Source organism: Ursus arctos, unplaced genomic scaffold (genome assembly GCF_023065955.2).
Source record: "Ursus arctos isolate Adak ecotype North America unplaced genomic scaffold, UrsArc2.0 scaffold_16, whole genome shotgun sequence".
Classification (NCBI taxonomy): Eukaryota; Metazoa; Chordata; class Mammalia; order Carnivora; family Ursidae; genus Ursus; species Ursus arctos.
Window position 1 is genome coordinate 46,471,278 of NW_026622830.1, and position 143,590 is coordinate 46,614,867.

A 143,590-nucleotide genomic window follows, 5' to 3' on the forward strand; every position below is an offset into this window, starting at 1 on the left:
ACATTCACCGACAAGTCCACTCTCCGGCGGCATACCTCGGTAAGCAGTAGCGTGACTTCTGAATGACAAATCGCTGGTCCCCAGGTACACGTAACTCTCGACAGTCAGAAGTGCCAGCCATCATCCCATAAGGTGGTCATAGAAGATAGTGGGTCTTTCCTTTTCAGGTTTTCTCTGCAGGGAGTACATTCAGTGTGAAAAAGAACCGAGGCTCAGGGCTCCAAAGGCACAATCTGTGATAAGCGCTCCTTAACAGTGACAGTGGTGGTAGGTACTTGGCCATTAGTGAAAGGGTATTTTGCTACGGTGGAAACTAAGTTGAAAAGAGACTGTTGCTTTAAAAGATGTACTTGTTCAGAGACACGTTGTGACTTCTGTTTTGTGTTTGATTTGTAGATACATGATAAGAATACTCCATGGAAGTCTTTCCTTGTTATTGTAGATGGCTCACCCAAGAATGATGACGCACACAAGACTGAGCAGCCAGATGAAGAATATACGCCATCCAAACTTTCGGATAAATTGCTGTCTTTTGCAGAAAATGGCCATTTTCACAACCTAGCCACAGTCCAAGGCAGCATACCCACAGTGCACGAGAACAGTTCTGCAGACATGGCCTGCAAGTCGGACGATTGCGTGGTGTCTCAGGACACGCTGCTGGCTACCACCATCAGTGAGCTTAGCGAGCTGACCCCACAGACAGACCCGATGCCCACACAGCTTCACTCGCTGACCAGCATGGAATGAGGGCTTAGTTACCTGCCAAGCAGATCCTACGCTGCGTCTCCGCGTGTGTGATTGTTGTATGCAGGCTACCAATAGTCAGGGGCTAAGACAAAGAACTGTCTGGGGGCAGAGTGGGCAAGAATACCTTCTGCACATTTTCCTGAATCTCTGCTAACTTGCACGTCTTTATCAAAGCATTTTTAGAGCTTCCCCTTAAAAATCCCAGTCTGCATGATCTCAGCTATGCTTGATCGACAAACAAGGCAGTTAACACGACCTCACTGGATCCTGGTGCAGGTTGTATGCATAACGCTTGTCTTGATGTGTAGGAAGTTTGGACAGCCACATAACTGTAGAATACAGAGCCCTGGCCCAGCTCATGAAGTTACTGTTAGTGATCTCCCTGGTCTCTCAGCCTGCCTTACCCTTCTGTGTGGGTTTAGTTCCCTGATCATTTTAAGCTATTTTTTCTACCAACTTGAAATAAAACTGGGACCATGTATTTTCAGCTCTTTCCTTTTGCACTGAAGCAAGTCCAATTCGCTCTGGGGACCCTTGAGTTGGACTGAAGAAATGGATGGTTGCATTCATTCCCCTCCACCTCCTGTCTGTAGGCACTAAAAAAGGAATGACAAATTGAACACTTGAAAATGGCTTCGTATAATCTGTACTTACAGCACATTTGCAGCTAGGAAGTTGGCCATAGAATAACTGCTGAAATGAAGTGTGGCTGTTGGGTTTCATTCCTAAAGTCTTATTAGGTAAAAGCTGTCCTACCAAAGATTCTAGCAGCAAATGGTGTTGTAGTTTTTGCAGAGGTGTGAAAAGTGAAGAGGCTTTAGAACACTTGAAACACTGTCCTTTTATTCACAAGTAGCAATGAGGTGACCTGGCAAATCTTAGAACAGAGTGTTAGTATTTTTGGCTAGGTTTTCCTGATTTACTCTGTGATTTTCAGAAACCCAGAATTTCTCATTTACATATCAAGAGCTTGAAACAGGCAAGTAATTCCCACACGTTTGTTTACTTGGGAACATGTGAGCATATAAGCAGAAAGGACCAAAAGCCTTGGAACTTGTCTTTGATTATGCCTTAAGAGTGGATTGTGAAGAACCAGGAACTTTGTCTTCAGTGCTCCTGTGGCTGGCTCATGCTGGCCTTCTGCTTAAAATGAATTTGCAGTGAAGTTAATTCTGCTGTATTTGCTAAGCCCGATTCCTGGTTCCAGTGGCTTGGGTATGTTGCCGCATGCTAAGTGCTTTGACTCACATGTAACCCTAAACATGATAATTTAAAGAAGAATTCTTTTGTTCACTAGTTGCTCTTTTTCTTACATTTTAATTTATTAAACTTGCTGTGAAAACATGTTCATTTTCTAAGAGAAAGGTACTTTATCCTACGTTCCAGGATGAAGGCACAGCTGCACTATGCCAGAAACTAATGTGGGAAGACTCTCCCTAAATGCTTATTTTGTTCTAACTGGTAACATGTTAATAAAAAGCCACTCTAAGATGTTTTAGGTGCTGATAACATGTTTCACACTTGCTCTTGAAGATGGCAGAACTGAATTTTCAATGACGACAGCATATCCTGGTTGTATTTACAGAACAATAAAACTGTCACACAACCATTTTACTTTTGGTAAGAGAATGAGCCTGCCCAGCTGATGTACTGTTTCATGGAATAAAGTCATCTTAATGAGAAGGAATTTAAATAATAGATTATTTTGTTACCTACTGGAAGAATTTTTGTCTTGAATTTGTTTCTCTAGAAATTCTACAAAAAATCATTTAATGTGTTAATAAATGTTTGCTTTCTAAAAAGTTTTGCAAGCCTAGAGTTTATTTCCACTGTTAGAATCTAGGCTCTGTAGGGGCACCTGGGTGGCACAGTCGTTAAGCGTCTGCCTTCGGCTCAGGGTGTGATCCCAGTGTTCTGGGATTGAGCCCCACATCAGGCTCCTCTGCTGGGAGCCTGCTTCTTCCTCTCCCACTCCCCCTGCTTGTGTTCCCTCTCTCGCTGGCTGTCTGTCAAATAAATAAAATCTTAAAAAAAAAAAAAAATCTAGGCTCTGTAGAAAGAAGATTCTTAATTGGAACAAGTATAATTCTCTTCCATTTCATGGGTGATGAAATGCAAATCAGGGTCTGTAGTCTTAGGAATGTCTACATAACTGTCTGGCGTGCATATTGATTAGACGTGAAAGCCTGGTGGTGAGGGAAGCTGGCCTCTGTCTGCAGGGGTGGCCTCCGAGAGGCCTCTTCAGTGTGATGTGTCAGTCTCTGTCACGAATGTGTCTCCAACTAGACCCATGTCTGTCCTTCCCAGGAGGGTAAGGTTACGCCCGAGGGCAGAGAAAAGCAAAAACACTGCAGAAGACCCAGCACAGAGGGATTTGTGGGGTGTCGTGATTCCTCTTAACCCAAGTAGTCTTGCTGAGAGAAAGCAAGGCTGCCTTATATATCGGTCCTGAAAGTGTGATCAGAAAGTGCCCAGGGTGCTGGTGCCGCTCCTCCCAGAGCATCATGAAAGGCAATGGAGGGAATGATTTAGTGCCTTCCAAACACTTCGTGGGAAATGCTCTCAGCAGAGTCTAAAGCACTCCGCCACTTTTGATTTTACCAAAATTTATACAGAATTTGAAGAAGAAAGCCATGTGGTGGTGGTGGTGGTGGTGGGGAAACCTATACTAATTGACTTTAATAGAAATGTGGTTTTGCTATAGGTGATAATCCAAACCAACAATTTGAGCGTAAGTTTTAATTCTAACCTGTTCAGTTTTATCTTGCCACACCAGGGACATTTTTTGAGACCAAATGAGTGCTTGTCTCTTTAACTAAACTTGATGGTGTTCATGTTCCTTGAAATAATATTATTTCAGTGGGGAGTATGGGGCCTGGGGAACTCATGCGAAGGGTCATTTGTTCACTTGTACCAAGGTGGCCAAAAATAACCAAGCAGGATACAAACAAACATGGCTCAGAGGGTTATCTGGCATATCATTCTAGTTGAGCCCCAGAAACCACCCACTTACCTCTGCCAGTCTGTACAGGGGCCCTTACCACTGCTGGCAAAACCAGGTTTTTAACCCACCATGGTGGCTTCTATTAGGAAAGGATTCTGAGAAGAGACATCTGAATGAGCTAAACTAGAATGATCAACTTCTCAGAATACTTAGCCTGGAACAGCCTGTTCTACCATTCATTTTTTAAAATTTGCTTTGAATTATCTTTAAGTTGTTGTGAATATACTTATGGACCTGACCACTGTTCTCTGAGGGAAGGAACCGGCCGGTACTAGCCCCTGCCCCCAACCGTATCCTCCTCCTCCCCAGAACTTGAGGCCCAAGTGGCCCGCGGCTAGACCTGCCCCAGGAGCACATGTCGCCCTGTATGGACCTCTGCAGAGTGACACGAACACCCACACTGTGAACAGACTTGAGGGTCTTCAGGGTTCCTCACCCACTCCCACCTAACAGTCTTCTAGAAACCCGCCCTCCCTGCAACTGGCAGGTGACTGTGGCCTGAGGGATGCCACCAAGAGTCCTTTTCAGGGATGGCCAGAAAGGAGGACACTGTGCGAACCCAGGGACTGCACCTACAGGCTGGAACCAGGGCTTCCTCATAAACCCTCTGCTGGCAAATCCACCACAGTGCCCTGCATTTCCAAGTGATGGAGGTTCTGAGGTAGCCAAACTCATTTTGGATGGATATTCAAAGAGCCTGGTGAATATTAATGTCCACTGCCTTAAACCTTAATGGGAACAACTTCGAGGAAAGGAAGCTACTCTTGATTTGTGTAAATTTACATAGGAAAGACCCATCAAAATATTATTCATAATCTCCACTTTATTTTCTGTACAGGGTGACATAAAACATACATACTCTTTCTGCTAAGGTAGAGTGATCGTCACATGGTTAGTTTTCATAACATAGTTCCCCACCCAAGAACATGAGGGAGGAGACCCCGCAGTGCCCGACATATCACTTTGCAGGCAGGAGCCTGCTCCAGGCCACAGCTCACACTGCAGGCAGGTGGGTCGCAGGCGGCATGCTGCGCTGCCGGGTCCCCTGAAGGAAGCCACAGATGTTTGCATTTGGACATTTTAAATGCACGGTATCGGAGAAAACAATAAATACACACGCTTTGGTTACAGGGATGTCATCACACACAGTCACAACTGTGCAAAAATACTGTTTTTGAATCATTAAATAAAAAAGGAACTCACACAAGCTATAAAAATGTTGCCACAAAAAGCAAAGCTTTCCTGTAAGAAATTTTAACTGCCTTGACTATGAACTAACCCCAGATTTGCTAAAATACAAGAACCAGAACATAAATAGTCATTATATTTTATTCATAAAGAACATTCTGTAACTCCTGAAAACCTAACTCGGGCCTCTGAGTCATGTTACTACCCTATGTTAATGGGACATTTCAAAAGAAGGAAGTTTGGATAATGTTAATGGGACTTTTTCTTCTCATTTTCCTTTTATCTTCTGGCAGTTCTGTTCTAGCCATTACAATTACTTTTATTTTTTTCATGTGAAATATTAAAAACAAAAAATTCTTAACCCAGCCATTGATCCCAGTGTTTATTTCAAGACAAACAAGCAACTCTCCAACTGACATAACAAAATGGTACCAGTACTGTTTTTACAAACCACACCTCTTTCTCAGACAGGGGTCTGACAGGGACCATGATGAAAGCTAAAGGAATCCTCTTAAGAGAAATCATTCGGTTTTTACTTTAAGTGGTCAGACCAGAAGGTCCTTTTAGCAAGTGAAAACAAACCTTGCACACTAGTGATGAAACAAGCACGCTGGCAGGTTAGGATTTAAATGCTCTCCAGATGGGACAGACTTACAGCCCCATGCCTCACTTTCACAAAAGTGCATTTGGCTGGTTGTGGAACACATGAGGCATAGAAACCCACTCTCTGCTCTAATCATTTCTTCATAAGAGATTCTGACAGGAAGTGAAGAAGCACCAAATGCACTGCATTCCAAATTGTACCATAAGCGACAGCCAGCTTTCTTTTAAGAATCCCAGACCTTTGAAGGAAGGAACGTTCATCAGATCCCAGGGTGCAAGGTCAGAGTGTCCATGTCTTCTGGCCCATTCGGCCCGCACAGTGACATCGCTGACCTTCCTCTCCACCAGGCTATGTTGGTACAGGTGACCCCACAACTGCAGCCAGGAAATCCACAGCCACCTGAGGGACAGTCTCCACTACCAGGCCTCAGCTGGCCCTTTCCAGCTACTTTCGTGCTACTTTCTCCTTCATCTCAACCCAACCCGCTCACCATCCCCTTGCCTTCCTCCACGCTCAGCCCTTTTCATGGCCACACTCTACTTCTGCCCAAAAAAAGCCTAACCAAACCCAGTGGAGGGACATTCAAAAAGGAAAACACCCTTCAAATGCCAGTTTCCATCTGACATAACATGGGAAATTTCATGATCTGTCTTTAATGATAGCAGCATAATTTACAAAGATCCACAAGCTAGGACTAGCAAAAAAAAAAAAAATGCATGTCAAACTTAAGTTTAAGCATAAAAATACACACAGAGAAGATTCAGAAAACAAGACCATGTCTAAAGCACAGTGTCAGCATGTAAGTTCATAAATCAGTAGAGCACATATTATGTAAACCAAAACGACACAACTAAATTCAAACATACAAGCCAAACAATTCCCTTTAGCCGAGAGGAAAATCAATTCTCCTCAGAAGCTGGCTGCCCTTCTTCCCCAAATGGACACATGGTAAACCTCTGTACTGTACTTAACCCCACCTAACCCATCACGTTCAATAAAAAGGTAAAATTAATGACCTGCTCTCTCCGCAGCCTTGATGAGAATTCACATTGTGGTGACACACCAGGCACCATCTCAATGTGGGCAAGTGTATGAATGTGAAAGTAAACAAAAGGGACATGCCGGTCAAATCACTTCTATGTGAATATAAAGGGTTCCACCCCAACTAAAAGTGGAAACCATCTCCAGGAAAAGGAAAAACTCTGTTTTGTATAATCTCTCGTGTGTGAAGGAGTACAAATCCATTAGACTCACCCTGACATTCTCCCACACACATCAACAAGCCCTGCCAGGAAGCTTCCTTTTCTCACAACGTTAAGTAAGTGATGCTGGCAGACCCCGGCTGTTCTGAATTTTTGCATGCATGTTAGCAAACACAACAATATAAAAAGCAAACAAACGGATCACTAGCACCATCGAAAGAATCACAACAACAACAACAACCATTTCTAGCAAGTGGAAGTCATAAAGCTCATTCCTAACAACCATCCTGAACTAAACATGTACACTTAGAGAATATGTCCAGGTGCGAATTTACAGAAAATGTGCAAAGCATCTATTACAATGATTAGGTTGGGTACTCCAGTCCAAGAAAAAGACATAAAAATACATGACAAAGTTACACACGGGCTATGCAAATGTCAAAATAACAGGAATAGGATTCTGAAGTAGTTCTCAGAAAACTCTGGGGGCTCTGACAAGCATGAAATAGCCCATCACACCCACAATAAGCACAGGAGCTTCCCAGCTGTCCGCTTCACGAAGACACAAACACAGGGAGCTTAAACACACAGATGGTTTGGCTCATGTGCAACAGAATTAAGCCATTAAATGGGCATCCCAAAAAGATCATGTGGCCCTAACATGAAACTAAGGAGGAGTCAGCTGCATGCCACAAAGACATAAATGTTCACTTTAGGTCCCCATCTCCTTCTCCATCCCCTTGGATGGACTTTTTGATACGAAGCAACATGGTCGTGAGCCACTGATCCAAACGAGATATTGAGTCAAATTCCTTCACCTAGTTTAAAAAAAAGAGGAACAGTGTATGGAAATACAACCAAATCGCAAAAACACAACACCCCAAGTTGTTTAAACATTTCTAGTGATAATCCTCCAACTTGCTTCACTTAAATCATTCATTCTAGTTTATAACTTTCTTCATGAAAAATGGTTTGTTTAAATCATTCATTCCAGTTTACAACTCTCTTCATGAAAAATGGTTTATTTGTCCTGTGACTATTTTGATGCAGCTAGTGACAAGTTCCTGTGCTTTTTAAACTGCTCTGTGCTAACATGTTGAGCTCCTAACCCCCTTTGTACCTGGAAGAGCATACTTAATGTGACAAAGGAAACGAGACCCTGTATAAGAAGGGAATATGGAAAATTCATGGTCTTCCAATATTCACTGAATGTGAATCAACGTACTTGCAGAGACATGACGTGTGAAAGTGCAATCCCTTTAACTCATTTCCATGAATTACCAGAGAGTGATACTTCAATAGGATGCAAAGAGTTTGGTAGCCAAAGTAAAACGGGAAAACATTCCTTTCCACTACTGCTTCAAAGCCAAGAGTAAATTAATGGAGGATACTGAGAAATCTGCTTGATTCTAAACATAAGATGGCAAATATGGGAAAACAGAAAACTAATGAGTATAAAAAAAAAAAAGTCTTCCATTTCTTTTACGCCAAGAATATAGCAAACTCTAGTGAGAGTTTTTATAGAGTTTTTATATTTTAAGCTGTATTTAAGTGATTTTACTTTATACTTATTTATGGATCAGATTATTTCCAAAGGAAAACATTAAAACAGCAAATTTTAACAGTATGTGATAGTCTCTTAAATTTGCCTCCCAGATAAATTCAGCATGGTTAATGGAATTAAGCAGTTGTAAAGGTTTGTGGGATACATAAAACATGGCCTTGGGGAAATACATCTTAGGTATATTGGAAAAATGTTCAAATAAACGTTCAGCACTCATACAATGAAAAGATGTTTCTGTAGTTTAAACTTCCAAGAATGTACTGTATCCTGAAGACGTAACTTACTGCTTCAGTGTAAGCTTCACTGTTCTGTTCTTCATGAGCTTCTAGAAGTTTCTGGTAGCATAAATATGGAAAAATTAGTTTGGTAAACTAAAAACTTCCATCTATGAATAGATACTTTAAATACAGAAACAGCCTTAGTATCACATTAACTGACATTGCCAAACACCTTACAGAATAGAGGAAATACTCAAATAGAAGCCACGAGTTACCCCAAGTCAGGGACCTAGTTTTTGTGCTAACATTTCTAGGTTGCTTGCTTTAGAACACAACGTATATGTCCTTGACTCTGCTGGCATCTGAGAACTATTCTACAAAAGCCAAAAGCAGGAGAGTGCCAGTGCTCCTCAGAGAATTAGAGTTTCACTTTAGACCCAATCCCACCTGACAAAGGCCTTTTTTCTTCTTCAAAGTTGTGATGTTACTTACTTTCAATAACTTACATTCCCTTGAATCAGTAAATGCTGGAAACATTTCCTCATATTTCTCAAGAGCAAGCTGAAAGAGAAAAGCCACGCATTAATGTCCCCCTCACTGAATCAGGAAATAAAGCCTTTCTATCTGAACATGTTATTACTTCAGTGAGATTTATCTGCAGCCTATTTAAATGTTTAAGAAGTATGCTGTTAAACTCAACATCAAAATCAACACAGGTAACCCTGTTCAATTTGAATTACCAACTTCAGTTAAGAATAAATTTCTAAACCAGTTTTTCTGAATTAGGTTGCTGTAGAGAAGACAACGTGGACCAAATCTACTTTGAAAAAACTCAGAAACCAGGTGTCTGTTTCCATCTACTACATAAAGAAGCTCTTCCTTAACACTGTCCAGATTCCACATAAATCCCAGTCAGACCTCTGCTTGAGGCTGGAAGGACGCCTTTCCTCTCAGCAGCTTTACCTCTGCTCTCCCAGACGCAAACATGCGAGGCTGCCCGTCTCTGCCTCCTGTCTCCCCAGTCCACATTCCAATGTGATTTTGGCGTTTGAAACAAAGGATGCTATTCTACTTTTATTGTCTCTCCCCTTTGCCCCCTAATTCCTTTCTTTCTTTTTTTTTTTTAATTTAAGATTTATTTATTTATTTGAGAGACAGACAGAGCATGAGCAGGAGGGGCAGAGAATCTCCAGCAGATCCCCCGCTGAGCAGGGAGCCTGAAAGAGGGCTGGATCCCAGGACCCTGAGATCACGACCTGAGCTGAAACCGAGAGTCTGATGCTTAACCAACTGTGCAACCCAGGTACCCCAGCCGCCTAATTTCTTTAAAGCAAAACTACTGAAGGGAACGCAGCTACCACTTTGGCAGCGGTTTCAAGATTACAGCTGGGATGCCCAGCGTAGTATTACTGTTATTATTATTAATGCACTCAGTTTGATCTTGCCATGACCGATATCACCCAAAGAAGCACATCATGAATAACAGAGGGACTGAGGCCTGTTCTCATGGGTAAAGTGCAGCAGAAACTGTGCGGGACTCCTTACCTTGGCATTCAGCTCATCTACTATGAAGTGACAGAGGGCAGCTTTAAAGAAGTAGTCCTTTGCACTGTACTTCAACAAAGGATTATCCATGGTGTTTGCCCCAACCTAGGCACAGAAGCAGAATTAGATTTCAAAGGTTTGCCTTCTTATAGTAGGCAACCTGATCCTCATCTGCCCTTTAGAAAATACTTGTGTATCTTACATCAGTTTAGCTATGAATATATCCTTTTAACCCAGTATCACACACTAGAAAATTTTACTAGATAAGAAACAGTATTTAATACATACAGTGCTAACCTGTTAAAAATGACCCAGAAGACTTCTATTTCCAGGAAGATGGAATAGACATTATTTTTCTCTATCCCTTCTGCTAAAAGCAACTGAAAGCCCCAGTCATTTTATAAAACCAACACAAGGAGACTGAAAAATGGAGACAAGACAGCAGACCAGCTAGGGACCTTGAGACACACAGAAAATAAAGCAGGAAGGTCTCTGGGTTTTCTTTTTCTTTCACATATCCCTGACTTGGAAAAGAAAAAGCCAGCAACCCATAAATGCCACGCTAGATGCAGCAGAGAAAAAAAGAAAGAAAGAAAAAAAAAAAAAAAAAGAATACATAGAAGTTTGTTTTCTCTAGCTGAAGGACCGAGAAAAGGGCAGCCTAGCAAGACAAAAAATTTTAGGTAATTACTGCTCTACTCCAGCCAAACACCACAGAACACTATGGCCCCATCCCTATTAACTTCAGTAAAGACCCTAGATGGAGCTGAGATGTCAATGCTTTTGAGACCGCGATTGTGGAGGAACCCCAAACCCCTGCCCAGGTGGCTTCACAAAGGCCCAGAAGGGGGTCCATGCCTTCATGCCTGCCAGCTTGTAATGGCCCACCCTCCTCCACCCCTGCTGCAAGGCAATGGAGCCAGTGTGGGAAGCCTGGGCCTTGCTTCCACCCAGGAGGAATGAGGTATCATCCTTCATCTCCCAGCAGTTATGGTCTCAGAAGAGGCCTAGTGGAGGCTTAAGACTTCTATCACCACCCAGCAGTAATGAGAACAATCCCAATGTGGTGTTGGTAGAGAGCAAGCAAGGGCGGGAATGGCCACCTCCGCCCAGCAGTGAAGGAACAGGCTCCTTCTGCTGCTAGAGCAGGGTCACAGAAAACCAGCGGAAAGAGAAGGTTTATTTATTTATTTTAAGGAGAGAGAAAGAGAGCATGAGCAGGAGGGGCAGGAGGAGAGGGAGAGAGAATCTCAAGTAGACTCTGGGCTGAGTGCAGAGCCTGACACAAGATTTGAAATCATGATCATAAGATCATGACCTGAGCCAAAACCAAGAGTTGGACCCTTAACTGACTGAGCCACCTAGGCACCCCTGAGAGAAGGTTTAAGTATGATCCAGTCCAGTTGTCACAGTAACTCACAACACTAGGAAAGGAAATCTTAAAGTGAATGAAAAACAACAACAAACAGATGACAGCTCTGAGGTGACAGAAATGTTAAGATTACACAACAAATATTTTAAAGGACCTCAAAAAAATGCTTCAACAGGCAATTTACAAAAATGTTTAAAACTAAAGAAAAAACAGAAAGCATCAACAAAGAAAAATTTCCAGCAAAAAAACCCCCATAAGATCTAAAGAAGAAACAAATGGAAATTTCAGAACTGAAAAGCAAAATAACTACATAAAAAGTGGATGGGCTCAACAGCAGAACAGACAGGAGAGGAAACAATCAGTGAATTGATGACAGATTTCAGGAACTATTCAGTCAGAATAAAAGAGAGCAGATGACAGACTGAAAAAAACAAATGAACAGAGCATCTGGGATCTGTATAAAATAAGGCCTAACACTCAGGTTGTCTAAGTCCTGGTAGGGGAGGATAGCGAGAAGGGCTGAAAAAGTACTTGAAGAAATAATGGCTGAAAACTTCCTAAATTTGGCAAGAAACATAAACCTACAGAGTATTCAAGAAATTTAGTGAAAAGCAAACAGGATGAAAACAAAGACACCCAAGCCAAGCAGCATAAACTTCCGAAAAAATGAAGCTAAGGAAAAAACTTTAAATGTGGCCAGAAAAAAACAATACCTTACCTACAGGAGAAAAGTAACTTGAATGAAAGCAGATTTCTCATCAGAAACCACGGAGGCCCTATGTGGCACATTTTTCTTTAAGAAAAGAATTATCAACCCAGAACTATATACCCTGGGAAGACATGCTTCAGGAATGAAGGGGAAATCATAACATTCCCAGAAGAAGGAACACAGAGAATCTGTTACCAGTAAAACCTGCCCTAAAAGCATGGCAAAGGGATGTTCTCTAAATGCAAAGCAAACAATGAAAGATGTAATCTTGGAACATCAGATGAAAAAAAGAACACAATAAGCAAAATATGTGTAAATACAATAGACTTTTCTTCTCCTCTTGAGTTTTCTAAATTATGTTGGAAGATTGAAATTAAAATTATATAATTGACTGAGGTGGCTCTCAAAATACAAAGAGAAAACAATTTATACTGAATGGGTAGGACAAAGGGACAGAAAATAAGAACTCTATATTTCACTGGAAATGGTAACACCATCAGCTTGTGATAAATCAGGTACCTGTTACACCTAGAGCAACTACTAAAAACGGCTAGTCAAAGACATTTACTCAAAAATACTACAGATAATCAAGCAACCCACTATAAGGTAGGAAAAAGAAAACAGAAAAACAAAACAAAAAAAAACCCAGAGCATAAACAGAAAACAATAAATAAAATGGCAGACTTAAGCCCTAATATATCAATAATTACATTAAATGTGAACGCTCTAAATACACCAATTAAAAGACAGAGTTTGGGAGAATAGATTAAAAAGCATGACACAACTATATGCTGTCCATAAGAAACTCACTTCTATTACAGTAATAAAGGCAGGTTCAAAGAAAAAGAATGGGAAAAGATATATCATATAAATATTAATCAAAAGGAAGCAGAAGAGGCTATATTAATGTCAGGTAAAGTAGACTTCAGAACCAGGGACAGAGGGGGACATTACATAATGATAAAAGTGTCAACTCACCAAAAAGACATCGTAATCCTAAACATGTATGCAGCAAACAACAGAGCTGCAAAATATGTGAAGCAAAGACTGATAGTCATGAAAGAAGAGAGACAAATCCACAATCACGGTCAGAGACTACAACACTCCACCCTCAACAATGGATAGAGATAGAAAGTCATCAAGTATACAGAACTCAACAATGCCATAAACCAAGAAGATCTAATCAACACTACAGAACATGTTACCAAGCAACAGCAGACCCACAGAACAAATGTAAAGTCAGACCATATTCTGGGCCATAAAACTTTAACAAATTTATAGGAATTGAAATCACAGAATGTATTCTCCAGCCACAATGGAATCAAACCAGAAATCAACAACAGAAAGATAAAGAGGAAAATCTCCAAACACTTGGTAATTAAGCAAAACACATCTAAATAATCCACAGATATCAATACATACAACAAAATAAACAAAACAATGTAACAGAATTGTGAGACATAGTGAAAGCAGTGTTTAAAAGGGAACTTATAGCACTAAATATGCATACGCAACAAAGAGGAAAATCAATAAGCTCAGTCCTATCTCAACTCCCTAAAAAGAGAAGGGTAAAATAAATCTAAAGAAAGTAGAAGAATGAAATAATAACATTAGAAATCAATGAAACTGAAAACAGAAATACAGAGAAATCATTGAATTCTACCAATTGTTTAAGTAATTGTAAACCCTATCAAATTCCAGCTGGGGACAAACTGATCCTAAAATTCATGTGGAGATGACAAGGCCCCAGAATAGCCAAACAATTTTGGGGGGGAAAAAAGATCAAAGTTGGAGAACTAAAAGTTCCTGATTTCAAAACAAAGCTACCTAATCAAAACAATGTAATACTGGCATACAGACAGACATGTAAGACCAATGGGACAGAATAGATGGTCAAACAGAGTATCAGTCAAATAATTTCCAATGAGGGGGCCAAGACCATTTAATGTCAAAGGGACAGTGTGTTCAACAAAAAGTGCTGGGAAAACTGCATATCCACAAGCAAAAGAATGAAGTTGGGTCCTTACCTAACACTATATATAAAAATTAACTCAAGATGAATCAAAGACCTAAACCTAAGAGCTCTAACTATAAAACTCCTAGGATTTCATCAAAGCTAAAAACTACACGTCACAGAAAATCAACAACAGAGCAACGCACAGAATAGGAGAAAATATGTGCAAATCACATATCCAATAAGGGATTAACATCTAAAATATGAATTAAAATATAAATAAAATATGAATATCTAAAATAAGAATTTTCTAAATCCTTAGAAATAAGAATTCCTAAATGCAATACTAAAAACCAAACAACCCACTTCAAAAATGAGCAAAGAAATCGAACCAACATTTTTCCAGTGAAGGTATAAAATGGCTAACAAGCACACAGGGTCTCAACACCACCAACCATGGGGTAATGGAGGTAAAAACACAACGAATCACTTCATACTCATTAGGGTAACTATTACCAAAAAACCGGAAAGTACTGGTAAGGATGTGGAGCAACTGGAATCCTGGCACATCACTGGTGGGAATGTAAAATGGTGCAGGCACTGTGGAAGAGTCTGGCGGTTCCTCAAAAAGTTAAAAACAGACCTGCCACATAAACCAGCAATCCCAATCTTAGGTATATAACCAAGACAATGGCAAGCCTCCCCTCACAAAAACACGAACACAAGTGTTCAGAGCAGCATATTTCATAAGAGTTCAAAAGTGAAGAAAACTCAAATGATAAACATTCACTGATAAACAGGTAAACAAACTGTGGCATATTACTCAGCTATGAAAAGAAAGGAAGTATCATTATATGCTAAAACAAAGGTGAACCTTGAGAAAACTATGCTACGTGAAAGGAGTCAGTCACAAAAGGCCACCTATCCTAGAAGGCCTAGAATAAACAAATCCACTGAGACAGAAACTAGATACTGGTTTCCAGAGACTGGAAGGAAAGAGGTGAAGGGAGAGAAGGAGGAGGAAGGGAGAATGCAGTGTCTCCCCATGGTGAATAATGAAAATGTCTTGGAATTAGGTGCTGGTGATGGTTACACAAGTCTGTGAATATATTAAAACCCACTGACTTGTATTCTTTACCAGGATAAATTATATGATGTGTGAATTATATCTCAATAAAAAGCAAAATTAAATAAAATGTATAATTAAAAAAGAACAAGATACAGTGATTTCTATCTACTGGAAGTTGGTGAGACTGCAGCAGCCTCACCTGCTCGTAGATCTCGATGGCTTTCTGGTACTGCTCCAGCTGGGCGGCATACGCTGCCACTTTCAGCAGACACTTGTTAGCTGAACTGTAATCAAGAACCAGAGCAGAGCGAATAACAATTCAACAGAAAAAATTAAAAGGCATCCCAGTACACCTTCATTTGGTATGCCCGATATGCTCACAGAGTACAGTAAAGGTTTGTCTTTTATTGCACATAACAAAACCCATTTAATTATATTAAGAAAAACAGCACTTGCCTGTTGGATTCTTCCCCTTTGTAATAATCAGCCGATTGTTCATAATGCGCAATAGCCTGAAAAACACACATGTATTTTATTCAAACTACTTCTCTGAAGAGCTACATTTAAGAATTACATTCGCATAGGTATTATTCCTATAGATAAACCTATTTCAACAGCACACCTTTCACAACTTGGCCTCCTTTATTTGGGGAAGACAAGAAAGCATGTACATCCAGAAGCCTGGTGGCAGAATACTCACCATCCATCAAAATCTCTTCTTCCCTTCCCCTGAAGCAAACACCTGGCTACACCATTTCCCCAGCCCTCAGTGCAATTCCAGGCAGCTGTAACCTGCTTTTTCAACAGAATGTAGAGGCATGCTGTAGGCTTCTACCAGGCTTGGCCTGTCCATCTAACTGTGCAACTTTCTCCAGGCCTCTTCCCTTCCCAGGAGCTAGAATGCCAATGACCAAGTCTGGAGTGACAGTGGAAGCCACAAACTGAAGATGGCTGAACTACTGCCTGGTTCCTAAATAACTACAAAGGGCAGAATGTACTTCAACCACCATGTACCCACCGCTGCCAAACCCAGAACAGCTACACTGGATGGTTATTTTAGAGGCATATAAAGCCCTATTGCATTTTAGATCTATTGCTTGCTACAGCAGCACAGACTTTCCTCATCAACACCTAAAGTTCATCTAGAATAAGGGTGTTGTGTTGCCTTCAGTCTAAAATGTGTGGTGCTGAATTAACAGTCAAGTGGAGAGGAGAGGAAACAAGCTGCAGGCTGGAAAGCCAGAAGCCCTTGTCCTGTTGTAGCATATGATTTGGTGAAATCAAGCATACAACAACTCAGAAGACAGAACACATCCCTATTGGAGCCAGAAACTCCAAGGGAAGAAGCTCTATGGAAAGAGACAGACGAAGGTGTATAATGCTGTTTTCAGCAAAGTTTTGTAAGAGAGAAGAACTCTGGAAAGAATTAGCTTGTTTGTAGGTAATTATAAAGGGAATAGACAAAGTCCAGTGACAGGGCCTCGAAACTGGAAAGGCCAATTGCCTCTATATCCCGAACAGCAAACGTAACCCTGAACAACATTTTAAACTAGGGGTCTGACAAACTTTTCTGTAACAGCCCAGATTATAAATATTTAGGCTTTGCGAGCCATATGATCTGCTTCAACAACTTAGTTCTCCTGCAGGGCCACAAAATTGGTGTGTCTATGTTCCAAAAACTTTACTTATAGACAATGAAATGTCAACTTCACATGATTTTTATGTGTCATGAATTGCTTTTTTCCCCAACAGTGATTAAAAACGCAAAACCTTAATTTGTGGGTGTATATAAACAGGTGGTGGATCTATAGACCTCTGCCTTAAATCTCAAGGTTTTCCCAGTAAATCCTAAAGAGGAAGCTAGCATTATGCAAACATAAGACTACAGGTGCTCCCTTCCCACTAAGCCCATAGCTTCAAGGAAGTCCCACCTAATGACTTAAGAGAGAGGCACAAAGACAAAACAACAAACAAAACAGGCTAGGGAACTATGTTAAAGCTTTGGCTATGGTTTCTGAGAGCTGAATGGAAACAGACAGACCTGGCCATAAAGCCTCAGCCCCCACTTTCTGCAGGTACTAGTGCAATGACCAAGACCAATAATGACTTGGTTTACAAAATCTGTTTACCTCTAAGGCTTCAGGCTGAAGGGGCCACAGCCAACATTAGCCAAGTCTAATAGGGACTGCAGAGCACCACTGAGTGTGTGAAAAACTGACATTTCTGCGTCTATTTTATTTTTTAAGATTTTATTTATCTATTCGATAGAGAACACACGTAGGCAGAGCAGCAGACAGAGGGACAGGCAGAGGGAAAGGAGAAGCAGGCTCCCCGCTGAGCAGAGAGCTCGATGTGAGGCTCGATCCCAGCACCCTTGGATCATGACCCAAGCCAAAGGCAGATGCCTAACCAACTGAGCCACCCAGGTGTCCCAACATTTCTGGGTTTAAATAATTATGTTTTGGGTCTTTTTGGTCAGCCTACCCTAACTAATATGCTCCCTAAACAAATTTTCTGAGTATTATTTACAACAGGGGCAAAACTGGAAACAAGGTTAAGGTGCTAAACATAATAGCCTACAGTGCTAAGATTAAGAATAATGACACAGCGACTGGGTGGCTCAGTCGGGTTAAGTGTCCAACTCTTGATATCAGCTCAGGTCTTAATCTCAGGGTTGTGAGTTCAAGCCCTGTGTTGGGCTCCACACTGGGTGTGGAGCCTCCTTAAAAAAAAAAGATACTGAAAGAGATAATCAATATGGAAATTTCTTCATGAAATATTAAATTAACAAATAGCCATGAAAGAACAGATACACTGTGGCCTTCATTTTAGAAACACATAAACACATACAAAAAACATCTCAGATAGATTCCTCTGGAGCATTTGTCAGACTGTCACATACACATACCTGTGGGATGATCTGATCAATGTATGTATTCTCCTACCAAAATGTAAATTCTGTGAGGGCAGGCTTCATGAAAGTTTTGCTCACCATTATGTCGCTGAGCGTAGCATAATGTCTATCATACAGTAGGTGCTCAAAAAATAGATGCTAAGTGAATGAAGGCAAGCTGCATTTCAAATGATGGTCCCCTATTAAACTACTGCCAATATCTTAATCTTGAATGCCCACAAAAGAAAAGTTTTTCAGTGAATTCCTAATAAATCAAAAATAATCTTTTTTGAACACTCCCCAAGCTCTAAAGTATTTGGCACTCTTTTCCATCATAATAAATGGGCTAAAGTATGAGAAACATGACCAAATCACCAGTTAAGAGTATCAGATTACATAACCTCCTGGGGGTAGGGTGGAAAGTGTCACTACTTACCTTGCTAGTTCTCATAACACCAGAACTCAATGGGTAGTGTTGGGTTGAACTGTATGTAACCGCTGTTTTGGGAGTAAAAATAAATGGCCAAATGTGGACAATCTGGTTTGACCTAATAGTTCTTGAATAATGATACTGGTTCATCGAAATGTTATAACTGTAAACTGGCTAGATTTATCATAGTAAAAAAGAAAACTAAAGCTTGGCTTTTAATAATGCTAGTTAAACCAATAATCAAATTTTATGATATTCCCAAGTTTTGACAGAGGCTGCAGTTGAAAGGAAAGCTTATCTAGTGGCTTAATAGAGAAGTTCCAGAGAAAAGAGGCTGTCACAGGTCATCTTTGGATGTTCACACCTGGTTTAGAATTTTAACATGTAGTGAAATTTACCAGGCACAAGTTGACCCTTCCACATTAGAAATCTGCTTGCTGTTTCTTACAATTTCAAAGACCGCGATAAATGTCAAAAGTAGAACATAGCCACCAATAACAACAGCACACATAACAATAAACCAGACAAAAAACCAGCTCGTTATCTTGTTATTTAAGTAGCCCACCATAGGGATTGCAATAATACTTCTTCTTCGGGAATCTGGTAAGTGTCACGATGCTGGAAAATACACGAATCCTGAAATGAGAGACAAGACCCTCTAGGACTGCAGTCCTCATCAGTGTCTCAAAGCAAATGCAATTTCCAAGTCTCAAGAAGAGTCCACTTTGTAGGTGGACTTAGATATTCTTCAGATGGGATCAATTCTTTTAGAACATATACCCCCAGATAGGACCTAATATGAACTTGCCACAGACATACTACACGATATCAAACAGTACTAAATCATGTTCTTGAGGGTCTGAAAGAGAAACGGATCACAGTTCCTCTGGGTCATTTAAAAGCCCATTTAGGGGCACCTGAGTGGCCCAGCTATTTAAGCATCCAGCTTGTGATTTTGGCTCAGGTCATGATCTCATGGGTCATGGGATAGGACTGAGCCCTGAGTCAGGCTCTGTACTCAGTGGGGAGTCTGCTTGAAGATTCTGTCCCTCTCCCTCTGCCCCTCCCCCTGCTCTCTCTTACACACAGGTGCACGTGTGCACGCTCTCTCTTTAAAATAAATAAATCTTAAAAAACAAATAAAAAATAAAAGCCCATTTAAAGAGGACCCACTTATTATTTTGTTTTATTTCATAAAATCAAAGAAATAATGTGAGCCTTTGAAACTTCATACACTTTGTTGTTCACTAGCTAACATTTGTGAATGAATCAGAGAACATATAGCAGCTTGTATTAAAAGGGAAAAAATTCATTTGTAATAGATGAAATGTAAGGTACCTTACATTATAAATATACAACTGATTTTTCAAACTTAATATATATAACTGATAACATAACTGATTTTTTAAACTTAAACTTCAAGTACCACTGACTACAATCTGGTGAATCCCACCAGGGAAGCAAAGGCAATGATGTTTCTAAACACAGGAGCCCTTGGGGCACCTGGGTGGCTCAGTCAGTTAAGCGTCTGCCTTGGATTCAGGTCATGATCCTGGACTCTCTGCTCAGTGGGGAGCCTGCTTCTCCCTCTGCCTCTGCCTGCTGTTTCCCCTGCTTGTGTTTGCTCTCTCTCTCTGTCAAATAAATACATACAATCTTAAAAAAAATAAATAAATAAACACAGGAGCCCAAACATCAGGGAACACCACAAAGTAACCCTGTGTGTGCTGAGTAATACTCTTAAATTGCTTTTAAAAGGGCACATTACATCAGTGAAGGGAGATGCCACCTGCTGGTCAACTAGTAGAATGGCAGGAAAACCATGAGTTTACGAGCTTCAGAAGCTGCCATGACAAAATAACTTTTTTTAAAAGAAGGAAGACAAGAGTATGCTATAGATCATTTTATCCACCCTGAATTTCAGGGAGACCCATGTGTGAAGTAGTTGCCCAAGAACAGACCTGGCAGAGAGGCAGCACAGTGCTGTGGGCTCCTGCCCTCAGAGTGCTTTCCTGACCACGCTGGGCAAGGAGTCAACGACTCAACCTCTGCTAGAAAGACACTTCTGCAAGAATGCTATCCCCCCAAGATGATTCAACATTAATAAAGATAGTATGCCCAAGACACCCTGACCAAATAAATACGCCAGCCACACAAGGCCCATCTCGTTTCTGTTCCATCATCAATTCTGCACCAGGGAGAAAAGAAGGGCTCAGGCCTGGGTCTCCTCATCCTCTCCAGAGTCTACAGATAGCTTCTCCAACGAGAAGGGGCACATGCAATGTACTCAGTGGCCCTGATTTAGTCACAAGCAAAATAGCCTTAGAAAAACATGGCATATTATGACAAAAATGGCCAAATCATGAATTCTATGTAACAAGTCAGTGAATTTTGTGCTGGTGGTGGTCAGCATGAAGTCAGAGGGCAAAGGTTAACAATGCCAATCCAACTTTAGCAGTAGCAGACATCTCCCCAAACCAAGATTCTGTGTGCTTTGGAAAGTATGCTGCTATGGCAGAGATGGGTGCGTCGTTTGCTTATTTATCGGAGCCTAATATGTCCCAGAGTTCTGGGCTCTTGGGATACATCAGCAAACCAGAGGCAAAGCTCTGTGCTGATATGGGCACCCACTCTAGTGTAGGGAAAGATGACAAATAACAGGAATGATGAGCAAGCATTTGTAGCATATGATGTAAGGTGACAAGTGTGCTGCAAAAAAAGAAAAAGCTGAGGTGGGGGAGGCGCCTGGGTATGTATTCGTGACAGGCTGGGGTTCCAATTTTAACTAGGTGGTCATGATAAGTCTCATGGAAAAGGTAACAAACGAGCAAAAATTTGAAGGACAGGGGGAGTAAGCCATGTCGGCATCTGTGGAAAAGCCCCACAGAGGAAACAGCAGTGCAAAGGCCCTGAGACTGGAGCTCATCTGGCATGTGTGAAGATCAGCAAAGAGGTCATGGTGGCCAGAGCATGGTATAGCATGAGGGAGGAGGGTGAAGAAGAGCAAGAGGAGAGTTCAGAGAGGCACAGGAGTGAAGAGGCAGATCAGTGGGGCCTTGGAGGCCATCTGCAAGGCTCTGGCTATTCCTCTGAGTGAAGAGGAGGCAACATCAGGTTGTAAGCAGTAGAGACACAATCTGATCTACTTTTGACAAGGATTGCTTTGGCTGCTCTGTAACACTGGGAAGTGGGTCACTATTATCGACAGTATCAAAAACCAGTGTAACATATATGAAATTATCATTTCATATCAGGAGAAAATTTCTTATGTTGGCAATAGTATCCATCTTGCTAACTTGGCTGACATATTACACCTATCCTCTTGATGGTCCCCCTGGGATTTTGGTCAACATGCTATTTCTCAGTATAAAGCCCCCTTTCCCTAAGAAAATGCACAGAAGCAGAAAAGGAGAGAGTGAATCCAAAAGGAAGGGTGATGAGGACCCTGTGCCCAGGGCTCAGAACTCCAGCAGGAATAGAAGCAGGGAGGCCAATATGGAGGCTCCTTCCAGAGATCCAGGGAAAGCTGACAGCAAGGTAGTAAGAGATGCCCAGACTTGGGAGCATGGAGGACAGCACCACAGAAATTGCCCACTGGCTGGATGTAGAGAAAGAGAGAAGGCAGGGATACCTGTGGTTTGGAGGGGAATATCAGGGCAGGGTATCAGAATTCTGACTCAGACACACTGGGTTGGAGATGATGGTCGGCAGACAGGAGGGTAGAGGAATCTGAGGTGTAGAGAGAGGTGCAGGCTGCAGACAGACTTTTGAGCCACTGGCATAGAGATGATCTGTAAAGCTGTAATGCTAAGTGCAGAGAGAGTACCAAGGGAGCAATGTGAAGCGAGAGAAGACAAGGTGTCAACCCCAGGGTGCCCCACAGTAGAGGGTGGAGAGAAGAGAAGGCACCATTAGGCATCTGTGCCAGAGGAAAAGAGAAGGCATGAGACAAAAGAGAGGAACAGGGACTCCTGTCTGGCTCAGGGAGTGCTCTGACCATTCAGATAGGACACAACTGTACTCCTAAGAGCATGCCTGGTGCTCATCAGCCTGCCAGAAACAACCAATGGCCTCCACTACCATTTCTCCTTCTCACTCACACCTCCTGTCTTCCACGGTAGTCAGGATAGTGTTACACAAACATCTGTCTCCAGAGCTGAGGCAGCCTCTGGAGTCTGACAAATGTCTTCCTCTTGCCAAGGTGTCCTGAGCCCTGCTGGCAATCTCCTGACTCAGAAGACAGTGTAAAACAGGAGGAAGCTCAGTGCTGGGGCCAGCTTTGCTTCAGCTCTGCTGGTTCCAACCCGAGTGGTCCCAGGCAGTACAGTCCTTCTAAGCTCCAACTTCACAGCATGCCAGCAAGAACAGAGCCTGGGAAAGAGTGGTGCTCAGTGAGCATTTTCTCCTGCCTCTTTTCTTTTGCTGCTATACACCACAGCTCAGAAAACCGGACCTGCATGAAACGGGTGTGGCCAAGCTGGCATTCAGCTCCCTTCCCCCTCCAGGTCAGGGTCTGGATATAAAGGTGTGCACGTGCCTACAGTCCTGAAGCTTCCTTCACGGGGCCATAGAGGCCTTGGCGACCAGGAGCAAGACTTCTGCTACCACCACCATCCTGACATGAATCACCCAGAGCAGAGATAACAGGCAGGCCTGGTAAACCTTACCCAGATCTCAGGTGCCAGGTCCTCACCCCAGGAGAGGCCCACCAAGTCCTCAGCCTGTCAGGTCCCCCACTCTCCACGTGAAGCCATCTCAATGGCTCTGCACCACTCAACTCTGCTGGAAGGGGGAGGGCTCCCCAAGTCATGTCATCTACCTGCCTCGTACCCAGCTATGGAGGAACTGTGCCCTGGCTTACCTTCTCGATGTCTACCAGTTCGGTCTCATAGATCTCCGCAATGGTGATGTGGTGCTTGGCTGCGATCGTAAACCTTCCCTGGGGGAAGAAACAAAAAAACAGAGTCACATTCTACTTTTACCTTTTTGAATGCCAATCCCTTTGGGAAGAAAAAAAACAACAACAAAAGTATAACTGTAAGCCATCTCCAGGATTCCACCCCACAGCCGCTCAAGCAAGGCAGTGTCTTACCATGTCTGTGTAAATGTCGATGGCTGCATTTAAGCAGTTGATAGCCTCTGAAGCGAAGGCATTTAAGAAAAACAATGAAAAATCCATTCAGTCAAAGAGGCTTCCCGGGATCCTATCCTCCTGGCTGTTACTAGAATGTTAAAGAGGTTGCATTTGGGGTGGACGGTGGGCAGGTGAGTTAATAAAAAACAAGCAGAAATCACACACAAGGCCGGACCCCTCAGTTTGCTCAGTCCCCAGCAGGGGTAGTGCAATTTAGAGAACTGGAGCTGGCGTAGGACTGGTTCAGCACTCTCAACCTTACAGTGAAGACCCCATCCAGGGCCAAGACTGCATTAAAAAGCAGACAAAACCATGCAGGCTGTCATCGACACTGATCAGCTCTAGCTGCTAAAACATAAATGTAAATGCATTCTTCACTGATATCATGTATATATATGAATTCTGGAAGACGGTCCTTCTTAAGGAAGATCATTTCAATAGACTGGACTCTTCACGTAGCCAAAATCAAAAGCACTCTGAAATACCTGTTCAAACAACTCTTAAGCGAAGTCAGCATTTCATACGATGTTAAAAGATGCTAACTTTTGGTGTACCAATATATGCCAAAAGGAAGAAGAAAAATCTAGTAAGTGATACTGCTAGTAAAGTCTATTAATTTTCTAAACACTGAGCCAACAAATTTCCTGTCACAAAATGGTGGTCTTTATAATGCTGATATATGGGTGACAGCTCCAAATCTATTGCTTTTGCTTTAAAGGAGGTAGCAAAAAGGCTTGACTGAAGAATTAGAAAGGTACACAGATTAACAAAATTAAAAGCAACTTCCTTCCAAGCTATATTAAGAAATGTGGTTTGTTACACCTTTAAAAATACAGAAAAATAAGCACCCACAATGCCACTCAAACGAACTGCTAGTATTTTGATGCACTTCCTTCCAGTGTTTTCTGGATGCATTTCTAGGTACACACATTTCTTTATAAATTTGAGATCTCGATTCTCACATTTTTCTTTGGTTACCATGTGGGCACTGACCAGGTCATTGAAGAAGCTCTGAATCCAGGGGCTTTAATTCTTGCATCATAGTCTAGAATACTCATACATTATAATTCTACCATTCTATCCTTGCTGTTCATTTAGGCCGTGTACAGTTTTTCACATTCAGAAATAGAATGTGATTAATCTTTATACAAAAGCCCTCAAAGCATCTTCATTCTCAATGATATATTCATAATAAAAGTTGGGATTTCTGTGTTAAAATGCACTGATAAAAGAAAAAAATGGGAGACTCCACAGCTACCAGCACATGTGCTACAGGAAGAAGTTAGTACTTTTAATTGCTAAGTGTATACTATCAACTAAAAAAGAAATAATATTTGCAAAATTTTGCCACTTCAAATACCCAAGTTCATTCTTTCTTCAAAACCAGTACTTTGAAAAACACTCTTTAAAAAGTCAGATGAATATTGTGTGAATAAGTTGTTTTTAACTATCAGATATTATAATCTCCCATTAACTTGATCTTAAAATGCACCAGGTATTTAGGAGTGAGGGGCCATTCATTTTCTTTGATGAGTAATAATATATTCATAAAACTGAAAAACAGTGCTGACAACTAAACAGCCAGGAAAAATTTAACATCATTTCTCCTCATAAAAGCTCAAAACGATTATGGAAAAATCCCTGAAGTTACTAAAATGTCCATTATCTCAAAGCACAAAAATTTGTTTTTACCAAGGTCCTTTCCAAGGTCCAGCAGCATACCCTGTGAGAAAGTCCCTGATATCAAGGACATCTAGTTGCGCAGATGCAGGCATGTCTTACCTTGAGGGTCTGCCTTCTTGTAAGCATTGCCAGCATCCACAAAGCTGGTGGCAGAATCATGCTTGCTCTGAAGCTGCATATGGAGCTTGGCTGCCTGACAAAATGCATTTCCTGCAGCTGAAGAAGACAAGTCACTACAATTAATCACAGAGGAGCAGGTGTCCCCAGGGTGGTCCATGCTCTAAGTGCTGGACCTACCCCTAGAAAAGTTCCTTGTCGCTGAAAAGAAGCATTCTAGTCAGAAGCACATGTAAGTGTGGTCAAGTGCACCTCAGGTATGTGTGAAGAAACCAGAACCAAGTTCAATGGTGACAAAAGCTTCTCTCAGCCCCAGGAAACCTCCTAAGTGGCGTCTGGGCAACAGGCCTCCATTTAGTACCAGAGCCAGTCATGTTCAACTCTGTCCCCCAGCATATACTAAACACTGACCGGGGCTTCAGGCCACAAGTGTTTAAAGAAAGGTAGAACACTGAGGTTAAGGATACTTATTTGCTCATCTTTCTATCTCACAGTGTCCACTGGACTTGGCTGTAATTGTTGAGAAAGCGCTAATGGAGGCTTCTTAGACAAAGTAAGTATCACAAAGAGTGAAAATTAGACCCACAATTTCAAAAATTCAAAGTTTCTTAAGTTATAACAAAACCTGACTGAACTTCATATGGGGTTTAACATGTCTTTATCTCCTACTTAGTGTGAAAACTTGCACATTTCTTGTGCGATGACGAATGGTTACAAGGTCCTGTCCAGGTTTCTGCTGGGAAAAGGCATAATGTGAAAGGTTTATGCATGTAATTTTTTCAGAAAAGGTTTTGATCAAGGACTGTAGCTTCCGAAGTAGCAGAAAAGAATGAGGGAAGGAATCCTTAGCACAGGAGTCACACGAACAAGGAACAAATGGCTTGAAGGCAAGGAAAGGCTGGGAACAGAGGCCAGTGACAAGTCCATGCTACCTGCAGGAGGAATGAACAGAGCAGGCAGGGGAGGTGAAGGCTGAGGACGCCATGGCGCCAGTTCTGGAGGCTTTAAACGCCAGCATGAGGAACTTGGACAGGGATGAGCCCCACTGTCATGAAGTTCTTGGCTCAGAGAGAACCACCACAGACTGGGAAGCACGAGGCCTGTGGAGTCACAGCTCAGTAGGTCTGGAGTAGGGAAGTCAGCACTAACAGGAATGGATGGGAAAGAGATCCCTCCATTAGGAAAAACATGATGAAGAATATCATAAGACATTTTGGTACTTAAAGAGTATTTTTAGTCATTTCAAAAACATTCAGAAAAGTACAGAAAATTGTGACAGACACCAAAAAACCCATTGCTGCTATTAAGAAATAAAGCATTCAGGGGCGCCTGGGTGGTGCAGTCATTAAGCGTCTGCCTTCGGCTCAGGGCGTGATTCCAGTGTTATGGGATAGAGCCCCACATCAGGCTCCTCCGCTAGGAGCCTGCTTCTTCCTCTCCCACTCCCCCTGCTTGTGTTCCCTTTCTCACTGGCTGTCTCTGTCAAATAAATAAATAAAATCTTTAAAAAAAAAAAAAAAAGAAAGAAAGAAAGAAAGCATTCAATTCCACAAAGCTTTGGTTATAATCCCTTATTCTGACCCCTCTTCCAGAGGTAAACACACAATTCCTACTCAGGCTTCTGGACTTCCATCTAAGGGAAAAGAAGCAGTACAGGCTCCTGATCCAGCCTGCCCAGGCTCAACTCTTGCTCTATACCAGATAAGAAGAGTGCCCTGGCAGTGCTGAAAATACTCAGCCATCAGTGTGGCACAGGCACTGAGCAATCAGAGAGAAGTGGCCCCCAGTTGGAGCTGGGACTGGAGAACCCCGCCCACCAGGCTTTAACTCTTAAACTGGTGAATCGTGGGGTTGGCGGTCCCAGAGGAGGGGCCAAGGCTGCTGCCAGGGGAGTAGCCAAGCACATGGGTACCTGTGGCAGCAGACACCTGAATTGCAGCTCTGATGGGCTCGGCCTCAGGAGTACAGTAATAGCTTGGAATGCCCAAGTAAAGTGCTTCCAACAGACTGGCTCCTGTTTACATGCATTGGCCAATCTCATTAGTACATGGGAATCTATCCTTAGACCATACCCTTATACCATATAAAAGATACAAATGCTGAGACAATGTTCTTCTCTCCTCTACTGTTTTCAATATGTTATAATTCAAGTGTAAGTACATTTTGAAAACATAACATATCCTTTCAACCTAAAACTAAACCTATAAATGAATTTTAGTCAAAAAGGACCTTTCAGATTCATGTATTTCTACAGCAATTTCTTCACTGGAATGCTTTTAAAGTGTCAGCCTTGACTAATAAAAAATAAATAAATAAATAAAAAATAAAGTGTCAGCCTTAATGGGTAAATCAACACAGTATACACCCTAAGCTTACACAATGCTATAGTCCGTTATATCTCAATAAAGCTGAGGGTAAAAAGCAGATGGGGAAATGATTTGTAGAGGGCAAAGGCCCTACTTTAGATCATGCAGCAGGAAGAAGCCAGGGCTAGAGACCCAGTCCTTGCTCCAGCTGAAGGCAGTCTCCATTTTCACTATAGAAAGACCCTATCACACAGAGACACAACAAGCCCCTTTTTCATGGTAGGGGATGAATTTGTTTCTCAAATCGGTGTTAAAAAGAGTCATCTTTTCTCAGACCAATAAAATAATTCCATTGTTTTGGAATTGGTTTTGTTATGTGTAATTTCACTGGATAGAAAGCATTATGTTAAAAAGTGACAATAAATCTGTTGGGGTTTATAGAAATAACACCCTCACTGTCACATTTCTCAACAGAACCTCAATCAGCTACCACAGAGCTGTTCCCACAGTAAGAAATTCTCAACCAATGTTTAGGTAAAGGAAAAAAGGCGTTGTTCACTTAGAACAAGGTTCTCTTCTCCCAGACCACGGTGGCCACACTGGTTATTCCAGCATGCACACCTGTCTCAGCCAACAGGTAGAAATGTAGTTACTTCTTCCTTCAAGATGATTTTAAAGTTATTTGCCTGAAAAGCAAACAAACAAAAACGTTATACATACCACTCCAATTTTTAGCCATCTTGAACATATTTGCAGCTCTGGTATACATTTCACAAGCCTCTTCTATTTTTGTGTTTCCTCTGAGAAAAATTAAAAAACGAGGTTAAGTTTTACTATAGCAACCATCCACATCTCTAATTCTCCCTCCCTCAAATAATAAGCATTTAATGAGTACTTACTATGTGCCAGACAAGTATAGAATCTCAACAGCTGCTCGCTCAAAGGGTACACTCTTAGTATCCCTGCTTTCCAAATGAGGAAACTGAGGTATACAAAAGTAAAGTAACTAGCCCAAGGTCACACAGCAGGAATGCCACAGAACCAAGACTCAAATACAGATCTGGCTGATCTCAGAGCCACACCCTTAACCAGAGTTCTTTCCATGCATGGAAATTGAAGTTTTAGGTCAATCAGAGAAATAAGAAATACATCATTCAAATGAGATTAAATTTTGAAGGTTATGGACATTTTTAGCCTGTTAATTTTTAAGAGATTAGCACTATGTTTATTCAGACTTTAAAAACAAAAAAACAAAAACAAGAACAAAAACCTGAAGCCAGAGCATAAAAGAAGCGCCATGCTTTTTGACTGCTATATTATCACCTCTGGCAGGAGACAAGCTCTTCTCCAACATGGAATGGGCCTCAGGGTCCAGCCCATCACCCGAAGTGGAAATGCATTTTACACATCCTGAGAGAAAGAAACTCTACTGCTGCTTGAATACATACTGTTCTGAAAAGTTCTCCACTAGACAGCTGATTTCACTGAGGGACAGCTTTAGCTGTCAGGTATTTCTTCTTACACAAACGTAAAAATAATCCTCTGTAAACTTGCACCAGAGTTTTCTAATTTGACCTCATTCTTCCTAAGCTAAACTAAGACCCCTCTATAAATGATGTTTCTCTACCTTGTCTATCTATACTATAAACATAAATAACCAGAGAATGAAGACAAAGAACGATGTGCAGTGCACATGAGGAATTCAGAGTGGTTTAAGGACATAAGGACTAAGAGAAAGGGGAGAGCAAGGCTGACCCTTGGAGAGTGGGCACAATATGAACAAGAGTGAGCACATATGCATATGCCAGAAACTCAAAGAGGCTCCAAGCTCCGGCAGAGGGGCATAGACAGCTCTACAGCTCTGTGTCAATATGCGTCTCAATGAAATACACTGAGGCTCAAGCGTGACTCTTACTACTTAGGCATTAACTACCAACTGTCTCCCCCCAGGCTAGTTCTTTAACTCCTCTGGGCCTCAGTTTTTGCGTGTGTAAACAGGGGATAACGGGATCTATACTTGTGGGTCATTATAAAGATCAAAGGAAATAATCCATATATAGCCACTGCAGGGCTTGACCCAAAGCAGGTACTCAATTTCAGGATGATTATTGTAATTAGATCCGTGTACTAAAGGCATAACAACTTTTGGGCATATTTGTACAAATAAGGGATATGTCTGCTAAGGGACTTATATCTGGAATAGGGAACGAACTCTTACAACTCAACAATAAAATGACTAATAATTAAAAAAAATAGGCACCTCAAAGAAGATACACAAACAGCCAATAAGCACATGAAGAGATATTCAACATCATTAGCCATCAGGGAAATGCAAATCAAAACCACAAATGAGATCCCATTTCACACCCACAAGGATGGCTAGAATCAAAAGACAGATAATAACAAATGTTAGGAAGGATGTATAGAAGCTGGAACCCTCTTATACTGCTGGTACAAATGTAAAATGCTGCAGCCACATTTAGTCTGGCAGTTGCTCAAAAGGTTAAACATAGAGTTACTATATGACCCAGCAACTCCACTCCTTGGTACACACCCCAGAGAAATGAGAAAGACTATGTCCACACAAAAACTTTATACAAATGTTCACCCTAGCATTATCCATAACTGCCAAAAAGTGGGAACAACCTAAATGCCCATCAACTGATGTAAAGATAAAAAAAAAGTGTGGTTTATGCATACAGTGGAATACTGGACAATAAAAAGAAATGAAGTATTGATACATGCTCTAATATGGATAAGCGTTGAAGCCATGAGCATACTGTAAGATTTCACTTCAGAGTAAGCAAATCTATAGAGACAGAAAACAGATTAGTGGTTGCCTAGAGTTTGGGAGAAAAACGGGCAGGGGCAAGGAGAATAGAGTTTCTTTTTGTGGCGATTAGAATGTTCTAAAATTTATTGTTATGATGGATGCACAGCTTTGTGACTATGCTAAAAACTATTGAACTGGATACTTAAAATGGATGAATTATATGGTATGTGAATTATATCTAAAGCCGTACCACTCCCTCCCCCGCCACACACACACAAAGAAAAAATCGTTTGGGGGCTATGTCACACAGTGAATGACAGGATGGTGACAAGCCACACCAAAAATGCAGTGTCAGAATTAGCAAAGCTTTCTTTCAATCATAACTTTATATATTAAAACAACAACAGCAAAACAATTAGCTAATTACCCCAATGGAAAATTCCTAAGTTTTTGATCTTAGCCATAACTCCTTAGAGCTAACAAAGGCTTACCACTTTCATGTCTCATTTTTCTAAAGTGTACCAGGAATCTTGCACTGTAATTATACTTCAATCATTCTTATTAAAGGTTTCCAAATAAAACTAGCTTAATTAAAATGTACTTTACCCTATTATTTTTGGAGACAGATTCAGCTAGGAATAATAGAACGCCTACATTATGCTAGGTTTTATGCTGGATATTTCCACATGTTATGTCATTTTCATATCACAACCACAATGAAAGATGCTAACTCCATTTGACAGAAGAGAAAACTGTATCTGGGGGCACCTGGGTCAGGTCATGATCCGGGGATCTTGGGGTTGAGCCTTGTGTCAGGCTCCCTGCTCAGTGGGGAGCCTGCTTCTTCCTCTCCCTCTGCTTGTGCTCTCCCTAAAATAAATTTCAAAAAAAATCTTAAAAATAAAAAAAAAGATAGAAAGAAAGAAAAGAAAAAAGAAAACTGGATCTGGAGGTCAATGGCTCACCCAAGGTCATCCAGCCACGGTCAGTGGTAGAGCTGACCCTGATGTAAAAGTTCAGTAATCATTATAAAAATAACGAATATACTTTTATAAAGACTTAAGACCCTCACCTCTCCTAAGACAGAATCACGAGAAGTATACTCATTTTAAAAGCACTAGAAAAACTCACTTGTCATAAACACAACATAAGTTTAACAATTCATGAAAAAATGTACTTCTGAAATCATTCCTAATGCTTACTGTGTTCTATTCATGTGAAAGTTAATGTTTCTGAGTTTTAAGGACAAATAATCAGAATTCATGTTCAAATAATTCAAGTGATTGTTACTCAGGGCCCCCATAAGCAAGGTATAAGATCCTTGAAAATAAAAACAAGTTTTTATGAGGGAATCTACATTATAAAGTGATACAATATAAGGACAGGGCACTGAACTGACATTAAGAAAAGCTAAACTGAGCCAAACTTAACTTAAACTTATTTGGGGAGATTATGCTACCATGAACTTGAAGAAAATGCTTTCTGTGCCATGCAAGGAAACAGTGACCAGCCTAAGAATCACCACTGCCACCACCATTACCTCCAGCACCATCACCTAGAGCACCTTCACCTCTACCACCACCACTACCACCCCACCCCTGCAGCCCCAACTCTCAATTCCAGAGGCAAGGCTGACTCCCTTCCCTTCTTGACCATGCTTACTCAGGGGACATTCGCTGAGATCAATAAGTGTCAAAAAACACTAAGAAAAGAATGGTCTTGCCCACGAAGAGATCAGAATACTAAGGACAAAATATGTAACAACTTCAGGGCTTGGAAAACATCTGACTGCCCATCCCACCTCCCATGTTCCACTGAAGAAACATGGTCAGAGCCACAACATGTCTCTCCAGGAGCCAGTGAACCACAGAGATGTGCCTTGAGCCCCGCCTGCAAGTCCCTTGCCTTTCTTCACAATTCCATCCTGTCTGTTCCTATTCAGATGCTGGGGGGCATGGGGAGTAAAACCCATCCTGGGAAACTACAGCCCACTATTTCAAAGAGCTCTGATAACATCTACACACAGATAAGTCATTGATCTTTTAAAAACTAATTAATCCTCAAATAATCTAAAGTCTTGATTTTTCCTCATCCTGAGTAAGAACTATTTTTGGAGCACATTACAAAACACTGGCAACCATAGTACATGCTCTTCTAGGACTGTGGGTGGGAAGAGGGGGACATTAAAGTAGAATCATGGGGACGGATGGCACACACATCATGAGATGTACCCAAAAGAAAAGGAGGCAACTGAGGGAAAAATAAAGTTGCTTCTAAAATCAGAGAGTAGCAGAAAAGAAATATCATAAAAAGTGACACTGACAGTGTTGTGAGAATGTGAAAGCAGAACTAGAGCCAAAATTCAAGTCTATCATCGGAATATCCTGAAGGGATGTCAAACTACGTCAGGGGACTACAAACAGGGATCAGTCTTCCTAGTGCCTGAGACCCATGAAGGAAAACTCCACCAACTAGGACAGCTCCTTACTTTCACTATTTATGAGCAACATTACTTTAGCTCTTAGGCAGACCCTGGGGACAGAGACCAGCACAGGGCCTGGCACACAGGTCTCAATAACAATGCTGACCGTTCAGGGACTGGACGGAAGAAACAACCCACATTACATCTTTTTGGAAGTTTACCCAAATAACATTCAAAACAAAAAGCAAACACAAAAAGTATCCAGAAAAGGAGAGAAAAATTCAAACTCTTGTTTAAAATATCTCCACCATTAACAGAAACACTGTTTCTCTATTCACAACACTTTTGACACCAAATGTGGGTTTTCCACATCAAGCCATTCTCCAGTGCTCTGCAGGCACCAGCTATGTGTCCTACAATTCAATTCAATTGTGACATTACCCACAGGATATGGGTATCAATGCAAACCCCACAGGATAAGGGCCCAGTCCCACAAGACTGCCCCCACATCAGACAACAATCTCAAGTAGCAGGTCCTCAAGGTAATCACATCTCTAACTTTTCTAAAAATCAGGAGTTCCCACAACCCCCTCCTCAAATTTGATTAATTTGCAAGAAGTCACAGAACTTAAGAAAACATTTTACTTATGATCACAAATGATACAACTCAGAAACAGCTAATGGAAGAGATGCACAAGGCAAGGTATACTCGAAGTGCAAGGAGCATCCCCACCGTCTCCAGATACACCACCTCCCAACACCTCCACATGTTCACCTCCCCAGAAGCTCTCTGAACCCATCATTTAGGGTCTGGGAAGATTCTTCACTACACAGGCAAGACTGATTATTTCATGACCACTAGTGATTAACTCAATCACCCAATCCCTCCCCTCTCCAGGGAGGTTTGGGGGTGGGACTGAAAGTTCCAACCCACTCATCACATGGTTGGCTCCTCTGAGGACCAGCCCTCATCTTGAAGCCACCTAGGGACCCAACAGTCACCTCATCAGCATAAATTTTAGTATTGTTGAAAGAGGCTTATTATGATAGAGAAGATGCTTCTCTCACCCTTACCACTGAGGATCCCACAAGCACTTTACAAGTTCTGTGCCAGGAACCAGGGATGAGAAACAAATATATATTTCTTATTACATCGAACATCACAGCCACATAGAACTATTTATTCTGTTTTTTTTCCTCCAAGAGTATTTTTTTTCATCTGTACGTCATTTCTATAATCTCCAGATTCTAAAAACTGCAATTTTCCTAGATAAACACAACCATTTCAAGATTAATTTATTGCTGGGTTTACTATATTTCTAAAGAGTCCAACTTCTTTCATGTGATGCAGAAAGCAGAGGTATCTGCAGCAAGGAGGTAAACAGGCCCCAGAGAGATGCTCTTCATCAAGTTACCTTGAACTCTTATGCCAAATGCCTGTAAAACCACTAGACCAAGGTCCTTAGTTTTTTCAGGAACCAGTAATAGGAGTAGTGGCAAGAACACAGACTTTGGACAAGGTAAGACAACATACAGAGGAATGCTGTCATTTATTAGCTAGGTACTGCCAGCACAGAGCAGGCAGCCCCTCCTGGGTCTCAGAGAAATTCCACCAGAGCCGCCGACAGAAGCTGAGCAGGAGTTACACCTTTACCACCAACGCAGTCTCAGGGCTCTCTGCCTTGGACTCTGGATTCCATTTTCTAAGAACTTATCACTTTATTTCTACTTATTTAAGAAAAACAACAATCCTAGATTCTCAGACACAGGAAACAATCTGAGACATTTAAGGAATGGCTGACAAAAGTATCTGTGTTTAAGCATAATTTCCTGAAATGAAGTTTGTGAGAATATGTACAGCAAAGAAAGCTAGTTGGTCTTTATTTTGGTAATAGTTCCAATGCCTCGACTTGATATGGAAAGTCACCTTTCTTACAGAGGGGAAAATGTATAGCTGGACCTATTAATAAAACAAATCAAGATACTTAAATATACAGGAAAGCTAAGAACAGTAATTATTGGATGAACTCAGAAATGACACATACAACATGACTTGCCACAAGAAGTTTTTCTATTTGATTTCCATCTTTATGAAAATTCAATCTTCGAACTAAATCTCAATCTGTAAGAAATCCTGGTGAGACTTGTGAATCCCACAGGATAATGGTGGCTGCCTAAATACCAACTTGTCCTTATGTCCTCCAAACCCAGACAGATCAACAAGCAGTGGATACAACCACCTGTAATCCATGCCAACAGCAAAACTAGGAGACAGAATTCAACAAGACAACTGGAGAAATAAAACCCCTGAACTAGCAGAGCCACTGACACTGCTGCTGCTGGAAGTCAGGAGGAAATGCATGGACACAAGACGGGGTGCAGCCACAAGAGACTATGGACTCCGGAAAAGAAACTGAGGGTTTGGGGGGGGGTGGGGGAATGGACTAGCCTGGTGAAAGGTATTAAGGAGGGCACGTATTGCATGGAGCACTGGGTGTTACACGCAAACAATTAATCATGGATCACTACATCAAAAACTAATGATGTACTGTATGATGACTAACATAATAATAAAAAAAAAGAAATATTGTTTGTACTATTGAGAAGTAACTTAACTGTTTTGGAAGTCTTTCAATAATTTCTACTGAGATGATATCACTGGAAAATGAGCTACTCCATTTTTTCGTACACTGAAGCTGTTTAAATCTCACTTTCAACCTCTTGCAGGATAGCTCTTTCAGACTACTTCAGAGACCTTATGCTTCCTTTAGGAATTCTACCTAAATACCAGTAAGTTGTTCTTATTTTCCAATTAAATTATTTAGCCAAATTTATTTATGACTATTTCTCTGAGATGGTGGAGTAAAATACTTCAAATATTCTACTTGAGATGTGATCTGTAATGTGTATTCTCATACACTGTTAGCGGAAATATAAATTGACAGTTGCTTAAGGTCAATTTGAAAACAACTACCAAATTTGAAATATGTATAATACGTATTACTCTTATAATTTAAATAATTTTTTAAAGAAGTAGTTTCTTCCCATTCTATCCTTCGAGGTGAACAAGTACAGGGTCCCTAGCTTCAAGGACCTCATACTTGAAGGGTGAAGGAGAAAAGAATGATATCTTGTGCTCTGTACATAGAGCATATTTTTAAATTGTTTTGAGGTGTGTTTTCATATTTTAAATATTAATTATAATCCATAATTATAACCCACACAGAAAGTGTGAGCAGAGTCTAAAAAATTTTGGAATTGCCTTAATTCTACATTTTGATATTGAAGATAATTTTGTATTAAACATAAATAAATCCTCAAACTAAGAATAAATGGGTTGTTACACTATTCACAATAAAAAAAAGGGGGGGGCGCCTGGGTGGCACGGCGGTTAAGCGTCTGCCTTCGGCTCAGGGCGTGATCCCAGCGTTACGGGATCTAGCCCCACATCAGGCTCCTCTGCTATGAGCCTGCTTCTTCCTCTCCCACTCCCTTGCTGTGTTTCCTCTCTCGCTGGCTGTCTCTATCTGTGTTAAATAAATAAATAAAATCTTTAAAAAAAAAAAAAAAAGAGGGGGTGCAGCAGGGTCCCACAACAGCAGTTCACAGACAGCAACACCCTAGCAAGGAAGGGCTGCACAGTGGGGGAACACAGAGACCAGGTGTAAGAACAGAGGGCTGGAACACTGGAACTGGGGAACTGGAAGGGGAACTTGGCTAGAGGTGTGGCCTCTAGAAGATCCACTTCTGGGAGAAGCAGAGGCAGCTTCATGGAAACTCAGTAGTGAAGAGAAAGAAAACCAGTGATAGAAAATAAACTAACAGTCTTCTGAAACAAAGGAGTATCACAGCACTGGGAGTCACACTAAGCCCCTACCCACCCTTCCCTGACACTTTTCATCAAAAAAAGTCCTTAATGGTATCAACAGAAGAGAAGATTTAAACTAAGAAACCTGTGAAAGCACCCAAACCCCTCATCTCACATTACAGAAACACATACTACTATGAGCCCAAGAAACTCCAGGACACTCTAAACAGAAGAAGGCAAGCAGCATCCATACAAAGCTACCATGTAAGAAATAAGAACAAAACCTTTGCAGGTGACAAAAATGTTGCCCCAAACTACCATAAGGCAGAGGAAAACAATTCCATACAACTTAAATAGTATTAAACAAATACTTACACATATGAAACTACATCACAGGTCAGGAATCCAAAACTCAGAATGCAAGAGCATGCAGGGGACCAGAATATGCCACCCCAAAAAACACCACTTCGGCATAAAGATTATTTTGAGCTGGAGGAAAATGAGAATAGGAGATACAGAAAGACACCTTCTCAGAGCTTCCCCTATCTGACTAAATACAGAAACTTCTAAGAAATGAGGACTGCCATAAATCCCCTCTCCTGGGAAAGTTTTACGGCCATGAACCAGATGGAAAGTTCATACAGAGATGGGCCTGCACAAACAAATCTTACTCCTTTGTTTCCCAGTTTGCAGACCTTGGAAGCCTAAAACCTTTCATCCTGACACTTATCTACAAATACACTGCTCTTTGTTAAGAGACTCTAAGCCTAGTTCTAATCACCCCTTTGAGTTACTCACTGCTGACCATGTTCGGTAAACTATTTTTCCTTGTTAGTCTATCTGGAGAACCTAGGAGAGTAGAGAACAAAAAATAAGACCATGAACTCCTATTTCAAATTATAGAAGGAAAGAAAGTAAAAGACCAAGTCATCTCAGAAATGAAAACTTAGCTAGAACATACCTATGGGGAGCACAGATTCTACTGACACTGAGGAGAAAAATGAAAACAGCCAAGAGCATGGAAATGAAATAAGGGAGGGAAAAGAATTCAAGAAAAAGTGATAGGATAACTACAGTCCCTGAAAAGGGGAGTAAAACAAAGCAAAATACTGAAACAATATTTAAAACTACAATTTCAGAAAATTTTATGGAAACAAAAGAGGATGTGAGTCTAAATACTGAAAGAGTCTGCCATGTACTGGGAAAACTGACCCAGTGAAACACATCTAGTAAGAATATTAGATTTTATAAATCAAGAAAATCTCTAGGCTTCCAGGCAAAGTTACTTACAAAATTAAGGTTAGCTTGAATTAGACTTCAACAGCAACATACAAAGCAAGACAACATACAAAGCAAGATGACAAGGGAATAACATTTTTGAAGAAACTCAAGAGAAAAAAGTGTGAGCCAAAGATCACACAGCCAGCCAAGCCAAACAATAAGTACGACCGATCGAAGCATGAACTTAAGGAATACCGCACTGGCTTCCAACTATGGACATGACTAAGGAACATCAGTAAAAAGGCTGGTGGTGGTGGCATTGAATATGTTTTACTACAGATCAAAGAGGGGAAAAAAGTAGAGACAGGGTAGAAAAATAAAATAGAGACATCTGTTCCAACAAAGTACAAATAACTGAACCCTGCCCTCCCACACACATACACTGGTCAGAGAGGAAAATTCAGAACAGGCTCAGGGACTGGCATATAGGTAATGGGTGTTTTCCACATCAAATACTAGATGCTTAGTAGGGCTAAGGGCATTAAAAAAGATTCATAGTATAAAGGTTACCAGTAGAACAAAAATACAAAATTTCCTAAGAAAAAAAAAAGCACAAGAAAGAGTTCACATGAAGAAAGAAAATAAAAACATCATACGTAATGAATATAAAGACATAATATAACAAAGCAGGATGACAGATTTAAAAACCAATCATGTATCAGTCATACAAACAATGTAAATGGACTGAAGATTTTTAGTTTTGCTCACAAAAAACCTAACTGTGTGCTCAATAGGAGACATACAACTAAAATAAAGCTATTCTGAAAGGCTTAAGATTAAAGAGATGGTCAAAAGTATACCACATACATCAACCAACTTTTGTTTGATTTGCTGCAATAACAAATAACCCTCAAATCTCCAAAGGCTTCTTTCTCACTCACTTTACCTGTTACTGCAGGCCATTTGTGCTGGTTCTTTCTCCATGTGTCATCTCTCTATTCTGGAATGTAGCCCTATCAGGAGTATACACTTTTTTTTTTTTTTTCTTTTTTAAACCAGGGCAGAAGCAAGGGATGACCCCTGCAGCTTCTGCTCAGGTAGTGTGTGCATCCCCCTTCCACTCACTCCCCCAGAGTCAGTCACAGGCCAGAACAGACTTAATGGGGATGGCAAATGCACTTTTCCCAGAGCCAGGCAGCACAGGTCACAAGGCAGCAGGCAGAACGTATAATCCTCTTACATAATACAGTCCTCAAGCAGGCAAGCGCAAATAATAAGAAAGCAATAATTGCTACTCCAGTATCAGACAAGGCAGAATTTGGGCTCAAAAATACCGAATGAAAGGAAGAAATTCACTTGTTAATGCTAAGGATACAATTCATGATGAAATTATATTAGTTGTGAACATCTACTTACCAAAACATAGCAGAAACTACAAGAAATGCAAGATAGACAGAAATGCACTTATAAAAGGAAAAATGACTATATCCCTTTTAGTCCAAAGCAAGTCAAATGGACAAAAAATAAACACAGATGTGAAAGGCCTTGACAACGTAATATCTAGATCTCAGGGATCTCTATCAAGGCATACACTCTGATAAGAGAACATCTGCCTTCTTCACAAGTGATCAAAGGCCATTCATAAACATCAATCACATATCAGGTGGCAAAGAAAACCTTGTAAGCTCTCTGATTATAATGAAAGAAAACTAGAAATCAAAGCACCTCTACCTGGAACACAACCCATAAATTCTTGGGTTAAAGGGGAAATGAATTACAATAAAAAACACTATAGGGGCACCCATTAAGCATCTGCCTTAGGCTCAGGGCGTGATCCCAGGGTCCTAAGATCAAGCCCAGCATCAGGCTCCCTCCTCCGCTGGGAGCCTGCTTCTTCATCTCCCACTCCCCCTGCTTGTTGTGTTCCTTCTCTTGCTGGCTGTCTCTCTCTCTGTCAAATAAATAAAATCTTAAAAAAAAAAAAAACTAAAACACTATATATCAAGATTGGGGGGATATAATTTAAAACATTAATATGGTTTTAAAGGAAAATTCATCTACCAATATTTGGATCTATATAAATACAATAATGGAAATACTGAAATAAATATCATCTTCCATTCCCCCAAAAAGCCAGAGGGGGAGGTAAAAGCAGAAAACAGGAAACTAATAAAACCCATGAGTCAAAATATTAGTTGTTTAGATGAAAAGGATCAAAAGAATCAAGAGAGAAGGGTAAATGAAGAAACACAGAAGTGACAGAGGGAAGTAACTACTGAACTAAAGAATGTTCAAGAAAGTCAGTTTGAGGGTTCCACTTAAATCTTCAAAGACCATAGCGTGGGGTAAAAGGAAATCTCTACATTCTTTTTATGAGGCACCTGTAACATCGATACTTCAACCTGATCGGCTATACACAAAAGAACTGTAAAGAAAATAATTCAAAAGAAAATAATTAGAAACAGAATTGAATAGCACATTAAAAAATAATACATTATAATCCAAAGGGGTTATTCAAGGAATGTCAGGACAGTTTAATATGAGGATATCCATTCATTAACATATTAGTAACTAGGAAGAAAAATCATGTTTGTCTTCACAGATCTTAAAGGGGCCTTCAAAATATAACTTGGGGCGTGCGGGTGGCTCAATTAGTTAAGCGTCTGACTTCAGCTCAGATCATGATCTCAGGGTCCTCAGATCAAGCCCCATGTCAGACTCCCTGCTAAACTTCTCCCTCACCCTCTGCCCCTCCCCACTCATGCTCTCTCTCTCCCTGTCTCAAATAAATAAAATCTTTAAAAAAAAATTACTCTTCAATCTCTAACAAAACACTCATTAAAACAGACGTTGACAGATACTTCCTTATCATGAAAAAATACGTATTTTAAGCCAAGAAAGTAATGATCTATTAGTTATTTTGATTTTAATTAATTACCATTACTTATAATAAGTTCTATTTAAATACAGAAATGGTCAGCATTCTGAAATTCTACTTCCAATGTTTCCTTACTGTGAACCCTAAGGGTTAGTCATTGAAAATGCTTTGAAGTTACAGAAGCTTTACTGATCTTACCATCTAATCAAATGAATACAAAGTGAAGTGTAAGAACAGACTGCAAAGTCTTCCAGAACTTGGATGATCCTGTGTCCTGGCTGGATGGACAAACACCCTTGGCTTATACCCATCTTCCTGGCATCTCAAAAATATCTCAATTTGGACAACCTACTCATGGCCACTCTGTAACTCACAGAAATAGAGAACTAATGGAAAAAATTAAAAGCAGAATTACAGTTTAAATATGTTATTCATATATAAAAGTTAATATTTAGAGATTGGAGGTAAGAGAGAAAATCAGGAGGTAAGAGAGAAAATGCAAGGCCATGTAACTATCCATTATTTTTAGCAGAATCATTAGATACTGTCTAAAATTAGGATGTCAGGAAGTAGAAGCATTCCAAAATTATTTAGAATTACAGTGGTAACCATCAGAGGAATTAAACAGGAAGTTAAAAACCATTACTTCTGGGGAGTACAATTTAGGAAAGGGGAGACTCGGGGAATACTTTACTTTTTAACTGGAACTTTTCCATAGTCCTTGCATTTTTCTCACATATGTAGTAGCTACTGTGTTTATAATAAACACATATTTAAGTAAAACATAGAAGAAAGTGACATGAACTCCACTTTGTTGCCTTTGCTCTTGAAAACTAAACAAGAGAAAAGAAAAAAAAATCAACATAGTAGAAGCATTCACACATTCTCTCCACCAATATTCACCAAATGCCTACTGTGTGGCACACACCAAGTGAGGTGTGGGGCAACAGCAATGATATAAGACAGACTCCCTAGGAGCTTACGTTCTGGAGCCGCATACCACCATGGGTCCTCCCTACCTCTTCTAAACAAGTGCACCTCACAGGGCTCACAAGAATGAGAGAATAGATGGTGAACACTGCAAATGCGAACAGAATAAGGCGAATCTAGAAAGATTTCATCATTTGATACACGAACTATAACTTGGCACTAAAACTAGAAAACCAAAAAAAAAAAAAAATTTTAAGGGGGGAGGATTTGGAGAGGGACACTGGGAGAGGGAAAAAGAAAATCTCAAGCAGGTTCCACACTCAGCAAGGAGCCCGACTCAGGGCTCAATCCCACCACCCTGAGATCATGACCTGAGCTGAAACGAAGAGCTGGACTGTTAACCAACTGAGCCACCTAGGCGCCCCTAATGCTTTACAAGTGCTATCATATGTCCTCACCACATTTTGGCAAAACTTAAAAACAACCTTTGTAGAAATAAAGCTGAGTGAAGAATACTAATAATTAATAGCCTACGATATTTAAGAAATATTCCCAATTTTTAAAAATAGTTAAGAAATTATAGACTCATAATTGTGTTAAGATAACCCAATAGGGTCTTTCATTAAATTCGGCACTGCCAAATTCGTGGCTCTTTACAAACTTTATAACTGGGCAACATCCAAAAGCAGAAGACAGCATTAGCCATGCAGAACATCTTCCAACTGTCATTCTTAAGCAGCCATTTTCTTTGATGTGCACTGTGCAGGCTATCTCCCAATCTGGCCTCCTATTAACAAGAAGATAGTAAGAGAGACCTTAGCAATTCAAAACTACTTTACTGTCATGCTCAGGCCACTTTAAGATCTTACTGGTAGTTCATTAAGATGCTACAATCGAATTTGAAATTAATTACAAAATTCCATAGCTCATCCTTGGGAACAAATGAAATGAAAACACTACTCTTTTGGTAGTAGTTTTGCTACACTTTGCTAAGCCCTTCAGAAAGAGTAAATTTTAATTCAATACCACAGCTATAAAAACACACCACTATTTAACTGGCAGTCAAGCAGAAAAGCAGAAGACCCATAATAGGTATTTTGTGATGGCTGCATCCCTCAGTGGCTCACTAACATCTTGCAGACAAGCAAGGGACTTGTGCCGTGTACACAGAATACATGATTGACATTTCCCCAGGAATATACAATGTGTATTTTCATATCATTTTACTGAAAGCAACAAAAAAGAGCAATAGAATAGTGAGAATACAGTATTGCCACAAAACCTGTGTGGGTGGTGGATAAACGGGGTGAAGAAGATAAGCTCCTAATACATTTTAATCTGCAGTTAGGATAATGAGAATTACTCCATGCAAAGTATGCTACAATATGCTCACCACCTTCTAATGGCTGCCACATCCTCGAAACAGCATCACCTGTCCCCCTGTAAAGCACTAACTGGTCAGCTCTTAATACATGGTGCTTGGACAATACTGATGATACTCATGTCAATACGTGTGTTCTGTTAATTCAGGAGTCTGACATGGGGAGATGGACTACACTGTGGTTTCAAGAAAAGATAACAAGTAGATGGGAAAATTTTACATTAAAGGAAGGGTAGCAGGGTGGACTAACATGTGCTCCAGCCTTTCAGAAGGATGAGGTCAGGTACAAACAATGCCAGATATAAAAGAAGATCCTGAACATCTAAAATTGATACAGAATCGGTCTTCCTACTGTAACTGACAGAGACACTAGGCCTGGTTTTTTACTTCAAGTGATTATATACTATTAAAATTCACAGAACCCTGAGTACTCTTCTTCCCTAAGCTTTCCTGGAGCCAACTATCACTGAAAATAACACAGTTCCCCACAGGATAAATAATACTTACATGGTATAAAGCTCTTTCAAATCTTTAATTAAAAGACCAAAGATCTAGTCCTAAAGGTCTTCGGCTCTGAAGTTCTGGCAGAGTCAATCTGTCTGGCTCTCTGCTTCCTTGGTAAATAATGGCTGACAATTTTGATGAATATGCTAATTAATATTTCATAATCACCATCTCCAATGGTTCTAAATGTTTTACAAGCAGAAACTCACTGAACCCTCACTATGAAATATACTATTATTACCCCTTTTTATAGCAGACAAAACTAAGGCACAGAGAGGCTAAGTACCTTGCCCCCCATCCAAAAGCTAAGACAATCAACTGGCCTGCCATATCCAGGCCAGGCCTAGCATACAATGACTTTTGTACAAACTGAGTGTGAAGAGTGAAGGTGAAAGTCTTCCTATACCTCCTGTCAGTGAAACAGGTGATCAACAATCATGGAGAAAACAGATGTTTATAAACAAAAGCTTTTTCAAAATCCTTTTAGGATTATTGGCTCAAGACTTGGCCTCCTTTCACAAAAACAATAACGCAACACCTCTTCACAAAAAGGAGGGTTCTCCTGAGACGAGTATCAAATGCTGTAATGTTTTCCTCTGCCAATTACAGATTCTCTTCCAGGGAAGTACATCCTGACTTGAAATCTCCAGTAACATTAAGATCATCTCTAGGCAGGAGGTGTTAGGACATTAAATTTTATTTGAATATATTTTAAATGTTTTGTGAATCACAGAAAGGAGCTATTGTTTGGTGTTAGAATCAAGTATGAGGCAGTGTGAGGCAGTGCTCCTTAAGTATCAGCATATATCGGGGTAACTTTTAAAGGGGGAACAAACTTATGATTAATTGCTACGTTTGGAACTACACACCCTACGAAAAATTTAGAAACCAGCTAGGATAAATGTCCTGTGAGAGGTTCCTGAAGAACCCTTACCTTTATGCATCTTTGCATCCTGTACTACTGTGCACCGCATGAAACCTTTACCTAAGCATTTCCTGGAGATATATCCACAACTGCAAAGTGTTATATTATAATCAAAAGAATGAAGGTAGCAAAACAAGCAGATTTCAAACTGAATTTAGTACAGAAATAAAACTGTCTAATAATGCAAAGATTAAGTACTGGTCCTTCTCAAACACAAAAATATGCTCCTGCTGTCGGCAGATATTTCACTTTCAAAAAGAAAAACAACAACAACAACAAAACCACCAGGAAATTTCAGCCTTTCTAATCCTAAACAGCTGAATCACTCACATATTCAACCGTCCAGAACTGTCAGTGCAAGCTCTGTTTTTTGGGAAGTCCGAATTTAAGATCTTCCCTAGGAGAACACTGAAGAATTACAGAAAATTAACGGGATTCCCAAAAGACGCCGACTTGACAGGAGCTGCGTTATCCTTAATCAAACAGGAGGCCCTGGCGAACCTATCACTCTCTGGTGAAGTAAAAATACCATGCTGAGAAAACGTATTCGTTCTCCAACGAACGTTTATTAAATGTCTACTTGGCACAAGGCAAACGGGCACACGATCTCTGGAATGGGGGCGCCGCGCCAGTCTGCTCCTCTGCGGGGCCCACCACCCCAGCCAGCCAGACGCGTCCAGATGCACCGGCCAGGAGCCGGGGCGGGGGGTCCCCGGACCCGCCCCTCCGGCTCCTCCTGGGCTCGCCTCCCACCAACACGGGTCTCCGAGAGAGGCTGCTTCAACCGTGGCGAAATGAACAAATCTGGCCCGCCGCTGAGGCGACAGCACCCCTCCAGGCGAGGCCGTGGGACACCCCCCCCCCCCGCACCAACGCGAGGATAACGCCTGGCCGGAGGGGGCGTGGAGGGCGTGGGGGCCCTCTGCGGTCCCCAAGGTATGTCTGGAGGGTGTGTGGGGGCTGAGGGACTCCGAGAGATTCTGGAGGTTCCAGCGGACTTACGGGGGTGAGGTCTGGGGGCTCGAGGGGATCTCTGGGGGGCGCGCGGGGGTGTTGAGAGCCCCTGGGGCGTTCTTGGGGAGGTGTCTCTGGGAGGCTCTAAGGCTTAGGAAGCCTGGAAGATGCAGGGGAAATAAGGGCCCACAGGCGTCTCAGGGGAGAGAGGGGATTCAACAGGACGCGCGTGGGGGCGGCTGGCTGGGGAGGGAACCCGCGACGGAGACCCCCCCCCCAAGGGCACTCGCGGTCTGGCACTCACCCAAACAGCCCCCGGAGGAAGGAGTGGGAGGCCTTGACTCGCTTCTCGGCCTCCGCCATCAGCTGCACCGCCTCACGCTCCTTCCCCGCGTTGTCCATGTTGGTCCCTGCCGCCGCCACAACCTCCACACCCGGCTCCGACGCGCCTTCCGCGCCTTCACCCTTCTCTCCCAGAGGCGGGGAGCGCAGGCGTGGCGCGCAAGGCCTGTCGGGACTTGTGGTGCCGGGTCGGGCCCTGACGGCGGGGATGGGTGAGGCGTCAACTACAATTCCCAGAAGGCCGTAGAGCCGGGCGGGGTGGGGATCGGAGGTTGCAGACAGCCGGCGCCGGGGATTTTCGAGGCGAGGGGCGTGACTCTCCGTAGGGGTCTTAGTCCAAGGTGAACTTTAGTCATTTAAGTATGGGAGGAAATGGAAGATGACGCATGGCTTTCTAGTAAGGATAACCTCAAACACGGAGCATCACATTGGCTCAGGAATCCCTTGCTCACCACGATTGACACCTGGCAATGGAATGGAAGAGGACACGGGGGATAGCAAATTGGAACATTCAACCTACGCGCAAGTTCTGGAAAAGGGAATCTAACGCAGCCACCAAAAGCAATTTCATTAACCATGTGATGCCCATCCATCCACCCACCCACCCACCAGCAACAGCTGGCAGAGAAAACCATTTTTATCTCCAGAGCAAGGCGTTTAAGAATGTATCACTTTCCCCAGTATAAATTCAGAGTTATTTTTCAGTCTCTTCGTATTATGACTTAATGTCGGTCCTGTCGTAGTTGGTTATAAATAAGTTGCATTTATACTATAAATGCATAATCCACTCTTTTAATTGACAGAATTATTTTCCATGGATGGAAAGCTTTGAGCTCTCTTATTCTTTACATGGTGCTGGCCGTAGGGGCTGAGTCTCCTGGGGCACAATTTGGCCTGCCCCAAGGACTTCTAATTTCCTAGCAGAAGTATCCATAGATAGATGCTATCGTGTGCCAACAATTTCAAGGTCTGTCCTGGAGGGAATGGATTTTCTTGTTTTGTTTTTGTTTTATACAAAATCTAGACCAACTTACATTTGGCAATGCTAAAGCAGAGGTGGTGAAGCAAATATGATAATCACTGCCAAATGAGAACTTTGACAATGTCAAACTATTAATAAATACACTGTGGGCACTGGCACATGAAATACGTCTAAGAAAATGAAGTCTATCTTTAGAGAGCAAGGCAACAAAGGCCAAACTCCTAGAAAGGTAACTCAAGCATATGTTGCAGAGTTCATACATCGGAGGCACGCTAGAGATGGAAGGAAGTATCAGATCTTCAGGCAGAATTTATTTACTATTACTACATGCAATACTCTAACGTCGAAAACCTAATTTGTGTTCTTTTGAAGCAGTATTGGAGAATAAGAAGGCAGGAAATTAGAGGTGTCAGTAAATGTAGTATTAAAGAGAGAAACTGCAAAATCAGACATAAGCATTTGAGAAGCAGTGCAGTCCATGGGGATTTCATGGAGTGGGGCCAACTCAAAAGCTAAGTGCAGCATCATTATGTTGATTAAAGCAGCTCCCAAAGCTGGCCCAAAGTAAAGGATGTTCAAGAAAGACTGATCCCTAAGCTGCTAGCTTTTTATGTCAGGATCTCCTGAGGTTGGGGTCTAGGAAGTGTATGTTTTGTTTTAAAAAGAACTCTCTGCACTATTGTAAAGCATACAATTCTAGATTCTGAAATCTGTGGTCAGCTTAAAAGGAGGTAGAATGGACTGCCTCCTCTAAGCCAGAACATGCAGCTAGGGGTGGCAGGGTACATCTTGACATTTTTTAATATTTCTGGGTATTTCCTTCATTCTTTTCTACTGACAGGCACGCCCATCCTTCCCCAGTCCACATCCAAGTGGGAAAAAAACTTCAAACCCTAATTGTTGTGTAGAGCACTTGTTTTCTTCTTCCAGAGGCTAGATAAGGGGAGGTGGCAGGGCAGAGAGAAAAACCTCAAAGAATGAGGATGACTGAGAGACAGATGAGGAATCCTCCAACCAGGAGGGAAAAGGAGACATGCTGTGCTGTGGCCAAGGAAAGAGTGAAGCCCCCAAGTAAAAGCTGTCCTAAAGTAGGTCCAAAGGACCCATGACATACACCTGTGCTGACCAGCATGGTGGCCACTCACCACAAGTGGCCATTTAAACCTAAATCAAATAATATGAAATCAAATGTAAAATTTTGTTCCTCAGTCTCAGTAGCCACATTTCAACTGCTCAATTGCCGCATGTACCTAGTAGCTGTCATATTGGAATGCATAGATACAGAACGTATTATTGCACAAAGTTGACAATGCTGGCCTAGACATATCTTGCCTTTCAGCAACTCTGGATATGGGGAAGAAAAGACTTCAGACAGTTTCTGAGAAGATGAAACAAGAAAGGAGGGGACTGCACCCTTTACCAGGCAGAACCAAGCAGAACCTGCAGGCCTTTCCCTATGATTGGGGTAGACTCAAGTGCATTTAGACCAAATGAACACACAGGAAGTTAAATTGGAATGTCAAGTGTCCAACTATTCACCCTGAGAGGTGCTCTGCAAAGGCAAGGCTGAAGCCATCTTCAGCTGTAAGAAAGGCAGGATCAGAAAATGATCCCTGTGAAAAACAAGGTGTGGCCCTTTGCATGTATTCATAGAAGGGGGTGCAGCATGGGAAGAGTCCTGTGTGGAGATCAGCACCAAGGGAAGGTGCAGTGGGCACAAATGCATTGTACCTCCAGGATTGTTTGGGCTGGTGTCTTGAGTGGCCAGTGCAGGGGCCCAGTGTACTGGGTAAGTATCCCCTGTGCCGCTGGCCCCCACTACCACTGCCTGCCCCTCAGCTGAGCAGCAGCTACCAGGTCCTGAGTTCACTTAGTGTCACCCACCTCCCCTCCCTTTGATTCTAAAGTCTGCAGGAAACTTCTGGCCATGACTAACATTGAGTGTTCCTATGCCTGTGGGTCCCAACTGCCAGAACCTGCAATTCTCCTGAGGGTTTACTTTGGCTCTCCCAGCCTGCTCTGCTTGAATGCTGAAGAAGTGGGGAGGATTAATAACTATATTAACAAGGAAATTAATGCCTCTTGGCCTCCCAGGAGCAGTCCTCAATCAACGAGTGTTGGAAAACTGGAAGATAAATACCCTTCTGGTGGGATAACTTCGAGCAATGTTTTACACTCTCTCCCATAGGGGTTCCCAGTGGCAATGAACTCCAGCTGCTCGCAGTAGAACATTGCTTCTTCTGTACTCTTTATTGACTTTCTTCCCTTGCCTTTCCCCACACTCCTACTGGTGCTGCCTTCTGGTGTCACCTCCCAGGAAATTGCTTTCACTAGAATCCTTGTCTCAAGCTCTGCTTCTGACAGAACACAAACTAAAACAGGGAGCGTATGCACTGAGGACCAATAGGAGTGTTCTGGTACCCGGGCCCAGTCATGGTGTTCATTACAAATTCATAAATCGGTATTGTCATCTGTGGATAACTGTATACTTGGGGTTCCGGTTGCCACTTCAAACTTAGGGCTGTAAAACTATAGTAGTTGTTTATTATTGTTATCACTTGTGGTTCTGGGGGCTGACTGGGTTCAGATGGGTGGTTCTCACTTGGGGGTCTCTCAGTCAGGTGGTAGCTAGAGCTGGAGTCATCTTAGGGCTTTCTACTCATGCCTGCTGCCTGAGATGGGAAGACTCGAAAGGCCGAGGCTCCTCCATCTCTCTCTGAATGTTTACATGGTGGCCAGGCTGCAGAGGTGCTAGGGGGATGGGAGCCAGGCAGCTGCTGAATCACCTTTATGACTTAATGACTTAACATCTCAAGTTCTAAGGCATCACTTCTGTTTCCCTGAAGCAAATTACTCAGGCTCACCTGTATTCAAGGGGAGGTCTCAAAGGATTTGCAGATGTGTTAAACGCACCAGAGTTATGTTCCAGGGAGCCTGGTTGCACTGACAAAACTGTGAACTGGAACCCCCAGGCTAGGGATCAGCCCCTCACCTCCAGGGACCTTGGAACCCCGGGATGCTCTGCCCCATTTTTGGCTACCTCCTCCACTGATGTCTCAGCCTCACTTCTGTCTGTAACCTAAGAGTGGCTCAAAGATGTCGGGAGGGACAAGGCCGGGGCTGCTCCAGTGTGGTCCCCTTTAGAAGGCAGGGAAGGAAAGAATTCATTCCAGAAGGCTCTTTATCCAAAAGCATCCAAGTAATGAATTAATAAAAATAAACGTTCTCTATTCATGTTGATGAATATGAATATTCATGTTGGGCTTCTGCACTTTGTGCAGCTTTGAAAATAGAATTTAATTACTCTATTTATGGTGATTCTTTTCATTTTCCTCATGGACGTGAAAAACCCAAGAGCAATTGAATGGGGAACTTCAGAGTGATAATTAAATAAGTGGTTTTTATTATATTTTTTAAAAATTTCAAACCAATAGTAGTTTGTGTATGTGTGTGTGTGTTTGAGATATTTCACACTGTGTCAAAATTGGTACAAATATTCCTGAAGACAGCTTTGTTAATATTACTTACCATTTTCTTAAAGAATTATTCCATGAAATTTAGACCAAAGCATTAGAAAAAGCAAAATTAAATGTACAAAATATCTGTCAGAGGAAATATAGAAGATGGTAAATTACGTTCAAGTAAATAGTTCCGAAAAAGTAATATTATGTCATTAATTAATGTTATTCTTTTCATTAACTGATATGAAATTCCACCACACAGTTTGAAATTAACTGGATGTTTTTAAAAATGGCAAATGGACTTAAAAACCAAGATGACCCAACTTTTATTTATATAATCATATATTCTAGACTTTTCTTCTCAATAGTTAATATAGTTCTTGCCAGAATTATGGTTCTAAGTTGCAGGCATAATGGCGTACAGAGAAAAATGGGTGTATTTCCTGGACTGTTTTGATTTCCTTTCACATTATTATTTTAATTAATTGATTTAAATTTCTTTAATAAAAGAAATTTTAGGAAAAGATTCACGCATTTCTACTCATTTTTTATCTATATGTTTCTAGAAAATCTTTATTAAACCTACAAATATGCAGGTATTATTAAAATGTATATTTGTTTGCATTTTGTTTGTTTAAGATACATAAGCATTTTCTAGATTGCTACTAGTCTTTGCAATTAAGTGTTAATGGATAATAGTTCATTGCACCAAATCTTATATAACCCTTTCCAATTGTGACGTATTTGGGTTTCATCCTATTTGCCTATTACCAAAATAGGTCTGTTCCAAAATAAAGAAAGGGTTTCCTATCAGTGGTCACACTGTAACAGGTTTACTTAGGGTGTGGTGCTAACATCTCATACTCAGTCTGAAAGAGCTGAGTCTTCATAAGCCCACTCTGCACTGTTGTGGTGACTGCATTTGAAAATACAGTAAATGCTCAGCATTCACGGATTTTATATTTGCAAATTTGCCTCTTCGTTAAAATCCATTTGTAACCCCCAAATCAATGATATGCATTTCTGCAGTCATTTACAGACATGTGCAGAACAGTGAAAAATTTGATTGACATGATAGACATGTTTTCAGCTCAGGATAGACAAAGCAACACTACCTTTTTTTTTTTTTTAATTCATACTGTAAATAAGTCTCCTGGTGTTCCTCAGCACAAGAAAGCAGTGCTGTGCTTTAGGGAGAAGATATGTGTTAGATAAGCTTTGTTCAGGCACAAGTTATAGTGCTGTCGGCTATGAGTTCAATGTTAACAAGTCAAGATATAGGGGCGCCTGGGTGGCACAGCGGTTGGGCGTCTGCCTTTGGCTCAGGGCGTGATCCTGGCGTTGTGGGATCGAGCCCCACATTGGGCTCCTCCGCTGTGAGCCTGCTTCTTCCTCTCCCACTCCCCCTGCTTGTGTTCCCTCTCTCGCTGGCTGTCTCTATCTCTGTCGAATAAATAAATTAAAAAAAAAAATCTTAAAAAAAAAAAAACAAGTCAAGATATATGTCAAATAAAGTGTCTTTAAACAAGGTTATGTGTTAATGGGCTGACAACTATGTGACCAGAGACTCAAGGGAGTCAAACCTGAGCTTTCCTTAGGAGCAATGGTACTTGTTAACTCAGTGTTTGTAGTGATTTTCTAGACCATAACTACTTCGATGGATGAGAATTGGCTGTATATTGGGAAAGAGTCCAGATAAAGAAAATGAAATTAAGCCACATACAGACTCTCTCTTTCCCAGTCCCTAAAAGACATGGAGAGAAAAGTAACAAACTAGCAACTCTTCCAAGGAATTAAGACAGAGGGAAATGCCCTCGTGTTTGATCACATTGACCCCTCCTCCAGGTCCCACTCCCTACCTTGCTTTATGCTGCTGTCTGCTCCAAGATGCTGATCTGTAGGGACTCCACCAATAAGGTCCTGTGTCCTATGACTTCTGGTGCATTAGGCCAATGAGGCACCCAGCCTAAGGTGGAGGGCAGAAGTGAGAGAGATCATGGCATTTGTTCCCTGGTCCCTCTGCAGGGTGGTCAGCTGAGGCTCCCTGACATCTAGATTGCTCCCCTCATCTTCCAGCAAATGACAGCCCTGTGCCCTGGGATTCACTTGCACCTGCCTTTTAAGTACCCCCTATAAATAAACCTTCCTATTGCAAGTGTGCCTCTATTTACTGCAGGGACCCTGACTGACATGTTCCCCAGCTTATTGTATGAGGCGCAACCTTGAGATCCAGACTAGAAAAGGCCTGTAGGAGAAAGGTAAATCTTGGGCCAGTCTCACTTAGGAACATGGATACAAGAATTCTGAATGAGATATTAGCAAATATACCTGGCACAAAAATATTAATGATTATGGACATAAGTGTGAAATGCTTAATTTTGAAACTAACATTTTTTTGTTTCGTTTTATTTTTATTGAAGTGTAGTTGACACACAATGTCACATGAGTTTTGGGTGAAAACTTTTAGAAGTTTTAAATGAAAATATAAGAAAGTAGCTTCATGACCTTGATTTCCTAAAGTGAGGTATCAAAACTGCAAACCATAAGAGAAAAAAATCAATACGTTCACTCCATTAAGATGAGGGATTTCTTTTCACTAACATAGCATATGAGTCAAATGAAAAGACAAAACCACAACCCAGAAAAGATATTTGCAGCAAATATACCCCAAAATAATTATTACTAAGGATAAAGAAATCCTACAAGTCAGTGGGAGGCAAACAACCAAATAGAAAAGATGGACAAAGGACTCGAACACTTGAAGGTCACAACAAAGCTTTGGCCCTCTTCAGCTTTTGTTGCTTGTTGCTTCAAGAGGATGGCTGCCTGCTCACGGAAAAACAGAAGTACAGCCGGAGGTCAGAAGCAGGAGCACGGCAGTCTGCAGAGCCTGTGTGCTTTTTATTCACATTCAAAATGAGACATGATGGTTACTTAAATGAGTAGCCTGTTTAGGAACTGGTAAACCAATGTTGCACCAGGGAGAACAGCCGCAGAAAGGAGACCAAAGGCTGCATGAGGATGATGGCCTGCCGACAAACCCTGTCACTCTCTGTCCCCAGGTGGAGGTCCTACAGAGACAGTGAGAATGTTCCTTGTCTTGTGACATCTCTGACTTTCTGACCCTTGTGATTTCTCAGGTTTCCTTGTCTGGAAAGGGAAAATGTACACTGAGCCTTTTGGGGCAATGCCAGCTCTGAGCCATCTGTAGTACCACCTTGTCATTGTTGACATTCTGCGCCTGCTGCTGGCCTGCTCCCCAGGACCAGCAGGCATCTCCAGCCAATGTCAGCCGTGTCCTTCTGCTGCAGCTCCAGGGATGAGGGTTCAGGGGCTCAGGGCTGCAGTTGGGGCTGGCATTGGCAGCCTAGGCAATGCTCCCCTGCAGCAAAGCTTGGTAAAGTCCTTAAGCAGGTACCCAGACTGCAGATTGCTCTTTGCTGGGCTCGCTTTGAAGGATTTCTGGTGGCAGGGTGGCTCTCAAATAGATTTGCTTCTTATCAAGGTAATATCCAGGTCAGCAGCCAGGTGAGAGCAGAACAAAGAAGAGTTTATCAAACAGTGCTCAAATAAAGAAATAGATAAATGAATGAATGAATGAATAAATAAATAAATAAATAAATAATAATAAGATGGGGAGAAGAATCCAAATGAGATCAAACCTGCTGTTTGCAAGGGCATATTTGTTCTCTGAGAGTTATCACACCGTGACTCTTCTCTATGCCCTATGATGTCAATGGCAACAGGGATGGAGAGAGGCCAGGAGGGGGAAGTTCCCAGGAAATAGCCTGAAGCCCCAGGGCAGTTATACCTGCTTCACCTCCAAGGCTTCTGGAGGAGGTTTCCCCTTCTTATTGAAATAGCCAACATGAATGAGCCCTGTGTGCCGGGCACCGCTAGGTACTTCTGTACCTTTTATAACAATCTGATGTATTTACTCTGCTATGGATTTTATAGATCAGGTAACTAAATCTCAGAAGGTGAAGCAGCTGCCGGTCACTTTGGAAGGGCAGCCCCATGTCTGACTCTGCTCTGCAGCTCTCTTGCTCTTCACGGTAGCCCCTGGCCCCACAGTGAGACCAGAACTGACCAGCCCGGATGGCTGGGCTCAGTTCGACTGGGCAGGGAGAATGGTCTACCTAGCTACCTGTCCTGGAATATGCCCAGCATCCTGGGGGATGGATTCTCACCTGCCAGATGACATCCAGGCCTCTTCCCATTTTGGGGAGCAATGGCATCCCGCTTTGGGTTTCCAATCAGAAGCAAATCACGATGAGCAATGGTTTTGACAAGACTGTTGAGTGGTTTGTGCAGGCCCAAGAGAACTGGGGTCAAGGAAGAGCCTGTGAAGTTCATCTGGGGTGGAGGGGCAATAATGACAAGGTAAGGAAAGGGGTAGATTAAAAGCTGCAGCCAGGAAACTCCCAGTCTCCAGACTCCTCAGCCGACACAAGCAGAGCCATACTGCCTGCACTGATAAGATACATTCTCCCTCTGTTTCCTGCTAATTTTTTCCCTGGGAATAGGCTGGCAAAGAATTTCCAAGCCTGGTTGGCAACAGACAAAACCAAGAAGTTGTGCAGCTTACCGACAGCCTATAGCCTATCACCATGTCACCCATACACCACACAGCTGCAGGTTGATCTAAGACAAATCACATGCCCTTGCCACTGTGACTGCTCCAGCAGTGGCCCTGCTACCAGGTTCAGCCTATGAGTCAGAAGGCTAGGTGTGCTGGGCTTTTGGGAAAGATGCTTATTCTTTCTTAAGCACCAACTACTAAAGAGGCTGTCTTCCTCTGAAGGGTGCAGCAGCAAGTGAGAAGGTGGCCTGGGCCCAGGCAGGTGAGAGATGCTGAGGTGCAGTCTTCACTATTCTCATACTTGCCCCTGCGTGGCTCTGGACAAGGGTAGCTTTTTCTTTCTCAGTGCCCTGGGTGTCAGTCATGGAAGGGGGCACAGTGGCAGTCATGTCTGTTCCATAGGAAGCTCTGTGCTTATTCCTGCACACCATCCATCCATCCATCCATCCACCTGTCCAGACATCTACTTGTTCACCCACCGACCCGCCCACTTATTCATCCATCTATCTGTTCCTCTGTCTACCTGTCCATTCACCCACTCATCTTTTTTTTTTATTTTAATGTTTTTTTATTATATTATGTTAGTCACCATACAGTACATCCCCGGTTTCGGATGTAAAGTTCGATGATTCATTAGTTGCGTATAACACCCAGTGCACCATGCAATACGTGCCCTCCTTACTACCCATCACCAGTCTATCCCATTCCCCCACTCCCCTCCCCTCTGAAGCCCTCAGTTTGTTTCTCAGAGTCCATAGTCTCTCATGCTTCATTCCCCCTTCTGATTATCCCCCCTTTCTTTATCCCTTTTTTCCCCTACCGATCTTCCTAGTTCTTATGTTCCATAGATGAGAGAAATCATATGATAATTGTCTTTCTCTGCTTGACTTAGTTCACGTAGCATTATCTCCTCCAGTGCCGTCCAAGTTGCATCAAATGTTGAGAACTCGTTCTTTTTGATAGCTGAGTAATATTCCATTGTATATATGGACAACAGCTTCTTAATCCAGTCATCTGTTGAAGGGCATCTCGTTTCCTTCCACCATTTGGCTATTGTGGACAATGCTGCTATGAACATTGGGGTGCATATGGCCCTTCTCTTCACTACGTCTGTATCTTTGGGGTAAATACCCAGTAGTGCAATGGCTGGGTCATAGGGTAGCTCAATTTTTAATTTTTTAAGGGACCTCCACACTGTTTTCCAGAGTGGCTGTACATACTTGCATTCCCACCAACAATGTAGGAGGGATCCCCTTTCTCCACATCCTCTCCAGCAATTGTTCTTTCTTGCCTTGTCGATTTTTGCCATTCTAATTGGCGTAAGGTGGTATCTCAGTGTGGTTTTGATTTGAATTTCCCTGATGGCTAATGATTTTGAACATTTTTTCATGTGTCTGTTAGCCATTTGTATGTCTTCATTGGAAAAGTGTCTGTTCATATCTTCTGCCCATTTTATGATTTGTTTATTTGTTTCTTGTGTATTGAGTTTGAGAAGTTCTTTGTAGATCTTGGATACCAGTCTTTTATCTGTGGTATCATTTGCAAATATATTCTCCCATTCCGTGGGCTGCCTCTTAGTTTTTTTGACTGTTTCCTTGGCTGTGCAGAAGCTTTTTACCTTGATGAAGTCCCATAGGTTCATTTTATCTTTTTTTCTCTTCTTTTGGAGATGTGTCATGAAAAAAGTTGCTGTGGCCAATGTCGTAGAGGTTGCTGTCTATGTTCTACTCTAGGAATTTGATGGATTCCTGTCTCACATCAAGGTCTTTCATCCATTTGGAGTTTATTTTTGTGTATGGTGTGAGAGAGTGATCAAGTTTCATTCTTTTGCATGTAGCTGTCCAGTTTTCCCAGCACCATTTATTGAAGAGACTGTCTTTTTTCAAACCGGATGTTTTTTCCTGCTTTATCAAATATTAGTTGCCCAAAGAGCCGAGGGTCCATTTCTGGGTTCTCTAATTCTGTTCCATTGGTCTATGTGTCTGTTTTTGTGCCACTACCATGCTGTCTTTGTGATCACAGCTTTGTAGTACAGCTCGAAATCCGGCATTTTGATGCCCCCAGCTTTGTTTTTCCTTTTCAACAGTTCCTTGGAGATTCGGGGCCTTTTCTGGTTCCACACAAATTTAAGGGTTGTTTGTTCCAGTTCTTTGAAAAATGTCATTGGTATTTTGAACGGGATAGCATTGAAAGTGTAGATTGCTCTGGGTAGCATGGACATTTTAACTATGTTAATTCTTCCGATCCATGAGCATGGAATATCTTTCCATCTTTTTGTGTCTTCCTCAATGTCTTTCAAGAGTGATTTATAGTTTCTAGAATATAGGTCCTTTACGTCTCTGGTTAAGTTAATTCCAAGGTAATGTATGGTTTTTGGTGCTATTGTACATGGAATGGATTCCCTAATTTCTCTTTCTTCAGTCTCATTATTCATTTATAGAAATGCAACTAATTTCTGAGCTTTGATTTTGTATCCCGCCACATTACTGAATTGCTCTATAACTTCTAATAGTTTGGGAGTGGATTCTTTTGGGTTTTCCATATAGAGTATCATGTCATCTGCGAAGAGAGACATTTTGACTTCTTCTTTGCTGATTTGGATACCTTTGATCCCTTTTTGTTGTCTGATTGCTGTTGCAAGGACTTCTAGTACTATATTGAATAATAGTGGCGAGAGTGGGCATCCTTGTCGTGTTCCTGATCTTAAGGGAAAGGCTTCCAGCTTTTCCCCATTGAGAATAATATTTGCTGTAGGCTTTTCATAGATGGCTTTTATGAGATTGAGAAATGTACCCTCTATTCCTACACTCTGAAGGGTTTTAATCGGGAAAGGATGCTGTATTTCGTCAACTGCTTTTTCGGCATCGATTGAGAGGATCATATGGTTCCTCAATCTTTTCTTCTTGATATGATGTATCACGCTGATCGATTTGCGAATGTTGAACCACCCTTGCATCCCAGGGATGAATCCCACTTGGTCATGATGGATAATCCTTTTAATGTCCTGTTGGATTCTATTAGCCAGGATCTTGTTGAGGATTTTGGCATCCATATTCATTAGGGAATTCGGTATGTAATTCTCCTTTTTTGATAGGGTCTTTGCCTGGTTTGGGGATCAAGGTAATATTGGCCTCATAGAATGAGTTTGGTAGCTTTCCTTCTGTTTCTATTTTTTTAAATAGCTTTAGGAGAATAGGTAGTATTTCTTCTTTGAATGTTTGGTAGAATTCCCCAGGAAAACCGTCCAGGCCTGGAGTTTTGTTATTTGGAAGGTTGTTTATCACTGACTGAATCTCTTCAAAATTGATTGGTCTGTTTAAAAAATCAGTTTCTTCCTGTTTCAGTCTTGGTAGTTTATAGGTTTCCAGGAAGTCCTCCATCTCTCCAGATTGCTTAGTTTATTGGCATATAGCTGTTGATGAAAATTTCTAATAATGTTTCCAATTTCATTGGTGTTGGTTGTGACCTCATTTTTCATTCATAATTTTATTAATTTGGGTCCTTTCTCTATTCTTTTGGATAAGTCTTGCCAGCGGTTTGTCAATTTTATTGATTCTCTCAAAGAACCAGCTTCTAGTTCTGTTGATCTGCTCTACTGTACTTCTGGTTTCTAATTCGTTGATTTCCACTCTAATTTTGGTCAACTGCTTCCTCATGAGTGGATTAGGCCTGTCCCTCTGTTGCTGTTCCAGCTTCTTGAGGTGAGAATATAAAAACTGCATTTTAGATTTTTCTATTCTTTTGAGTGAGGCTTGGATGGCTATGTATTTCCCCCTTAGGACTGCCTTTGCTGTGTCCCATAGGTTTTGGACTGTTGTGTTTTCATTCTTGTTGGTCTCCATAAATTGTTTAAATTGATTTTTGATTTCCCCGGTTTATCGAGTCATTCCTGAGTAGGATGGTTCTTAGTCTCCAAGTGTTTGAGTTTCTTCCAAATTTTTCCTTGTGGTTGAGTTCCAATTTCAGAGCGTTGTGGTCTGAGAATATGCAGGGAACAATTTCAGTCTTTTGGTATCGGTTGAGACCTGTTTTGTGTCCCAGAACCTGGTCTATTCTTGAGAATGTTCCATGGCCATTAGAATAGAATGAGTATTCTTTGGTTCTGGGGTGCAGTGTTCTATATATATCTATGAGGTCCAACTCGTCGAGTATGGCATTCAAAGCTCTTATTTCTATGTTGGTTTTCTGCTCCAGTGCTCTGTCTATTGCTGATAGTGGAGTGTTGAGGTCCCCTACTATTAACATATTTTTATCTATATGTCTCTTTATTCTGGTTAAGAGTTGGCTTGTGTATCTTGTTGCTCCCCTGTTGGAGGCATTTATAATTGTCATATCCACTTGTTGGATACATCCTTTAAGAATAATATAGTGCCCTTCTGTGTCTCTAACTATAGTCTTTAGTTTAAAATCCAATCTGTCTGATATGAGAATTGCTACCCCAGCTTTCTTTTGAGGTCCATTGGCGTGAAAGATGGTATTCCATCCCTTTACTTTCAGTCTGAATGTATCTTTAGGTTCAAAATGAGTCTCTTGTAGACAGCAAATGGATGGGTTATGTCTTTTTATCCAATCTGCAACCCTGTGGCATTATGGGAGCATTTAGGCCATTTACATTGAGACTGATTATTGAGAGATATGATTTTAATGATGCCATGTTGCCAGTAAAGTCTTTGTTTCTATAGCTTGTGACTTTCTGTTCTGTATCACTCTTGGGGCCATTTTACTTTTATAGAACCCCCCCTTAATATCTCCTGTAGGGCTGGTTTCGTGGTTACGAAATTGGTCAATGACTGGCGATTCTGGAAGGTCTTTTTTTCTCCATCAATTATGAATGACAGCCTTGCTGGATAAAGGATCCTTGGCTGCATGTTTTTCTCTGAAAGAGCTTTAAAAATGGCCCCCCAACCCTTTCTCTCATTCCAGGTCTGTGTAGACAGGTCTGACATAATTCTGATACCTTTGCCTGGTACGTGAGAAATTTCTTTGCCCTGGCCGCTTTCAATACTGTATCCTTGGATCTAATATTTGTGAATGCACTATGACGTGACGTGGCGTAGGTTTGTCATGGTTGAGCTTCGGAGGGGTCCTCTCTGCCTCTTGGACACGAATGTTTGTTTCCCTTGCTAGATTAGGGAAGTTTTCAGCTACAATTTGTTCAAATATCTCTTCTAGACCTCTGTTTTTCTCCACCCCCTCGGGGATGCCGATGATTCTGACCTTGGAACGTTTTACTGAGTCAGTAATCTCCAGTAACCTACATTCCTGAGCGTTGATTTTTTTGAGTCCAGATTCTATTTTAGCTTTTTCTTCTACTAACCCATCCTTCAATTCGCTGATACGTTCTTCTGCCTCATTCACCCTGGATGTCAGAGCCTCTAGTTTTGACTGCATTTGGCTCATAGAATTTTTAATTTCTGCCAGATTCGCTCTCATTTCCGCCCTTAGAGATTCTATATTCTCATTAACATTTTTGTTAATACTTTTTTCAAGTCTACACATCATCTTGACCATTGTTACTCTGAATTCCATTTCTGATAATTTGGTTCTATCCATATCCATTAGTTCTGTAGCAGAGGCCACAGACTCATTGTCTTTTCTTTGCTGGGGGGACTTCTCCTTCTCGTCATTCTGATGAGGAGAGGTTGCAGGGTTGTCCAGAGCCCAAATTATTGACCGGGACCCAGGCAGTGGGCCCTTGTTTTATAGGGATCTTAGGGATGTGGGCTTGTTGATTTTTCAGCCTGCCTTCTGTGGAGGGGCCTGCCGCACCGATACTCAGGCAACCCTGTTTGGGTAGAGTCTCCGTGTCCCCTGCGAGGGCGGATGGAGCGGGCACACTGTGAGCCAGTATTTCCAGGGTTTTGTTCTCTGGGGGCTTTCCCTGGCGGTTTGCTGTGCCTCTTCTCAGAGTCAGAGCAGCAGTGGCCAAATCTCAGCCTCTGTTTCAGAACAGAGGGATCGCGGACCGTTCTCCATGGATGTTATGGCCACTTTAACTCTGTTAATGTTGGTGCTGCTCAACCCTGCAGCATCCCGGGATGTGCGCCCCACACCCAGCGTCCCAGCCCTCACTTCCAGGGCCTGTGCATCTCTGTCTTTTGTGATTCTAATACCGCCAGCCCAGCCGCCCTGCACGGTCTGAAGCTCTGTCCGTCAGTCTGGTCGTTCGCTGCGATCCCGGCTCAAGGTCTTAGTCTGCTCTCTCGCAGGTGCCAGGTGTTGGTCCATGAGTCCGCCCGCTCCCCAGTGCAGGTGGCTACCGCTTCCCAGCGCCCAAACGCAGCAGCTCCCTCCCCCTTCCGTTTATCTTCCGATATCTGTGCATGGTTTCATGGCTCCCCACTTCGTACCTCAATACTCAGTGCTGGAGATGTTCATTTGTAGAGATCTAGATGTATCTTCCTGTGTCTCAGGCTGATTCCATGGATGTTCAGGCTGGTCTGATACCTGTCCAGCTCGACCCAGGGTACCGGCTGAAGAAGCGGTCCCCTACTCCTCCGCCATCTTAACTCCCGTCTTAACTCCCGTCTCCTCCTCTCTAGTTCTGGAAGCTAGGCTGGAGGCTCAAGGATCAAAGTATCGGCAGGATTGGTTTCTTTCAAAGGCTTTTCTCCTTCACTCCTAGATGGTAATCTTTTTGTCATTCACCCACTCATCTATCTGTCCATCCGTCCATCCATCCATCTACCCAAATAGCTTTATTGAGGTATAATTGACATACAATAAACTGCACAACTTGATGAGTTTCAATGTGTATCACCTGTGAGATCATCACTATATTCCATACAGTGAACACATTTGTCACCCAAAGTTTCCTCATGCCCCTTTGCATTCTCTCCCACCCACCCTTCTTTATTCCATGGACATACACAGATTCCTTATTTCTTATAATTTCAGGCTATAAGTGGGGCCCCCATTTTCCCTTCTTTCATTGACCAAAATGGGGCTCCTATTTTTCACTTTTCCTGTGAACATAACCAGCCCACCTTATGTACTTTTTTTCCCATGGATCATCAGTTTCCCTATTTTCCTCTTATCCCACAACTGTAACCAGGCAATGTAATTTCCTATTATTCTATGGAAATAAATAGGTTCTCTATTTGGCCCTTGTTCTGTGGACATTACTGGGCCATATATAGAGCCTGGCCTCTACTTCCCTGTTATTTTACAGACGTAACCAAGTTTTCATTTATGGGATAATAGAAAATACATGTATTGGCCTCTGCCTCCAGTTCCTGGCACAGAACTCCCGAAACCCTTGTCGTGAGTGGTGAGAGTATGAAGAGCATCTTTTGTTCTAATATTTGGTCCTTGATCCTGGTTCCTGACACAGAGCTTCTAAAATCCTTATATTTCCTGGGTGACAGGAGTGCCTTTTGTTCTAATGAGGTGACTTTGGGTGGGCTCCCTGTTGGGGCTGGTCACCAGACAGAACAAACCATTGTTAGAAACTTGGAATTTTCAGCCCTGCCCTTTATGCTCCTGAAAAGGGAGAAGGGCTAAAAATGGAGTCAATGATAGTTCATGCCTATATGATGAAGTCTCCATAAAGTCTTAAAACTACAGTGTTTGAAAAGCTTCCAGGTTGGTCACCACATAAAGGTGCTAGGAGAGTTGCCCTCCAGGACAGGGCATGGAAGCCTTGCACCCATTCCCACATACCTTGCCCTACACATCCCTTCCACCTGGATGTTCATCTGTATTCTTTGTCATATCCTTTTATAATAAGCTGGGAAAAATTGTTTCCCTGAGTTCTATGAGCCACTCTAGCAAATTAATTGAACCCAGAAAGCAAGTCATGTGAACCTTGGATTTATAGCCAGTTGGTCATGAAGCACCATTGACAACCTGGACTTGGACCTGTCATCTGAAGATGGTGATAGTGGGGCAGTCTTGTAGGACTAAGCACTTCATCTGTGGGGTCTGATGCTGTTTCCAGGTAGAGTGAACTTGCAGGACACCCAACTGGTATTGGAGAGAATTGTTTGTGGGAAAAACTCCACATATTTGGCAGCCAGAAGTGTCAGAAAGTGTGTTTTGCAAGATAGAAAAGGAGACTTGCAGGAGAGAAAGAACATAGGGAAGATCTGGAGTTTTCTCTACCTACGAGGGAAGCTGTATTTCCTTTTTACCTACTTTCCCCCTTTCCATAGAAATGTCCAGGGACCCTACTTTCTTTTCCACTAATTCCCTGGACATGACTAGGCTCCCTGTGTCCCCTATTATATGGATATTATCGCCCCCCCATGTCTTCCTTATAAACTTTCATAGACTTAACCAGGCTGCATGTTTTCCATTATTCCACGGACATGGCCATGTTTCCAATTTTCTTCTTATTCCTGAACATCTAGGGCCTGTATTTTCCCTTTATTCCTTGGAAAAGCAATCAGGCCTCATGCTTTTCCTTATTTCATGGACAATATTAGGCTTCTTATTTTCCTCTTTATGCATGGACATGCCAGGTCCCCTGTTTTCTCTTCTTTTGTGTGCAGAACTAGAGCTTTTTCCTCACATTCTATGAAAATAACCAGGGTCCCTATATTCCCCTTACTATGTGGACATAGTCATTGTCTCTATTTCTTTTTCTATGGACACAATGGAGCTGCCTATTTTCCTTTCATTCCATAGGTATGACCAGGGCCCTCTGCTTGTCCCCTTATTCTACTGACATAATCAGGCCCCCTAATTTCCCCTCATTACACAGACACACCCAGCCCTGTATTTTTTCCTCTTTGCATGGAAATAATCAGGCCTAATATTTTCCCTTTCTATGGATTTCATCAGGCTGAGTATTTTTCTCTTCATTCATGGACATTGCCTTATTTTCACCTTTTTCCATGGACATGACCAGGGGTCCCACATTTCCCCTTCATTTTATGGGCATTATATTATTGCCTTTTCTCACAATCTATTCTGGATATAACCAGGCCATTCATTTTCTCTTTATTCCATGATCTTAACTAAGCCCCTGCTTATCCCTTATACCACAACCATTATTGGAATCCTATATTCTCCTCATTCCGTGGACATGACCAAAACCACCATTTCCCCCTGAAGCTATGGAAATCTTCCATCCTCCTGTATTTTTCCACTGATTCATGGATATAATACTGATCTTCAACTTATCCCATGCATATTATCAGGTCTCCTAGTTTTCACTTATTCCACAGACATAACCAGGATTCCTATTTTCCCTTTAAGCATGGAATTGATGAGGCCTCCTATTTCCCCTCATTCCCATGGATGTGTTTATTTCTCTTTTTTCCCATCTCTAGGGACATGACCAGGGCCCCTGTTCCCCTCCTTCCATGGAAATAATCACTTTTCCTATTTTCCCTAAATCCATGGTGTGGTAGGCTGAAAAATGGTCCCCTGGAACTTGTGAGCATTGTCTTATGTGGTAAAGAAGGACTTTACAGATGTGCTTAAGTTCAAGATCTTGAAATGGGCAGATCATTCTGGATTTTTCAGGTGGGCCTTAAATACCATCTGTATATCCTTACAAGGGGAGGCAGACAGAAGAGAAGGAGAGCATATGCCCACAGAAGAGAGACTGGAGTGTTGTGGCCACAACCAAGGAATGCTGACAGCCAGTGGATTTTCCCCCAAAGCCTCAGGAGAGTAGAGCCCTGTCAACACCTTAATTTTGGTCTAGTGAAAATGACTTCAGATTTCTGGCCTCCAGAATTATAAGACAATGTATTTCTGTGGTTTGAAGCCACCAAATTCATGTTAATTTGTTACAAAACCGTGAGAAACTAATATACATGGACACACTTGTACTCCCAATTTTCTTCTTATTCTGTGAACAATTTAGTGGGTTGAATTGTGCTCCCCCCAAAAATATGTGCAAGTTGTAGCCCCTAGTACCCATGAATGTGAACTTATTTGGATATAGAGTCTTTGCAGACATAACTAAGGATCTTGAGATGAGATCGCATTGGATTTAGGGTAGGTCACAAATCCAACGACTGGCATTCTTGAGAGAGAGGAGGGAGAGATTTGAGACAAAGAGCCAGATGAGAAGGCCACGTGGAGAGAGGCAGAGATTGGAGTTATGCCACCATAAGCCAAAGAACTCCAGGTGTGACAGATACCATCCCCTTTTTCTGTTTAATTCTATGGGGATAGCCAGGGTCTATATATTTTTTCTTATTCTATGCAAATTGCTGGGGCTTCATTTTTCCCTTACTTTATGGATATTGCCAAGGTGCGTATTTCTTTAAGTAGACCAATTTTTTAAATGTATTTGGCCACGTGTTCATAGATTTTCTAATATGGTCCATTGAATATTACTTTGTCTTCCTCAGGTCCACAGTCCAATGGGCATATCTCAGGTTTCCAGGGCAGTCTGCACACACATTACTCAGAATCCTTATGTATCTATTTGACAATGGCACTCCTGCAGCTCCGGCTCAGGGTGTTCCAAAGTGGCCACTTCCATCAGCTGGACAAGTCCTACAAAGCAGGCTCTGAGGCTCAGGGAGGATGTAACAAGGCCTGGTAGGATTTTCACACTGAAGGGTGGTCTGGATCCCAGGGCTGTTGGGGTCTGACAGACCGTGGGCTTCAGTGTGTGGGTTCAGAGTCATGAAAGAGTCACCCAGAGGATGTTTCCAAGCACCGACCAATGCCTGGGAACAGGTTGTTTGGTACATGGATTTAGTCTCCACCACAAACCAAGATTAGTAGTTTTTCCCATTCTCATATTATAGATGAAGAAACCGAGGCTCAGAGATGAACTGTCTCTCTGAGTCACCCAACGAGGGATCTGAACCCCGGAGAGTTGAACTGCAAGGTGGTGCTGCATGTGTGCTGCTTCCCAAAGACTAAGGTCCTATTTATTTTAGAACATTTTAACCTTTATTTTGTGGAATTTAAGAAACAAAACAGATTAATATAAGGGAAAGGAAGGAAAAATAAAATAAGATGAAATCCCAGCAATTGTACTACTAGGTATTTACCCCAAAGATACAAGTGTAGTGAAAAAAAGGGGTACCTGCACTCCAATGTTTATAGCAGCAATGTCCACAATAGCCAAACTGTGGAAGGAGCCAAGATGTCCTTCAACAGATGAATGGATAAAGAAGATGTGGTTCATGTGTACGATGCAATATTATGCAGCCATCGGAAAGGATGAATACTTACCATTTAAACTGACATAGATGGAACTGGAGGGTATTTTGCTATGTGAAATAAGTCAGTCGGAGAAAGACAAATATATGGTTTCACTCATATGTGGAATGTAAGAAATAGTGCAGAAAATCATAGGGGAAGGGACTAAATGGGAAGAAATCAGAGAGGGAGACAAACCATGAGAGACTCTTCCCTTTAGGAAACAAACTAAGGGTTGCTGGAGGGGAGGCGGGTGAGGGGAATGGGGTAACTGGGTGATGGGCATTGGGGAGGCCATGTGATGTGATGAGCACTAGGTGTTACGTGCAACTGATGAATTGTTGAACACTGCATCTGAAGCTCAGGATGTAGTATGTGTTGACTAATTGAATTTAAATTTTAAAAAAATAAGATGAAAACAAAGAAAGAGGCAAATCATAAGAGACTCTTTCCTCTAGGAAACAAACTGAGGGTTGCTGCAGGTAATTCTATCCCTGAAACCAAAAATACAGTATATGTTAACTAAATTGAAATTAAACAAAAAAATTTTTTAAAATTAACCTTTATTTTGAAATAACTTCAGACTTACAAAATGGCTATAAAAATAGCATAAAATGTTTACCCCACTTGCCCAAATGTTACCATCTCATGTAAATACAGTGCAATGGTAAAAACTAGGAAGTTAAAATTGGTGCAATGCTATGAACTGATCTACAGACTTGATTCACATTTCATCAATTGTCCCACTAATTCTTTTTTTTTCTTCTGCAGGACTCCATTTAGGATCCCACCTTAACAAAAGTTTTAAAAATGGGGGGCTATTACAGGCTTCTGGATGCAGGTGTTGGGTTCAGGACATGTTACGCCCAAATATGGCTCTTTGGTGAACGGAAGATCTTAAGCCTAAGGAGTTTGAGAAAATGACAAAGCAGGAAGGACACCCTGATCACCCCCCACCCCCCACTTGGAGCCCTTCTTCCCTGAAAACAGAAGACAAATCTCCCATGTGAAAGATACCTTCCATGTACCAGGAAGATGGAGGACATCCTTCTCCCCAGAGATGGGGGATACAGCTGTATAAACAAACTTTGTTATTTCCTCACCGTTTTTTACCCCTACTCCAGACCCCCTTGTCTTGTCTATTCTTCACAGATATTTATTGTTTCTTCGTCTACAGGGTATATAAGCTTTTCTTTCTGGCCACTTCTTCACGTCTTCATTTTCTTGTGAAGGTTCCATGCATATATAAAATGTCAATAAAACCTTATACTTTTCTCCTGTTAGTTTAATTCTTAGGCCCAGCCAGAGACCCAAAGAGGGTTGAGGAAAATTTTTCCTGCCCCAAATAAGCAATACCTAACCTCCAGGCATCTTCAGGATTAATTTATGAACAAGGATCAGAGTTTATTTCCCCCTCACAGGGAGGCTAATATTACCTCACAAAGGTCTGCTAGGGTCACACCAAGGTAGCAAGAGCTAGTGCCAGGGCCTGCAGGTACAGTGGGATCCAGCAGGCAGAAATCTGTGGTGAGAAAGCAGGCAGGAGAGTAAAGAGAACCTATCTCTAAAGGAGGCACGGGGAACAGTTGATGGCTGGGTTAGACAGGTAGAGCCCACAATAGGTAAGTAGAATATATCATGCCCTGTCCCATATCCTGATTCCTCCTATCTCAGTTCTCCATAAGTCTTCCCCAATTCCCACTAATGACACTTCTTTGTCTAATATACTTTTTATGGCATAGCACTGTAAAGCTCTGTTCTGGGAGTTCTCTTCCTTGATAGATACGAAAGCAAGGAGAGGGTCTTGCCCATCTTGGCAGGTGTTTAGAAATTACACTCACCGGAATAATGGGAGAACCAAGTGGGTATCATAAATATGTGAAAAATGCACAGACTTGAAAGAGAGTTGAGTAACCATGCAGGAAGATTTCCTGGGTTGGTCCTTTTGTCAGACTGGGGGCAGAGCCTTGAAAGGATGAGGCTGGGGCCTCAATCTCTGCTTAACCTGGGCAAGCCCTCTGGGGAAGGGCTGCTGGGGGAGGGTGAGTAAGTTGCAGTCTGGCTCCAAACCCACCCTGGCAGGTGCAGTGGATAGGAGGTTTCCAAGGCTGCAAGATGGGAGTTGGATGCTGGAGGAACCCTCTGTTGCTGTTGGCTGCCCTGGTCCTGACAGCCAGACTAGGTCATTTTCAAAGGTGGGAAGGCTTCCAGGAGAAGTCCATGAGCAAGACAAACATGAATTCAACACTTCAATTCCTCATGGAATCCTACAACAATGCTAGCAATGACACCTACTTATTTCAAGTCGACAAGCTACTTCGAAGTCAAATGCAGGTTTGTGCCTCAGTTTCTTGGGATGTGGGCAGTGCCCACTTGGACATCTGGGGACATGGTATGGCTCCCAGAGAGAACAAAGGTCGGGGGAGGTTTCATTTGGGATGAGCATGCTTTGGAGTTGTTTGGACCCCAGAATTGCCTTCACCACGCTTTCAAAATGCGAGCTGAATGACTGGAATGAAACCCTAACTCTGTTACTCTTGGCCTGAAGTAAAAACAGCTTCTGAGGTTCTCAACTGTTCTTTCTTGGGAAGAATTGCCTTTTGTTCTGAAATTGTCCTACCAGAGTGACAGCCAACGAGGATGACTTTGTCTCCTTTAATGGTCTGCTTTGGTGAAACATAAACATTCTCTATAGGTTTCCCCTCAACATAGTTTTTCAATGTCCAGGGCTATAAAATCTGAACTTTCTAGCTGTATTCTATAGAAATCTGGAATTGCACAGGGCATTTTTTGGGGTGGAAGGGAGAAGGGAGAGTGAGGGACAGACTTCAACTAGATCATCTCTCTTTTTATGTGTTTTGCGTACAAAGTTTCTTTGAAATATATCAATTGAGGATGATGGAGGAGAGAAAAGTTGTTTGAAAACCACTTTTGTGGGTCCAACTTCCCTTCAAGTTTACACAGTAAACTATATGTAAGTTAGGGCAGAGGCAATAGCACATTTTAGTTCAATTAACCCGATCTGGGGAAAAAAATAAATAAACAGGAGAAAAGATCTCTGGCCGGGAGAGAGAGGGGCAGTGGGAACAGGAGAAACCAGCAAGGGTGGGGTGCAGAGAGGGGCAGGCCATGTTAGTGTGACACGAAGCAGGCCTGACATCACAGTGTGGACATCAGCCTGTCCCTATTTCAGTCACATACTCTTGCCCCAAGATGGTGGCTCATCAGGGCTGCAAACACTGAGGTGACTTGGCCACAATGTGGTGGCTGTTGACCAAAGTTCTTGCCAAGTTGGCTTGTTCTTCCAGGTCAGTGTTCCCAAGGATAAATCTGAGACTCCCAGGAGGGGGCTGTCTTGTGGAATCAGTCCATTATCATTAACAGTTAACTCTAGAAGAATAGTTTATGAATGAACTTTTAATGTCATTCTGATGGATAAAAGAACAGAGTATGTGTGCCCCTTGGTAGCTAGGTGACCTGGGTCCTTTTGCTACATGATTGTGTGCTTCCTAATACCTCACAGAGGGGTATAGGAGGTGGGCCTGATGGGCTGCCTGCACCCAGGTTCCAGATCCCTCTAATTGTGAGATCTATGTCAAGCTCCATTCATACTCTCTAGGCCTGTTTCCTCACCAGCAAGTGAACAGAATAAGAGTGAAGCAGCACTCGTGAAAATATTTGTATCACTATGATGATTCCTCTTATTACCTAGCAATCCAGTCTAATAATAAATACGAAATAATAAATATGAAAAAACTTTGCACACTGGAATGTCAGTAAAATTTATGGTCAGTGTTTTAGATTTTTCATACCTATGGAGTACGCTGAAGGTCAGTGTGAAAACCCTGCAAGATGCCAACACCTGGATAGAACCACCCTTTGATGAAGAGCTTGGAGCCCTGCATCCTGAGGCTCTTCAGGTGGCAGATGCTGGGACCAGGATGGCCATAATGCCCTCAGACCTCCTTCCGCTTCAACCACCCTGAGCTCTTCTGGGGGCATTTTCCTCCAGGGGGCATGTGGGTGCTCTCTCCCTCTACTACCACCAGGGAGAGTACCAGGCCTTCTTTGGTTTGACCCTGACATAGGGACAAGAAAGCAGGGAGCTTCCAGGAGCTTCTCCCCTCCCCAGGCAGAGCTCTCTATGCCGCATGTTGACTTGAGGGACCCAGCCGTTTCCAATAGAGGACATGAATCACCAAAGCATTTGTTGGAGTTTCGCTTCAGGGTGTGGGTCCTGCCACAAAGGGCTTTCCTGCCTCAGCCTCCCTGCCTCCAGAGTCCTTACGACCTGGCACTTGATCATGAGCACAGCAAGACAGATCCCAACAGCTGGGAATAACCCTGGTGTGTGTTCTCCATGGTTTACACATTCACTGTTTGCATTCCTAGGAGGGAATTGGCACTGTTCTCCCCATTCTCTAGGTGAGGAAACTGAGTCAGGGAGGTGGCAGGGCTTGGCCAAGGAGACAGAGATAGCAGGGGATAAGGCTAGAACTTGAGCACAATTCTTCTGTCTTCTGTTTCGTTGCTTTCCGAACTCCATAGCTGCTTCAGAGTAATGTTCCCCACACTTTGCTAAAACATTTAATACTTCGTAATGAATTATTTTAAAATTTTCTTTGTGCATTCAGTGAGATGCATGCTTCTCTTTAGCCCATGCAAAAGCTCCTTGAGCAGGCACAATTATTATCTGAACTCTATAGTTGAAGAAAGGGAGGCTGCTGGGCATTTGCTCAAGGGTGCAGTGTTAGTAGGAGGGAAATATATGCCCCAAATCAATTCAGTTTCTAAGCCTATGTTTTTTTAGCTGTGTTGCTAAACTGCTTTCCATCAGATTAGTTGGGAAGGAGAGTAGGGAGGGAGGACATGGATGAAGCCAAGGAACAAAATGTGCTCCTATGCATTCTGAAGATCATGTGTATAGATATGGGGGATATTCTGGGGCTGCCGGGCAGCCAAGCTCAATGTCTTGCTAATCCCTCATCCTGAAGATGCAAGTGAGACAGGTGAGAAGCCATCTGTGGCTGCAAAAGTGAAGCTAGTCCAGAGCAAGGGGAAGGGCTCTGCACATGTTGGGGGCCAACCAAGGGCCTCAGCTGTCACTGTGCCTCTTCCAGCTGGGAGGAGAAGAGGGAGCCATGCTGTTACTGGATGATGGAAACAGGTATTGTGGCTCCTGGGGCTTCATGGCCTAGCCTTTCTTGGCGAGGGTCAGTAACTGGATGCTTGGAGTCAACACTAACAGTGCCACTCACTGTTTCTCAGTAGCTCACAACTGGAGTGGAATATATGGTAACTGTGAAGATCAGCCGGACCAAATGCAAGAGGAATAGCACAAGCAATTCATGCCCCATTCAAAGCAAAAAGAAACTGAAAAAGGTATGTGGTGGGAGTCATTTGAGCAGGGACTGGTAATCAAAAGGGGAAAAGTAAAATTTTAAAAAGTAGACCAAAATTGGACATTGACAGCTTTTCTGGCCACGTGGATTTGGCCGTAGGTCTGCCTGATGCCATTGGAGGTGCCCAGAGGTGGGAGGAAGGCCCTCTAATTGGGCAGTCTCCCCACCCTGAGCTGTCATAGTCCTGGCCGCAGGCCTCCAGTCTCCTCCCCTGGCAGTCTCATCCCTGGCCCTCAGGTGGAAGTGATTTACTTTCCCTGGGGCTTCACTCTGGTCTTGGCTCATACTCTCCAGGTCGCTGGGAATTGTCTAGCTTCCTTCTCGTCTTCCAACCTCTGCCCATCTTTTCTAGCTTTTCCTGGTACCTCCTGGTGCAACCACCTGCAAGCTGGCTGACATGAGGGACACTCTGTGTCTGCATGCAGGAGCAGGAGGACTGGTTCCGTAGACAATGCCGCTGTCCCAGGTTGTCCTGCCCAGATTTCATTCCAGCATCCTACAGGGCTGCAGGCTCTAGGTGCACCTGCTCCAGTCCCAAGTGACTGGAATGGGGGCGCCCAGGGTGACATCCCTGTGCAGGCTGGCCCCACTTGGCCCCCACCATGTGACTGTGAGCAGATCCCCCTCACCTATGGGGTCATTGAGCAGACACAGAGACTGGTCCAGATTCCCCAGATAAGGGCTTGCTGAGGGGCAGGAGCTTTTTGTTCACCTTCAAAAAATATTTCTCTGAAAGCTGTTTTCTTTCTCCTTCCAGAGTTTCATTTGTGATTTTTTGGTGTACACTGTGCCCTGGATGAACTATTACCAACTCTGGAACAACTCTTGTCTGGAGGCTTGAATGCATTGGTGTAAAGATGTTTGATGAAAACTTAGATGGTCACACTGTGCACTTTCTATTAGACTCCTGAAGGTCCTCACCCCCCTCAGCAGGGTCTCCACACACCTGCTCACACTTGTGCATACATGCACACTCACACATGTGCACGTGCACACTCACAACACACTTATACACAGGCACACTCACACATACGCACTCACACACTCATATTCATGTACACACTCATGTGCTCACACACTCACACTTACTCATGCACATATTCAGTGGCCCTTAGGGGATGGGTGCATTTGAACAGAAGGATGTTAACTCTCTGGTGGAAACTCATAGTTTTTCTACTTCAGTGCATGTCTCTGAGGTTTGTTGTGATTCAGGCACATTCTGACCACTGGCCTGAGCTTGCAGGAGCTCTGTTTCTTCCCCATACTCTCTGTGACTTACATATCTTTGTGAGTGTAGCTGAGGTCCCCACGTAACTCAGTAGACAGACCCTCAGGACTCAGCACACAGTTGTACTCACAGCTATGACTTATTACAGTGAAAGGGTATAAGACAAAATCAGCAAATGGAAAAAGCTAATGTGGAGAAGTTCCAGGGAACTAGATGCAGGTCTCCAGAGCTCTTTCCTGGTGCAGTCAGATGATATGCACTTAATTCCCCAGCACTGAGTTGTGATAACACATGTGAAATGTGTTTCCCAGGGAGCTCATTAGAGACTCAGTGTCACAGGTTTTCCCTGGAGCTGCACACATAGGCAGCCTCTGCCTAGGATGTGTCCAAACTTCAAAGTCCCAGAAGGAGAAAAAAGTATTCAGCATAAACCACATTGTATAAACAGTATAGACACAATGAGGTCCTCTCATCACTTAGGGAGAGCTTTATATCAGTGTAGGGAACTGTTTGCCATTCAAGTTCCCACACTTCAATCAAGGCCAACTTTGCAAGTGGGCCCTCCCAAGACAGCAGTCTGGGCTGGCCATGTGAACTCTTCTCTTCACAGGGAGTTCCTGAGCCTCCAAGTGCTCACTGCTGGGGGAATGAGACCTACAGTGTCACCCCTCATGAGACTCATAGTTGAGCAGGGTAGGTGTACATTGGACCAGAGATGGGGAGCAGATGAAAGCTGAGAACCTCCTCAGTGACCAGACCCACTAGCACACTTATAATGGCAACTTGAGAGAGGATTTGCAAAGGGGAAGAGTAAACACACAAATAAGAACCTCAAATTCACCTGAGCGGCTTGAGAGAGAAGGGAGGGTGGAGGTGCAGTGTTAAAGGTGGTGAAATTCTCATGCAAGAGAGAAGCCAGAAGCATCCAGTTCTGCAAATCTAATGTCATTGAGGGCTGAGTGGGTGACTCGGAGCGGCCTGCTGTTCTCACTTTCTCATTTGGTTATCACCACAACCTATGAAATAGCAACTCTCACCTCCATGTTACAGGTGAGGAGCCTCTCTCCAGATTCTATCATCCTAACTGAGTTTGGCCTGTTGGTTGAACTTTAACAAATGGAATCGTACAGTATATATTCTTTTGTTTCTGGCTTCTTTCATTCAACATATTTCTGAATTCTTTCATGTTGTAATTATAGCTTACTTTAAGATTGTGTAGAAATCTATTTTGTGATTATACCACACTATATTTATCCATTCTACTGATAATGGACTTTATGGTAGTTTCTAGTTTCTAAGAATAATAGCTATTAAGAATAAATATGCATGTGTGTTTCTAATGGTAAACATATGCATGAGTTTCTCTTGAGTACACAAGTAAGAGTGGAATCGTGGATAATAGGATATGTGTACATTCAGTCTTAAGCTAATTTACTCAAGATGTCTTTAACATTTTAAAAATTTTTACTTAATTTACCTCTCTAATGCTATTTAATTATTGATTTAAACCTTGTTCAGCTTCCAAGTTCTTACTTTTTAAAATATCTTTTAGTTATATGACCTAACTGTTTTATTTGTACCTTTGTTTTATGTAATTTCAAATGATACTTTATTCTTCTGAAAATATTTTACCAAACCTTATGGCTTTGCTTTGAATTTTTAAAACGAACTCTCGTATAAGTACCGTGCGCTAACCGATTACGCCACTGGAGGCTGGTGATGGGTAGTAAGGAGGGCACGTATTGCATGGTGCACTGGGTGTTATATGCAACTAATGAATCATCGAACTTTACATCAAAAAAATTTTTTTAAATGATTGTTTTAGTAAAAAAAAAAAATAATAAAACAAACTCTCCCTACCCCACACACCTGCCTTGCTTTTATGAATGGCAGCTAGGAAGGACAGGCACAAAGTAAGACTCTGTGATAGGACTGGGGAGTCTAGGCCTTGAGGTCTAAGAGACCCAAGACCTTATAAGAGAGAGGCAGAGAAGGATTTAGCAGAGAGACATGGTGGAGAAGGTGTGTAAAGACAGAGGCAGAGAAGGTAGTGATGTGGCCACAGCCCAGCAAAGCCAGCAGCCACCAGAGGCTGGAAGAAGCAAGGAACAGATTCTTCCCTAGAGCCTCTGGGGGGAGCACAGTCCTGCCAACACCTTTGATTTCAGACTTCATGGCTCCAGAACTGTGTGAGAACAAGTTTTGAAGTCACCAAGTTAGTGGATATTTGGCAGCAGCTATAGGAAGCTTATACCCTGGGTTTCCTTTTTGCTTTGTATCTCAGACTTGGAGATGAAGAAGGTAGAAACCTGGAAATGACAACAGCGGCAGATAAAACATCTCAGCAAAAGCCTGCTCTTTCCAGCCAAAAGGCCAATATGGGGCAGCCCATTATGACAGACAGCATTTAGATAAGTGCTTTGCTCCAGGCAAATACTGCAGGAAAAAATGAGGCTCCACAATCCCTTGACACCCTGGCAAAGGCTGAGCAGGGAATGTAGATTTTCATCCTCTTGAGACTATAACGAGGAGCCCAACACTCATGTTGAAATGGTGTCAGAGAACGCCAAGTAGGGTACAGAGCTTTCACCTCACCAAGTGTCAACAAGCCCTCCCACTCCCTGTGGTGACAGTGGAGGCCACATGGAGAACCCGGACTTCTGTTTCTCCATACTGAGCTAGTGTGAGAAAAAGCATATGGGGAGTAGTGATGAGACACTCCTGCCCTTTCCAATGAGAGCAGTATCAGCAGAGGCCTGGATGGGGGGGGAGGTGGGGAAGGCTGAATTCCCACCCCGTCCAGCTGTAATGAGGAATCCCCCCACCTGTGTCAACAGAGGCTGAATGAGGAACATAGCCTTTAGTCCCCTCTGTGCAGTGATGAGGTGGTGTCCCTCTTCCCTGCAGAACACTGCCAGAGGAGGCCTGCTAAGAGACATATAAGTGAAATCCAGAAGGATATGAAAACATCCAGGTTTTAATACTCAATCACTTTTCCTACTAAGAATGAGGAAAATGTCAACTTAAATGAGAAGAGACAATGAACAGATGCTAACATAGAGATGACACAGATCTTAAAATCATCTGATAAGGATTGTGGATGGAGCCAAGATGCCCTTCAACAGATGAATGGATAAAGATGTGGTTCATATATACAATGGAATATTACCTAGCCATCAGAAAGGATGAATACCCACCGTTTGATAAGAATTTTAAGGCAGTCATCATAAACTGCTGCAATGATCAATTATCAACATGCTTCAAACAAACTAACAAATGGGACGTCTCAGTAAAGATACAGACAATCTCAGCAAAGAAATAGAAGATTTGAAGAAAAAAACAAGTGGAAATGTTAGAATTGAAAAGTACAATAACTGAAATACAAAATTAACTGTGTGGGCTCACCAGTGGAATGGATTGAATAGAGGGAAAATAAATGAACCAGAAGCAGGAATAATGGAAACTATCCAATCTGAATAACAGTGAGAAAGTTGACCAAATAGAAATGAACAGAGCATCAGAAATTGGCGAAACTATTCTAAAATATCTAACACATTGGAATTGCAGAAAAAGAGGAGAGGGGGGGCTAAAAAACTACTTGAAGAAATCATGACTGATCACCTTCCAAATCTGGCAAAAGACATAAACCTATAGATTCAAGAAAGTAAATAAATCCTAAACAGGATAAACCCAAAGAAATCTACAGCAAAAGGCATCAGAGTTAAACTTCCGAAATTTAAAGACAAAGAAAAAAATCTTGAAAGCAGTGAAAGAGAAACCCCCAATTTGAATGACAACAGATTTCTCATAATAAACCATGGGAGGCCAGAAGTGCTGCAATGTTTTTTAGGGGCTAAAAGAAAAGAAAACTTTCAATCCAGAATCCTATATCCACCAAAAAATATCCCTCAGGAATAAAGGGGAAATAAGTCATTCGCACATGGAAGGAAACTAGAGAATTTGCACCAGAAGACCTACATTAAAATAACAGCTAAAAGAAGTTCTCTAAATATAAAGGAAATTTAAAAGAAGGATCTTAAAGCATCAGAAAAGAAAAACATAAAAAGTAAAAATATGGGTAAAAAGAATATGATTTCTTTCTCCTGAGCTTTCTAAATTATGTCTGATGGTTAAAGCAAAAATTGTATCTTTTTCTGATGTAGTTCCCAATGTATGTATAAGAAATACTTAGGACATTTGTAAAGGAGGAGAATAAAGGGGTGTAAAGGGAGCTAAACTTTCTATATTTCCTTCAAACTGTAAAATATCAACACCAGTAGACTGACAAGTTATGTATTTATAATGTCATATCTAGAGCACCCACCTAGAAGGCTGTGCAAAGAGATATACTCACAAACAGTATAGATACATAAAAATGGAATTATTTAAAAAATGTTCAAGTAACTCACAGGAGGGAAGAATAAATGAAACAAACAAAATACAGAGGGAAGAAAATATGAAATAACAGACCTAAGTCTTTTCAGCAATTACATTTACTGGAATGTATAAACTGCATGTAAATGGTCTAAATAAGCCAATTAAAAGACAGAGATTGGTAGAGTGCATTAAATAAAACATGATCCAAATATATGTTTTCTACAAGAAACTTACTTCAAATATAATGTTATGTGTAAGTTGAAAGTAAAAAGATGAAAAAGTTATATTATGTAAACATTAAAAGAAAAAGAGAGAAGCTATATTAATATCAGATAAAGTACATCTCAGAGCAAAGAAAATTACCAGGGATACAGAGGGACATTACATAATGATACATCTTTTGGAAAATAGTTTGGCAGTTTCTTTTTCAAAAAGAGAAAATCCTAAAATAAAAGGTGCAGCAATTGCGCTCCTCAGCATTTAACCCAGAGAAATGAAAGCTTATATCCACACAAAAACTCATACATGATTGTTCGCAGAAACTTTATTTGTAAAAGTTGAAAACAACAAACACATCCTAAAATAGATAAATAGTTAAACAAACTGTGGTGGTATGGTCTAAAATAGATAGATAGTTAAACAAACTGTGGTGGTATCATATACCATGGAATACTACTCAGTAATTAAAAGAAACAAGCTACTGGTACCATGAAACACATTGGATGGATCCCAAGGGCATCATCACAAATCTCAAAGGGTCACATGCTTGATTTCATTTATATAACATTCTCAAATTGGCACAACTAAAGAGATAGAGAATAAATTAGTGGTTGCAAGGAGTTTCAGATGCTGGAGAAAGGGAGGTGTGACTCTATAGGGGATTAGCTAGAGCATCTTTGTGGGGATGGAATAGTTCTATATCTTGATTGTGGTTACAGTCACACAAATCTACATGCACGACAAAGTGACACATGTGCAAACTATACCAGTGTCAATTTCCTGCTTCTGATATTTTTCTATAACTATAAAAGATGTGACCGTGCAAGGAAACTAAATGAAGCATACAAGAGACCTTCTGTACTATCATATAACTTTCTTCTTTCTATTGTTTCAAAATAAAAATTAAAAAAAAAAACAACTTTGGGCTGAGAAATCCAAAAGATCAATCGGCACAAATGCTCTACCTTACCTTTATTCTACCCTTCAGACAAAGCAGCCAAAATGCCAGGGGAGAGTTGCATGACTAATTAATATTAAATTACTAGTGCTACTGCCAATATTCTTACTAATCATTAACACTTATTTGAGTATTTGCTTTGTTAAGTAATTTACATGTGCTATCATCATTAATATTTGTAACTACCCCAAGAAATGGGTACTGTTATTTCCATTTAAAGATGAGGAAACTGTAGGTTAACATTTTCCTGAATAGTTGGTGGAGGGAGTCCTATCTGGGCACCACCTGAAACAGTGTCCTGAGCATTCCAGAATTTTGGTAGGAAGTGTAGAGGACAAAAATATTGTTCTTTCCAAGATCCCAGCTATCTCTATCTGTTAGAGACTTGATGTGTTTGTTTTGCATTTCTGTACACAGTCCACATGTAGAAAGAGTACCCTATTGGCACTCTGTCTTTATCCTCCCACATCTTATCTTTCTGTGCACACTAGCTCCAAATGCAGCACCTATGCCCCTTTATCTCTGGCTGCCTTCTCTGCCATCAAGCCACCCCAGGCCAGTGGTTCCAGGGAGTTAATGCCTCCTACAAGATTTCTGCAGCCAATAACTGGTGCTATTGCATAAATTCCCCCCTCTCTCTCCCTTCAGGTAGATGTGGTGTATGTGCATGTGTGTGTGTGTTTGTGTGTGTGTAAGAAAGAGAAAGAGTTGTGAGTATGAGTGTGTGTGTGTAAGAAAGAGAAAGAGTTGTGAGTATGAGTGTGCGTGTGTGTGTGTGTGTATTTTATAATGCCCCTAGAGTTCTCCAGTGGTATTAAACCACAAGGCTTTTTCCTCAATTCCTGGGGATGAGATCTTTTTCTCCCCTACTGGATATGAATGAGGACAGATGTGACCCAGCTGGCAGCCCTCTGAGACCACATGGAGGAAGTAGAGTGAAGAGATGAAATTGGTGACATTGTTTGAAATCCTGAATCAAGCTGTTGGCTGTGTGTGTGTGTGTGTGTGTGTGTGTGTGTGTGTGTGTGTTCATTCCCTACTGCTAATATGACACCTATGGAAAGGAAGTCCCTTAACATAGCATTCCCAGTTTCTCCCCACGCTCAATCATTTCTCTCCTGGTGGAATTATTCTGATTGGTCTATCTGGGATGAATAAAGTAGTTATCATACCCCGGTCCTCCTCCTTCCCACATGGGCACATATTTTCCTTGGTAACTCCCAAGCGAGGAAGTCCTCTGTGAAGAGACCTGCTCTGGTCCAATTTTGCTTATGTTAAGTGTGTAAATCTAGAGTTTGGTATTAGACCGTTCATTTTCCTGAAAAAATAACACACATCTCCCAACTTAGTCCTTATCAGTAACAAAGATCCCCATCTTTTAAAATTACTTGTATTATTTGTCCTTGTTCGACACTTTAAGCAAGGAAAGGGTTACTCCTTATCGGGCCCCTCAAAGAAGGCATTGTAGGCCATACTTGCAAACAGCTTTTGTCTGATCAGGTAATTGACCTATAGCCTTTTCCCTCCTCCTCCTCCTCATCTTCTACTTACTCTACAGTCTGAAGATTCCTACTTTAAATGAGGCTGGGGTTTAAGTTCTGCTATCATGCAGGTATAGGCTATAAGGTCAGGAATTATCCACATTGCCTCATTAGAATCCCCAAACTGCCCTAGTCCAGAGTACTTTCAGATTATATTATTATGAACTGAAGAATTTGGCAAAAAGCGGAATCATAAACATTAAGAGTGTTAAGATAAGAGCATTAAGATAATAGTTTGACAAACATTTATTTTCTATATTGAGAATTACTGCTTATTGCACGATTCTTTCATGTATAGTGATTGCAGGTGCGTTCTCCAGGACACCTAGCCATCGGTGCAGTTTTTGTTCAGAATTTTGTACTTTTCAAACCAGGGAAGAACAAACACTGAGTAGAAGCACACAATTTGCTAAAAAACAAAAACAATATTTTAAAAAGGTCGACATGCAAAGTGAAAATTTTAAAGGAGCAAGAAGAGGACATAACACGTGTAGTTGGGGAAAATGACACCACCTCACCATGCCTCCAATCCAAATATAATTTGATGTTTATTTTTATTTCAATCACTTGATGGTATTACTGAGATCATCCCCTCAAATGTCCTTCTGTTTATGGTGATAATTGGAGACTAGAAATAGGATGCATCCTGCCATACTCACAATAGGAATTAGTGATTCTTTTTTCCTCTTTATTTTTACTCATGCATCATTAACTTCACACGTTCCCTTACATGGCCTCTGCTGGCATCCATCCATCCATCCATCCATCCATCCATCTATCAATCCATCCAACCATCCATTCATTCATCATCCATCCATTCATCACCCATCATCCATCCATTGTCCATCCACCCATTATCCATCCATCCATCCATCCATCCATCCATCCATCCATCCATCGTCATCCATCCACTTGGACTCACCCATCACCATCCATCCTTCCTTCCCTACACTTTTGTCTGTTCATCCACTGATCCATCACACCCTCTCCCTCCTTCCTTTGTCCCCATTCTCCCTCAAGATTTTGCTTTTCTTTCTCACTTCACTCTTGTCCCATAATGAAAAATTAATAAACATAATTTCTTAGTTTGCTTTTGTTTTCTTGCTCTTCATTTGAAAGCCCAGGGTTGAGGGGTGGGAGGCTTAAACACTTACATTTCTCCTAAAATAGAAATCAGAACACCAATTTCATCAGTTCAATCACTAACATCAAGAAGATCCTCTAATTTTACTCTATTGTTATATTCAATTATTCAGCCACCTTGGCTTGCCCTGTCTGGACCTCTTTTACCTCCCATAATTCTTTCAACAACAAAGGAACAACACCTGCCAGGCAGGATCTTGGTCACTTTTACCTTCATGTTTCCTCTTTGAGCAAGCTGGTGTTATCTATGCATTCTCTTCAAGCAGGCTTGAATATACCCCCAGTAACTCTACCCTACCTCATCCTAAAACCACCGAAAACCCCAGTGAGTTCTTTCTGAATTAATGTATATTCACCCCATACCTTGTAAAGCTCCCCTTCCTGAAAGGAGCAGTTAGTAGTCTCAAGCTTTTGACAGGTGGTCCGCCGCATTTCCATGTTCACACGATACTCCATATGGTCAGTAATCTGTGGGGAGCAAGTGGCAAGGAGATAAAAGGATTTCTCCTTTCTCTGTAGCTTCTGGTGTCAAGAAATCCTTTTCATGGTGCCCAAGATCAAGGACTCTTTCCTGTACAAATTGGTGGGCTTCTAACCTTTCTATCTGACTTCTATCCTTTTGCCATTCAAGGAGAATCTCCAGAAGCCAGTCACTGGGCAAAGACACCCCTTGGACAACTCAAATGATACTAATTGTTTTGGGCAAGGATCTGTAAACTGTCTGTAAAGAGCCTGATAGTCAATCTTTTAGGCTTTGCAGTCCATGCATTCTCAGTTGCAAGTACTCAACTCTGCTGTCATAGCTCAAAAGCAGCCTTGGATGATGTGTACATGCATGGCATGGCTGGGCAGCAATTAAACTCTTTACAAAAATAGGCAGCAGGCATATTTGTCTCCTGGGGTATAATCTGTTGACCCCTGGTCTTAGGTATCATTTAGGTAACTTCATCCATGCCAGTGAATTTATGTTTCTCTTAAAATTCTCACTTGAAACTAAATGAGGCTGAATTTCACTTGTATGGGCATCCCCTTTGGACTGTCCCCTTTGGAGAGGCATGGCTAGGAGAGGGGCCTGCACTGACCTGCTTCTGGACCCTCAGGATGCGCACAATCCGGAAATTGTATTTGTCATCACTCTTCTTGTTGAAGTCATCGGTCACATACTCCATGGTGGCTGTCACAAAGGGCTCTGATGCAGGAACTTCTTTGACACTCAGAAAGGTTTTCCTTCTTTCTTGGTAAGTGAGGACCATCAGGGCCACCAGGATGGCCAGCAGGAGTTGTGGGGCCTGCCAGAGTCTGGCCATTGTCCCTCAGCTGGGGAGGAATAGGAAGACCCCACTCCTTACCCTCCAGGGCCCAGCAGGATCCCACTGACCTTCCTTGCCTGGCCAGATTTAAATGGTCAGTGGTGGACACCCACTGCCCTCCTCTTCCTCCCTCTCCATCTGTAGCTGGACCTGGTGGTTGAGCAGGAACACTCTGCCATGGTTGGCAAGTTCAGTCCACTTCCTCTTCTTCTTTTTGCATATGTTCATCTCTCACACACATACACTTATGCAAATACTCATCTCTTCTCTTTTGGGGGGCTTCTGTCTTAGCAACACACACCCTCCTGCTGCCCCAGCATTATCTGGGTCGAAGCCAGGCCAGGGGCTTCTATCTACTGAACCCACTTCAGCCAGCACTGTGGGTGGTCTGGAGTGACAGGAAGCAATGGAGACATGGGGGATGCTGGATCACAGGGCAGTGGAGCACAAACAGGTCAGCCAAGTGAATACCACATCCTCCCTGTCCTTTGACTTTCCCGTGGACTCTTCTTATCACCCTTTCCCTCTTCCCTGCCTGGCCAGGATATCACTTTTCCCTCAGGCCCAAACCTTGGTCTCTTCCTGTGTGTTAATACTTCTTTTCTTTTTAAAAAAGATTTTATTTATTTATTTTTGAGAGAGAGAGAGAGAGAAGGAGAACACGAGTGAGGGGAGGGGCAGAGGGACAAGCAGACTCCCCGCTAAGCAGGGAACCTGATGTGGGCGGGGCTCCATTCCAGGACCCTGAGATCATGACCTGAGCCAAAGTCAGATGCTTAACCTACTAATCCACCCAGACTACCCTTGTGTTAATAATTCTTAAATTTGGGAGATGCATGGCCCCCCTTGGAGAAGCCAATGCTCCCCAGAAAACAGAGGATGTACCCCATATGGGCAGCAGACTCCATGTATGGTTGAAGTCACGACACGACTTTATATTCACTTTCCACTGTCCTGCTGAATGGACTCAACTGTGCTATTTGTCTCCTGTAACCTTTCAAGCCACTCTCAGACAATACATATGGTCTCAATCCAGTAATCAAGAACCAGTCTCTCCAGATGGTCAGAACTTGGAATGTGTTGTAAAGCTGTACTTCTCCCTCCTGGAGGCCTGCCTATGGGGAGGAGTGATAGCTCCTTTTTCGTTTTCCCCATCTGTTCTATTTGCCCCATCTTACCATCTTACCTCAGGACCCTTCTGGTATGGGGACCAGGAGAAGAAGAAGGGGTGGCGGTACTGAGAAGTCCCTACTTGGCTCCAGCTGCAGTGCTCCTGGACTTGTCAGGAATTGTGCAGTATACTGTTCTGTGAGTCCCTTCCTGGCTCTGCCCCAGCCTCCACTGCTAGTAACCTCTCCTCCACAGCTCTCTTAGAAGTTGTGTTAGTTTGCTAGGGCTGCTTTTGAGTTACCATCAACACTGGCTTAAAACAACATACATTTATTATCTCACAGTTCTGGAGATTACAAATCCTAAAATTAAGGTGTTGGCAGGGTTGCATTCCTTCTGGAGGCTCTGGAGAAGAACTCATTTCTCTCCTTTTCCAGCTTGTAGAGGCCACCTTCATGCCTTAGCCTGTAGCCCCTTTCCCATCTTCAAAGCCAGCAGTGCAGAATCTTCAAATATCTCATCTGACCTCTGATTCTTCTGCCACCTGTCCTTCTCTGACTCTCTACCTCCCTCTCACAAGCACCCTTGTGATTATGTTCAGCCCACCCAGATAATTGAGGATGATTTCTCTACCTCAAGGGCCTTAACTTAATCACACCTGCAAATCCCCTTTGCTTTGTGGAGGCAGCCTATTCAGATTCCAAGGGTTGGACAGGGACATTTTGGGAGACATTATTCTGACTGTCATAGCAGCATAATGCTCTGTCTTCTAGCTGGTTGCTTGCCCAGTGGGAATCCCCTGATTTCTCTTGGCTAAGGTGTGTGGTGGGCCTTCCCACTTCAGCTCTCTCTGCTCAGACCAGTTCCAGCCCAGCCCCTTCTTGGGTTCCCAGCTGGAAAGCATTGAGTCAGTCTCAGCTTGTAGCTTTGGTGAGGTTCATATAGGAGCCCCCCTTGCTTAAAACTTTCCCTCTGCTCTCCAACTTCTGACTGTTTTGTCTCCTCAATATCTGTGGGTCTTCGCCTACTGTGAGAAATTTCACATTCTTCCTTGGCACCTCATTTTGAAATCCGTTTCAATTAAAAAGTCCATTTGAGCATTCAGTAACATCTACATAAAATATTGCATATAACTTTAGAGGGGTTATAGATCCCCAAATTATACCCACAGTCATGGGCTCTGAATGAAGAACCCCTTTTCCACACTCAAAGGTACTAAGAATTTGGCCACATTCAATGCTTCCATAGAGGGGACCCTAATACATCTGCCTTCATGCCAGGTCCTTATTTTGAGATCTGATCTTATATTTCTTTTTTTAATTTTTTTTTATTTTAATGTTTTTTTTATTATATTATGTTAGTCACCATACAGTACATCCCCGGTTTCCGATGTAAAGTTCGATAATTCATTAGTTGCATATAACACCCAGTGCACCATGCAATACGTGCCCTCCTTACTACCCATCACCAGTCTATCCCATTCCCCCACCCTCCTCCCCTCTGAAGCCCTCAGTTTGTTTCTCATAGTCCATCGTCTCTCATGCTTCATTCCCCCTTCTGATTACCCCCCTTTCTTTATCCCTTTCTTCCCCTACCAATCTTCCTAGTTCTTATGTTCCATAGATGAGAGAAATCATATGATAATTGTCTTTCTCTGCTTGACTTATTTCACTTAGCAGATCCTATATTTCTACCTGGTTGCTGCAAATTTCTTTGACAGTCCCACTGTATACTGAAACTCCTCAAACCCAGGACCAGGGTTTTTACTCCCTTCACACTGCACTTGTGGGAGTACCAGATACTGTCCCTTGGAAGTCTCAAAGGCAGCCACCAAAGCCAATCCAGTCCTCATTCATTATTTCCAGTCCACCTCCTGCCATGGATCATTTATGGGTAACATGGAGCAATGAGTTTATTGCCATGAGACAATGCATTTATGGGTATACTTCTCTAGCACATTTATCTTATTAAAAAACAAACAAACAAACAAACAAACAAAAAAACATTCTTCCTGGCAGCCGGCTTTCCACATCCCACTGGCAGTTGGTTTGGAGGCTAAGATTAAAAGTGGAGGGAGGATCACTGCCTGCTGTCAGAAAGTCTTCCGCTCAACCTTGAACAGGACACTTAGTTTCAGGTTTACATGGATTTGCTTAATGTGCCTCCTGCCACAGGCTTGGATGTGCTCTGTTAGAAGATGTTATCTGACCACCACACTGTCACCTCAGATCGATGGACACGTTGAGGAAGATTTGTTTCTAAAACTCACACACGCTCCAACTCTAATGATTTTGTAAGTTCTCTGGCCATGTCAACCTTAAAAATAAAATTGCCAGTTATCTTACTGGCAAAGTGAGTTTATTTGGGGATAGCAGAGGAGTCATAATTCAAGACATATACACTATGGTGAACCATAAGAAAGTCCTAAGAGACAAAAAAGGTCAGCTTTTATTAGGTTTTAAGTGGAAATCAGGGACGGTTATTTTGAACAAATTATCATATGATTGTATGTACTGTATGGTGACTAACATAATATTATAAAAAATATTATTATTAAAAAAAAAAGATCTTCTCTAGAGAGCATCACTGATCACAAGTCAGGATTTTCCCCTTTTAGTGCTTTTGTCCCTTGTGGACAGGAAGGCCCTGTCCTGGCTGTCATGTCCCATGTTGGAGGGAAAGTACACTAATTGAAAACTACTCAGGCCACATGTGAGCAACAAGGAAGGGTAGGAGGGAGGACTCTCAGGCCTTTTCCACCTACAGTCTGTATCTTATCAAGGTGGTAGGCATTGGAGATCATCTCCAAGCATTGAAACAACCTCGCCCTCTTTGGTGTATCACTTCTGCAGACATTTGACAGGCAACAGGTACGAAGAATTTCAAGAATAATTATGTAAAGCAAAATTAGAAGTAATATGATAAATCCAGTTTGTATGATGATTCTAAGCCAGGAGCTCAAACCTGAAGGTTTGAGCCAGTTAAATAGATCAAAAGACAATGGAGTGTGAGGAGAAATTTGTCATGACCTGGGTGCTTGTTCTCTGATCTTGTATAACTGAATTTCTACTTCTCTAGAGGCGTTTATCCATGTACAAAGGATGGAATTCACTACTGCATAAATGCCTCCTTGTTCAGTAAGTAGATAATCAAGGGCCATGTGATTGTCCATAACTACTGTAGCCAACGAGTCAAGTGCTCATCACTGGGCTGCTATTGCTTTGGCTGTGGGATTGGCCAGCTCTCCTAATATTAGGGAGAGATTTCTGGTCATGTGTTGATTGGCATACGAGAAAGATTCTCCCTATGGAGGCAAATCTGGAGTCATGTATGCCTCCTGGAAGTTTTTGTTGAAGGTGGCTATGGAGACTCAATGGCAGGGCAAATGGGAAGCTTCTGATTTGTTATGGACGCTGATATTAAATGTCCCTATAAGCATTGACCCCAGCTATTTAAACATTCATACACCCATGGGAAATGCTGTCTACTGCAAACAAAAATGAAACCAGTTAAGGCACAAAAAACTCCAGCTTAAGTTTGGTTATTGGTATATTCATTAACTGGAATTTCTTGATTGGCCCTTTCAAGTCATGGGTTGGGGGAGTTTGGGATAATATTTGTGAGAAGCCATCCCTTCTAAAGGAGTCTTTTCTAAAAACCTCACAAAGAGGTGTAAACAACTTCTAAACTTTTGGCAGAGGTTTAAATATCTAGGATGCTGCCCCCAGAATTCTCAGCCTTATAAGTAATCATAGCAAATGGAGGAAGTCCTTTTAAATAAGGATCATTGTCTGACAGCAAATCTGAAAAGACAAGGCAACAAAGAGTGATTGTAGCCTGGTCTTGAGGAGTTAAGATGGTGTCTGTACAGAACGGAAATAGAATGGTTGTTCTTGTACTGGCCTTTTCAGCTGGCTGCACAGGCACTTTTGTTGCTTAATGTACTGGGGTATAGACATGTTGGATCATTCCACAGGAAGAAATATAGTGTATATTATGGTCCAGCACATACCTACGTATATAAAACCATATAAGTAACTGAAATAAAAGTTTAATGAACTGATGTGTATTTCCTGTTTTCAGTATAGGCCATGCATGCACTCCATTTTATACCGTATGGAATTATTTTTAAGTTTATATATAGATCATAAATAAGTCTATAATACATCATCTATAAATTATAGATAAAACTGAAGATATATTATCCATTTATTTATGTAGATACAAATAATATGCATATTTTCTATTTAAATAGATGTTAATCATAACTCAGCAACAGTCTGAAAAACAAAAAGTCACAGTAAATCCTTCTACAGTTGGTACAAGGCTATCGTGAAAGTTCCATGGCTTCTCATCTTCCAAAGGAGTGTCAGCTGCTTTGTCCACATTCTTTCAGCTTCAATGCAGTTTGTGCAGAGTTAATTTATGCATATTACTTTAAGTGTGCTGACATTTTCTTTTGATTTATTTTGTGTTCTCAGTTCTTCCAACCTTTTTTTTTAATTAATTAATTAATTTGAGAGAGTGAGAGAGATCACAGAAGGATAGGGAGAAGCACATTTGATGCTGACCAGGGAGCCTGACTTGAGGCTCGATCCCAGGACACTGAGATCAGGACCGAGCTGAAGGCAGACACCCAGCTGACTGAGCCACCCAGTCTCCAACCTTTTACACATAATCTTTGCTCTGCTGATCTTGGCTGCTTTCTTTCATGTGTCGGGGGCCTCAGCTGGGTTCACTTGGTTCTGTTATACATGGCCTTTCATGCTTCAGCAGGGTAACGTAGGCATGTCCCACAGTGGTGACAGGCTTCCAAGAGAAAGAGAGGATGTGCTCTAGATCCTTAGGACTTAGGCTTGGAATTGGTTCACGGACACTTCGGTCACATTCCATGGAATAGGATAATAGACCCCACCTCTAAGTGGGAAGAACTGTAAAGTCGCCTTTGCAAAAGGCATGGATATAGCGAGGCTTAAAGGACTGTAACCATTTCGTCAATCTAGCACAGAGTATTAATCCCAAATAAAACTATACTTTCCTATTCTTTTTTTTTTAAGATTTTATTTATTTATTTGACAGAGAGACAGCCAGTGAGAGAGGGAACACAGCAGGGGGAGTGGGAGAGGAAGAAGCAGGCTCCCAGCAGAGGAGCCTGATATGGGGCTCCATCCCAGGACCCTGGGATCACGCCCTGAGCCGAAGGCAGGCGCTTAACGACTGAGCCACCCAGGTGCCCCTATACTTTCCTATTCTTAAAATGATAATCATACCTGCTGTTCAAGACTATTATCTGTTCACTACTTCTCTCCTAAAAGATGAACTCTTTAGACCTATTTTTTTTAAAACTGCTCTTCTGTTCCCCCCAAGATGAGCATGGTAGGATGATTTTATTTCTTCCTTCCCCCATATTTACTCCTTGAGTTTGAGGTTCATTTATTGCCCAAGGGAGCTCAATTATTCCAACACCCTTTGTTGAAAAGAGTGATTTTCTACCTTGAATTGCCTCTTACATCAATGTAAAAAGCGAGTAGGCTCTCAATGGTTATATTTCTTTTTTTTTTTTAATTTCTTTTTTAAGTTTATTTTTATTTTTTGGGCTCTCTACATCCAACACGGGGCTTGAACTCATGACCCCGAGGTCAAGAGTTGCATGCTCTTCTGACGGAGGCAGCCAGGTGCCCCTCAATGGTTATATTTGTTGACTATTCTGTTCTATGTATTTATCTACCACTTTGCAAGAACCATACTCTAGCTCTATAGGATTTTGGGATAGGTTCCGTGGGATTTTCACAACATGATGCATGTAATCATACAATGTTTCTAGGCGTACGTATAATCATGCTATATGTGAGTAAGGAGAGCATATAGTTAGGTCATACTTTTATTCATTTTGACAATCTCTTTTAATTTAGATCACTTACATTTCATGTAATTATCGGTATGTTTGAATTTAACCTACTATTTTAGTATTTGTTTTTGTTTGCTACTTCTTTTCTAATTTTCTGATTTTGCTAATATTTCCTACCTTTCTATTCATTTCAAAAGTGCTTACCTTTACTTCCTGGAATGTTCTGTAATAGTTGCTTTAAACTCCTTGATATTGCATTCTTTCAGCATTGGTGTCTTGTTTTTTAATTGAAGTGTAGTTGCCGCACAATGTTACATTAATTTCAGGTGTACAAAGAGTGATTCAATAAGTTTACATGTTACACTGTGCTCACCACCAGTGTAGCTACCATCTATCACCGTACAATGTTATTAAAATACCATAGATTCCCTACGCTGCGCCTTTCATCCCCATGACTTATACTTCCATAACTGGAAGCCTGCACCTCCCACTCCCCCATCAGCCATTTCACCCATCCCCCTATCCTCCCCACCATGGCAACTGCCAGTTTGTTCTCTCTATTTATGGCTCTGTTTCTGCTTTTTGTTTCTTTGTTTGTTTTGTTTTTCAGATTCTACATATAAGTGAAATCATATAATATTCGTCTTTCTCTGACTTATTTCACTTACCATAATACCCCCCAGGTCTATCTGCGTTGTTGTAAATGGCAAGATCCCATTCTTTTTTTATGGCTGGGCAATATTCCATTTTATATATATTACATCTTCTTTATCCATTCATCTTTTAATGACACTTGGGTTGCTTCCTTATGTTGGCTACTGTGAAAAAGGCTACAATAAACAGAGGGGTGCATATATTTTTTTGAATTTGGTGTTTTTGCTTTCTTTGGATAAATACCCAGTAGTGGAATTACAGGATCATATGGTATTCCTATATTTAATTTTTTGAAGAACATCCATACTATATCCAGTGTGGGTGCATCTATTTACATTCCCACCAACAGTGCACAAGGTTTCTTTTTTCTCCATATCCTTACCAACACCTGTTATTTCTTGTATTTTTAATTCTAATTTTTGAGTCTGTTAATTGTTTTTTTTTTCCCCATGAGAACTGAAATTTTCTTGGTTATTCATATGCTGAGTAGTTTTGGATTATATCCTGGGCATTTTGAAAGTTATGCTGTGAGACTCTGTCTCTTGTTTAAATCATATGGGGTTAGGGTTAGGGTTAGTCCACAATAGCTAAATCGTGGAAGGAGCTGACATGCCCTTCCACAAGTGACTGGATTAAGAAGATGTGGTCCATATATACAATGGACTATTACTCAGCTATCAAAAAGAATGATTTCTCAACATTTGCTGCAACATGGACGGCACTGGAGGAGATAATGCTAAGTGAAATAAGTCAAGCAGAGAAAGACAACTATCATATGATTTCTCTCATTTATGGAACATAAGAACTATGAAGATCGGTAGGAGAAGAAAGGGATAAAGAAAGGGGGGGTAATCAGAATGGGGAATGAAGCATGAGAGACTATGGACTCTGAGAAACAAACTGAGGGCTTCAGAGGGGAGGGGGTGGGGGAATGGGATAGACCGGTGATGGGTAGTAAGGAGGGCACGTATTGCATGGTGCACTGGGTGTTATACGCAACTAATGAATCATTGAACTTCACATCAAAAACCAGGGATGTACTGCATGGTGACTAACATAACAAAATAAAAAAATATTATTATAAAAAGTAAATAAATCCTATGGGGAATGTTGTTTTTTTTTTTCTTCCCCAAGCAGGCAATTAACCCTGTTGGGTCCAGGCTGCAAATTCTGACTGGCCTCCTGTGGGTTGTGGTCTCAGTCAGTTCTGTGTCAAAGCAAGCCTCTGCAGTGCTGTTTGGATGTGTGTTGAGTGTGGGTCTTCCAGTGTCCATTCTGGCTGGGTGATACTCTATCCCTTCATTCAGTTCTACAAGTCATTGCTGTGCTGTTAAGGATTAAACCCACTTGGTGCAATTCAGGGTTCCTGCTTCTGAGATCCTCACTCCCCACTATTTCTCCAGTACTGTCTGGTTCCCTGGACCTACCCTACCCTACTTCACCATGCAGGCCCATGTCTACACCCAGTTCTGGGGTCACATAGCAGGACAGAAAAAAGGAAAAAAGCAACAGGGATTTGTCCAACTTTCTTGGACCCACAGCTGCTCTGATCAGAGGAGGCCCCTCTTCTGAAGCATTTTATGTATCTCTAGGATCCCCTGCCACTGCTGTTGTTTTCTCTGCTTCCACCACAGGAATGCCCCAGGGGCCAGGGCATCAGAGAGCAGAGACTAGAAAACTCGGAGACAATTCCCACTGTCTGTCTCATGAGTTCCTTGCCTGCTCCTTGAGCAGGACTTCCCAGAGCTCTCTCTTCATGCCCAGGTGCCCTCTTCTGAGTTCCTGGCTTCTTGAGACCCAGGCTGGGGGACACCAGAGGAAAAGCAATGATAAACCTTCCCTGTTCTTTGGTATTTCAAATTCTTTTGTCTTTCTGCTACTACTTATGGTTCAGAGTCTCTGGGTGGCTGTTCCATGCATTCTGTCCAGGTTTTAGAATTGATTCTTTGGTAAAGTCAGGGTGTCATGTGTTGACCCTGTCTTACCTGGAGCCAGAACATTCTCCTCTCAATATTTTAAAAGCCACTTTTCCACTAAACACTCTATATCCAAGGAACATCTGTCCTAGGACTTCAGGCTTGTCCCTTCTTCTGGTAATTGACTACCTTGAAGAGAGCATAGAGGACCCTTCTTTTCCTTTCCCTTTGGGAAGGCCTTTGGAAAACAACAACAACAACAAAAACAAAAACAACAAAAACTCCCAGAATTCTGGCTTCCCTTGGGGACCCAATTCTTCCCTTGTCTCTAGCCATGTTTGTAGGAAGAACTGAGCCCACCCCTATCAGGGATGGTCTCCTATGGAATCAGGCTGATCAGTGCAGGCCATGGCCCTATCTATACACAGGCAGGGACAGGCACACCTTCCCCAACTCCAGCCAATGGCGGAGCATCAGCTGTGTGCTGGCCTTCCTAGAACATGGAGCCATTTCCCTCTTTCACAGGAACTTCCAGAAAGGCCTCAGTCTCCCTTTGCACTGGATGGGTGAAGGATATGGGGCTGGGTTGATGCAGCCAGCCTGCTCCAGTGCATGGCCAGCCATAGGACAGGGTCGATCCCTGGGGGAACAGAGCAGGGAAGATTCTGGGCTTGTTTTCCAGGGGAATAGACCAGACTCAATCTTTTTTCATTCACACTTCTCATTTAGAGGAGGACTTGGTGCACGCTCCATGGCTTCGGCTGAAGCTTTCTCTGGCACAGGGCGCATTTGCCCATCGTGGAGTAGACCAAAAGTGGCAGATGTATGCACTTTGGAGCAGCTGCTATACATGTCAAGACAGGAGCTGGGGACTCAATATTCTAGATTGTTTGCCCCTCAGATGGGCCACTTCTGAGGCATATGCTCGGTATTGTCTCTCAGACATCACCCACGGTACAGAGCCCCAGTTGCCCACAGCAGTCACCTACTCACTAGCAGCCTTAGAACTGGCTTCCTTCCCTGCCTCTCTCCGTGTGCTTCCTGGCACTAACAGAACCTGCTATGCAGCTGTCCCATGGGCAGGTGTGACAGACTGCGGACACTTCACTTGCCTGAGAAAGCACAGCCTGAAGCCTGCTTGAGTCTCCCTTCTGATGGCCCTGAGGGATTTGTTTAAGCCAGAAATAGCAGGTAGAGGAATTGCCATTAGGAGCCTCAGCTCAGCTGCTCAACCTCTCTGCTTTCTCATCTTCATAGAGGTGGCCTTGGTCTGTGTTTAAGACACCTATGGCTGTAATAATGTGTGATCCTTTGTCAGAAGCAACCGAGGAAAAAACAGAAGTATTTTCCTAGGGCTGAATCAGGACAGATGGATCACAGTACTCCACAGGGACACACCCATCACTGCAGTGTGTGTCCCCCAGTGCTGGACAATGTCCTGTCCTACTGGCTCATCTCCCTACCTCTCTCATCTATCTTTGTGTGCTGAGGGAACTGCTGTGTCCGTGTCCTGACAAGCTTTTTTTTAAATAATAATATTTTTTTATTTTATTTTTATGTTAGTCACCAAACAGTACATCCCTAGTTTTCGATGTAATGTTCCATGATTCATTACTCGCGTATAATACCCAGTGCACCATGCAATACGTGCCCTCCTTACTACCCATCACCAGCCTATCCCATTCCCCCACCCCCTCCCCTCTGAAGCCCTCAGTTTGTTTCTCATAGTCCATAGTCTCTCATGTTTCATTCCCCCTTCTGATTACCCCCCCTTTCTTTATCCCTTTCTTCCCCTACCGATCATCCTAGTTCTTATGTTCCATAGATGAGAGAAATCATATGATAGTTGTCTTTCTCTGCTTGACTTATTTCACTTAGCATTATCTGCTCCAGTGCCATCCATGTTGTAGCAAATGTTGAGAACTCGTTCTTTCTGATAGCTGAGTAATATTCCATTGTATATATGGACCACAACTTCTTAATCCAGTCTTCTGTTGAAGGGCATCTCGGCTCCTTCCACGATTTCGCTATTGTGGACATTGCTGCTATGAACATTGGGGTGCATATGGCCCTTCTCTTCACTACGTCTGTATCTCTGGGGTAAACACCCAGTAGTGCAATGGCTGGGTCATAGGGTAGCTCAATTTTTAACTTTTTAAGGGACCTCCACACTGTTTTCCAGAGTGGCTGTACATACTTGCATTCCCACCAACAACGTAGGAGGGATCCCCTTTCTCCACATCCTCTCCAACAATTGTTGTTTCCTGCCTTGTCTATTTTTGCCATTCTAACTGGCGTAAGGTGATATCTCAGTGTGGTTTTGATTTGAATTTCCCTGATGGCTAATGATTTTGAACATTTTTTCATGTGTCTGTTAGCCATTTGTATGTCTTCATTGGAAAAGTGTCTGTTCATATCTTCTGCCCATTTTTTGATTTGCTTATTTGTTTCTTGTGTATTGAGTTTGAGAAGTTCTTTGTAGATCTTGGATACCAGTCTTTTATCTATAGTCTCATTTGCAAATATCTTCTCCCATTCTGTGGGCTGCCTCTTAGTTTTTTTGACTGTTTCCTTGGCTGTGCAGAAGCTTTTTATCTTGATGAAGTCCCACAAGTTCATTTTATCTTTTGTTTCTCTTGCCTTTGGAGATGTGTCATGAAAAAAGTTGCTGTGGCCGATGTCTGAGAGGTTGCTGCCTATGCTGTCCTCTAGGAATTTGATGGATTCGTGTCTCACATCGAGGTCCTTCATCCATTTGGAGTTTATCTTTGTGTACGGTGTGAGAGAGTGGTCAAGTTTCATTCTTTTGCATGTAGCTGTCCAATTTTTCTAGCAACATTTATTAAAGAGACTGTCTTTCTTCCACTGGATTTTTTTCCTGCTTTGTCAAAGATTAGTTGCCCAAAGAGCCGAGGGTCCATTTCTGGGTTCTCTATTCTGTTCCATTGGTCTATGTGTCTGTTTTTGTGCCAGTACCATGCTGTGTTTGTGATCACAGCTTTCTAGTATAGCTTGAAACAGGCAACATGATGCCCCCAGCTTTGTTTTTCCTTTTCAACAATTCCTTTGCGATTCAGGGCCTTTTCTGGTTCCACACAAATTTAAGGGCTCTTTGTTCCAGCTCTTTGAAAAATGTCATTGGCATTTTGATTGGGATGGCATTGAAAGTATAGATTGCTCTGGGTAGCATAGACATTTTAACTATGTTAATTCTTCCGATCCATGAGCATGGAATATTTTTCCATCTTTTTGTGTCTTCTTCAATGTCTTTGAAGAGTGATTTGTAGTTTCTAGAATATAGATCCTTTACGTCTCCAGCTAAGTTAATTCTGAGATATCATATGATTTTTGGTGCTATTGTAAATGGAATGGATTTCCTAATTTCTCTTTCTTCAGTCTCGTTGTTCGTGTATAGAAGTACAACTGATTTCTGAGCATTGATTTTGTATCCCGCCACATTACTGAATTGCTCTGTAACATCTAGTAGTTTGGGGGTGGAGTCTTTTGGGTTTTCCATATAGAGTATCATGTCATCTGCGAAGAGAGTGCAGTTTTTATATTCTCAGCTCAAGAAGCTAGAACAGTAACAGAAGAACAGGCCTAACCCACACACGAGAAAGCAGTTGATCAAGATTAGAGCAGAGATCAGGGAGTTAGAAACCAGGAGCACAGTAGAGCAGATCAACAGAACTAGAAGCTGGTTCTTTGAAAGAATAAATAAGATCGATAAGCCATTGGCCAGAATTATTCAAAAGAATAGAGAAAGAACCCAAATTAATAAAATTATGAATGAAAAGGGAGAGGTCACAACCAACACCAATGAAATAGGAAGAATCATTTGAAACTTTTATCAACAGTTTTATGCCAATAAATTAAACAATCTGGAAGAAATGGATGCCTTTCTGGAAACCTATAAACTACCAAGACTGAAATAGGAGGAAACTGATTTTTTAAACAGACCAATTAATTATGAAGAGATTGAAGCAGTGATCAAAAACCTCCCAAAAAACAAGACTCCAGGGCCTGATGGATTCCCTGGGGAATTCTACCAAACATTCAAAGAAAAAATAATACCTATTCTCCTGAAGCTGTTTCAAAAAATAGAAACAGAAGGAAAACTGCCAAGTTTTTAAAAAGAAGTTTTATGGATCACTACATCAAAAACTAATGATGTACTGTATGGTGACTAACATAAGAAAATAAAAAATTTAAAAAATAAATAAATAGAAGAATCTTAAACTTACAGAAATACTGTAATTACAATGCAAAGAGCTTTACTCCTAGAACATTTGAGAGGAAGTTGGTGACGTGATGCTTTATCACCCTGAATATGTTAGCGAGTGATTCCTACAGGCACGTTTTCCTCACTAACCACAATGCAACCATGGAATCCAGAGATGAACACAGAGGCATACCTCCTGCCTTATCCTCAAACCCTGTCAAGTGTCAGGGGGTGGGCATGCCTCCCCTAGCCTCAGCCAATGGCAGAGCAGGTATGATGGGAGCAATATGGCCTTCCCTGAAGAACCATATACTCTCCTTTATAATTCAGAATTTTCCTGAGCCCCTAATATGTATATATAATGTTTTTTATTGTAACAAAAGATACAGAACATGAAATTTATTGTTTTAATCATTTTTAATTGTGCATTTCATTGGTACATTCACATTGTTGTGAAACCATCACCCCCATCCATCTTTAGAACTTTCTCATCTTCCTAAACTTAAACTCTGCACTCATTAACTGATAACACCTAATCTCTTCCCACCCCCTTGTCCCTGGCAACTACCTTTCTACTTTCTGTTTGTATGGATTTGAATATTCTAGGTACCTCATGTAAGGGAAGTCATACAATATTTGTTCTTTTGTGACTGGCTTATTTCACTTAACATAATGCCCTCATTGTTCACTCATGTTATACTTTGCCACAGAATTTCTTTCCTTTTTAAGGCTGAATAGTTCTGTTGTGTAGATATAGAATATTTTGTTTATCCATTCATCTATTGATGGATATAGGTTGCTTCAGACTTTTGACTATTGTGACTAATGCTTCTGTAGACATTGATGGGTATATATCTGTTCAGTCATAAGCCCCATTCTGGAGCAGTAACTGTTGAACTCCAGTAGAACTCCCAATGTCCCTGACCTGGGCAGTTCTCTGCTCTGTCTATGAGCTTCCAGTAAGTCCAGTCACCTGGAGGGCTGACCTTTATGGGGAAGGATGGAAATGGCCCTGCTGACCCTTCCAGGGACAGTGCTGGACCCTGGACCAGAGGCTAAAGACAGAATGAAGAGAGCTTAAGGTAGAGCCAGGTTGCAAAGTTCAATGCTCTTTCAAGTGGAATGAAAATTTTCTTCTTTTCATACAAACCTCCTGAAAGTTAAGGATTATAGGAGAATTGCCCAGGAAGCAAGGACCACGTCACTTCTGCTTCAGACTCTGGCCACTGGGCTCACAGGGCTCAGGCATTCTGTAGATGGGCCATATCCAAATCTTAGAGGCACAAGAGGGTGACCTAAGGAGGTTCCCCCTACCTATAGATGTCCACTGGGGTACAGGGGCCACCGGATTGGAAGAAAGCATTCACCAGGACTGCAAATGACCTTAGAAGGCAGCAGCTCAACTCAGCACATCCCTACCTGCTCCTTCATGCTTAAGCTCCCTTGCCTGGGGACTCAGTCTAGTCTTCATGGTGAGAACTTAGACTCTAGGCATTACTTACTGCCCCTGGGAAAGACAGGTGGTGATGGACACTCCCTTAGAGTGGAACTGTATCATCTCTATCTTGCTTGACTCAAAGCAAGACCTAGAGAGGAGAGAGGGGTGAGAGGGCACCAGGGTGTAAATGGAGGAGTGGGAGGCAGTGGCTTTCAGTGCCCTGGGGAAGAGGTGTTTCTTTGCCTCAAATGGAGGACAAAACCTAGAGTTCAGCACCTGCCAAGAAGAAGAGTTGTAGAAAATATCCCAGGATTTCAGTTGAGACCGTGAGGGGCCACATCCTGCCTTTAAAAGTCAATTGGAAATAGACCACTTTAAGAAGTGCCACTTCGAACCTTCAAAGATCTGAAATGAAAAAACTAACTACCTAGAACCCTATAGTCAGCAAATCTTGAACAATGAAGGTAAAATAAAACCATTCTCAGACCATCAAAAAGGAGAGGAATCCAAAAATTTTAAAAGATCAAAAGGGTTCAGAGTATGTTTTCTGTTCACAGTAGACAACTGCAATAAAAACTTAATTTGAAAAACTCTACATCCTGTAAATTTAGTAGTATATTTCTAAATAAGCCAAGGGTGAAAGAAGAAATCACATAGGAAATAAGAAAATTCTTTGAATTGAAAGATAATGAACATATGGCATAGCAAGGCTTCTGAGATGCAGTCAAAGCAAGGCACAGAGGATAATTTCTCATCTTAAAATCCATATATTAGCCATGCTTGAGAGACATGGTGGGGAGGGGGGAAACCTAGCTGAACCCCTAGGACAAGGCCACCCATGGAAGTACAATTGTTTAGTGAGAAGACCATTTTTTGAAAAAATAAACAAACAACACAAATGAACAAATTAACTAACTAAAAGATGTATTATCAAGACCCAACCAAAAATAAATCCTTAAAAGAGTTCTTCAGGGGATAAGAAATAACCTCAGTGAAGATAATGTTGAAGGAATGATGCAGAGCAGAAAGGTAAATATGTTGCTAAATCCAATTAATTTAAGACAATCATACTGTCTTATGGGCTTTCGAATATATAGAATTTAACCACCTGACAACAATAACACACAAGGTGGACAGGGAGTTAGGAGTAACAGTGTTCTAATGTCTTTCCCCCATCCCTGAAATGGTAAAAATACTAATTTGCAGTAGATACAAGTAACTCAGTGACGCCTGTCACAATCGCTAATGGTACCACTAAAAGAAGAGTAAAATAAGGGGTAAATAAAGCCATTGAGAGGAAGAAATGGAATAATAAAAACATCTTGAATAATTCAAAAGAATGCAAGAAAGGAGAAGGAAGGAACAGACAAAGAGATGAATAGAAAGCAAATAGTTACATGGCCGATTGGAACCCAAACATATCAATAGTGGTAATACAAGTTGTCAGTGATCAGTAATATGAGTCATTGTAAATGGAATAAATCCTCAAAATAAAAGACTCCCAGACTGATTTTAAAAACTGTTTGCTGCTCACAAAGCCACATCTTAATGATTAGGATACCGTCCATGAGCAAAAAGATGGATAAAGATATATCATGAGAACAATAATGAAAACAATGCTGATGTAGGAGCTCTGACATCACACAAAGCAGTTTGCAGAGCAAGAGGAGTTCCTTGGGATAGGAAGTACAACTAACTCATAATGGTAAAATGCTTGACCGCCAAAAAGGTTAACAGTTCTATTTGTATAAGCACTTAATGACAGAGTCTCATAACACATAAAGCAATCGTTGTGAGAAAAGAACAAATTCACGATGAATCACAGTGAGAGATTTTAACACATTTCTGAGCAACAGACAGAAAAAAGAGATTCAAACCCAAACCCAAACCAAATCAAACCAAACCGAACTCAATATAACAAAACAAAGCAAAAAAGGTAAGGATATGGAAGGTTTGAACGAAATGGTGTACTGAGAGGTATGTAACTCCTAAAAAATACAGAATACACATTGTGTTCAAGAACATATAGTGTTGGTCATATTCTGGGCAATAAAACAAATCTCAACAAATGTCAGAGAAGGTAAATAATAGGATATTTTCTTTTTTATTTTTTAAAGATTTTATTTATTTATTTGACAGAGATAGAGACAGCCAGCGAGAGAGGGAACACAGCAGGGGAGTGGGAGAGGAAGAAGGCAGGCTCCCAGCAGAGGAGCCTGATGTGGGGCTCGATCCCATAACGCCGGGATCACGCCCTGAGCTGAAGGCAGACGCTTAACCGCTGTGCCACCCAGGCGCCCCAGGATATTTTCTGACTACAGTGGACTTCAGCTGGAAGTCAACAGGAGAGAAGATGATTAGAAACTGGCTATGGTGACTCTGGAAAACAGTGTGGAGGTCCCTTAAAAAGTTAAAAATTGAGCTACCCTATGATCCAGCCATTGCACTACTGGGTATTTACCCCAAAGATACAGACGTAGTGAAGAGAAGGGCCATATGCACCCCAATGTTCATAGCAGCAATGTCCACAATAGCTAAATCGTGGAAGGAGCTGAGATGCCCTTCAACAGATGACTGGATTAAGAAGTTGTGGTCCATATATACAATGGAATATTACTCAGCTATCAGAAAGAACGAATTCTCAACATTTGCTGCAACATGGACGGCACTGGAGGAGATAATGCTAAGTGAAATAAGTCAAGCAGAGAAAGACAACTATCATGATTTCTCTCATTTATGGAACATAAGAACTAGGATGATCGGTAGGGGAAGAAAGGGATAAAGAAAGGGGGGGTAATCAGAAGGGGGAATGAAACATGAGAGACTATGGACTATGAGAAACAAACTGAGGGCCTCAGAGGGGAGGGGGTGGGGGAATGGGATAGGCCGGTGATGGGTAGTAAGGAGGGCACGTATTGCATGGTGCACTGGGTGTTATACACAACTAATGAATCATCGAGCCTTACATCGGAAACCGGGGATGTACTGTATGGTGACTAACATAATATAATAAAAAAATCATTAAAAAATTAATCAATTAATTAATTAAAAAAAAGAAACTGGCTATGGTGGGAATTAAACAACACAGTCACAATAGTCCACAGATCAAGAAGTCACAGTGAAACTGAGAGCACACTTTGAAGGGAGGGAACACTAATCATACCACACTAGGAGGATGTGTACCCAGGTGTACCCTCTGGCAGAGGAGGGTCATGACAGTGGATAGGACAGCTCCCCAACCTTCCTCATTGTTGGCTGCACACCCTGTACTCCCCTGGGTCTGGCTGGTGGTGGGTTCCAGGCAAGGTTGTAGGCAGCCTCCAACCCCAGAAATGGGCTCATTAGAGTTCCCAGGAATCCGTGTGACTCTGGCAGTTGATGCACTGCCATGGGAGCAACCAAGGTGGATATAAGGCTCTGCAGGAGTGGGGCTGAAATAGTATTTCAGGCAGGCAGCCCTGGAAGTGTGCAGGAAACATGTGCATGCATGCCCTGTGTCCAGGGTTTTTGTGACAAGGTGTGAAGATGTGACCCCCTATTCTGCTTTCTGTTTGGTGATGTGGGAGGGACAAGGCAGGTAGATGGAAAGGCGGAGCTGGATAGAGGTGCCAGTCAAAGCGGGGAGGTCAGCAGCTCTGAGGGCAGGGCTGTGTGGGATCTGGAGATGTGGAGGGCAGTCCAGAAGCTGCTGCCACCCCTTCCTCCCATGTGTCACCAGTCCTTGGTTCTAACAAAGGACAGCATGTTCCTGAAGACGCCTCTGCTTCTGGGACTCATTGTGCTGGGCACTCATGTCTGGACCATTCAAAAAGAATTTGTAGACGTTAGTAAGAACCATGATTATTTTGTGGCATCTATGGAGTTTGCTCTGGCTCAGTTCAATGAAGACAACATGGAAGAACACTCATACAAGTTGCTGGAGGTTGGGTGGGCCCAGCAAAAGGTGAGTTTCAATCATAAAGTCCATGCCCAGATTCTGGTCCCTGCATGAACAGCCCTGAGCTGGGTGCCATGACAGCAGGACCCTGATAGAGAGGCTCTCACCTCTGCACCACACTCCTGAAGAGACTGTGCGTGGCCCCCTCCCTGCACAACGCCCACCAGCTTCCCTCAGTCTTTCCCATTTCCTGACCTTCTGCCTCTTCCTTGGACAGCAGCCAGCCCTGGACACCTGGAGGCCACAGGAGCTCCTTGGACATAGATACTACGCCTGTTCTCCCAGCCCCTGTGCCCTGTCCTAGCTCAAGGTCTGGGGACCATGCATGTGAGGCTGGGGGACATGAGTGTGTGTGTGTGTGTGTGTGTGTGTGTGTGTGTGTGTGCGCGCATGAGAGAGAGAGAGAGAGAGAGAGAGAGCTGTTGATATGTGTTAGGGTACAAGTGAGTATCATGTGTCAGTTGCAAAAACTGAGCCCCGAACAAAGAAGTCAGCCTTCTAGATAATTTCAGGTCAGTCCGGTGAGAAGTACGTTCCTCCCCACAGTGGTTTCTGACTGCATTTCTAAGCTTGAGTTCTTGCATTTTCATGGACTTCTGTTTAACAAGACGAAATAGTAACTTTTGAGAACTTCTGATAGAGACCTAACAAAACAAACACATGGGACAGCATCTACTTTGTAAATACCTACCTCAAGGAAGGTTAGCAAGAAGAGCCCTTCTGTGCAGCCAGCTCCCACACGAAGATGCAAGCATTCCCAGCGCCCAGGCCCCCTACATCCCTGTCTAGATGCTGCCCGGAAAGGGGTTGCCAGCTGTGAGGGCTAATCAGTGGAGTAACACACCTGTTATCCTAGTCTCCAGAGGAGGACTCACTGGTGTGCTCCCCTTGTGTCTGGCTGATGCCACGCAGGCATACAATTGAGAGATCAGTGGTGCTGTCGTTTTGCTGGAGCCCATGCAGGCTCCTTGCTGTGCAGCCTCTGATCCTGTGAGCCTGTTACCTCCTGTGCAGTCATGGCACTGTGGATGTGACTAGCAGGTGCAGGCCATCAGGAGTGCCTCAGGGAAGATTCTAGTACATGCTTTAGGGACACCTTTCTGTTAATCATATACTTACAGAGAAATTGCACATTATTTGAATATTCTATTTATATGTATATTCTAGTCTTTTACCCACTTTTCTATTTGATTATCTACCTTTTATTCATTAATGGAAAGCAAATATTTAGCAGCTGTTTTATAATTTCTTCTTGACAGAGGTGGACAATGATATTTAATAGAGTTGGAGTTGCACCGCACAATTTGTAAAAAACAGGATGAAGACCTAAACAATTGCCCCTTACAAGAAGGTCCAGGAGAGAAAAAGGTGTGATAATAAAATTAACAATAATATTAAAGAGGGTCTATGAAAGGAATCTTTGAGAAGTTGTCAAGGATGATCCTGGGCCACAAAGAGGGTCTTGGCCCCTATCCCTCCAGGTCCCAGGGCTCCATCCAGAGAGGGAAGGTGGTCACACTACACACACAGAGCTGCTTCCAGCAGAGAAGTGAAGCTGAGCCCTGCACTCACCTGGCTGACCCACCAGGAATACTCTGCAGATACTCATATGACCTTCCTCCCAGGATGAAGCCCTCACCCCAGAGCACAACCTGAATGTTTCCTGAGACTTTGGGTTCTGGCAGACACTGCTCTGTCTCCGCGGTCCTAACTCTTCCTTTGCTCCTATATTTTGGTTTTGGAGCACTGTTTAGTTTGTCTGGTCGTCCCACATCCTCCTCTAATACCCTGGGTTTCCAGGACATGTCACAGTCTTCCCTGCACCCCAGCCTTGGGGAAAGCCTCCCTTCTGGGTAGGTTTGCAGCTGACACTGAATGTTCAGTGTCCAGCTGGACCGTCTCCTGGACAGTCTGCTGGCTCCCTTAGAACTCATGGGGGCAGGGGGCATCCAGGCAGTGTCATGGGTACTGGCAGGACCCCCGAGGGGCAACTGATGGTCCCACCAGGCACCTTCTCAGGAAACCCTCTCCCACATGTGCAGATTCAGCAAACCCTGCCCATCATTCTGGTGGAAACTTGAGCTCCTCAAATCCTATGCCACTGTTTTTTTTTTTTTTTTTTTTTTTTTTTTTTTTTTGCTTTTCATCATTTGTAGTTTTCATGCATCTTGAACTCCTACCTAGTCCTTCATGCTAAGTGCTCTCCCTGTGTTAAACAGTTCTGATCTCATACTTACTTTTTTCAGGTGGACTGCACCTTTATTGTGGATGCCAGACCATGGTTTTCCCAGTTCACCCTCCTGAACAGTACCTGCATCCAGAAATAGGCAGAGAAGCAGCCCCTGGCTCCTCAAGCAGAAGTTCCCTGGGACTCCTGGATGGCTCAGTCGGTTAAGCATCTGCCTTCGGCCCAGGTCATGATCCTGGGGTCCTGGGATCAAGTCCTGCATCAGACTCCTTGTTCAGTGGGGAGCCTGCTTCTCCCTCTGCCTGCTGCTCCCCCTGCTTGTGCGCTCTCTCTCTCTCTCTCTCTCTGTGGCAAATACATAAATAAAATCTTAAAAAAAAAAAAAGAAGAAGTTCCTTTCCCTCCGGAGAGCAACAGTCGTTCTGTAGTCCCAGGAGGTCTGTTCAGTATCAGGGGAATTAAAGGTATCTCAGAGCACTTTCTGGGTCCCTGTTTGTCTTGCACTCTCCCGTGTCTTTTATATTTTATAAATGTTGCTGCCTCTGACAAGGGGTAGAGAATTGATCGTCATTATTGTTCTTACCTTGACTGTAGGTGCAGAGTGTTGAGTCAATCAGACTCCTCAGCTCAAGGGAGGCTGCCCTAGTGGTTCTTGCAGGGTCCCCACTGGTTGTTTGGTGTACTTATTCATTCATTCATCCATTCGTCCATCCATCATCAGTTGTCCATCTATGTATCCATTCATTTATTCATTCCTCCTCCAATCTCTCCATGCCTCTCATCTATCCCACTCAAAAGGAATGCAGACAATATTGCCAGGGAACAGCCCCTGCTTGCTTCTTCTCTCTTCCAGCTCTGGGGCGAGGCTCATGGGGGGGTGGTCCTTCTGAAGAGGGGTCATATCTAGTCACAGGGATTGGAGGTGGGTTAGTGAGGCTGAAGAAATGCTCTCCTCTCCATGGACACCAGTCAGGGCATCTGCACATGAGCCCCTTGACGCATAAAAGGTTATCTCAGGGCCTCTGAGGACAGCTCAGGAAAAGGTAGCACCAGTCACCATGTCCCACCTGCTCCCTGATGATGCCTGTATCCCCCCTGCCAGCCCACCCTGGCCTCCATGGCTGTCAACACCAATCACTACCCCTGAGATAGGCACTGTGGTGACAGACACCCAGCATGACGAGCAACTCTGTCTTCTGGGATCCTTGTGGGGAGTAGCCCTGGAGAGGCAGAGTGAGGGAGGGTTGGGAGCACCTTGGGGCATGACTGGGACACAGAGGCCGTGGCAATGACGCTTGGAAGAATCCTTCAGCATGGAAGGGTTAGGGGTTACCTTCCTTCCTTTTGGTTTTCTAGGGGGTCTATTTTGAGTGTGGTTCAAAGTCTGTCCTTTTCTTTTTAATGTATTTCCATGATGTGGCTATAAACACCGATAAGACAGATTTTCCACATATTCTGGGCAGCTTCATTGGGCACAGAATAAAGATGGTGGCCTGAGCCAGGTTTGGTCCTTTGACCAGCTTGTGCATAGAATTTCTGACATCTCCCCACAGTTTGATAGGGGCAAGTATAAGCTAACAAGGTAAATGTGTGTGCAAGTGACAGTGGGACATGTTGGTGTATATGATCCACATACATAAGGCAAGGAATAACATTTTTGTAAATTAAAAAAAAAAACCAAGGTAAATGTGTGGTCAGCAAAGCCAGCCTGTTATCTGCCTTTGGCTTAAGATCACTCGGGTTCAGAGTGGTCTAGCAGTTCATTGTTCAGAGGTCTGTGTTGGCTGAGGACAGCCAGACCTCCCTGAGCATCAGCTGTTGCTGCTCATGGGTGCCCCTCACAGGTGAACACCTTCATCTTCACTCCCATGTCACACTGGAAGGCCTGACATCTTGTTCTTTTCAATTATGCTGTGCTTTGAGCTCAGATACACCTTACATGCACCTGGGGGCATTTGAAATGTCCCTGTGTTAGTGTCATGTCCTTCAGTGGACCCAGCCACTGGGATATTTTCAGCCCTGCACGATGATTCTAATGAACTTCCCGTTGGGCACCAAGGTGTGAATATAGGTTCATAACTCTGACTGTGGCCTCTTGCAGCTCTCAACAAATATGGGATTAGAAACATAGCCTTTTGGGACCTGAAGGTCACAGCTTTGCTTGAATATAGAAGTTACCACAGTTCTATCCTTGGGCTACCTCTTCTTATGATCTCCACATTGGTGAAGCCAGACCAGAAAGGGCTAGAAGAAGAACGATCAAATCCCAATCCAGTAACTGAGAGAACCCATCAGGTAAAAATCAGAACACATATACAAAAATTTAAGAATCCATTGAACAAATTTGATTTTTGATATTGTTGGGAGTTTAACTAAGCTGCTCAATGGTATTGCTGCCTTGGCATCTACTACGTATGGCCAGGAGACCTGCAGGGTCCTATGACTGACACCTGCCTCTCATATAAGCACAAGCATGTGCCTTAGATAGCATCCTGCAGAGTCACAAGTAAATGGAAGCGCCTGATGTGACTTCCCCTGCGGTCCTTGTGAGCAATGTCTCCTCTACCTCCCAGGACCTCCCCCTTGTACACCCTTAGATAAGACCCCCATGGGGTTTACCAGAACCTTGCCCTTTGGGGTTGAGTTGGTCAATCTGGCTCTATCCCAAGAACCCTGAAGTACTCCACCCAGTAAGCAGATCCTGTGGCTCCATCTGCATTGTGCCTTGACCTCCCCATGTGGCCCCTTCAGCTTGCTGAGTACATCCCCCAGGACCTGTGAATGATAGCTCCTCTAGTTCAATGTCTCCAGTGGTCCTTTGTTGCACTGAGATTTACCATGCATAACCCTGTGCTCCACTTAAGTGTTAATTTGACACATTAATCACAATTATATAGAATATTCACTACCAACTATAGAACATGTATTCTTCTTGAGCTGATAGAATATTGATCCAAACTGAACATATTCTGCTCCATAAAGTGAATCTCAATGAACTTGAAAGAACTGATATCATATGGAATAAGGTCTCTGGCTGCAGTGACATTTAGATTGCAATTAAGGAGAAAAATTGTTGTTGAGTCAGCAAAACACCTTAAGATAACACAAGTAATCTCAATTCTGATCAGGGTATATGATCAAAGGAAATGATTAAAACTCATGACGTGACAAGTATAATGTGGTGCTGCTGGGATTCAGCCTCAAGGGAAGTGACAGTCTGGACAGGCACACACAGAAGATGGGCACGAGAATGACCGGTGATCACAGTCTCTCTCAAGAATGGAAGGAAATTATGACCAAAAAAGCATAAACAAAGGAAAGAAGAAACAGATTGATAGAGAAGGTCAAGAAATGCAACAGCTGGTCCATTGTAGGCCTCATGAAATCGCTGACCCCTGGTGAGAGAAATCTGCAAGTGAGGCAGTCACAACCCATGTCAGTAGTGTCCTGCAGGTCTTGAAAGATGACAATGGCCACTCTAGTCATCCTGCTGCTGGGAGTGGGGAGGAAGAACCAGCCACATGGAGACCTGAGATCCTTGGGGGAAACAACACTCAGAATCAGACAGCCTTTTAAGCAGGGCGTGGAGTCCTCATCATGATTCCTTAGACACCCATGCCACCAGCTATCTACTGTTGTGCAATACTGAAGGTGGTCACAAAGGTGTCTGTCATTCTGGCCACATTCCCATCTCTTTCTGGGGTAGCCCCAGTCTGTACTTATGGCCTATCCAAACAGCTGTGGCCCTGGTCCTGTACCCTTTCTGGGATCATCATCAACGTGTAGGTGTCTGTTTACTCCATGCCCAAGGTGGGAAAATCCTTCCCTTGCAGAGTGTCCTCACATGCATGAGCAGCATGTCATATTTTCCTGGTCTACTCACTCTCAATGCCTTGTATGAGGCCAGGCAGGACACTCACAGGTACTGTGGTTCCTCCGAGAAAAGCCCAACAACAATGACTTGGCAAAGGCCGTGGGACCTCAAAGTGGCAGAGCTGTGTGGAAATGCACGTTGGATAGGGCTGGGCAAAGCCTGTCTTTCCCAGTCCCTGATCCTTCTCATGCCCATGGCTGCCATCCACATCCATTCCAGCAGAGCTCTGCCCTGGGCTGATATCTGTCTTGTCCTGGGCATTCTCTCCACCCACCCAGGACATTAGAAACCCCTCTCCCCACTGCCAAACACAGCTAGACCTCACTGCAAGCAGGTCAGCAGGTGCCAGAGGTGGTGGAAGGGATGGTAACCCTTCCCTGTACCCTCCTTATGGCTGCAGCCATGGTCAGAGGTAGACCTGGTTTTTACCTCAACTTCCGAGAGCCCACCAGTATTCCTAAGAGCTCCTGTGACTTGGCAGTTGTAGGATACACTACCATGAGAGCAAGGGAGGTGGGTTCAAGACCCCCATTCAGAGACTATTAGGCCTGGGCTGGGGCAGGTGGAAACAACCCTGGAAACAGAGCATATTGCATGCATGTTCCTGAGTCCAAGGCTTATGGAACAAAGCAATGGAAATTGTGAGCCCCTGCTCTACCTTCTGTTAGTGATGATGGGAGGGACAAGGCAGGCCATGAAGGGGAGGAGCTGAACAGAATACTGGCCAGCAGCCCAGGGACTCCTTGGGGTAGGGCTGTGTGGGATACAGAGCTTCAGAGAGTGGCCCTGCACTAGCTGCCACCCGTTTGCTGCTGGCCTTCAGGGATGACGCCAGACAGCACGCTCCTGAAGGCCCCTCTGCTTCTGGGGCTCATTGTGCTGGTGCCTCATGTCTGCAGTTCCGACTTTGTGGACATTGGTAGGAGAACAAACTACTTTATCCTGTGTGTTGAGTTTGCGGTATTTCATTTCAACCAAGTCTACCCAGACAAGTATGCGTATAAACTGCTGTGGGTACGGCGAAGCCAACGCAAGGTGAGTTAAGTGTCCTCCTTCCATGTGGCTCCATGTTTGCCCTGAGACCACCCTTGGGAGGGGCAAGTCCTTGATCTGCAGGAAAGAGCAATGGATGTTTTAATTTGGAAAATATTGTTTAAAAAGTTACAAGGTTTTATGAGAAGTGTTCCGAGTTTCTGATTTGTTTCCTTCATGTAGGAGGTCCCTGAATAGCACGGGAAAGGAAAGAAGGTGAGCAGAAAGCAAGCACTGAAGGCGGAGATCCAGCTGGGAAGTGAGGGAGGGAAGAGCTGCTGATGAGGTGGCTGGGGAAGCCAGAGCAGCAGGGAGACAAGAAACCAGAAAGACTAAGAGAAGCAAGAGCTAGGAAGTGCCAGCCTGAGAAGGAAAGGCATCACAAAGGCTGAGCTGTGAGGTTCCTGCCTGAAACACTGTGGGTCCAGGGTGGGCAGGAGACAGCAAAGAAGACAGATTGGGACATGTTCTCCCGAGGCTGTGGTGCTGGTGAGGACAGGCCAATGGCCCCCAAGTTCATGAGTTGGAATAGTGGAAGGCTGGGGAAGAGCAGCAGATGTGGGGGCCCAGGGCTGGGGGGGGGGCTGGGGCATGGGAGGAGTCAGGGATGGCATCTCAATGATGGGTACTCCTGAAAAAATCCAGTCACATGGAGGTTGGGGATGAGAAGGGCAGGCAGCCCCGGAGAGGACCCTGGATGGGGACAAGCTACAAATATACTTGCAGACAGCCTGAAATTCTGTGGACTGGGGTTGTTGGGAAGGAGGTGCAGAGAGGCAGGAGGGCAGGAGGTAGGGCTGGGGGCACCTCAGGGCCCCAGGTGGAGATTCGAATTGTTATCCTTGAATTTCTGGGGATCCACTGAAGGAAGTTACTCAGAGCTCCACAGCCCATGGCAGGCTGAGACCAGAATACAGGGGATGGTTCCCTGGTCACTGGGAAGTAGAAGAAGTGCTGGCTTCTGCATCTGCTGGAGGTCGATGTGGGGTGCACTGGTGTGAAGGTGTAGAGAAAGAGGGGGTCAAGTATGGATCCGTGTTTTCCCAGAATATGTGGGTGTACAGTAACTCCATCAAATGAAAAGACAACAGAGTAAGGTTGGAGGAGACATGGACAGATCTGGACAGGGCACATCACATTTAGGATTCCTGAAATAGCCCATGCAGAAAAAGGCCATGGGTGATGAGCATTAGGTGTTTTATACAACTAATGAATTCTTGAACACTACATCAAAAATTAATGATGCACTATATGCTAGATAATTGAACATAATAAAAAAATAGAGCCTTAAGAGTAGAGAAAACTTTGGGCCTGATAGAAATGTGTCCTTCACCTCTGTTGGGCAAACCTTTCTCACTGCTGTTTATTCTTATCACCTGGTGCTTTTTTAAAACAGAATACACACTGCTGTCCAGAACTCATTCTGTCCACACCCAGATTCTGGTCCCTGCATAAACAGCCCTAAGCCAGGCACCATGTGTGCAGGGCCCTGATGGAGAGACTCACCTCTGCATTACACTGGGTGTGGCCCCCTCCCTGCACGTGCCCACAGCCTTTCCTCAGTCTTTCCCATTTCCTGACCTCTGACTCTTCTTTAGAGAGCAGCCAACCCTGGACACCTGGAGGATGTGAGAGCCCCTTAGTCATAAAGGCTACAGCTGCTGCTCCAGCCCCTGTCCTAGCTCAGGGTCTGGGGACCATGCATGTGAGGCTGGGGGACATGAGTATGTGTGTGTGTGTGTGCACACACGTGAGAGAGAGAGAGAGAAAGAGAGAGCTGTTGATGTGTGTTAGGGTACAAGTGAGTATCATGTGTCAGTTGCAAAAACTGAGCCCCGAACAAAGAAGTCAGCCTTCTAGATAATTTCAGGTCAGTCCGGTGAGAAGTACGTTCCTCCCCACAGTGGTTTCTGACTACATTTCTAAGCTTGAGTGCTTGCATTTTCATGGACTTCTGTTTAACAAGACGAAATAGTAACTTTTGAGAACTTCTGATAGAGACCTAACAAAACAAACACATGAGACAGCATCTGCTTTGTAAATACCTACCTCAAGGAAGGTTAGCAAGAAGAGACCTTCTGTGCAGCCAGCTCCCACACGAAGAGGCAAGCATTCCCAGCCCCCAGGCCCCCTACATCCCTGTCTAGATGCTGCCCGGAAAGGGGTTGCCAGCTGTGAGGGCTAATCAGTGGACTAACACACCTGTTATCCTAGTCTCCAGAGGAGGACTCACTGGTGTGCTCCCCTTGTGTCTGGCTGATGCCACGCAGGCATACTATTGAGAGATCAGTGGTGCTGTCAGTGTTGCTGGAGCCCATGCAGGCTCCTTGCTGTGCAGCCTCTGATCCTGTGAGCCTGTTACCTCCTGTGCAGTCATGGCACTGTGGATATGACTAGCAGGTGCAGGCCATCAGGAGGAGTGCCTCAGGAAAGATTCTAGTAAAAGCTTTAGGTGTACATATGGACATCTTTTTGTAAGAAAAAATGGAGAATTAAGAGGAAAAGGTGAAATAATAAATCAATTTAAAAATAAGAAAAATAAGAGACATTGTACATATATATGTCCTTATTCATTTACGTATGTATATTCACAGTCTTTGCCGGTTTTCCTTTTGGTTCTGTTTTTCTTAATTAACACAAAGTATTTCATTACAGTTTCTACAATTTGTTCTTAACAGCAGTTTACCTTCATATATTTAATGGAGTTGGAATTGGGCCAAACTATTTGTACAAAACAGGATGAAGATCTGGAAAACTGTCCCTTGCAAGAAGGCCCAGAAGAGAAAAAGGTTAGAGAATATGATGAACATTCATATAAAGGAGGGTTGATGGGAGGAGGCTTAGGGAAGTTGTCAGGGATGATCACGGGCCAGAAAGAGAGTCCTAGCCCCTCTCCTTTGAGGTCTCAGGGCTCCCCACTGAGGGAGGATGTGGTTATTCTAGGCCAACAGACCTGCTCCCAGCAGAGCAGCCAGCTGAGCCCTCTGCTCACAGGTGGCCTGTGTAATGACCTTCTTGTGTCATTATCTATGAGCTGATATCGTCCAAGGGACTCGGGCCCTGGGCATGAGGCTAAGTCAGTATGACACCCTCAGTGGGCCTTGTCTCAGCCCCACCCCCTACTCCAGCCTGAGGGGCAGCCTCCCTCTGGGTAGGTTTGCAGCTATGGCTGAGTGTTCAGTGTCCAGCTGGACCACCTCCTGGGCAGTCTGCTGGCTCCCTCAGAACTCATGGGGACAGGGGGCATCCAGGCAGTGTCATGGGTACTGGCAGGACCCCTGAGGGGCAACTGATGGTCCCACCAGGCACCTTCTCAGGAAACCCTCTCCCACATGTGCAGATTCAGCAAACCCTGCCCATCATTCTAGTGGAAACTTGAGCTCCTCGGATCCTGCCCTAAGCCACTGTTGTTTGTTTGTTTGTTTGTTTGTTTTTTGCTTTTCATCATTTGTAGTTTTCATGCACCTTGAACTCCTACCTAGTCCTTCATGCTAAGTGCTCTCCCTGTGTTAAACTGCTCTGATCTCATACTTACTTTTTTCAGGTGGACTGCACCTTTATTGTGGATGCCAGACCATGGTTTTCCCAGTTCACCCTTCTGAACAGTACCTGCATCCAGAAATAGGCAGAGAAGCAGCCCCTGGCTCCTCAAGCAGAAGTTCCCTGGGACTCCTGGGTGGCTCAGTCAGTTAAGCATCTGCCTTCGGCCCAGGTCGTGATCCTGGGGTCCTGGAACCAAGTCCTGCATCAGACTCCTTGTTCAGTGGGGAGCCTGCTTCTCCCTCTGCCTGCTGCTCCCCCTGCTTGTGCGTGCTCTCTCTCTCTCTCTCTCTCTTGCTCTGTGGCAAATACATAAATAAAATCTTTAAAAAAAAAAAAAAAAGAAGTTCCTTTCCCTCCGGAGAGCAATAGTCGTTCTGTAGTCCCAGGAGGTCTGTTCAGTATCAGGGGAATTAAAGGTATCTCAGAGCACTTTCTGGGTCCCTGTCTGTCTTGCACTCTCCCGTGTCTTTTATATTTTATAAATGTTGCTGCCTCTGACAAGGGGTAGAGAATTGATCATCATTATTGTTCTTACCTTGACTGTGGGTGCAGAGTGTTGAGTCAATCAGACTCCTCAGCTCAAGGGAGGCTGCCCTAGTGGTTCTTGCAGGGTCCCCACTGGTTGTTTGGTGTGCTTATTCATTCATTCATCCATTCGTCCATCCATCATCAATCGTCCATCTATGTATCCATCCATGTATCCATTCATTTATTCATTCCTCCTCCAATCTCTCCATGCCTCCCATCCATCCCACTCAAAAGGAATGCAGACAATATTGCCAGGGAACAGCCCGTGCTTGCTTCTTCTCTCTTCCAGCTCTGGGGCGAGGCTCACAAGGGAGTGGTCCTTCTGAAGAGGGGCCATATCTAGTCACAGGGATTAGAGGTGGGTGAGTGAGGCTGAAGAAATGCTCTGCTCTCCATGGACACCAGTCAGGGCATCTGCACATGAGCCCCTTGATGCATAGAAGGTTATCCCAGTGCCTCTGAGGACAGCTCAGAAAAAGGTAGCACCAGTCACCATGTCCCACCTGCTCCCTGATGATGCCTGTATCCCCCTTGCCAGCCCAGCCTGGCCTCCATGGCTGTCAACACCAATCACTACCCCTGGGATAGGCACTGTGGTGACAGACACCCAGCGTGATGAGCAACTCTATCTTCTGGGATCCTTGTGGGGAGTAGCCCTGGAGAGGCAGAGTGAGGGAGGGTGTGGGAGCACCTGGAGGTATGACTGAGACAAAGAAACAGTTGCAATGCCACTCGGAGGAATCTTTCAGAATAGAGGGACTGAGGCATCTTTCTTTCTTCCTCTTGGGTTTCTAAAGACTTTGATTTGAGTGGTTCCTAGTTGAAAGTCTGCCTGTGTCCTGGACAATCCATGTTCTTGAAGTGGTCATAGCAATGATGTGATAGGATTTTCCAAGACAACTGGGGATAGTTCCATTGGGCACAGCACAAAAGTAGTGGCCTGGTTTAGCTTTGGCTTTTTGAGCAGTCTGAGTGTGGAGTTTGTAACATCTCCCCCACTTTGATAGGGGCAGACACAATCTTACAAGGGTAAGTCTGTGTGGTCAGCAGAGCTGACCTATTACCCACCCTTGCTTTAGAGCACTGAGGTTCTGAGGGTTTGAGCCATTGTTCTTGGACTGTGTGGTTTCAGCCGAGGAAAGCCTGGTGTCCTGTTCTTTCTCACTATGTCTGTCATGTTCTCTCTTGATTCTCATGAGAATGCCCTTGGTTTCATTTTACAAATCTAGAGACCAGGCCGTACCCCTCCTCTACTATAGAAGAATCTTTGTGACCCGACTTCAGAAATATATAAAAGCCCCATGTGCTTGGCACTGTGGCCACAGTTGGGAAATAGTTTTCCATGAAACTGCAATATTTAGAAATGTGTGAATTGTAGTTGGTATTTTGTTTGTGACCTATGTCTTTCTTCTGGTTCCTGCACTGATAGAATAGGGGATTAAGAACATGGCCCCATTCATGGAATTGATGTTCACAGGTCATGGTTTGTGCAAGAGTCTTTGGTAGGGCGGGTAAATGTGCCTGCCACCATTGCCCACGGTCAGCCCATATTAGTAGCTTTTGAATGAAGCTAATCTGTCCAAGGTGAGTCAGCACCAGGGGCAGCCTGTCCTGTGTTATCATGTCCTGGAAAGACCTCTCCAGATCCAGCACAGTCACTCATTGTCCCAAATCAGTACGGAACAAAAATATACTTGGAAGTTGCAATACAAGCACACACATAGAAACATTGACACACATTTCAGAAATTATCAATTTCCACAAAATCCAGAATGTTTTATGGGACTTCTTGGCCTGAAAGAGTAGAGCTCCCTGGAATATATTTGTGAGACCCCCTCCTGAAAATAGGGGCTTTACCAAAATCTCAGCACTGGGGTCTTCAGGGAAGCTTCAAAGGGGAAAGGGAGGAGGTGAAGGAGAAAGAGGAGAACTGTGCTCCCTGCAAGGTCAATGTCATAAAATTCAAGTTATGAAATGATCTCTATTAACCCTCACTGCCAGGCCCCTTCCCCGTTTCCCTATCAGTGCCCTGGTAGCTAGCCTCATGATTCTTTACTGTGCTTTTCTTTTTTTTTTTTTAAAGATTTTATTTATTTATTTGACAGAGACAGCCAGCGAGAGAGGGAACACAGGCAGGGGGAGTGGGAGAGGAAGAAGCAGGCTCCTAGCAGAGGAGCCTGATGTGGGGCTCGATCCCAGATCCCAGATCGCTGGGATCACGCCCTGAGCCGAAGGCAGAGGGTTAAGGACTGCGCCACCCAGGCGCCCCTACTGTGCTTTTCTTAAGTTGAGCTCACAGACTGAGTCCAGCTCCTATCACCCATGTTAACTCTTTGGTTTCCAAATGCAAATATCCACGGGCGTTAGCAAAGAAACTAAGGCTTGGAAGTACGTACAACTAGCTATTTGTTATCTCTATTTTGTGATGCTTTCCAAATATTATTTTCTGAACAAAATTACTCACCACAGATACTATTATTTATATGCCTTCTTGTCCTCTCTTATGAGGCCACATTGTCAGTCCAGCAATACCATCAGTGAATCAAAACCAACAAATCAATGTCCCAAAGCCTCACATTCATTAGGCTGGCCCCTCACCTCTATCTTCAATTGCCCCACACTCAAGTGCCATCCCGCAGCATCTGCCCCAGTGTCCTCCTAGTGCGCCCCATAGACCCCGTACAACTTCTCCCTCTTCTCCAGTCTCCTGGCTGCACTCATTTTCAGGATCGACTCTTTAGATGATGACATTATTTCTGAAATGGTCTATATTTTACATAGATCTGTCCCATGGCTTACATCCTGTGCATTGTTGTCAGATCAAGGTAAAATATTTTCTAAATCATGCAAGGCCTCGATTAGTTCTACATGTTTAAAACACAGGATGTCCAGCACCCAGTCAAAAACAGTAAGAAAAAAAGACAAGACTTGATGGGTAAATCAAAAGCAAAATTTAATAATAGAAACAAACTTGAAAATGTCTAGACAGTGCAGTTATCAAATATGGGGCTTTAATGTCCTCATGATGAATAAGCTAGGGGAAAAAAGAAGGATAATACTGGAGAAAAGTTGATGCTACCAAAAAGACTAAAAGGAAAGTTCTAGAACTGAAAAATATAATAACAGAAATGAATGATGTGATAGCCAGGTTAACCTGCATGGGAGTTAGACAGGAGGGAGGCAAGCCAGAGTAGATGCAGGATGGGAAGCATGAGAAGGGTGAGGTGAGATCTGCCCCACAGGGGAAGAAATTGACAATGGGGCAGAAGCAGTATTTGAAAATGTAAAGCTTGAGTGTTCTAGAACTGACCAAAGACATCAAACCATTGATTTGAGCAATGTTACAAACCCTAAGCAGGATATAATAAAAGAAACCCACAACCAAGCATAAAAGAGTTCTAAATCAAATTTAGGAAGAAAAATCTTAAAATCAGCCAGAGGTAAAAAGAGCTCTTATTTTCAAATAAACCACCATCAGGCATTTAGCTGACCTCAGATAGGAAACAACAAAAAGTCAGAAGTTATTGTCATGCACTTGCTAACCACTGAAGGAAATTAATCATTGACCTACAATTTCTCCGGCAACGAAAGTCTTTCTCAAAAATGCATACAAAACCAAGTAATTTTAAATAACCAAAATGGACTGTATTTGTTGCCAGGAGAACTGTTCTAAAATAATAACTAAAGAGAATTCTCTGGGAAGAAGGAAAAACAAACCCAGGTGGAAAAATAGTATGGTAGGAAGAAAACAAGAACAAACACATCAAAAGGATAAATATGTGGATAAATCTAGGTAATATTTTGACTGTAAGAAATGATATTGTATTGAAGATTGTTAAATACATTTGGAATTAATATACTTGAAAATAGTAGTGCAAAGCTGAACAGTAGTCATTGTGGCTAGGATGATGTAAATGAATTGGGTACTGTAATTAAAAGGCAGGGTTAGTTGACCATTGAAAAAACACAAGAAGGCAAAACAAAAAGGAAACACATTTCAAATATAAGAACACAGAGAAATGAGAAAAATAAGAATGGCTTAAATATACTATGTCAATGCCAACCAAAAAATGTCAGTGTGACAGTACTAAGACTCCATACAATAAACTCTAAGACAAGAGGCTGTGCTTGAAATAAAGGTGGACATTTTACTGATGGAAATATTTATTTTTTAGGAAGATATAACAACTCTAAGTGTGTAGGTACCTATCTCAGAATACTCAAAGCAGAAACAGAATGAATAAAAAGGAAAGATAATCAAATCCACAATCACAGTGAGAGAGTACAAACATAACCCACAGCAGCTGATAAAACTCAGCTGAGGCAGGGTATCAGCCAAGTTCTGAAGTTCCCACAGAGACGTATCAACTTGTCCTTCACTTGTGCTGAACACCACTCAAACACTGACCATGAATACATGCTCATTTCATTCAGTCATTCTTTTTTTGTTTGTTTGTTTGTTTTTATTTTTGTTTAGACAGAGGGAAAGAGAGAATCTTAAGCAGGCTCCACACCCATTGTGGAACCTGACGATGTGGGGCTCGATACCACAACTCTGAGATTATGACCTGAACTGAAATAAAAAATCAGACAATAAACCAACTGAGCCACCCAGGTGCCCCAATACATGTTATTTTCAAGTGCACATGAAATATTTCCAGAATTGATCAATTGTGTACCACAAAGCTATTCTTAACAAAATTTACAGGCCTGACACCTTGCAGACTATTCCACGCCCATGATGAAATTAAGCTGGAAATCAATCAATAAGAAAATGTTAGAGACTTCCAGAGATCAGAAGAAGCTTCCCTTGTTTCTGTGGACCCTCCCTGTCCTCTGTGTTGGCTTTCTCCTTGAAGCAACTTGGAGAAAGGTGGATGGAGTTGGAGTACGTGTTGCAGAGAGAGAAACTTCTGAGGGGCTCCTCTCTGAGGAGACAGTTCCAGGCCAAAATGGTATAAGTAATTTTTTGGCTGCGGTAATGATAAAGCCCCACCAGGAGGGTTTAAGGGGAAGGCTAGCCTTCCCCACCAGCCCCATGCACACATTTTGCATTCTCTGGAGAGAACCTCAGGCAGGGACTTACACACCCCTCCCTCCCATGGGGAAGATGCTCAAGAGACACTGCATAGGGGACCTCTTCATGGAGGGGGGACACTTGACACTTGTCTCCACTCTGACTCAGTTCTCAGTACTTTCCCACCTGCCCCCTCACCCTCTCCAGAACCCTGGGGTCCTCTCTGGCTTGCCTGCTTGCCATTCGTTCATTCATTCAGTGTCTTTTTTCCCACACATGCTCTAGTCTCCGCCTCTCTTCTTAGGCAATAATTCTCACGCCTTTTTTGTGTGTCTTTGCATCGGTTTTCTTGAAGAGTGGGTAGTATTGTTTTGTGCCCGTAATAGTTATTTAATTGGAATGTGTTATATATCTTCTTTTGAATTTGACTTTTTCCTGTTAATATTGTCTTTTAAAAGATCCATTCTTGAAATCTTGGAATCTTGGAAGCAAGAATGGATCTTCTCTGCATACATCCAGTCTGGCTTCCAATCCCTTCTTTGTGCTTTGTGGGGAGGTGTCCACCACTTTACCCACCTTTCCTCTACCCCCGGGTGGTTTTTGACTTCCCCATCAAATCTGCTGCAGTGAACATCTTCCTTTAGGTCCTTTATGGATGGCCTGAGAAATTCTCTGGATCAGGAGCAGACTTGTTGTGTCCTGGGCTTTGCAAACCCTCTATTTTTTCTCCAGAATGGACGCACAGTCTTCACACTCCCTAGATGTGCAGGAGCCCTCCTGTGCCCCTGTTATCAATCTCATCTAGCTTTCTCATTTTTAATAGCTTAGTAGGTGAAAAAGGGTAAACCATTTCACTGGTGACACCTATTTTCACTTCTTTGGTTATCAGTGGGTTTGAATATCTTTTGATATGCTCAGACTGCTAGATTTCCCCTCTGACAATGCCTGGCTCACAACATTAGCTCATTCGTTAGTCTCAGATTTGGCAAATGTCTTTATTGACTTTTGTGAATGGTATCTTTTGTTGAACAGACACCCTAAGTGTTGTGAGTTTTAATGTGGAACGGGGCATTTCATACTAGAACTTGTTAATGTATTCTTCAGGCTTTTGATCTCTCCTTGTTTTTGGGCGTCTTGATCTATCAATTTTTGGCTTCAGATCGATCAGATAAAAGCTGACCAGTTTTGCCTGTTTTCCCCTGCGGCTGCCTCATTTCTTCCTAGGTGTGTGTTAGGCCGTTGGCAGGCTTATACATATTTTGGTGACTGTATCTTCTTGTTCTATTTTTTCTTTCATCCATTTTTGTTCCTTTATTAGTTTTTCTATGCTATGCTACAAATAATCACACATTTAGCAGCTTAAAACAATATTCATTTACTGCTAGTGTCATTTGCAAATATCTTTTCCCATTCCATGGGCTGCCTCTTAGTTTTTTCGACTGTTTCCTTGGCTGTGCAGAAGCTTTTTATCTTGATGAAGTCCCACAAGTTCATTTTATCTTTTGTTTCTCTTGCCTTTGGAGATGTGTCATGAAAAAAGTTGCTGTGGCCGATGTCTGAGAGGTTGCTGCCTATGTTGTCCTCTAGGAAGTTGATGGATTCCTGTCTCACATCGAGGTCTTTCATCCATTTGGAGTTTATCTTTGTGTACGGTGTGAGAGAGTGGTCAAGTTTCATTCTTTTGCATGTAGCTGTCCAATTTTCCCAGCACCATTTATTGAAGAGACTGTTTTTTTTCCACTGGATGTTTTTCCTGCTTTGTCAAAGATTAGTTGCCCAAAGAGCCGAGGGTCCATTTCTGGGTTCTCTATTCTGTTCCATTGGTCTATGTGTCTGTTTTTGTGCCAGTACCATGCTGTCTTTGTGATCATAGCTTTGTAGTACAGCTTGAAATCTGGTGACGTGATGCACCCAGGCTTTGTTTTTCCTTTTCAACAGTTCCTTGGAGATTCGGGGCCTTTCTGTTTCCACACAAATTTAAGGGCTGTTTGTTTCAGTTCTTTGAAAAATGTCATTGGTATTTTGATCGGGATAGCATTGAAAGTGTAGATTGCTTTGGGTAGCATAGACATTTTAACTATGTTAATTCTTCCGATCCATGAGCATGGAATATTTTTCCATCTTTTTGTGTCTTCTTCAATGTCTTTGAAGAGTGATTTGTAGTTTCTAGAATATAGATACTTCACGTCTCTGGCTAAGTTAATTCCAAGATAACATATTATTTTTGGTGCTATTGTACATGGAATGGATTCCCTAATTTCTCTTTCTTCAGTCTCATTGTTCATGCATAGAAATGCAAATGATTTCTGAGCATTGATTTTGTATCCCGCCACATTCCTGAATTGCTTTATAACTTCTAGTAGTTTGGGGTGGATTCTTTTGGGTTTTCCATATAAAGTATCATGTCATCTGCAAAGAGAGACATTTTGACTTCTTCTTTGCCGATTTGGATACCTTTGATCCCTTTTTGTTGTCTGATTGCTGTTGCAAGGACTTATAGTACTATGCTGAATAATAATGGCGAGAGTGGGCATCCTTGTCCTGTTCCCGACCTTAAGGGAAAGGCTTCCAGCTTTTCCCCATTGAGAATGATATTCGCTGTAGGCTTTTCATAGATGGTTTTTATAAAATTGAAGAATGTACCCTCTATCCCTACACTAAAGACTGGTATCCAAGATCTACAAAGAACTTCTCAAACTCAATACACAAGAAACAAATAAGCAAATCAAAAAATGGGCAGAAGATATGAACAGACACTTTTCCAATGATGACATACAAATGGCTAACAGACACATGAAAAAATGTTCAAAATCATTAGCCATCAGGGAAATTCAAATCAAAACCACACTGAGATACCACCTTACGCCAGTTAGAATGGCAAAAATAGACAAGGCAGGAAACAACAAATGTTGGAGAGGATGTGGAGAAAGGGGATCCCTCCTACATTGTTGGTAGGAACGCAAGTTGGTACAGCTGCTCTGGAAAACAGTGTGGAGGTCCCTTAAAAAGTTAAAAATTGAGCTACCCTATGATCCAGCAATTGCACTACTGGGTATTTACCCCAAGGATATAGATGTAGTGAAGAGAAGGGCCATATGCACCCCAATGTTCATAGCAGCATTGTCCACAATAGCTAAATTGTGGAAGGAGCCGATATGCCTTTCAGCAGATGACTGGATTAAGAAGATGTGGTCTATATATACAATGGAATATTACTCAGCCATTAAAAAGAACGATTTCTCAACATCTGCTGCAACATGGACGGGACTGGAGGAGATAATGCTAAGCGAAATAAGTCAAGCAGAGAAAGACAATTATCATATGGTTTCACTCATTTATGGAACATAAGAAGTAGGAAGATTGGTAGGAGAAGAAAGGGAAGAAGAAAGGGGGGTAAACAGAAGGGGGAATGAACCATGAGAGACTATGGACTCTGGGAAACAAACTGAGGGCTTCAGAGGGGAGGGCGGTGGGGGGATGGGATAGGCTGGTGATGGGTATTAAGGAGGGCATGTATTGCATGGTGCACTGGGTGTTATACACAAGTAATGAATCATGAAACTTTACATCAAAAACCAGGGATGTACTGTATGGTGACTAACATAATAAAAAATATTATTAAAAAAAACAATACTCATTTATTATCTCATAGTATCTGTGGGTCAGACTTATCTGTGTCCTCTGTGCATGGTGTTTCCACGTTGCGTCAAAGTGTTGGACAAGACTGGGGACTCATCTGAGATGACTCATCTGAGACTCCAAGCTCATGTGGTAGTTGGCAGAAATCAGTTCCTGCAGTTGTAGGACTGAGGCTCTCAGCTGTTACAGGCTGCTGTCCTCTGCCAACATGGTTTTCCATTCAGCATGAACATTTGCTCTTTCAAGGCCAATAGACAAGTGTCTATGCTGCCTCTTCTCTCTTTCTTCTAGATCATTTTTTTTTTCAAAAAACCCCAGCTTTCATGAGATATGATCCATATGCCATATAATATGCTCATTTAACATGTGCAGTTCAATGGCTTTTAGTATATTCACAAATTTGTGCATCCATCACCAGAATCAATCTTAGAACGTTTTCATTACCACAAAAAGAAATGAACACTCCTTAGGTATCACCCTCCAGTTCCCAATATCCCTCTGAGCCAGCCCTAACAGCAATTAACTTTCTGTCTGTAGAGATTTGCCTACTCTGGATGTTTCACATAAATGGAATCATACAATATTAAGGACTTAGCATTTTTCACTTAACCTAATGCTTCCAGGATTCATTCATGTTATAGCATGTGATCAACACCTCATTCCTTTTTATTGCTTGATAATATTCTATTGTGTGGATATACCACATTATATTTTATCCATTCATTTCTTGATGGATATATGGGTTGTTTCTACTTTTCATCAGTCATGAGTAATGGTGCTCTATATACATTTTTTGTGTGGACATAATTTTTCTCTTGCGTATATTCCTAGGAGTAGTATGGCTGTAATGTATGGTAATTCTATTCTTTAATTATTTGAAGAACTGCCAGACTGCTTTCCAAAGTGGTTACACCACTTTACATTCCCACTAGCAGTGTATGAGGATTCCAATTTCTCTACATGCTTGCCAAGACTTGAAATAATCCATCTTTTTTATTCTAGTCATCCCAGTGGTATGAAGTGATAGCTCATTGCAGCTTTGAGTTGCATTTTCCCAATGGCTAATAAAGCTGAACATTTCATATGTTTATTGGACATTTGAATATCTTCTTTGAAGAAATGTCTATTCAGATATTTTGCCCATCTTTTAATGGGTCATTTGTCTTTTTATTATTGAGTTTAGTAGGTTTTTTAAATACAGTCCAGATTCAGATCTCTTAAGTCATAGATGATTTTCAAAATTTTTCTGCCATCATGTGAATTGTCTTTTCACTTTCTTGATAGTGTCTCTTGAAACAGAAAAGTTTTTCATTTTGATTAAGTCCTTTTATCTATTTTTAATTTGGGTGCTTGTGCTTTTGATATCATGCTTCAGAAAGCATTGCCTAATCAAAAGTCACAAATATTTACACCTGGGGCGCCTGGGTGGCACAGCGGTTAAGCGTCTGCCTTCGGCTCAGGGCGTGATCCCGGCGTTCTGGGATCGAGCCCTACATCAGGCTCCTCTGCTGTGAGTCTGCCTCTTCCTCTCCCACTCCCCCTGCTTGTGTTCCCTCTCTCGCTGGCTGTCTCTATCTCTGTCAAATAAATAAATAAAATCTTAAAAAAAAAAAAACAAATATTTACACCTGTTTTCTTTTAAGGGTTTTATTGTTTTAGTTTTTACATTTGGGTCTTCAATCCATTTTGAGTTAATTTTTGTATATGGTGTGTGGTAGGAGTCCAACTTCTTTCTTCATGTGGATACTGAGTTGCCCCTGCACTACTTGTTTAAAACTCTTCTTTTCCTATTGGATTATCTTGGGTCCTATGTCAAAACTCAGTAACTGTAAAAAATGAGTGTTTACTCCAGGACTCTCAGTTCCATTCCATTGAGCTGTATGTCTATCCTTATGCCAGGACCACATTGTTAGGATTATTGCAGCTTTGGGGTAAAATTTGAGATTAGAAAATGTCAGTTCTCCAACTTTGTCTTTTTGTTTGTTTGTTTGCAAGATTTTTTGGGCCACTTTGGTTTTCTGATATTTTATGAGTAATGGGTCCATGGAGCTCTTTATTCTACCATCCTGAAAGTGAAACTCCTCTCTAAACCTTCTCTTAAAGGACTCATTTGATTAGGTCAGCTCTACCCAGGATAATGTACCTTTCTATTATCTTAAATACCTCTGATTAGGGATCTGAATTACTTCTGCAAAATGTCTTCCTCTTTGCCATATAACCCAACCTCTTTACAGGATTGGTATCCCATTATATTTACATGTCCTACCCACAGTCAATGGGAGGGGATTATACAGGGTGTATGTACCAGGGGATATATCTTGGGGATCATCTTAGAGTTCTGCTTACCAGAGTTTCTTATGACTTTTTTTATCTTAATCCTTATTTTGTCATTTAGTAAGATTGATGCTCTAATTTTCTTTTTGCTTTATATTTGCTTAAATATTTTTCTATCCTTTTATTTTTATCTTTTCTGTGTCTTTTTTGTCTTAAGTGTATCTTTTGTAGAGATACCATGCTGTGGGTCCTTTTTAAAAATCCAATCTGTGAATTTTGACATTTTATTTAGTGAGCTACTTTTATTACTATTATACTACATATCTTCTCTGACATTTTCAATACTTGCCATTTACTGTATTTTCTCATTTTATGCTTTTGCCCTCCTAATCTGCTTTTCAATGGATAAATTGAAGTTTCTCCTGATGGTTCCATTCTGTTTTTATTCTTGTGGTTATTGCTCATTTAGCTTCAAGGCCATTTTCATGCTTATTTACCCCTCTGGCTCCCAGTTCCAGCCAAGCTGGTGAACTACCATAGGCTGCTGACTCCCTCCTAGGATCCATGCTAGAAAGATTACAGAAATGAGAAAAACTTAGATTCTAGTAAATTAGCAAAGCGTAAGAAAACAAAAACCATGTGGGACTCCTGGGGTGACTGGAGGCTATAGGTTTACTCATGTTTTGTGCTGATTATTATTTACCTTTCCACCACAGAAATTGGCAGCAACCTCCAAAGTCACAAGTACCAGGGACCTGGGTTAAGAACATGGCAAGATTCCTTTCAGAAAGAGGAGTTGGTGAAAAACAGTGGGGTCAAGGGTCTACTTTCAGGCAGTTATGTAGCCTACACCAAATCTCCTGGTGTGGTGGTGTAATGGATTCCTGGTGGGAATATTGGCTTGGGGTGAATGCATTTTGCATGTAGGATGTTGCAAATGCAATGGAGAATCTTGAAACGGGGAGATTATTCTGGATTAAATGTGTAGGCCTATTGTAACCACAAAGGTCCTTATAAATGGGGAATGCAGGAGGCTCAGAATCAGAGTCAGAGACAGAGATGTGAAAATGGAAGCAGCAGAGGAGAGAGAGAGAGAGAGGGAACTTGATGTGGAGAGAGAAAGAGGTAGATATAGAGAGAGAGATTTGAAGAGGCTTCGTGAAAGAAGCGGCACTGACCAAGGGATTTAGGCAGCCTCTGGAAGCCAGAAAAGAAAAAGAAATGCATTTCCTTGTAGAGTCTCCAGAAAGAATGCAGCCCTGCCTGTACTTTGATTTCAGCCCAGTGAAAGTTGTTCTGGACTTCTGACCTCCAGACGTGTAAGATAATAAATCTGTGTTGTTTGTTGTAAGCTGCTCAGTTTGTGGTAACTTGTTACAGCAGCAATAGAAAACCAAAACAAGTGGATTGTGTTTTAGGGTGCCTGCCTCCTCTCAAGGTTGCCTCATCGGAATGTAAGGGTGAATCCCTCACTGCATGCATCGCTTGGCGGGGTGCCAGCAAAGGAGGTGATTGATGAAGCCTCCAGGGTACCTGGGCCTTTAAACTCTGGGATGCATCACCTCTCTCCTCCTTAAATTCAGCCAATTTAGAGTCTTAATCCAGGTCATAATTTCAGACAGAGCAGCTGGTATATCTCAGGGGAATGTGGACTTGCTGGCCAAAATAACTAAATATCTGAGGAGTACAATTATTAATCTAACCCATACAAAATCACTATTTTTATAGATGAGTACTAGTGAAATTTTAGCAATTCCCTGTGGTTCGACTTAATACTCTAAATAAAAGTGATCAAACCATAGCCTGTGGACCAAATCTAGCTCATAGCATGTTTTTATAAATAATTTTATTGAAGCAGAAATACTCATTCATTTACTGGAACAGAGGCATATTGCCTATGGTGGCTTTCATGCTCTAATGGTTCAGCTGAGAAGTTCTTAGAGACCTCATGGCCTGCCAAGCATAAAATATTTTCTATTTGCCTCTTCTCTTTACAGAAAAAGTTTGCTGAACCCTTCTCTATAATATACCTTCTGAAGCAGAATTGTCAGAAAAGATTGCTGAAAAATTTAAAACAAGAAAGATAAAATGTTTAAGAAGGTAAAGAAAGGTTTTCATAATCTGAAAAAAAATAGACATTTATTTTAAAAAAAGAAAAAAAAAGAACTACATGGAAATACTAGATATAAAAAACCCAAGGGGTGAATAGGTATAGCAGAGAAATGGATAGAGTATTAATGGATAGAGAGGAGTGAATCACGAGGTAGACAAGCTGGCTGGGAAATGCTCTCAGAAGGCAGCAGGAGAGGACAACAAGATAAGAAAGAGAAAAATGAACTGATGTAAAGGAGAAAAGTAGAAGTGCCAACGTCTGCACAAGTGGGAACACACTAGCAATACTGCTTTAATTGGGTGAATTTTAGTGCACTAGTCAGCTCTTGGCAAAGAAATGCTGCATACTAATTCATTCCTTACCCTCCTAGCTAACCCAAACAAGCATCCATTATCTGGTGCATGGGTCTGAAGGCTGATTGTAGTTTGGCTAACTGTTGTCTGCCTATTCACAGTGTTGCCTGAGGCACTCACTTGGGCCTGTCTTTTCTTTTTTTTTTTTTAAGATTTTATTTATTCATTCGACAGAGATAGAGACATCCAGTGAGAGAGGGAACACAAGGAGGGGGAGTTGGAGAGGAAGAAGCAGGCTCATAGCGGAGGAGGCTGATGTGGGGCTCGATCCCATAACGCCGGGACCACGCCCTGAGCCGAAGGCAGACGCCCAACCTCTGTGCCACCCAGGCGCCCCTGGGCCTGTCTTTTCTAATAGCAAGCCCCACAGATACTCCCCTTATGCCCCACCAGGACAATGTGGCTGGACTGGTCTTTGTGGATTAATTATAATAGCAGGATGCACCTCAGCAAAACCATCAGGGAACTTTGGAGAACAAGATTTATTTACTCACAAGTCCTGGTGGGTACATGGTACACCTCACCTTGTACCGTGAGTTCTCAGAGAGAGAGAGAGAGAGAGAGCACAGACCTGGGGCTCCACCTTTATTAGAGCCTGAGTGTGGGGTATCCAGGGTTTCATGGGTTTACTCTTTATCAGCGAATTTAAAGCATAAGAGCCAGAGGTGGAGGGGCACCTGGCTGGCTCAGTTGGAAGAGCATGTGACTCTTGATCTCAAGGTCGTGAGTTTGAGCCCCATGTTGGGTGTATAGGTTACTTAAATAAATTTAAAAAAACCTTTAAAAAAAAGAGCAGAAGGTGGAGCATTGGAAGGGAGAAGCAGGGTCACTCACATGCTCAGGTGTCTAGGTCACCCAGGGCTTTCTGAGAAAGGGACCTTCATGGCTGGGGCAGCCTGCTTCCTTATTTAGTTGTTTGCTAGTAGTTGTGTCCCACAGCTGGCAATGTTTGTTTGAGGTAGATGTCTTTGAAATGGATGCCTTGGAAGTCAATAGCTCAATATAGGCACTTACATTACAATCCATAAGCTTTACTTCGGGTACTTACACTACACTGGTCTAGGAGGCGTGCTGGTATGGCTTCACTTTAGGTTGATGCAGCTGGGCTCACTTTCAGGTGGTTTCAGAACACTGTTCTGGGGCTCAGACTAGGTGTTCCTACACAGCAGGTTCTCAGACTACATCCTAGGGCACCCCCTTACCTTGGAAAATCACCTGAGGACAAGTGGACAAATGCAGTATGTCTTCACATCTCACCATAATCCTGACACATGGTCACTTTTGCCTCTACTGCCCAGGCCTAAGTCAGCCATATGCTCAAACCCATCACATGGGTGGAGAAATATATTCCATCCACTGTAGGGGAGGCCCTGAGAAGTCACTGCAAAGGGTGCAGATGAAATATTCTTAAACAGGAAGGCTTGGAGGACTGCAACAATGACTCAGTCTGTAACACTTGGTTATATAATGCTGAATGTAAAAACCTAAGTTCCAGGAGTCTTACATACACTGCAGTAGACGTCCTTTTATAGAATACAAAGCCAAGCAAAACTGAGCATGTCAGGTGTGCAGACACTGGTGATTAAACTCTTGAGTAAAGGCAGGGATGATATGGGGTGTCCAGGATAATAAAGGAGCACATATTGTCAGATATTGATAATATTCTGCTCTTGGTTTAGGTGATAGATTGTGGGCTGTTCGTTGTCCTATACAGCCACACATGGACAAATGCCAGGTGTGTCATGAACAAAGGAAAGGATGACGTTTAAGCAAACTCTGGGCAACTAGGCTTCATAAGAAAAGGAAAAGATACGCAAACAAAAACTCAAATGCACCATACAGTCAGAGAAAATCAAACAGAGGTTTTGAACTTGACGATTAATTAGGAAAGGGCTAAGGGGCAGTTTATGGAGTTACTCTAGCAGTGCCGGCTCAGTGGGCCCTGGGGTGGTGGGGCTCCTTGCTCCAAAGACCTTCTGAAGTGGGCTCACTGTCTACTGGGTGTATCTTTGGGGTTGTTCCTTAATGATCTGCTTGGCCTGAGGAGCAATGAATGACTCTTGCAGGAGTAGCTGGAAGTAAGTGGGAGTAGCTGGGAATAGACAAGAGTAGCTGGGAATAGGTGGGAATAGGTGGGAGTAGGTGAGAGTAGGGGGAGTAGCTAGGAATAGAGGGGAGTAGCTGGGAATAAGTGAGGGTAGGCAGGGGTAGCTGGGAGTAGGTAGGAGTGGCTAGGAATAGGTGGGAGAGGCACTTTGGATTTGGGTGGAGGCAGTGACATTTGTATTGAGACTTGCAGGTGGCTGAGGCTCTGGGTGGAGGTGAGAAAACATCAAGCCCTGGTAAGAAGGCTGGGCCTGGTTAAGGAGGCAGGGTGCTGCTTGAACCTTGGTGAGGTGGGAGAGGCTAGTAGAGATATGGTTGAAGACATGGGTGTACACAATCAAAGTGTGATAAGGATGCCTTTGGATTTTTTAATAAACAATTTTGTTTATGAAGAATAGGATCAAATATAGTGTTTTGCCTCCTGGTTCACATATACATTGATACCCAAGAGGCACAAATGCAGTACACTGGTTCTCAGACATGGCTACACATTGGAATCTGGGATGGCTTCCTCATCACTGGGCCCTCTCCCAAGATTGATTTTATTGGTGGGAATGGCCTAGGTACTTCTTAAAACTCCCCAGGTGCTTTTAACATGAAGCAAAATCATTTATATCAAAATCATTAATACACTATTAATACATGGTTAACAGTTGGGCAATATATACTAAATTTAAATATAGGTAAAATTTTGCATTAATTTTCCCATTTAGTCTTTTATTATATGGAAATACCTGTGTAATTTCCCAAAGATACTGGAAAAGTATTGTCCACTACAGTACTGTTTGTAACAGCTGTAATGGGAAACAAACAAAACATCCGTGAATAGGCAGTTAAAATACACCTGGTGTATTCACCTGTTTTACTACCTGCCAGGCAGACTTATTCCAGCATATTGTTTCCTATACATTGCCACTTCTCGTGGTCACAATGTTTTGGCCCTGGGACCAATGCCCACCTCTCGGCCCCTCCAGGAACTTGCTGGACATCGATTTGGGATTTTCACAGAGAAGCAGAATCTCTGAGAGCTCAGGGGGTGCATACGCCCCCTCCCACTAAGGCAAAGTCTCGGCCATCAGGTTGGCTGGGTGATCCTCACCCTGGCAGAACAGCAGAGGGAAGTGCTCTTGGCCAAAACAGAGCGGGTCCAGAGGCCAGGCATTTAAGAAGTGGGGGTCACTGCACAGATGGGCAGGAGACCTGTGGGTAGTCTCCACAGCTCGCCTGCTGTGTGTGAGCTGTCTGCACCAAAGGACAGTGGCTGTGTCACAGGTGCGAGATTACGTCACAAAGTGTGCCTACCTACAGGGGCATGAACATAGCAGAGATCAGGAGTGAGGGAGGCCCCTGACCAAGCTTAGGCACAAACTGAGTGCTAGCGACCCAGGAGAACCACAGGCTGGGGCGTGGGCCACAGCCAACTGCACAAGGAAGAGGGAGCAGCCAGTGGGTACGGCAGGTTGGAAAGCCCCCAGAGAGCCAGAGCCAGGAAAACTTGGGGCAGAACACTTTTCACAGTCACATCGTACAGGCCTAAGGTGCAGAAACAGGAGTGGGTGGTGAGGTGACCAGGGTAGGTCCTTGCAGACCTGGGTCTAAGTGTTCTCCCTGGAATTGCAGACCACACCCGGGCGATGGAAGGGAGAAGGCTGATAGCAGGGACTCTTTAACTGGTTTCTTGTGGGTTGATTTTCTTGGAGACAGGGGTACCCCTAAAGGGTGAACCTAATGGCTCTTTCTTAAATCCAGCTGTTTTAGATCTTTGAACCTGCAGCCATCCCACTCCACCTGCAGCTCCAGCCATGGGAAGACGAGGGGGCTCACTTGTGTCCCTGGACGTAGGGACCATGACTAGATCCTGGGGGTCCTGCTTGCTCCTGCTCACCATTTTGGTGGCCCTGGTGGCCAGCACAGACCCAGGCAAGAATAAGGTCAAGGTGTTGAGGGAATTAAAAGTGATCAATGCTTCAAATGCCAATGTGAAGCAGTGTCTGTGGTTTGCCATGCAAGAATACAACAAAGAGAGTGAGGACAAGTACCTCTTCCAGGTGGTCAAGACAGTACAAGTCCAGCTTCAGGTAAAGGTGTTCCCTTCCACTATGCATGTGTGCCTATGGTGGCACAGAGTGAAGTCGGACTGAAAGAGTGGGCATGGGAGAAAAACAATGGTATACAAAAGTTCTAAATATGTGAGTGATTAAGTACTTACACATTAGCATGTCACTGTGACATCACTGCACTTTCTATATCTATATCATCTATATCTATATCTAAATTTGTATCTATATCGATATATATGCTTGCACTGTTGTTCTAAGTACTTTATGTGTACTAACTCACGTAAATTCCAAACTGCAAATCAGATGTTCATGATTTGTGTTTGCTAGGGTTGGGAGATAAATTGAGTGCCACGAATATTTTGCAATAATGTTGCCATGGGCAACATTTCAATCTAGCCACATAACTTAGATTGTGGGGTTGAAAAGAGATATGTGGCCTATCTGATGTGTAAGTAATAAAGTCTCTCCTCCTATAGTCTATAATTCTTTGACTCCAACATTTGTTTAGTGGAAGTAGAGACATTCTGACTCTATGTTCATAAAATGTATCCCTCCTCACAGGGTCATGCATGGCCCAATGATAGGAAGCATCGCTTAGTTGGAATCCATTGAGAATGATGCTCCCTAGAGCTTGCAACATGTGGCCCTGCGTGCCATGGTTAAGAAAAAGCCCCCAGAGCTGGGGCTGAACTGACTGTACCATCCTCAGTCTGCAATTTGGTGGTATGACTTGTAATTCCACCATGAAACTTGTGGGAGTGAATTGTAAAGGTACTCAGCAGAGAGGTCTTTGTTGCAGAGTTTACTTCAGTTTTTATATTCTCCATATGGCATGTCCATTTGCAAGAGCTGAGGCAGTGTACATATTGGCACTTATGACCCTGTCCCTTTGGGACGTTGTGAGCCAACAGCCCATATTTCCAGTATATCGTGCTGATGGAGCTCTGTTTATTGACTGGTACACTGCACAGTCTACCCGGAGAACTCCTGGAGCCCTTTGAAATAGAGAAATGGATTCTGGCTCTTGTCACTTCCCCAGATCCCTTTGCAGTTGTCTTTCTTTGGTACCCAAGTAGCACACATATTCAGCAAGTTTCTCCCAAGCCAGTTCTATGCTAGCTGCTGTAGATGGGGTGGTGAGATGGACAGAAATAATCACACTCCTAGGGAGTCAGCAGTCTAATCAGAAAGAAACAGTGCTAAACCCGGAATGAGAGCTGGGGCATCTGACCTAGTGGCATGGTACCTAGGGGTCTGGAGGTCAGGGGAAGGCTTCCTCGGATAGGCTTTCACCTGAGGAGCCTGTAAATGTCCTACAGCACTGGCCTCACCCTCACCAATTAAAAGAGGATCTCTCGGTGGGACCCAGGTCTCAGTAGGTATTAAAACCTACCAGGTGATCCCAATATGCCATCAAGGCTGAGAACCACCTCTCTAGGGAGTGATATTTGTGCTAAACCTGAGGGCAGACTAGGAGGGAATCAGGTGAAGGATGCTGATGCGAAGTGTTTTCATTTAGGTTTCCCACAGCAGATCCTAGTGCTAGAATTCAAGTGCCAGTAGTTTATTTGGGAGGCCATCCCAGTAAGCACCAGGAGACTGGAGGAGAAGGGAGAGAGGGCAGGAAAGTGGCCAGTACAGCATGAGAGTTACTGTGCAGGTGACCACCATGGGCCTCCCTGGGGCCTTGGGAGAAGATGCAAAGACTGCCTCAGAGTTTGGCTACCCTGCAGGAGGGAAGCTCAGTTGCTTACTCATCAACTCCCATCCATTGTTGGTTAAGAGCTGCTCTTGGCTCCGGCTGGTCAGGAAGCCTCTAGGCAGGGAGTCCCAGGAAGTGGCAGTGTGTTTGGGAAAAGCAAAGGACACGCACCACTCACAGCATCTGCTGTAGGAGGGGAGCCAGGAGGACTCGGGGGCTGCGCGTGGTTTGGGAAGAGCAGTCAGGCATAACTGGCTGCCACTGGAGAGGAACATGGCCCATTTAGCAACTCAAAAGAGCCAGTGTGACTGGCCAGAGAGGTGGGCAGGGACCAAACCACTCAGGGCCTTGAAAGTCATGGGCAAAACCTTTAATTTCATCTTAGGAGGGCTGAGAAGCCACATAAACATTAGGTCAGGGAGGTCTTGGCATCCATGTGATCAGATTGGGGTTTTAAAACGGTCACTGGTCAAGTTATTTTTAGAAAGGATTGTGAGGGTTCCGTGAAGGTGTCCATGTAACCGATGGCCTTTAGCTTCCCTCAGGCCAGGTTTGCGTTTCCCTGGAAATCAGCGCCTAGCAGCCCTTTGCCGCCCCTCTGGCTGGTTGAGCAGAGAGGGCAGAAATGTGGAAGGGGTGTATCATGGTGGTTAGGGATGCAAGCTTAGTGCTGGGCTCCTCTGTTGGAGCCCTGGGTCTTGCGGGCTAGATGGATGGTCACTTAGTTCCTCTGCCCAGTTTCCCTACTGAAAACAGAGGAAGTGACAGCCTCACAGCGTGGGTTGGTATGCAGGCTGAGTCATTGTGTGCCAAGCTCCAGGAACAGTGTCAGGCAGAGAACAAGCATGTGGTGAGCTTTACCAAGTATCAGGACTGAAACAAAGTCCTGTGGGTGTTTGTGTTTGCTTCCATGGTATTTTCGAGGTACCCAACTTAACTCTCAAACCCAAGGGGCAGCTCTGCCGGTCTCTCCTTGATGTCAACTAACCAGCAGGCCAGGGTCACCTTGTTAATTCTTTGGAATGTAGTTAAAATGTAATACAATTTTATTAAAGTCTTGAAGTTAGCAATGAGGAAAGACACCCCTTTGGTCTCCTGCTGTAATTTGTTAAACCCAGACGAAAGCTGATTTATATGAACATCATGAGTGGCCTTAACAGCACTGAGCCATTAATGAGCTCAGAAACTACTGATGCCTTGCTGTAGACCAACTGCTTCTCTGCTTACTAAACACTCAACAGAGAGCAGCCAGACCAACTCCAGCGAGCATGGCCCCTTTAAGGACTGCTTGCTAAGGTGGTGGAGAAGCCCTCCAAAGCAGGAAATGTCACTCAGATAACAGACTCTGAAGGGGGGTGTGGGAAAGGAATCAAGGAGGAGCACCCAATGTGGCTGCAGGCCCTGTGCTCTCTTCTGGCCTGTGGGAACCTGTAATATCTCGGGCCCAGGAGAGCTGATGGTTCTGGTGACCTCATCCTTCTCCCTGATCCTTCATGGAGCATGCGGCACGCCCTCGACTTTGGGACAGAAAACGGAATTAGAAGGTCTCACCTTCATTGGGACCCCACACTAGAAAGGAGACTTTTCCCTGAGGATACAAGTCTAGGTAGCAAGTTCCAGTGTCCAAATGGTATCAGTATACAGAGGAATCCAGGCCTTCCTCTAAAGGTATGTTGGAGAGAGGGCATAGAGAGTAGGCAATAGGGAGAGGATGAGGGGGAGAGTGTTTTTTACTTTTGGGGGTTTTTTGGGCTAAAATTTTAAAAAAGTAAAATAAAAATCTTTTGAATAAAATTGCACAATTGCTAACTGACAGGTTACAGATCGTTTGGAATACTTTATTGATGTTGAAATTGGTCGCAGCAACTGCAGAAAGTTTTCAAACAGTACTGAAAACTGTGCCATTCAAGAGAACTCTAAACTGGAAAAGGTGGGTGACCAACATTCTGTGATGATCTTGGCTGCTCTGAGCCCCAGACAGAAGAACTCAGGGTACCTGTACCCTCTCTCTGAGGTCTTGATCACTCTCACTCCCAAAGCTTTGCCCCAAAGGTGGGCTTTGGTGCAGAGGATAGAGAGCAAGGAATGTGATGAACCCCTCTGTCTTTCCCCCACCCCACATCCTAAGGGCAGAATGCTGTCAGGGTCACTCTTACTGCAAGGGCTTCATCCACTCTGGCCCTTGGTGCAGGAAAACTTGATAACACATATTCATTGAAAGTCTGTCCTCTTGGACCCAGATGAGCAACCCAGCCATTGCTGGCCCCAGAGTTGCTCATCCTTGTGAAGGCACAAAAAGAAATTCATTCATCTATTCAGCTATGCAGAAAAGGTTACTATTCACCAGGTGGTAGTTTGGGTACTGGAGATTAAGCAGTGACTAGGCCAGACAGTGTCCCTCCCTCCCCTGACTTATAGTTGATTTTTCCAGGCTCAGTCATGATTCCTGGGAAGGTCATGGAAGAGCAAAAAGACCCCCCCCCACACACACAAACACACACACATGTTCCATGACCTCATCCCAAACCTACTCCATCAGAATTTCCAGGTGCAGACACCCCACACATTTCGTGTCACTGGAAAAGTCTGGGAAACACTGGGTTATGGATAGCAATTGTTTAATAAACAAATGCCTTTAATTTGATAGGTTTTTTGGGGGGGGGATTTTTGTTCTCAGTAAGTTTGAGTTATGATTTATTTCTCTGTTAAATTTTGGTTTCAGGATTTTTCTGGTCTGGTATAATGAGAATGAGGACTTACCATCTTTTTTTTTTTTTTTTTTTTGGTATGTTCTGGATCAATTTAGGGACCACAGGAGCTTTGGGTTCCCAACGTTTGGTGTAATTAGCCTATAAAACCCTCTTGATTTGGTGTTTTTTTGTGTGGGTTTCTGGGGAAAAAGACTTGCATAATCCTCCTTTGCATGCGTTCAATACTCAGCAGAGACCAGGCTTCCTTTTCTCTGACTCCTAATAGCTCCTGGGAGCACCTCAATGTTTCCAATTATTTAAGATGCTCTTAGCTGTTTTTCCAGGACTGCTATCTATGTATCATCTATCTATCTATCTATTTATCTATCTATCTATCTATCTATCTATCCATCCACCTATCACACAGACAGGATATTTCATTTGCCATTTCTATGGTATTTTGAAATGGAGAGAAGGGCTCTTTGGAATAAAAGATGGTAGGCCCTAGAGCCCTCTGAATTGCTCTTGTTATTAGAATGAAAGGTGTTATTAGACTTGTCATTAGAACAAAAGACATCATTTAATTATTAAGATAACATACATTATGAATTGACTTATTTACATTGTAGAAAATATTAGAGATAATTAAAAACAAAATCAGGTTTACATCTGATCTCCCAGCAAAACATGATGATTGTTAGTATTTGCTGTCTACCCCTCATTCTTATGGGAACAGAGACCCCTCCAGGTATCTGCTGATGGCTGCAAAGGTCTAGCAGATTCCTAGGAGCGTTCACTGATGGCTGATGACCCATCCTCCAGCATATTCCTAAGCTGACACCTAGCAACAGGACATTTCCCCCCTCTTTTTGGCATTACTGATTTTGTTGTGGTTGTGGTCTTTTTCAGAAAGTAATGTGCAGTTTTTTTATTGGAGCACTCCCCTGGAATGGTGAATTCATGGTGATAAAGAAGCAGTGTGCAGATGCTTAGGGGGTTCTGGAGCACCCCCACCACCACCATCTCTACCTTTTTCTGTGAAGAGATAAATGGCACATGCTGTGTTACCAATGTGGTTTCCTCATGCACACCTCTCTGCTTATTTTGTTTCCTAGTTTCTTATTAGGGGGTGACAAAAGATGGGTATATCCAATTATTTTTTCTTTTTCTTTTTTTGGCCTCAGGGGAAGCCCCTTGACTTTGGCCAACTTGACCCACCACCAGGAATACGTTTGTCCCTGAGTGCAAAGGATGGAGTGAGGTCTGATTCCGTTCCCCATTGCAAATCTGAGGAATGATTCCTTTTTGACTGGGTAATAACCCCTTCCAGAGGTCTGAAGACAGTGGGTGCTAACTCAACAGGTTCCTTCTGGAAGCCTCCTTTTAGGCCTGAGTCTCCTTCTTCTTCAGAGTTCTGAGTTCACAGTTCACCTGGGCTGGGAGAACTCCTGCAGAAGAAGCAGTCTTCCCCTGTGGGTCTCTGTGAATTGGGGAATTTGTGTGTCTTTTCCTATAAATGTCAACAATGGTGACACCAAGAGAGGGAAAGGGCAATAATGCCTTCAGAGTAAGCTGCGTTGTTCATGCGTATGTACATGCACGTGTGTGTGTGTGTGTGTGTGTGTGTGTGTGTGTGTGGAGAGAGAGAGAGATATTGAGAGAGAGAGAGAGAGAGAGGTGGGGAATGTGAAGAAGAAAGTAGGCAACACAGATGGTAGCAGGGCATGAAATTCTCTTGAAGAAAATAATCATTTAAAATAAGTCAGTCTAACGAATTATTTAATGGGTACTGAGTTTTAGTTTTGCAAGATGAAAGAGTTCTGGAGATTAGTTGCACAACAGAGTGACTATAGTTAATACTACTGAACTGTATACTTAAAAATGGTGAAGACGGTAGATTTTATGTGTATTTACCATGATTAAAAATTAAAAAAAAAATAAGTAGATGCGTCTACTTTAACCATAGTGTTGGGTACAATTCAGAAGGCCAACTATCTTTCAAATGTACACACACACAGGCCAGGCTTCACCTCACAGGGCCTGGCAGGTGGTGGGGATTGCAGTATTTCTGCCCCAGACTGAACAAGGCCATGAAACTCAAAGGTCATTCTTTTTGTCTCCGGTTCCTGTGTTTTACCCAATTGATGTTTCATGGGTAGGGACACTGCCCCACTCGGAGCAGCTGAGGACAAGTGACATTCACCTTGCAAAGTCCTCGCTTTTCCTGTGGCTCTCCCTGCTCTCCCCCCATCAGCTTGCATGAGTTTCTTCAAGGCACATCCATCTTCGTGCCCACTTTCTTCTCATGAAGCCCCTGCCCTGCTTCCTCTTCCCCCTCTCAAGATCCTCATCTAATTAAGGGACTAGGGTTTGGATTCAGTACAGATTTTTGCATTACTTGGACTTAATATACTTATCCTGAAAGTGTTCTTTCCTTATATAAGTATATACCTGATATACTTATCCTATATCCTATATACCTAATATACTTATCCTAAAAAGTGTTCTTTCCTTCGGGCCAGGAGGGTTCCATCAAAAATTACCCCAACCCTCCACCCCTCCACCTCTGACACACTGATGGAACTGCCCATGTGGGGACAGCAGACCCATCACCCAGCTTTGGAGTGGCTTGCAGGACTAGTCAGCTTAAGGCTCCATGGGTCTCTGCTGTTTGCGGAACAGTCTAAGTCATATGTAAATGTCTTAGGAAAAAACTGTACTTTTGGAACAACATCTTGGAATTGTCTTTCCTTATGGACAGGTGGGCAGGAATCACAGAGAGTCAGATGTCTGCAGCAGGCCAGCAGGGCAGTGCGGGACCAGCCTGGACAAACTGGGGATGGGGGTGACTGCTGCTTGGCCTCTATTTGGGTTGGCTTCCCCCACAGGCCCAGAGACATGCCCTGTGTGCATATGCATTTACATGCAGAAGTCTATTTCTTTCTCTTTAAAAAAAATTTTTTTATTATGTTTGTTAGTCACCGTTGAGTACTTTATTAGTTTTTGATGTAGTGTGCCATGATTCATTGTTTGCATATAACACCCAGTGCTCGTTGCAACACATGCCCTCCTCAATATCCATCACCAGGCTAGCCCATCCCCCCACCCCTCCCCTCTGAAACCCTCAGTTTGTTTCCCATGGTCCATAGTCTCTCATGGTTTGTCTCTCCCTCTGATTCCGCCCCTTCAGTTTTCCCTTCCTTCTCCTAATGTCCTCCATGCTATTCCTTATGTTCCACAAATAAGTGAAACCATATGATAATTGTACTTCTCTGCTTGACTTATTTCAGCAAGGGTCTATTTCTAAGTATAGTTTAGCATTAAATTTTTATTTATTTTAACCTCGTCTCTTTTCAACCCATCTCTCCAAATCTCTTTCATTTCATGAAATAAAATGCAAGACAGGCCTGACTTCTTTTGCTGGATTTCATGTCCTTTTTGCTAAGATGTTACTGGAGTGCACTTTCTCTCTCTCTCTCTCTCTCTCTCTCTCTCTCCCACACACACACACGCACACATTCACTTCCCCTGTGGAGGAAAGGAGTCCTCCAAGATAGGACCTGCAGTCTCCACTAGGTTCTATTGAAACTCTACCTGTGGGCCCTGGACCCTAAGCACTGTCTGTCTGGGTCTCGGACACAGGAGCACTGGAGCCATGGGAGGCCATGGAGATCAGAAAAATGGGGCTTGACCAGACAAGCCACATAGTTTGGATGCTGCCCAGATTCAGAACTGGTAAGGAGGGGGGTGTCCTATGCCCACCTGATGACTGGTCATGGTCATGCTGTGAGAACAAGGAATGAATGCATTTAGCCCAATGCCGGGCTGGGTCACTGAGACCCCACAGGCTGGTGGGAAATGAGGTCGGAGGCAGGGGTCTGCCAGGACCTGAAGTGAGCACCCTGAGCACACATGGACAGCAGTGGGAGGGAGCTCAGGGCTTCAGACCTGGGAAAGGGCCAGGTGGCCCACGTGGAGAGTGCAGCCCGGTCCTGGTCTCCATCTCAGAGGGTGTGAATGCTGTCCCAGGTCTGATGCTTCCTACTGCAGCAGCTTCATCACCGAACTTACCCCTGATCTGTTCACCATGACCTGGGAGAGCGTCAGGACTGCCTGGATCCCAGGGGCCTGCTGGAACAGAAGCAGTGGGGGTGGGTTGCAGAGTGATTTTCCATGTCTGCGGAGGGGGGCGGGATTTGCATTTCCCCGTCTATGCAGTTGGTACATTTAGATTTAGATTAGAATTAGTAGATGCATTTCTAGTGTCTCCAAAGGAGTCAGGGACAGTCGGTCAAGACCCAGGGACAGATGGCAGCTGGTGAGAGTGTGGGAAGTGTGGAGGAGACACTGCCTCCATCTCCATGCTCTGTGGGGTGGGCTGCAAGGTGGAGCTCTGGAAATGGACCTGGGACTCAGAGAAGGGGCTGCCCCACTTCCTCTCTCCTCATGCCATGTTTTTCACTTCTTTCTCTCCTCTGGGTCTCTGTTAAGAAAAAATTTACCCGAAACATGGAATAAGACACAGAGAAATCAGTATGTGCTTTTCATGCCATTTTAGATATTATTCAACGGGTCTAATGAGGATTATTGAGTTACCCAGGGAATGTACCTCTGTTTGATGTTCTCTGTTCATTATTGATTAAAAGCCAGGCTCTAAAGTCTTTTTTTCCTGAGAGGTGCAGATGATTACTGTCTCATAGAAAAGGTTACTCTAGAGGTATGGTTTTATTGCTCTCCAGAAAATAAGCCAGTTTAGTAATTAACCTAGGAATTCCCCCTCGACATTCCATATATGTAAGTGGATCCGGATTGTAACCTTCTGAAAATTATCCTTTGACACTTCCGTGTGACCTTCCCAAAGTTCTCCATGTGCCAGACATTCAGGTATGTCCCATAGCATTTAGGATCTGCTGCCCTCCCTCCCTGAGTCCCATCCCTCACCAGGTTGACTCAGGGAGACTCTGAGATGGGCCTCCTCACACCCCTGTTACTTGTTATGGAGGGCAGAGGAGGTCAAGACCACAAGTGATAAAAATATCAGCAAGTCAAAAACTGTCCCTGATGGATATAAACACTGGCTCCTAGTTCAAGGGCTTGGAGGCTATCAGAAACACCCACAAGTCAGAGAAAGTGGAATCCAGAATACCATATTTGGCCCTTGGCCAGGAGAGGATAAGGGCCCAAACTGACAACTGCCACCCTTTGCCAAATGAGGACTTTTTGGTTATGAACTTATGATGTCAGGTGACAACAAAATGAGCAATTTGCTTTTGAAGCAATAGATTTTCCTGTTTTCTGGTTCTAAACTCTTCTTAATATCTGCATCCTCAAATACAGAGACACTCTGAGTGAGCAGCAGGGAGCACTGACTGCAAATCCCATTGACCTGAAGAGCCAGCTTTCTGCCTTGCTAACCAGATTCCTGGGGATTTGTCACCTGCACCAAGGCTGCTAGGTAGACCACCTAGGTGCAGCTGATGAAACCTCAAATATGACAGTCAATGACTCGGGGACTAGGCCCTGTGCCAGAGATAAGGTGACAAAACCTCAGGGCCCCATAAAAGCCATGTCTGATTGTAAACTTAGCCCCTGACTTTGGCTTTGAATAAAACCACACTAGTTTAACTCTGCAAGCTGCCAGAAAGCCAGCCTTGCTGTAGGACATGTCCAGGAAGCCGGTACAGGGTAGAGATTTGACCAGAGCACATACATTGAAAGTCTCCTTCACACACACCATTACCATTCTAAAAACAGAATTAAAGAAAACAGAAAGGATGGTGTAAGTATATTCTAGTAAACTAGTCAGTGTCATTGTGGGGGTTTTCATGAGGGAGAATTTACCAGAATTTACCCAGAGTCTGGTTCTCATTTTAAAAAGTACACATTGCTTTCTTAAAAAGAAGAAAAAAAAAAGATTAATTTGATTTTGTGGGGAAAGAAAAAAGAAAGGAGAAAATGTAATTTCTTGTGGCAAATGTCAAACTGGTAAAAAGGCTTATTTTGTTGGGCAGATACTAATTTATGCACTGAAAAAAAAATCAGAGTAAATGCATAGTTTATAGACTTTAGCAGTAAGTGTTAGTAGAATAGAAAAATCAGGTAGTACTTACAAACCCTAAGCAGGAAATCCAAAGGAATGCCAACAATCCACCCAGACTAAACCCAGGAAATAAAGCATAATAAAGAAAAGCACCAAACTAAGAAAATCAACATATGGTTGAAATTGGTAAATTGATGAAACGGAGATTCTCAAATTTCATAAGATTATGTTAAAAACAAGAAAACAGGCCCCCAGATGGGTCACTTATGCTAAGTCCCTGACACTAAACTGAGACTTAGTTTTAATTATAGTTTGGGCTCTCCTAGAAACAGAATCTTAAACAGTCAGTCGGGAATCACCTGATCAGCACTAGTGAGGTAATCTGCCGGCCATCCCCTAAAGGAAAGTGGCCTGGTGATAACCAACCTTTTGTTTTTGTTTTTGTGTTTTTTTCCCCAATGTAATCTTCTTGTTCCTGCTCCTTCCTGCCTATATGGTTTCACTCGTATGTGGAACAAAAGCAATAGCACGGAGGACTATAGGGAAAGGGAGGGAAATCCAAAGGGGGAGAAATCAGAGAGGGAGATGAACCATGAGAGACTATGGACCCCAGGAAAGAATGTTGGGGTTTCAGAGGGGAGGAGGGTGGGGGGAGGGGGTAATAGGGTGATGGGTATTAAGGAGGACATGTGCTGTGATGAGCACTGGGTGTTATACTTAACTAATGAATCATGGAACACTATATCAAAAACTAATTATGTACTAAACAGTGGCTAACTGAACATAATAATACTAAAAAAAAAAAGGTTTTCATTTTATACTGCTCCTCCAAGCTCCTGTCTGTCTGCTGGATGGGATGCTGCCTGATTCATGAATCACTGAATAAAGCCAATAAGATCTTTAAAATTTACTCAGTTAAATTCTGTTTTCTAACAACTATCAAACCTGTAGGATATTCATAAGGGACACAGCTACCACAAACTAATCTTGGCATGCTGAAGATTTGTTGATGAACAAAGATACACCAAAGAACTGGTAATTAACAAAAGCAGGAGAGAAAATATTAATATCAGGGATAGTAGAATTGAGGCAAAGAGCATTAAGTGAAGAATAAGTCTTTCCTGGAAAGTTTATTCTAAGATACCAAGAAAATACAAATACAATGGCACTGACAGACACTTAATCCCAATATTATGGAAAAGATGAAATCATAAATAGAGTAGAAAATTGAGAAATCTTTCAGAGGTTAGCACATCAAGTAGGGGGGAAAATCAAGGACTAGACAAAGTAAGTAAAATAATGAGACCATTTTGTTTCTGAGGGACATAAAAATGATTTGGCTGTACTCTATGAAGGAAGAAGGAAGGGAAAGAGAATGAAGCCCAGGACTGAGGCCGAAGAGAATAACCAGAAGACCCCAGATGGCACCCCTTTGGGTTGAGGAATGGGAAACATGACCCTTCTGCTGTCTGTGGGTCTTTTGTCCTCCCTGTTGTTTTTCCCTGGTAAATGGCACTTCCATCAACTGTCCCCAAGTCTCCTGTGGAGTGTGCCCCTGATTTCCTGGCATGAACTGGACCCAAAGTGGTGTGTTCCAATGGTTCCTGGTCTTCTTCCCCAGCACCTCCTAGCTCAGCCAGTGCCAACCGTGTGATTGTTTTCATGACACCAACCTCTCCTCAAGTATTCAAAGGGCTATCAAGGCATTTCTGTTGTTACTTAATGCATTTTCCTCACTTTCAAAATTAGATGTTGATTTCTATAGAGCAAAGGGACATGACAAAAGTCTTCTCTTGCCTCTGTTTACCAGCCTTCCAAAGGATGTGCTGGGGCTGGGCCAACTCCCTACCATCAACCTCATCCAGGGCCAGTGAGAGAGGCCCTGCAGTCCTCCCTGAGGAGCTAGACCTCTCCTGTGGGCCCCACTGCTGTGGCTTGTCCAGAAGGAGAGAGGACTTTCAGTGCCTGGGTGGACCCTCTGTAGGCCTGGTGGTGGGGAGGACAGTCCCCCCTTTTGCACTTCCACCTCTGCCCATTCTCTCCCAGGAGGCCCTCTTCTGCTCCACACCTGTCTGGCTACGGATCTATCAGGACACATGACATTTGTGAGTCACCCATGGACTCTGGTCAGGACAGTGGCCTTGGGGCCAGATGGTAGAGATGGCAAGATCGGAGTCCTTACCTCTCCTGCCTCCTCCCACTTGCTTACTGTAGGCCTTGTCCCACCAAAGAGTTGAAAAATGTTAGTTTTATAGTCTCCTTTATTTTTGAGCTGATATAGAGTTCGATTGTTGCAACTTCAAAGTAGGCCAGGGACGAAACAGACTGCAATGGTCTTGGCCAAAGAATAGAGAGTCCTTGGACTGGCAATAGGGAGGGCTTGAGTTTGGGATATCTCCAGTTTTTATTTAGACACAAGGGCACATCTGTAACATGCACCCTTTCATCCATGTGAACAAGAATGTGAATCTGAGGGCTACTGAGAAAAGAAATTGCCAGGGGGATGGTAATGATTTTGTTCCTTACCCCACACAGCTTCCCACCTTGGACACTGCAGTGATGGGCCCCCAGAGCTTTCTAACACAGCAGGCTTACCCTTAGGTATGCACGCATGCAGGTGCCTAGCTTGCTCTGCCCTGTTCTGCTGGGAACTCATGGCCTACATCTGGCCCCTCAGTGCACATGCAAAAGAAACCTTTTCTGTACTCACTCAGCCTCACCTTGCCACTGGAAAAAAAGCAGGAATGTGGGACTGTTCCCATTGCCAAGAGGGGGAGCTTGACCTATGTTGGAACTAGCTTCAACTTGATCAATGTTACAGAAAATTCACCCATAAGAGAAGGCCCCAAGACAGGCTACAAGTCAGAGAATTCCTCTTAAGTCCTGGGAATCACATCCTTGGCCCTCCTCCTGAAAAAAGAGATTTGATTGGAAATGAGGGTGATTTCTACAGGATCTTTCCCAATTCAGCCACCCTTGGAGCAAGACTTAAGGGCACTGCTGTAAGAAGAATCACCACATCAGACTACCATGGCTGGAATTACAAGTCACACAAGCCTATCTGCTCCACAGAGACAGATAATTGCCAGGGAGGATAGGCAACTTTTCCAG

At 42.9% G+C, this 143,590-nt stretch overlaps 7 protein-coding genes across 9 annotated transcripts in view; 5 read left to right on the forward strand and 2 right to left on the reverse strand.

Annotated features, from left to right (window-relative positions):
* GZF1 (GDNF inducible zinc finger protein 1) overlaps positions 1-2,549 on the forward strand; it is a 14,919-nt gene extending 12,370 nt beyond the window's left edge. Inside the window, exons 5-6 of one of the 2 annotated variants that reach the window (XM_026487493.4) lie at positions 1-39; positions 397-2,549. The exon at positions 1-39 is cut by the window's left edge and continues 119 nt beyond it. In XM_026487493.4, the coding sequence (XP_026343278.2) occupies positions 1-39; positions 397-747 (390 nt within the window). In that variant the 3' untranslated portion in view covers positions 748-2,549. The remainder of the gene's footprint in view (positions 40-396) is intronic. The other variant, XM_026487494.4, reaches the window with a different exon arrangement.
* Positions 2,550-4,554: 2,005 nt separating this feature from the next.
* NAPB (NSF attachment protein beta) lies at positions 4,555-46,006 on the reverse strand. Of its 2 annotated transcripts, XM_026487481.4 has the most exons (11): positions 45,840-46,006; positions 28,460-28,539; positions 25,416-25,532; positions 23,592-23,638; positions 23,361-23,438; positions 15,633-15,688; positions 15,376-15,460; positions 10,073-10,177; positions 9,020-9,088; positions 8,594-8,644; positions 4,555-7,563 (listed from the first exon to the last, which is right to left on the reverse strand). In XM_026487481.4, exons 1-11 carry the CDS (start codon positions 45,935-45,937, stop codon positions 7,453-7,455), a joined length of 897 nt encoding a protein of 298 aa, XP_026343266.1. In that variant the 5' UTR covers positions 45,938-46,006; the 3' UTR covers positions 4,555-7,452. The 2 variants fall into 2 exon arrangements, with proteins under 2 accessions (XP_026343266.1, XP_026343267.3); XM_026487482.4 differs by lacking the exons at positions 23,592-23,638; positions 28,460-28,539; positions 45,840-46,006 and having other exon boundaries at positions 25,416-25,518.
* Positions 46,007-68,132: 22,126 nt separating this feature from the next.
* CSTL1 (cystatin like 1) lies at positions 68,133-72,260 on the forward strand. Its single transcript, XM_026487490.2, has 3 exons — positions 68,133-68,351; positions 71,289-71,399; positions 72,177-72,260. The coding sequence occupies exons 1-3, from the start codon at positions 68,133-68,135 to the stop codon at positions 72,258-72,260; spliced, it is 414 nt and encodes a 137-aa protein (XP_026343275.1).
* Positions 72,261-80,067: 7,807 nt separating this feature from the next.
* CST11 (cystatin 11) lies at positions 80,068-82,192 on the reverse strand. The gene is made up of 3 exons (XM_026487489.2): positions 81,968-82,192; positions 81,249-81,353; positions 80,068-80,151 (listed from the first exon to the last, which is right to left on the reverse strand). The coding sequence occupies exons 1-3, from the start codon at positions 82,190-82,192 to the stop codon at positions 80,068-80,070; spliced, it is 414 nt and encodes a 137-aa protein (XP_026343274.2).
* Positions 82,193-101,125: 18,933 nt separating this feature from the next.
* LOC125283113 (probable cystatin-16) lies at positions 101,126-103,647 on the forward strand. Its single transcript, XM_048222251.1, is given in 4 exon segments — positions 101,126-101,326; positions 102,580-102,590; positions 102,592-102,688; positions 103,567-103,647. Coding segments are annotated over 4 exon segments (390 nt in total).
* Positions 103,648-108,207: 4,560 nt separating this feature from the next.
* Positions 108,208-112,039, forward strand: LOC123000415 (probable cystatin-15). Its single transcript, XM_048222252.1, has 3 exons — positions 108,208-108,417; positions 111,093-111,203; positions 111,959-112,039. The coding sequence occupies exons 1-3, from the start codon at positions 108,208-108,210 to the stop codon at positions 112,037-112,039; spliced, it is 402 nt and encodes a 133-aa protein (XP_048078209.1).
* A 17,795-nt stretch (positions 112,040-129,834) lies between these two features.
* Positions 129,835-135,432, forward strand: CST8 (cystatin 8). Its single transcript, XM_026487471.2, has 3 exons — positions 129,835-130,065; positions 133,566-133,679; positions 135,349-135,432. The coding sequence occupies exons 1-3, from the start codon at positions 129,835-129,837 to the stop codon at positions 135,430-135,432; spliced, it is 429 nt and encodes a 142-aa protein (XP_026343256.1).
* The last annotated feature ends 8,158 nt before the right edge of the window (positions 135,433-143,590 follow it).

What these genes read in the sequence shown, in the direction of transcription:
- LOC123000415 (XM_048222252.1), top strand. Translation starts at nt 108,208, where the DNA reads ATGACGCCAGACAGCACGCTCCTGAAGGCCCCTCTGCTTCTGGGGCTC. An exon ending in TACGGCGAAGCCAACGCAAG is followed by an intron (nt 108,418 to 111,092) that starts GTGAGTTAAGTG and finishes TGTTCTTAACAG; the next exon opens with CAGTTTACCTTCATATATTT. An exon ending in AAGGCCCAGAAGAGAAAAAG is followed by an intron (nt 111,204 to 111,958) that starts GTTAGAGAATAT and finishes TACTTTTTTCAG; the next exon opens with GTGGACTGCACCTTTATTGT.
- CST11 (XM_026487489.2), bottom strand. Translation starts at nt 82,192, where the DNA reads ATGGCCAGACTCTGGCAGGCCCCACAACTCCTGCTGGCCATCCTGGTG. An exon ending in TCCTGAGGGTCCAGAAGCAG is followed by an intron (nt 81,354 to 81,967) that starts GTCAGTGCAGGC and finishes TGCTCCCCACAG; the next exon opens with ATTACTGACCATATGGAGTA. An exon ending in AGGAAGGGGAGCTTTACAAG is followed by an intron (nt 80,152 to 81,248) that starts GTATGGGGTGAA and finishes TTTGTTTTTTAG; the next exon opens with CAAATTGTGTGCTTCTACTC.
- NAPB (XM_026487481.4), bottom strand. Translation starts at nt 45,937, where the DNA reads ATGGACAACGCGGGGAAGGAGCGTGAGGCGGTGCAGCTGATGGCGGAG. An exon ending in TCGACATTTACACAGACATG is followed by an intron (nt 23,439 to 23,591) that starts GTAAGACACTGC and finishes TTCTTCCCCCAG; the next exon opens with GGAAGGTTTACGATCGCAGC. An exon ending in CCATCGAGATCTACGAGCAG is followed by an intron (nt 10,178 to 15,375) that starts GTGAGGCTGCTG and finishes TTCTGTGCCTAG; the next exon opens with GTTGGGGCAAACACCATGGA.
- CSTL1 (XM_026487490.2), top strand. Translation starts at nt 68,133, where the DNA reads ATGGGAGTTGGATGCTGGAGGAACCCTCTGTTGCTGTTGGCTGCCCTG. An exon ending in TACTTCGAAGTCAAATGCAG is followed by an intron (nt 68,352 to 71,288) that starts GTTTGTGCCTCA and finishes GTTTCTCAGTAG; the next exon opens with CTCACAACTGGAGTGGAATA. An exon ending in GCAAAAAGAAACTGAAAAAG is followed by an intron (nt 71,400 to 72,176) that starts GTATGTGGTGGG and finishes TTCTCCTTCCAG; the next exon opens with AGTTTCATTTGTGATTTTTT.
- CST8 (XM_026487471.2), top strand. Translation starts at nt 129,835, where the DNA reads ATGACTAGATCCTGGGGGTCCTGCTTGCTCCTGCTCACCATTTTGGTG. An exon ending in CAGTACAAGTCCAGCTTCAG is followed by an intron (nt 130,066 to 133,565) that starts GTAAAGGTGTTC and finishes GCTAACTGACAG; the next exon opens with GTTACAGATCGTTTGGAATA. An exon ending in AGAACTCTAAACTGGAAAAG is followed by an intron (nt 133,680 to 135,348) that starts GTGGGTGACCAA and finishes GGTCTTTTTCAG; the next exon opens with AAAGTAATGTGCAGTTTTTT.